Here is a 140,027-nt window from a genome sequence, read left to right on the forward strand (position 1 = left end):
GCCTTTGAAAAAATAAATATGAACAGCACCTGAGAGTCCCACGGTTGGGTTTGATGCAATGGGCTGATTCCTTGGGTAGCCCGGGCTCCGGGCCCCACCGGCTGTCCATGCTGGAAGTCTGGGCACTGCCTGGGGGAGGGGCACCTCCTGTGCCCAGCCCACAGATGCCAGGATCTGAGTCTCAGCTGCCCTAAGCTCAGTGTGGTCTGTTCTCCCTGGGCTCTGGCTGGAGGAGGCGCTGTGGGTTCCCGGTCCTGGGGACTCGCTTCCATCCAATGACTTACCAAATGCTTATATATTCCCGGGGAGGAATCTCATGACTCATGATCCAGACCTTGTGCTGCAAAGCCATGGTCTGTGGCCAGAGACCCCACCCGCTGGTTGAGGGTGGGGCTGAGCTGCAGGGAGCAGAGGGCCTTGGCGGGGGCTGGGCAGTCCGCACTCACAGAGCCGCAGTCCCAGGACACACAGTGGCACACACTGCTCCCCTCACCAGCAAACTCCGCCTCACACCCTATCCTCCCCCCCACCTCTGCCATCTGCCTAGTAAACCCAGGAGGGAGAGAACCTGCTTCCAGCCCTGAGTCAGAGGGCAGGCAGCCTGCACCCCTTCCCCCTCAGTCACCCTTCTCTTTGGACCTCCACCCAGCTCAGAGTGTCCACAGAGACTGTAGACACTCCACTGGCTGCGGGAGGTGATGGTTCCTTATCACACACACCCATCTCTCTGCTGGCTGAGGAGCAGCTGAACCTCTGACCCACCTGTCCTGGGCTGAGGTCCGGGGAGAGGAGCATGGGGACCTTCCTCGGTGCCATTAGCTCAACTTCCAGAGTCCCCAGGTCTCCTGCCTCCAGGAGCTGCCTCCCAGAATAGCAACTCCCCTCCACCCCCTGGCTAGGGGCGGCTCAGGTCCAGTCTGGCTGACTCCCATGGATCCCAGTGGCTCCCCAGCTGGGTAGAACCCTGCACCGTGTAGCTCCTCCTTGGCACTTTCATGACTCTGGGCCCTGGCCCTGCCCTGGATCCTGCCTCCCGCTGGGGTTGTAAACTGGGAGGGTGCCCGTGGCTGGGCTCCGGTGGTCAGTCAGCTGGGGGGGGGGGGGGGGAAGGAGTGGGGGAGGGGATGCTCCGGGCTGTAGCTCTGGCTGGGGGAGGGGGGAGGGGTGGGCAGTGCGAGGCCCTGAGGACAGGAGCAATGGGGATGGGAAGGACTCAGTGAGCACGGGGTATACACAGGATTTGGGAAGCCCAGGCACCCAACCTGGAGCTTCCCTCTCCCGTTCGCACAGCCAGCAGCTGTCTCCTCAGGTGGAGAAAACGTGAAGCTTTTTCTGCTGCTGAGACCGAGCCAGTGAGCATCCCGGCTCCACCAGAGCGCCCGCGTCCAGGGCCCAGGACCGCGCGGGCCAATCGGCGGCACCGGGTCCCGGGCTGCTGTCCGGAGAACAAGGCACCGGCTCGCTGCCCACTGGATGGCTGTGTCCGGCCTGGGCCCAGGCCCGTTCCACCATCCAGCCAGTCACTTCAGCAGGGCGAGGGGTTTGGCAGTGCAGGAGTTGCAATTGTGAATGAAAGTGACCGGGGCGTCTGTGTGGGAAGGATCCAGGGCCACAGACTGGGCTGGGGGGCTGCTTGACGCAGTGCAGGGACAAAGGGCAGGAACAGCACCTATAGGGTGACCCGGGAGGGGGGCAGAGGAGTGGGCAGTGAGCGGGGAGGACGCAGAGCGGGGACTCAGGTTTGTGCACTGAGCACCCCTCACCCAAGTCTCACCACGCACCTGGGCAGCCTCTGGTGGCCCCAGCCCCCACCCTTTGCCCTCCCAGGGTCTGCTCTGGCAGTGTGGGCTGTGATGCGGGCAAGGGGGGGTGGGCAGGGGGGCTGCCAAAAGTCTGTGCGCCCCAGGGCAGACCAGCCACCGGCATCCAATCTGGCAGCCCAAGCCAATGGGTGCCCTGGGATTGTGGCTGTGGGCACAGCTGGCAGCCGGCACCCAGCGCTGGACGCATGGCCCCCAGGGTCAGTGAAGTCTAAGAGGCCTGGCCACAGGGCCCCCCATTCTGCAGAGAGAAATGTGGAGAGGAAGAGGCCGGGCCCAGGGAAGGGGGAAGGGGAAACAGAGGGAGGGGGATGGAACGCTGCCCCGGATGCTGGGGTCTGGGGTGGTCACAGGGCCTGTGACGGGAAAGGATTCCCAGGTGCGCTCTGAAGAACGTAAGGTTCTGGGCCTGGAACCGGACCCCCTACGTGTGTCTCTCCCCCCAATCCCCATCCCCCACAACTCAGCACCCGACAGCAGGTGCAGGGCCGCGGCGCTGCCAGCAGAGGGCAGAGTGTGCCCGATCGGTCTGCGAGCCCCGCGCCGGGCTGTGCGCCTCCGGCAGCCGCCGCCCCCGCCCGAACGCCCCCTAGAAGGAAGCCGTGGCCTAGGCTCTGGAGCCCAAGGCCTGGGGTTTTCTTTCCAGGGCGAGGATCAAGGACGTGCGAGCGAAACTCTGCATCCACTCACCCACGTCCTGGGCACAGACACACACAAAAAGGAGAAATGCACGGAGACAGAGAGCCATGCACACGCCCCAACCTCTGGGACACGGAGCCCCCAGAGTCACCCAGGAGCTCAGAGACACGCAGACACACGACGGCGACACGACACACTTACCCAAAAGAACCCAGACACAATGAAGGCTGAGAGGTGACACGCAAAGACATACGAGCCCCCAGAGTGACACAGACACGGGGACACACACGGCCTTCCAAACCACGGATGGCCCGAGGCACGGAAGGGCCCAAAGATACACACACACGCACATACACACACACACACACACACACTGGCACGCATACACACGCACACATGCACACAAGCACACACGCAGGGGAGTCAGATATACATTCACAGAATCACACTTTCGAGGCCCACTAAGTCTCAGGAGCACAGAAACACGGTGCACACGTACGACACACACACACACACACACACACACACACACACACACACACACACACACACTGATGCTCACCGACACACGCAGGTACCGGGGTGGGGCTGGAGGCCCTAATCCCCCACAAAGCCGGGCCCCTCCGCGGGGCCCCACGGCCCCCTAACCTCCCTTGAGCTCCAAATCCGATCCGCCCTCTCCCTCCAGCGGGGTCAGGGGACCCGCCCCCCGTGCCCTCCGCCTTCGCCCGCTCCGCGCCGCTGCCCCGCTCCCGGAGGGGCCGGGAGGTCAGCCCGCGCCGCCCCGGGCCGCCGCGCCTCCGGGGGGACCCGGGGCCCCGAGCCCCAGCACGGCCTGCGCACCCCGCGGTCCCGATCTGCAGCGCCGGCCGGGCGGGCCGCTCGGTCCCGGAGCCCTTCGCTCCCGGCCCCTCCGCCGCCGTCCCCGCCGCGCGGCCTGCGGGCTCCCCGGCGCCGGGCGGTTCCTCCCGCGGCGATAGACACGCCGTTCGGACTGTCAGTCCCCGACTCGGGGCCGCCGCCCCCACCGCGCTCCGCCCTCCAAACCCTGCGGGGCCAGGTCTCACCCGCTGCCCACCCCCCCAAACCCTACCCGGGGACCCCCTTTCCCAGCCGAATCGTCCTCTAAACGTCCCGTCGCCCGAACCCCGGCCTCTCCCGCCTCGCCTGTCCAATGCCCCCCATTCTGGATCCCGGGGCCCCGCCGCGATCTCCGCTCGCCCCTCCGCCCGATCGCTGCCACGTCGGAAGGCTCCCCGGACCCTCATCCCAGATTCGGGGCCCACCCTGGGCCGGGTCCCCTTTTCCCCCGCCGGTCCGCTCCCTCAACCCCGGCAGCCAGCACCTCTCTGCGGTCAGGCCGGCCCCGGGGACGCGCGCCCGGCCCGGGGCCACCTACCTGGGCCGGCAGTCGGGGTCCCCGGACGGCGCCGGCCCCCGGAGCTGCCGCGCTGGCCGCCGTCCGTGCGGTGTGGCCTCGTCCGGGGCCGCTCCTCTCCGCGCTGGAGCTTCACAAAATATTAATAACGAAGAAGGCACGGATGGAAGCAAAAGGAAAGCCTCCGTTCCCCAGCTCCCAAACCAATGTTTCAAGGGGGTGGGGCAGAAGGATCTGTCTCCAGAAGAAGCCAAACTTCTGAGAGGAACCCACGGGGGGGCGTCTGGCCGGGCCCGGGACCCCGATCCCGCGCCCGGGGCCGGGCGCCACGCCGGGCGCGCGGGCCGGGAGCGCGGGGAGCCCGCCCGCGGGGGGCGGGGGCGCGGCGGCGGCACTACTTGCCGCGGAGCCGCCGGCTCATCCCGGCGCAGGGATACGAGGCGCGCCAATGAGTTCAAATGTCAGGAAGTTTGAGGAGGGGTGAGGCGGCTCCCGGCCGGGAGATCCCTCCGCCGCCGGCCCCGGCTCTAAACCGAGCGGCTCCCCGGGCGCAGCACCATGGCACTGGAGTAGCGCGGGGAGCGCGCCGGGAGCCCGCGGCCCGCTGCGCCCCGCCCGCCCGGGACCCCGCTGCGCCGCCCGCGCCCCCCCCCCCGGCCTGCGGGGCCGCCCCTCCACCCCCTGCACCCCCGCCCCCTCCCCCGCCCGCCGCCGCCGCCGCCGCCGCCGCCGCTCCTCCCCGCGGCTCCGTCTGCAGCCGCGGCCGCAGCCCAGCTCCGGGCTGACAAGCAGGTGACAGAGGAGCCGGCGCGCGTGGCGGCGGGCGCCCGGGAGAGCGCGGCGCGGGCTGCACCGCCCCGGCCCGCCAGCACGACGCCGGGGCCCGGGGCCATCCTGCACGCTCGCCGGGGGCGACCGGCGGCCCCAACCGCAGCCCCAGCCCCGCGGGGGCCGCGCCTCTCCGGCTCCGGGGCCGCGGCGGCGGGCGGGCGGGCGCGCACCCTGGCCGGCGGGCCCCGCGGCGCGCCCCGCGCCCCATGGATATAGCAACAGGTCCCGAGTCGCTGGAGAGGTGCTTTCCCCGCGGGCAGGCTGACTGCGCCAAGATGCTGGACGGCATCAAGATGGAGGAGCACGCCCTGCGCCCGGGGCCCGCCACGCTGGGAGTGCTGCTGGGTGAGTGCGGGGTCCGGGCGCCCCGGGGGTCGCGCGCGGCAGGAGACGGGGGCCTGGTCCTGAGGTGGGAGCGGGCGTCTGGGCCAGCTGCTGGAGGCACGGGTTGGCAGGACGTGGGCAGTGAGTGTGGAGGACACAGGACACGCCTGAGGGACACTAGAGGGGCCCCAGGCTAGACGGGCGTCCTGCGGGGGCCGGTATGCAGGGACATCATCACCTGGGAGGAGGGGGGACAGGCAGCTCCAGCCCCCACCCACCCACCTACCCACCCCACATCCATCTTCGGGCCTGGACTCTAGAGATGCAACTCTGGACCGGAGGCAGGAGGTGGGCGGCAGGGGTGATGGAGGACACGACCTTGGCAAGCTCGAAAGCGGTGCCAGGTCATTTGGGGAGCGGAGCTTCTAAAAGAACAAGGTCTCCCGAGCCCCCCCAAAATCAGTGATTTGGGGGTAATGGGGGACAGAAGACCACGAATGCCACTGCGGGCCGTGTAAGCCAGCGAGCCCCCAGCCTCGCCTCGCCTGTGCGGGTCCCACCCGGCCACCCCGCGCCGCGCCCCTTCTCCTGCGTGAGAACCCGAGCGCCGGGTCTCCGGAGGAGGGGGGAGCGCCGCGCCCCGCCGGGCTTCCAGGCCCGCGGACACCCCGCGCCCGAGGCTGCGGATCGGGAGGAACCGCCGAGGCTGCCCGGGCCCGGGGGGCGGCGGGCGGCGGGCGGGCGGCGCTCCGGAGCTGCCCTCGCCCTGGCGCCGGGGCTGCGGGGGCCCGGCGGCCGGCGCTGACGGCCCGGCTCTCGCCCCGTGCGCTGCAGGCTCCGACTGCCCGCACCCCGCCGTCTGCGAGGGCTGCCAGCGGCCCATCTCCGACCGCTTCCTGATGCGAGTCAACGAGTCGTCCTGGCACGAGGAGTGTTTGCAGTGCGCGGCGTGTCAGCAAGCCCTCACCACCAGCTGCTACTTCCGGGATCGGAAACTGTACTGCAAACAAGACTACCAACAGTAAGCGCCTCCAGCCTCCTCCTGCTCCCCGGCCGCCCCGCGCCCCGGCCCGGCCGCCCCCGCCGCCAGCCAGGCCGGCCCGCTCCCCCTGCCGCGCCTGCCCGGCTCCGCGCCGCTGGGCCCGTCACCGCCCAGGGCTCCGCGGGCTGCGTGTCTCCCGCAGGGGCGAGCCAGCCGGGCCGGGCCAGCACTGGCGGGGTGGCCCGGAGCCTCGGGCAGCCTCTGGCCCGTCCTTTGTCCGGAAAACCAGCGCTGGGGTGCAGGACAAGGCCCTGGGCCAACTGGGGGGATTGATGCCACGGTCCTGGGAGGCCTGAAGTAGGGACCGAGAATTGATTTCCAAACGAAAGCAGTGCTGGAGGGAGGGAGGCCCTGGTGGTGTGTGCTTCTCCAGCTCAAAGGCAGGGTGTGTGGAGGTTTGGGATTCCTGGAGCAAGGAGGTGGGGTGCAGGGGTGCTGAGCTGCCTGGGCAGCCCCCCCATACCCGCTTCCTGCCAGGAGCCCCGCTGCATTTTTTAGTCCCCGATGGAAAGAAAAGGATGTCCGTCCATCGGCCCCAGAACCGTTCCCTGTGGGAGTTTTGCACTTATAATTTTTGTTGGTTTGGAAAAGGACCTCAAGAGGTGGCAAACCGCAGTCCGGGGCTCCCCAAAGGGAATCAGCTTGTCTGCCCGGTGTCCCTCCAGGGGTTGAGGCCAGAGGGTTGAGCTCTACCTGCTGACTTGTTTTTAGCTGAGACTGTGGGTCTGTCGGGCAAGGAACAAATAAGAGATGTGGCTCCCCCCCCCTTCCCTTTGGGTTTTGTGCCTGGCAGTCTGATTGAGAGGGAGGCAGAGAGGCGCAGCAGCCAACAGAGGGGTGTGGGGATCCCCGGGGCAGCATTGCAGAGGCAAGTGGGTGCCTGCGACAACTTTCTAGCGAGGCCCGGAAAACTCTTCCCACGGGGGCTGCGGGCGGGCGGGCTGCTCGGGTGCTGTGGGGCGCAGAGGGGCTGCGTGGGCTCTGGGAAAAGCCTACCTGCTCTGCCCAGAGACTGTCCTCAAACCCAGGCCTGCCCCTCCAGCTACTTGGCTGAAGTCAGAGCCCTCCGGAGGGCATGGGCTTGGACTCTGAAAGGCTCTGGCTGTGCCCATCCTTGGCCCGCCCTGGCTGTGCTCCCCGGATCTGGGGGCCTAGCAAGAGCTGGCTTTTGTGCCCTGCTCCTCTGGTGGGCTGGGAGCTCTCGGGCAGGAGCTGGAGCCAGATTCCGAGAGCCAGCTCTCCCGCTGGCCCCAGAGCCCAGCCGAGGCCTCCCCCTCCGTCTGGAGCACCCGGGATGAGGCGCAAAGCCGAGGACCCCTTTTGCGCCGCCATGCCCTGGACTGATGGGATTCCAGCCCCAGCAGAAGGTGAGGCCACCCGTCAGCTCAGCCAGGCAGGCACAGGGCAGGCACATGAAACGGGGAAAGTGGTTTGGGGTGGGTGCGGTTGGCGGTTTTGGGCCGGCCTGGGAGCAGCCCCTCGGCGAGGCTCGCCGGACTCCGGCCCACCCACGGCTGGCCTCCCTGCAGCCCTCACTGGCTCTGCCTGCCCAACCCCAGCTGGACTCTGGCAGTGCCACTTCCCTCTCCGCTCAGCCACCGGCCTGGACCTCTCCACACCTGGGCAGGAGGCTCGGGAAGCGGCCAGTGGGCCTTCGGGGCATTTGGGCAGGTTCTAGAAAATTTCCTCTGTATTGGAACATGTGCAAAACCTCTCCCACCTCTCGTGCAAAGCTGCTCATCTACCTCCCCCCACTCTTACCCTCCTCCCTCCCCCCAGTCGCTTAGGGAGCTTCTTGTTAAGACAAGGAGAGGGTACCCCTCCTTCTGCAGAGCACAGGACCGTAAAGCCACAAAATCTGATCTGGAGGGTCCCCCTTCGAGCTGAGTGGCCCACCCCCTCGTTTTACAAAACAATCGGACGTTTGCGGCTGGCTTTGTCCAACGGGTATTTGTTTGAAAGAGGAAAGGGACGCCTGAGAGCGTTCTGCTCCGGTGCCCTCGGGGTGTGCTCGCCAGTCCATTCTGGAATGGGGGCGAACCTCAGCCTGGGCACCATCCATCCCCTCAAGGTGCCCCCTCCTCCTTCTAGCAGCTCCACCGCCGATTAGGTATCCGCTCCAGGTGGGCTGTTTGTGGGGCTGAGCAGGGCTTGGGAGCCAGACACTCCCGGGGACGGGTTCCCGGCTGCCCATCTCCCTTCGGCGTTCCTCCTGAGAGAGCCAGCGCAGCCGGGCAGAGCAGAGCGGGGGCTCGCTGGGAAGCAATGCTCTTTTCACAATAAAAACATATTCCAACGATTTATTTATTTTTTTCCCTTTGAGGCTCGCAGAGGCATATTTATTACATCTGTGCGTAAATGCTTTCAGACGAGAATCCGGGCAAGTGGGCACACAAACGTGCCTTCCCGGGTTTGTCTGGGCTGTGCGTCAGCAGCGCTGGGGAACGGGCAACCCCCCACGGCTGCGACTTCAGGGGCTCGGGGCTCGGAGAGAAGTGGCTGTTTTTCTTAAGCTCCTTTTTCCTCCACTCGACTTGTCCTCAAAGCTCCCGCACGCCCAGAGAGCGGCATTATTGTACGCACCACGGGGGTAATTGATGGACACTCGGCGAATTTAATAGCGTTTGATAAAAATCCGCCGGCACGCCCAGCCGGGGCAGAAAGCGCGGGGCCCCGCGGCATTTGGCATTTTCATGCAAAACTCGAAAGTCTCCTTTTTCTCGTGTGTGTGTGTGTGTGTGTGTGTGTGTGTGTGTGTGTTGGGGTGGGGAGGTCCTGCTCTATAAGGGAAAAAACAAAAGCATCGGATTGTTCTGTGCCCGAGGGAGGCTCTGGCCTCTGGGCAGCCCGCGCCCCGCGGACAGAAAATCCTGCTAGACACCGGGAGGAGCTGCGCCTCCAAACCCAAAATCTGGAACCCCCGCTCCTTCCTCCACCCGAGGACACACGAGAAAATGACAGCATAGAGCCCCCCGTTTTTTTCCCTTGGTGGCTTGGCCACACGGAATTATGTAACTCTTTTCTTGCCTTCGGTTGCTCGCCGGCTCGTCTGGAAAGGGTTTCTGTCCTGAAGAGGTGGCGGATTCCTGGAGGAGGAGGCCCCGGGAGAGGGTAGAGATGGCGGGAGAGTCCAAAAATCTGTCCCAAAATGGAGTCTCATCGCTTGTCAGACAGCTCCCAGACCTGGGGACCCGCGATCTGTCGGTGCCGGGTGCCGGCGGGAGCCTGTGGGCACAGAGGGACGCAGGGCTCCCGCCCGCCGCGCCCACCTCGGCCTCCGGGCCGGGCGCCCTCCGCCAGCGGGGCCTGCCGGGCGCCCTGGCCTCCCCGCCGCAGTCACCGGCTCTGCGGAGCCTGGGAGGGCCCCTTCGGGCTCGCGTGCCCAGGTAGGATGGGCCAGCCTCGGCAGGAGGGAGTGCGACGAGGATTCGCTTGAGTTTCACAAAAGCCGTCTGAGTCCCGGGATGATTTTTTTTTTTTAATTTACCGCAGCTGGCTGCGTGCAGCTCGCTGCGTGCAGCTCCCGTGGCCCAGCCCCACTGTTCCAGCACATTCCTCTCCCGGGAAGTGTTTACACCGGGCCGGGCCTTCCTGGGAGCTCACCTCCCCTCGCTGCACCGGCAGCGGCAGCTGCAGAGCCGGTGCGGGGCAGGGAAGAGCAAAGTCGGCCCCAGTCCCCTCCGGCGGCGGCGGCGGCGGCGGCGGCTGCATTTCCCAGCATGCACGGCCTCCCGCAGGCCCTTCCGCAGGGTGCCAGCTCCCAGCAGGACCCCTCCGCCGGGGGGGTGCTCCAGCTGGCACAGTCCCCCACTCATTGGGGCCACAGACACCCTGCCCCCCGCCGGGGTGTGAGGCCTGTCTCAGAGATGAGTCTCCTTGGAAGGAAGGCCAGCGCTTTGTAAAAAGGCCTCCGTGGTGCTCTCCCCTCGGGGATCTGCGGGCTGCAGGGCTCCCTCCGCCAGCCCAGAGCCTGGGGACCGGCCCCTGTGGCCCCTGGGCGGGCACCTCGGCTGCGGGCGGAAGGGGAAGCAGTGGCCTTTGCGCGGGGCTGCAGCGTCTGCCGCTGAACGGAGGCATTCTTCACAGCTGACTCCTGGCTCACCCTGATTCCCCGGCTCTGGGCCCGCGGAGCCTAATTTGTTTGCCGCTTTTTTTTTTCTTTCTCTCCTGTGGGGGGACTCAGGCTGAGAGGCTCTCCTCTGGGGTCTGTGATTGGTGACCCTCAGCTCCCTCTCCCCCTCCCTCCCTGCCCGCTGGAGCCACGCTAAGGGCCACACTGCCCTGGCACCTCCCGGAGCCGCCTCTGTAAAATGGGGACATGCCCATCTGGGGGAAAGGGTTCTTCTAAGGGTGCGAGATAATGCGCCCCAGAGGACCTGGCATCTCGTTGCCTGGAAATTATTGTCGTTACTGTTCCCACCGTCAGCGTGGCGGGAATGCCTTGTCTTAGCGGACACACACACACCGGACTGCCCACCACAGGAATCGAGGCTGGAATCCGAGGCTGGAATTCCCTGCAGCTGGAATCCGAGGCTTGCAGGGAAGATTGGGGTGGGGGGGGGGCAGCGCTGGGGAAACCTGCCCCCTCGCCTGGGACAATGTGGGGTTCTGATGAAAAGCTTTAGACTCTGAGGCAGACCTGGGTGAACCCCCGGCCCCAGCACTCGGCAGCTGTGTGATCTGAGCCAGGGGGCTGCCCACCTCTGAGCCCTGGGTTCCCACCCGCCTGCAAACTAGGGGTGATGATGTCATTTCCTAGGGAGGCGTGAGGGTTACCCCGGGCACCTGGGGGGGGGGGGCGGTCAGTGATGGCTCAGAATTCCATGGGATCCTGTATCCTCCCCACACCTCCAGGAGGCAGAGAAACTTCTGGTAGTCGGGGTGAGAACAGATGCCAACGGGGCGCCATCAGGAAGGGCAGGCAGCAGGGTGGGCCAGGCTAGCTGGCGTGCTGGCCAGTTCCTTCCTGGGCGCTGTGGTGGGTGGACGTTGGACCAGAGCAGAGACCTCTCCCCTGGGGAACGATTGGAATCTCCAGAGTCTCGCTTGGAAAAGCATATTCAGTATAACTTCATATTTAAAGAAAGGGTCATGCTTGCTGTTTCTGTGATTCACGGAACAGAAAATAAAGCTCAACCAATGTCTCTGAGGCTGGGGGGTGGGATTCAGAAGAGGGGGTGTTTGGAGGAGAGATCCGGGGGTCTGTGCGATTTTCAGAAGGAGGAGGAGGTTTAAAAGGTGAGGCACCAGGCCGGGGAGGTTTTTCGGTCCATGATGGGAAGGCAGAACCTCCCCTGTGAGGTTTTCAAAGCAAGAAGGGGGAGGGAGAGAGCCTCCAGGTCCTGCTTCGGCATTCGTCAGGCCGAGGCCCGGAGGATTCGCTCCCTGACATGAGTTATAACTCCCAATTTGTTGGACACCACAGTCAGGCTTCGGCTTGGGGGCGGGAGGGAGCGAGGGATGGGCAGCTCCTTGGCGGAGCCTGGGCGAGCTGTCAGTCAAGGGGGCGGGGGAATGCAGGAGGACCCAAGGCCCTTGGCTCTCTCACTGACCCAGCCCTCTCCAGCCCTTAGATTCTGTGCAGATGGCAGCTAAGAGCAAAACCAAAAATTATATATATTCATCGCCCCTGCAGTCAGGGTGAGGAGGCAGTGGCAGCGAGGGGAGGGCTGGGCTGAAAACCATATTTGAAAAAGCTGATTCACAAGGCAGAGGAAGCAGAGTGGCAGACGTTTGCCATTTCATCGGCCGGCTGGTGCTCTCCATTCATGTCATAAAACGTCTCCTGTCATTCGAAGCCAAGAGCAACACGATTTGGTTCCCCGGTGGCCTATAGGGTTTTTCTCCTTTTTTTTTTTTTTTGCAGTAAATGTTTATTTGTTAATAATATACTTTTAAATAGCCTCGCCTTGACCTCCAGTTCTCCTGAAGCATCCATCTTCTCTCCGAAAAAAAAAAATCTTTGAAAAGTTTGTGTAATTTCGGGGGGAAGGTGTAACTGACGGGGCAGTGAAGGGCCTGTGTTTGCTTTAACTACCGCTGCGTGGCGGAGTGGTGGGCATAAGGGGCCACTGTGCTCGGGAATGGCACCTTTCTTGGGTTTCAGGCCCGGCTGACAGCACTTCCTCTCTGCCCTGGCCCTCCGCTCCTCCTGACCAGTACAAATAAATGTCTGCATGGGCCCTTCCTTTGTTACTGCCCGGCCGGGATTCTAGCCATCTCTGCTCGGCCTCTTGACTGGCAGCTGCTGGACCTGCCTGGCGGACCCCGGGGCCCCGGAGGGGGTGCAGGGCAGTGTGGGGTCTGAAGGATGTGTGAGTGAGTGCCGGGGGTGGGCTTTGTCTCCATCGGGAGCCCAGCTCAGACAGGCCTGGCCCCAGCGTGCTGGCTGATGGCAGAGCACCTGGCTGGCCCCGTGCTCGCTGGAGGAAAAACCCGGTTCCCGGAGTCCAGTTCCAGGAGAAACAAAGGCCTTTGCTTCCTGGCCGGCCTGTGCTGCGAGAGGTTTTTCCCTGGGAACTGCGGGGAGGGTTTTGAGGGCTTCCCAAGCAACAGAGGTGACCCCCCACCAGGGCTGGGAAGCACCCGGAGCTGCGGGGTGGATGCAGAAAGCCGAGGGAGCACGCAAGCGAGGACATGGCTTTGCCAGCCTCCTCCCGCCCCAGGTGCCTCTGTGCTGGGCAGCGATGGGAGAGGAGGAACAGGCTGGAGCGGGTGTGACTGCGGTTCCCCTTCTCCTGCCTCCCACTTTCCTTGGGGACTCAGCGACTTGTCATGTGACTCTGGAATTGCCATAGTTACTGAGCTGTCAGGGTGTGGGCGCCCGCCCCTGCCTGGAGCTGCCAGAGCCTGCGGGGATGGAGAGGACTCCAGTGCCCTGCGGACACCTCCTCCGCCTGGAGGTCCCCCTCCGCATGGAGGTCCCCTCCGTGGGGCACACTTTCCGCAAAGGAAAGAGCAAGAGCGCAGTGACAGGTCAGGGATGGAGGCCCGCACTGGCTCCCAGGCACAGCCCCGTGGCCCTTAGGGAAGGGCAGATGGCTCTCCCGGAGTCTCCGTTTTCTCCTCTGAAACGGGTGACCATGTCCGTCTCACGGGACAAGGTGAGCCAGTCTCTGGGGATAAAGTGAAACAGACGCAAAGGTGCCAGCCTGCATTGGGCATTCAGTCACAACGTAGGTTTCCTTCCTTCCTGCCCGCCTGCCAGGGACGTGAACCGCAGACGCCCCGCCTGGCAGGAATGCATCGTCTACCTACTTGGAGCAGGGCCTCCAAGACAGGCTGCCCCCGAGGGACCTCGCCCACCCTCCTGCTCCCCTGCCCGGCCTGGGGCCTGTGTCTGGAAAGGTCCTTGGACAGGGAATGAGGAGCGGTGGGCGTCACACCTTGGTCCTCAGAGGCAGGCAGTGCGTGGACTGCCCTCCAGGGCCACGGAGGCACGTAGGTGTCATTTTCCTCCAACAGACCCTTGAGCGTGGCCAGTGTAGATGTGAACTCGGGGGAGCAGAGCCCTCCGGACCCCACGGGAGTGTGTCCCGCAGCAGTGTGTCCAGAGGAGAAGGACTGGGCTTTTGTTGGGTGCCGGTGATGCATGTTGGCCTTTATCGCTGTAGCTACTCGAGTAGGTGAGGAGACCGAGGTGAAGGAGTCAGTAGCTTCCCCCAGGCCCACAGTCACTGCAGCAGATCCCCCCACTCCCCCCAGGAAAGTCCAGCTCCATGTCCTGGCTTCCCCAAGGCCCAGGTTTCCGCGCTGGACAGTTGGGATGCTCCCCAGAGAGCCCAGCCTGGAGGGCGTGTGTGGGGGGGGGGGTAGCTGTCCAAGGGCCGGAGGGTGGGGGTAGGGTCAGTGCCCTCTTTGCGCCAGAATGCCCTGTAGGGGTAGCCTTTTGGAGAGCAGGGAAAAGGTTTAATAACTGCCTCTCTCCGCGCGGAGCGCTTCCTCCAGGCCCCGGCGTGCATGCGCGCGGGCAGAGGGCGCGGGCCGAGGCGGCTCTCCGCGGTCTCCACCCGCGCCCTCCTCCGGGCCCACCTCTCCGAGGGGTCCTGCCCCCTGGTCCCCCCCCCCCCAGGGCACAGGGCTGTGCAGGGGCTCCGAGGCTCCGGGCCCCTCCGAAGGCCCAGCCCGGGCGCCCGCGGCGGTTGATGAATTTCGGTGTCACCAGGGGTTTAGCCCGGATTTGGGAGCCGCGCGCTCTAATACGCGCACACGGCCCTGCCCTCTCCAAAGCGCGGCCCTTTCACCCGCCGCTGATTTATGGGGGAACCCGATCCCGCTGGGCCGGGCTGGGCTGGAGCCGGAGCCGGGGTCCGGGCCCCGCGGCCGCCTTCGCGCTCCTCCGCGTCGCGGGGGCCCCTGGCGGCTCCGGGGGTCCCCTGGGCCGGACTCGGGGCGTCCTGCGGGCGGGGGCGCCCTCCGCGCAGGAGGAGCGAGGCCCCCGGAGCCGCTTCCACCTTCCCGAGGGGCGTGAGGCTGCGGGAGGAAGGGGTCCCCGTTTTTGTGGCGAATGGTGCAAAGCCGTCGCCCCTCCCCAAGCCCTCCCGCCGACCCCCTCGGCAGGGCAGGCCCCAAAGCGGCGGGTTCGGGAGGTTTGTTTATGGAGGGAGCAGAAAATTGGGGAAGAAAAAAAAAAGGAGCCTAAGACCTTTTTCCCTCCGCCTGAGAAATGTGCAAAGTCCCTCAGCTCCGGAGGCGGCCCGGCGGCCGGAAAGCTGGGTTCCCGGGCGGAGGCCCGCGCCCCAGCCTCCACCCCCTGCGCCCCGGCCGGCCCCTGCGCCCCGCCGCCCCCCCCCCCCGCCCCGGCGGGAGGGAGGCGGAATTCTTCCAGGTTTGGTTTTCCAGGGGGAGAACGTGGTCGTGTCCATCCACAAATATTTACTCTTAACAGACTTGTATCTGTGGAGATTTCGAACAAAGACAGTTTAGGGGGATTACAAAAACCTAAACCCCGTTTTCTCTCCCCGGACTTGGCGCTTTAGATGCCAATTGCAGGCCGGCCATATCCAACAGCAACGGCGGGGGACGGGCAGGGCCGGGTCCGGGGTGGAGTGGAGTGGGGGTTTGGGGAGGGGGGTCCGGCCATGAAATGTAACTTTCCAGGATGAAAAGGGCCTCTCGGTTTTATCTCCTGATAGGATTAGGTCGCGGACACAAGTACCGAGGCGGGTGCTGAGTGACAGGCCTCTGTCCGCCCCTTAGAGGCCGCGCCGCGCCGCCCGCGGGGCCCTTTGTCCAGCCAGGCTGCGACGGAAACTGCCGTCCTAATCCCCTCATTCATGTCAGGCAGAGAAAAGGGGGCGAGCACCTTACAACCGTGTCCCCTCCACCCCTTCCGAGGGCGGGAAGCGGGGGCTCCGGCCACTCCGCCCCGGCCAGGGGGCTCCGGAGCCGGCCAAGCGTGGCTGCAGGGCTGGGAGAAGTGGGAGAAGCTGGTTGCTTAGCGGGAGCCTCAATGATCAGCTTCTGGGAAATGGGGGCAACGGCCCCTCCCACAGAGGATTCAGATTGGGGGATTTATTTTAATGCATTGATGAATTGATTTGCATTTTGCGTCCAGTGAGGGAGAGCACAGCCAGGAAAGGAAGGACTGGGGGGGGCACACGCCGCCAGCCCCTCCGGAGTGGGATGGATAGAAACCCAGAGGCTCCTGGGGATGCCCTGCCGGGGCCGTCCGCGGGGCGGCTGTGGCTGCTTCGCCGGGACCACAGTTCCTCCTCCGCGGGCGCTCCTGCGGGTCTGGGAGGCTGGACCTTCTGCTGCGAGCTCAGCGCGTTTCTTCTGATGGCGAATTCCTTTGTTCACACCCCCCTCATCCCCACCCCAGGAAACCGCTTCTCCGCCGGCCGAGGCGCCTCTATTCCCACCACAGCCCCCGCCTCCGCTGCCCTGGTCCCACTGCGCCAGCCCTTCCCCGCTGCGCCGGGCCGGACCCTCGACGTGGCCGCCGGCGGCGCCAGACTGTGGGCTGCGGAGGGACGGCGCCGCCTCCGGCCCCGGAGCGGAGCGGGCGCTGCGGAGCGGGCTCAGCCGCAGCGGAGGAGCAGCCGCGGGCGGCCCAGGCCGCTGCACCGGCTGAAAAAACCAAAAGCAAAACCAACCCTCCGCCGAGGCGGCCCGCACCCCGCTGTGCGCCCTCCGAAGGGCCGGCCGGCCCCGTCGGGGCTGGCTTCTGGGGTCTTAGACCGGAGGCCCGGGAGGAGCGGTGCCGGAGCTGGTGCTTGGAGATCCGCCTCGGACGCACGGGGCTCCTGGGCCGCTGGGAAAGCTCTGGGACTCGGGGCTGTGCTGGGGGGGGGGGGGGGGGCCGCCGGGGACCGGGTGCCCCTGGGAGTGAGCGCTCTGGAGACGCCTGGCTGCGCTCAGCCTCCTCCCTCCGGAGCCCCGGCTCCATCCAGCGCGGGGAGACTCGGGCCCAGAGCTGGGTGTCACCTCGTAAAAGCGACAGGCGAGGGCTGTTTTATGGGGAGGGAGAAGGGGCAGGAAGCGATGCTTCCATCTCTGGCCGCCCGGGACCCAGAGCCCTCTAGAGGGACCGGCCTGGGCGGAGGACAGCTGGGGGACAGGGCAGAGGCAGAGACCCCGGGCGGGGACAGGCCGGCGCTGGGCAGGGGACTGCCCGCGGGCCGGGGTCTGGAGCTCACCTCCCGCCCGTGCCGTCCTCTCCTCTCCTCTCCCGGAGCCCCCTCTGCAATCCCGGGCTCAGCCAGCAGCCCGGCCCTGCCTCCCAGGCCCGGAGCGGGGGAGAGACTTTCTCCCTCCAAACACTTGATACCAGCTTTGTTTTGGGGGGCAAGAAAAATACGCCTTGTTTGGAAAGGGGGGGGGGCGCTGTGAGCAGGGGAAGGGGTGAGCCTGCAGCGCAGCAAACTTTGGGGATTAGGTTTCAGCGCCCGCGCCCCACCCCCAGCCCCGCGGCGGTGATTTGTGTGCGGGGGTCCGTGACCCGGCGAGGCATCAAACGGCCCGCGGGAACCGGCCGAGTTCAGAGGGACAGTGGGCAGAGGGGCGGCCTAAGACAACGCAGATGGTTCATATCAGCCAGCCCTGCTGGCCAGGGCGCGCAGCGTCTGCCCGCCAACCAGCCCGGGCTCCTGGGTAGGGAGAGGGCTGGGGTCTGCAGGGGAGACCGAGGCCGGAGTAGAAGGGGCCGGGCCACAGCAGTCCATGCCCAGAGAGGCCAGGAGGCCGGGCACTGAGATCTGCGCCCCTCCAGCTCAGGAGTCTGACCCTCTGGTCAGCCCTGGCAGCCTCGGAGCCCTGGAGCCCCGACTGTTGGGAAGGAGACCCTCCAGCTGCTGCCAAGTGGCCTTGTCTGCCCCACCTCTGCCCAGGAGGCAGCTGGGCTCATCCTGGTCATAGCCTCCCCCCCACCCCCGCCCCCCGGGGCCCTCAATAGCCTTGTTCTTCTCAGGAGGCTCCAGCCTTCAGCCTGCCTGCTCTGATGGCTTAGGGGAGCCCCCTCGTCCTCTGACATTCATTCATTCATTCATTCATTCATTCTGCCACTTGGTGGGAGCCTTCCCCTCCCCGCCTACTGGAGCCCTGCGGCCCGGCCTGGGCTAACTGGGGGCTCTTCTCCTTTCTTGCTCCTCACCCAAGAGAAGGATAAGGAGGCTCACTCGTACCTTTGGCCTCGGGGCCTACCCTGACCTCGGAGCCTGCGGACCCCTCTTCCCGGAGCTGGAGCCCAGGTCTCTCGGGCCTCATCCTCAGGCCCCGGCTCTCCCCACGGCGCCCAAGAACCCTCGTCAGTGACCCCAGCGGGGCCACACCCGCCAGCGCACGCTGCATTAGGATGGCCCAGCTGAAGGCTCCCAAGATCCTTGTCGAAATGGGAAAAGGAGGCCCAGGTGCGCCAGGACTTGCCCCGAAGCACAGCCCCTTGCAGCAGCATGGAGGCAGGAGCCCCAGGCTGCCCACCGCCCGGTGAGGGGTGTTCTATCTGGCAAGTCCGCTGTTCCTTCTCGAACCCTCTCCCACTCTGGCCTAGTCTGTCCTCCCTGGACTGAGGTCACAGAGAAGAGAATTCTTGGTCCTTCGATTGTGGCTCCTCAGAGGGGGTAATAGGTAAGCCCCCATGATGAAATATTTTGGGAGCTTTTCTGATGGGACATGCGGGTTTGGGGACTTCCTCTTCGAAATTAGGACATGGAGGGGCAAGAGCCAGCTGAGCACAGGGCCACCTCCCATCCTCCATCCTTCTGCCGTCCGACTCCCCAGCACCCTGGGCTCGGACCTTCCTCTCTGCAGCGAGAGAGGGTGAGGGGGCCGTGGGGAGTGGGTGGGGGGAACCTCTCGGGGCTCCACCTTCCAGAGTCCCTAGCTCAGGGGAGCAGCCGGCTGGGTCATCTGTACACGGGAGACACATCTGTCTTCCACATGTTGGAGGCCACGCCGAGGACATGTGGTTTGGGATGTGTTATCTTAATCATATTTATTAGCCAATCCTGAAATTTAAAAAAAAAAAAGTTTGATCGTGTTACGATTTGGAAGGGATCCCCCACGTCTACGGGGTGACAGAAGCCGCTCCAGCCGCCCGGCGGCCGCCAGCTTCCTTTCAGCCGGGATCAGGCCGCGGCTCCGGGCGTCCCCGGCCGCTCTGCGCGGCGGAGCCCCGGCCGGTGAGACAGCGCCCGCCGCTTTCATTTTCTCCACCCGGAGATCTGAGGCAGAATTAATTACCTCTCCCTGACTGATAGTTGTTCTGTCGGAGTATGGTTCTAATCCTTATTAACATTCTCTAAAGTCAGGCATGAAATATGACTTTTACAACACACTCCCCGGCATGTGTTTCCCTTCGCCGGGGGTTTTCCAGGCTCCCTCCGCGGAGCCGGCGCGCGGCCCTCCGTGATGCCCGCCGCGGGCCTGAGGTCGCCAGTCCCACGGCCGGGGCCGGCCGGGGCCCACTGAGCCGCAGCCAAGGGGGGCGGAGGGTGAGAATGACACATCTCTGCTCGCGACGCAAATTGCTTCTGATGATGGCGCTTTGAGTGTTTTTCCTCCATTGTGTTTTTATTAAAAACTCCAGCAGCACATTCACCCTGCATGGTGTCTTCATTTAGGTTTTAAAAAAAAACAAAACAAGGAGCAGGGACTTCCCCTTCCTATGGCAGGACGTAAAGAAAACGATCCTTACGCAGAATTACTGTCCGAACCTGGTTCTAGTCAAGCGGGCCCGGCTCTGACAGGCCCAGCAGGCTCGGGAGCTTCCTTCCAAATGCTCCAGCTGCTGGGGAAACGGCCCGGGCGGAAGCCCACGGGAGCCTCTGTTCTGCAGGGAACTCGGGGTGCCTTTCAGGAGCTGACACGTCCCACGTTGCTGAGCTGCAGAAGGGGGCCTGGCTTCAGGGGGCTTGCTGACAGGCAGGCCCGGCCCGGACAGCAGCAGCCAAGATGATCGTCCCCGCCAACGCTCAGAGTGCACGTGGTGTCACGCCTGCTGTTCTCCGCGCTTCCGTGCTTTCCCCGTGCCTGACCTGGGCGCCGTTGTTATTTTCGCTTTCGGAGAGGACAGCTGAGGCGCCGAGAAGTTGAGCCATGTGCCCAAGGTCACACAGCTAGGACGTGGGACTGGGATTGGAGGACAGGCCTGGTGTTGGGAGGAAACTTCCAGCGGTTCTGGCCCCTGGCCCCGCCCCGGGCCCCCGTGGAGGTTGGGCGCAGGGGCCCGATGGTATCTGTTGCCTGAATGCCTCCTGATTTGTGGCCAGCATTCACGGCATGCCGCCTGTGGTGAAGGTTTGATAGGACTAGCTCCGTGGTTGGCAAACTGCAGCTCCCGAGCCCCATGCGGCTCTTTGGGGCCCCTTGAGTGTGGCTCTTCCACAGAATACCACGGCCTGGGCGAGTCTGTTTTGAAGAAGCAGCGTTAGAAGAAGTTTAAGTTTAAAAATGTTGGCTCTCAAAAGAAATTTCAATCGTTGTCCTGTTGATACTTGGCTCTGTGGACTGATGAGTTTGCCGACCACTGGACTGGCTCATTGAATCTTCCCACTGCCTTGGGGCAGGCATTATACTTATTTTCCATGTTGCCTACCCTGAAGTTTGACCTGAGGTGCACTTATTCCCCCGAGGTGATGCAGCTTCAGATGGCACTGGTAAGTCTATCCTGGGCCCTTCAGATCGTGAAGAGGGCTCCTAAACACTCTATCTTTTACCCTGATTCCCAGGCAGCGGCAGAACTGGGGCTCAGTGAGGTGAAGCCACACACCCAGAGCCACAGAGCTGCACCCTCGTGGAACCAGCACCCCCAGGTGCCACGCCTTGTCCTCTGCCCTCCTCAGCCCTGACTTAGGGGAGCACTGGGACCACGCCTTCTTGATGGGCCTCACTTGGGCAGAACAAGTACCCTGGCATTAGGGCAGATTTCGGCATCGAGGGGAGGAGCGAGCCTGGGAGCACCTCAGCATCCCGCCATAGCCCCCCTTACTGAGGGGGAAGCAGGGCCCAGAGAACTGAGTGACTTGCCCTGGGTCACCCAGCCGAGAGGAGCTGGTAGGAATCGCATTCAGGTACTCTGGCTTTGGGTGTGTTTCTCAGAGAGGGACTCTGAGTCTCCATGGCCAGCATGGCCGCCAGCAGCATGGGCGTTGCTGGGCGCCTTCTGAGAGCTTTGCAAATACTTCGTGACAGCAGGGAGGTTCGGGGAGGGGAGGGGAGGGGACTTTCCCAGGATTGCACTAGGATGTATAATCGTACAGTTGGCCTGCTCTGGGCAGGCGACGGGGACAGGGGAGCACTCCTGTCTTGCCTCCGGGGCTCAGGGCCGGCGCTGTCTGCCCTTTGAAGGGCTAGCCGCCTAAGCGTGTCACTTTGAACTGCAAAGGGGCCTGCGGTGAGGGCTCGGCCCCTCCCACGTGCCCCACCGCCCACCCTCCAGGTCTGGTTCCAGCTGGCAGGCCTGGAGCCAGAAGGGCAGGCAGGGCGGCGCCCCCTGTGGGGTGTCAGCTTGGTAAGTGAGCAGCGCAGACCCCGGGGGCGGGGCGGCTGGAGCTGGCCGCCCACTGGTCCGACCAGCCACTGGCGGGAGTGCAGGCCAGCCACCCCGGTGCCATCCTCCCACAGACACAGCTCCCTGGATGTCAAAGATTTAAATTAAAATAACAGCGATAACAGCGCTCATCGTACTAACTGGTCAAGAGAATGTTACTAACCGGTGAGTGCTCGTGGCCGGGGGGTCCGGCGGGGGGGAGGGAGGGATCAGGTAAGAGGCTGCCATGGAGTCTGCGCAGCTGATCGCCAGGAACCCAGCCTGGGGCCTTCGGTGGCTCAGCCAGGCCCTGGCTCAGCTGCCCTCAGAGAGCTCCCAGGTGGAGCTGGTGTGGTGAGCGGTCGGGGTAGAAATCTTGCCAGCACAGCCCCTGCGCCTGGAAATGTTGGCCTCTCCTGTGATTTTGTGACCCCAGAGCTGATTCCTTGGGAGGCCGAAACGTAACCAGGTTTCAGAGTTTCATCCAGGCGCTGCCACTTACTAGCTGTGTGACTGTACGTGAGATGCTTGACCTCTCTGTGCCCCAGTTCCCTCCAAAGTCTGTTGAGGACCCAGCACCTGCCTTAGGGCAATGATGAGCTTTAAGAGGAGAAAGCAGTGCGGTGGCCTCAGGTGAGGTGTGTGGTTCTTGCTGATATTGTTACCGGTGCTCCCATAATCCTTTGGGTTGGGCCTGGGCAGGCACCTGACTGGTTAGATGTGTCAGGCGGTCTCCTTGCTAGAGTTCTCTGTGTGCACCATGCCTTGGCTGGTGCATAGTAGGTGCTCAGTTGGTATAAGCTTGGGGGCTAAACTGTCGGGGCTGATCTCCAGGCTCAGCCTCTTTCTACCTGAGTGACCCTCGGCGGGTTCCTTCCCTTCTCGGAGCCTCTGTCCCCTTGTGGGTCACATGAGGATCATCAAAGACCCCCACTTCTAGGGTTGCCGCGAGTATTAAGGAAAGCGATGAATGCAAAGAACTGTATCAGTGAGTAAACGTGAGTTATTTTTGTTTGTGGGAAGGGCCGGGGCAGGGGGCAGGTTATAACACAAGACAGCCAGAGCCTGGGTCCCCCCGGGCAGCTGCCTGTGACAGGGGAGGCTGGACTGAGGAGGGTTGAGGGAGTGCACGTAGGCACACTGGCAGCCAGAATACTGAGGGTTAAGTTGGTGGCCTGTGGAAAGTGGGCTGGGACGGTGAGTCTGGCTGGAGGGGCTGTCTAGGGGCTGCTGGGACGTGGGCTGCAGAAGGACGGGGGTGGGGGCGGGGGGAGAGGGTGGTAGCTATGCAACAGGGTCTGGATTGTATCCTGTGGGCAGGAGGGAGCCATCGAGGGTTATTGGACAGGGGGTGGCAGGACTGGAGCGGCAGTTAGCGGAGATGACACTGGCAGCGGGTGACGGGGTTGGAGACTGGAGACGGCCGCTTTGGAGGTGAGGGCAGCAGAGGGGACTGGAAAGGGGACAGACTCAAGCCAAACCTAGGAGGCAGTGGGAGGACGGAGGGGAAGGGATGGGGCGGAGGGAGAGTGAACGAGGCCTAGGGCTTGCCACGGGGGCGACGGCACCCCAGGTCCTGAGCACCCTGGGCTGGTCCCAGCAAGGGTGACCTACTTGGCTGCGCCCTTGCCGGGTCCCGCGTCAGGGGCCATGTGATCTGTGTCTCTGCTCCTCCTAATGCTCTGCGGTCGCCCTCTTGCAATTCTGAATACTTTCCCAAAGCGTTCTCTGGGCTTTCCTTTCACCCCGGGCCCTGCAGACTAGGTACCTGGTCCCGGCTCCCTGAGCCTCGGGCTCTGGCCTCTGGAAACGGAGGCCGAGTGGCCTGAGCTGGCACCAGGCCGGCAGGAATAGGGCTCTTCCTGCTCCTGGGCCCGAGCCTCGCTCTCCAAGGGCTTCTTCCTCCTGCCTGTCAGCTTGGCCTTCCAGGCCTGCCTCCGCCAGGCCCCGCCCCTTCTTGTCCTCCGCGCTCTGCCACGAGCCCACCTTCTGTTCCCCACACATCTCCGGCACTTGTCCACATCCGTGTCTTGCTTAGGCTGTCGTGGTTGTGCAGGATGGCCCCTGGCCTCCATCCTCTTACCTGCCTCTGGAAAAGCCCTCCTCCCCTGGGAGCGTGGCACCCGTTTCACAAAGTCTCCCTGGCCTCGTGCTCCACCCCCCCCCCCCCCCCCCCCCCTCCTCCCCCACAAGGCTCAGGTCTGTCCTGCCGGGCTAGTTCAACACGCAGCTGCCTCGGTCTGTGGACAGGCATGAACTGTTGGGTAAAGCCTAGGAATCTGCATCCTTAGCAGCCCCTGGAGGTGCCTGTGTCCGCTGAGGCCTGAGAACCTCTGCCCGGGGTATCCCCAAGCCTGGCCCGGGGCGGTGGCAGTCTCCCTGTGGCCAGGCACGTTGCCTGGCATGGCATGGCGTGGCGTGGCATGGCGTGGCATGGGTGGGTCGGTGGCTCTGGATGGACAGTGGGATGGCAGCAAGCGTGGGTCTGAGGATGGTTGGGAGGACACCTGGCCCATCCTGGAGATCCCGGCTGGGCCAAGGTCCTTCCCCGCTCCCTGAAGCCCATGTGGTGGCTCCCAGGCCGCCCACCGCGGGAGCCAGGACGGGGCCCGGGAGAACACAGTCAGGCCCTCTCAGAGGCAGGAGGTGACAAAGGTCCTGGGGGTCCCCTGGCATCCTCTGCCCAGCACTCCGCCACCTCCCACGGCCACGTCACAGCCAGACCCGCCTCCGGCCCCTGCATCTCCCTGGCCCGCCCCCACTCGCCTCTTCCAGACGCAGGCTTGGCATCCGCTTGCTCGCTGCCCACGCACCGTCGTCACACAGGGAGCAGGCGGAACACGCTGGAAGCACCGGAGGTGGACTTTGGGGATTGGGGAGACCTGGAACAGGTCCACGGGAGAAGTAGATGTCAGAAGTTTTTGAAAAACCATTTGCAGTCGAAGGAGAGGCTGTGGCCAGGGCACTCCAGGCTGAGAAAACTGCCTGGGTAAAGGCACAGAGGCCACAGGCCCAGACCCTGCTAACATCCCCCACACAGTCCTCCGTGACGGTGCACGTTCAAAGGAAAAATATGCATTCCAGAGCCTGGTGTTTCCGGTCTCGGTTCCATCACTTTCTGCCATTCTGCTCGGTTCCTTCACCCATAAAACTGGGCAGTCTGAACACCCACACCAAGACTTCCCGCAAGTGAAGCAATGGCCGCTGCTGTGTCATCCTGGCTGCTGTCCTCCTCCGTCATCTCACACCGGCAGCTGAGGACACGAGCCCAGAGAGGTTCAGCGGCTGCTCCGGGCTCGCCCAGCTGGGGAGTGGGTGGTTTGCACCCAGGCCCGACTGCTGATAACACCAAGGGGGACACTTCCTGGTGCCATGGGCGCTGCCTCCGTAGGCAAGGAGGTGAGGCCCTGACCGGTTTGGCTCAGTGAATAGAGCGTTGACTTGCAGAGTCAAGGGTCCCAGGTTCGATTCCCGTCAAGGGCATGTACCTTGGTTGCGGGCACTTCCCCAGTGCGGGGTGTGCAGGAGGCAGCTGATCGATGTTTCTCTCCCATTGATGTTTCTAATTTTCTATCCCTCTCCCTTCCTCTTTGTAAAAATAAATAAATAAATAAACAAACAAACAAATAAATAAAATATAGTTTAAAAAAAAGGAAAGGAGGTGAGACCTGGTTGGAAGCCAGGCAGTCTGAGCCAGAGCCTGCCCGGTGGGCGGCCGGCCCTGCAGGGGTGGCCAGTGGGAGGCGTCCACTCCCACGGCCCGGGAGGGGGCACTGGGGATGACGAGGGACAGAGCAGCAGCCGCTTCCTGCTGAGGGCAGCCCGACAGCCCGGGTTCTCCGTCTGTATCCTCCGTGCCAGCACCCTCCGCCATGGCCCTCTGCAGACCTCGGTCTCGCACAGGAGCTGGGACCCCACTGAGGTCTCTTCCTGGAGCTTACCGGGAGGCCACCGTGTGCCTCGTCCCTGAGCCCGAGGACACAAGGCAGACACGGCTCTGTCCCCAAGAGCTGGCCGTCTGTGCGGGGAGAGCGCGGCCCTGGCAGGCGCTTGCTAACGATCTGATGGAGGAAGCCCGGGACAGTGAGGGCTCTGGGACAGGGCTCTGCTCCCTGACGGGGGGGTGGAGGAGGGCTTCCTGGAGGAGGAGCTGTCCGTGCTGATGGCACAGGGAGGATCTGGTAAAAGAGAAGGGGACCCTCCCCCTTATTTTTTCTTTCTAAAGTCTTCTTGTTTTGTTTTTTAAATATATTTTATTGCTTTTCAACAGAGAGGAAGGGAGAAGGAGAGGGATAGAGACTTCTATCATCAATGAGAGAGAAACATCAATCAGCTGCCTCCTGCACACTCCCCTCTGGGGATGTGCCGGCAACCAAGGCACATGCCCTTGACCGGAATCGAACCTGGGACCTTTCTATCCACTGAGCCAAACCGGTTGGGGCTGGGGAGCCCCTTTTGGGTAGAGGGCACAGCATGTGCAAGGTCCTGGAAGTGAGGTGTGCGGGGAGGGGGCGCGGGGAGGGGTCAGATCACACAAGGTCTTGAAGGCTGTGCTGGGGAGTCTGGCCTTCCCTCCAGGGGCCACTGGAGGCCACAGAGGGGTTCTCAGTAGGGGAGGGGCGTGGTTAGCTGTGAGCATGAAATTCACTCTGACTACTGAGAGGATTGCAGGGCGGTCAAGGTGGGGAGGGTGCATGGCAAAGCATTGCTTGGTGTGCCCATGGCTCTGACCCAGAGGGGCATGCGTATCTCCCCGGGTGTCCACAGACCTGGGGCTGGCGAGGGCCTGGCCTGTGGTGGGTGCTCAGTGAATGTGTGGGGGACACGTCCATGGGCACCAGGCATCTACCCAGGCCGGTGTGTGCATGCATCTGTCCTCACGTGTTAACAAGGGTTCATTAGTGCGTGTTAGCACGGGTGCTGGTGGTGTATGTGTGCCTGTGGCAGGTTGGGAGATGGCAGCCTCTCTCCGGCCGTGCTGCCCAGGAGCAGCCCAGGGCGCCCTGAGCAAGAGGGCAGGACCCTGCTGGTCTCAGTGAACCCGCCAGACCCAGGGCAGGTGCCAGCGGGTCTCCATACCCTGTCTGCAGCCGCAAGCTTCCCGCCCCACCGCTGCCCGCTTTGGTGTCGCGCTGTCTGCAAGGGGTTGTCACCGCTGCACATCGTCCCAAAGTGTTTAATCACCACAGCCCCCGCCTGCTCACTGCGCTGAGCTGCTGGGTGGTGGGCGATGGGCCTGGCACCACGAGCTGGCACAGGCGCATCGGGGAGGCAGCATCCAAAGAGGCAGCTCAGAGCCATGGCCGGACCCAAGGCTTATTCTCCCAGACGCTCAGTGCCAACAGGGGGGAAAGGGGGGGCGCAGAGGGCAGGACAGTGCCGTGTCAGTGTGTGTGCAGCCCTGTGTGTGCTCCTGTGCCTGGACGTGCTGCTGTGCGGTGCGTCCGTGTGCCCGTGACAGTGTGCACGCATGTGTGCCTGTGCCTGTGTCTGTGTCAGCAGGGAGGGCGTGCTGCCTGTACCTCCTCTTGTACGCGGACATGGGCAGCTCCATGGCGTGTGACATGTGCGTGCCTGTCCTGGGGAGGCTGTGTGTGTGTGTGTGTGTGTGTGAATGTGTGTGAGTGTGTGTGAGTGTGTGTGTGTGTGTGTGTGTGTGTGTGTGTATGTGAAGGTCCCAGCCTTGTGGGCTGAGATGGCAGGGCCCGGGGAGGGTGCACACACGTGTGTCCGAGAGGCACCATGTGTGTATGTTTGGACACAGGAGCAGCGGACGGCCCCTCCCAGGCTGTGACGTCTGCAGCTGGCTCCCGGGTTCAGGCTGGAATTTCCTCTCGCCTTCATCACCGTCAGAGGGTGGAGGGTGGGTGTGATGATGGATGACAGAGGCAGCCGTAGGAGGTGGGTGCCCTCTTCACTCCCACTCTGCTTCGAGGTGGGAGCAGTCAGCAGCTCCTCCCCTTCTCCCCTGCCCTCTCTCCTCCCCCTCCCCCTCCTCTTCCTCCTCCTCCTCCCTCTTCTCGGGCCCTGGGCCCAGGCTTAGCTTAGAGCCAGACGTGTAGATACACAGGGGGAGCCCAGCCCTGGGCGGGGACACGCGGCCCCCTTTTTCCCATGGCCTCGGTTAGGGGATCTGCTTTGGGCCTGTCGTCAGTCCCGGGCCGAGGGCTCGGGGCAGGGAAGAGAAGAGGGGACAGGCGGCACCCACAGTGCCAGGCGGGGAGCCCCCTGGCCCAGGTGACCCCCTGCTGGTGCCCCCGGCAGGTGGGCCGTGACAGGTGTGCCCCAGGGGTTGGCCCAGCTGGTGTGTCCTCACAGGTGTGCCCAGCCCATGCCCCCAACAGGTGTGCCTTGGCAGGTGGACCCTTGCCGGTGTCTCTGGGTGGAGGGGTGCACCTGCTGGCCTCCGCCACCGCCATCCCCCCCCAGCCCGGAGGCCACTGCCGCCGCCACCACTGCCTGGCCCTCGGCCCTGGCCCCCGGGAGCTGACCCTGACCCCACCGAGCCCTCGCGTCCCAGCTCGGGGGCTCACAAAGGGAGAGGAGGGAAGAGAGAAATCGCAGAGATTTGTCTTGTCTGCGGCTGACAGCGGAGCGAGTGATTGCCAGGCCCGCTTGGCAGTTTTTAATCATTTTATCTCTGTTCGCGGCTCTCCGGGGAGACAGCAGTGCTTAGCAGTCTGCTCAGAAAGACCTCGGGGCGCGGGGCGCAGCGGCGGCTCGGAGCTCCCATTATTAGCTGTGCTCTTCGGAGCGCTCCCATCTCTCCCGGGGGAGCCGGTGAAAAATTAACACGGGCGGGCGGCGCGGGCGCCCGATGTAACTGTAATTACTCCATTGATATTCCTCACACAATAGCGCTGTCATCAGTCATTTACATAAACTCTCTCTCCTCCACGGCGGGCGGGGGTGCCTAATCCTATTGCGTGCCTCCACCGCATGCATTATACATGGCCAGGGCTCCTAGGTGAGGCGGGAGGGAGGGGAGGAGAAAGAGAGTTAGGAGAAGGAAGGAGTGAGGAGGGGAAGGGACTGGGAGAGGAGGGGAGGAGTGAGAATAACTGGAAGAGAAATGGAGAGAAGAGCTGGGGGAGGGGCGATGGCAGAGCCTAAGTAAGCCACCCCAAGGAGGGTCGGTTCCCCAGGGGCTGGAGCCCATTGGGGTTGGGGTCCTGCTTTGCCTGATGAGGGTCCCACTGAATCCGGGGCCAGCCCTCCAGGGTGGGGTGGGGATGGTCCCTGGCCCTCAGCATCGGCCTACTGTCGGAGAGGAGGGGGGACGCGACTGGCAAACCCGATTCTCAAGGTTCGGGCAACAAAGCCTGACCCCTCTCCTAGGACCATCCCGCTGGACACCCCCTCGCCCCCCGCCACGGGGGACCAGGCCTAAGGCCCCCTGCGCCTCTGGACTCTGCCTGGAGACCCTTCAGCTGCTAAGGAGTTAAGCCCTCCCTGGAAATGATCTCTTAATGACCTAATTAAAGCCTTGGGGGCCACCTCAAAAAGCTAATAACGCCACCCAACTATAATAATCTCGATGGAGCCCCCCTGTTATTGCTGCAGCCTCGCCCCTCCTTCCCCCCATCCCCCTCGCCTGTCCCCCTGGCCCGGTCCTGCCTGTGCAGGCTGCCAGGGACTGGGGAGAAGCCGCCCACCCCCCCCACCTCCGGACGGAGCCCTCCAGCTGGGCAGGGAAGGGCTCAGGCGGGACCGGCCCAGGGTAGTCAAATTTCGGTCGCTGAATATTTAATGAAGCTCGTGCGGCTTATGTGGTTGGCCTGTCGATTTTTATTCTTCTGTCAATAGCTTCTCATATGCGGGGCCGTGATGATCCTTAGCGGGGCCTCTCCGGGGACGGCCGCCACTAAATGCAATTATGGATTTTATACCTCAATGTGTTTGATATTTCCACTGATCTAATTTGCAGCCTGGTAGTTTATTGTTTGGCATTTTAATGGCGTTCAAATGCTATGGGAAATTTGATTTCTCTTTATAATTCCTCCTTAACGCAGTTAATGCAGGGGGCGGGATGGCCCAGATTTTAGAGCCCAACGTATAGAAAGAAGTGGTGGGGGGGGGAGAACCGCCCTGGTATGTATTTAAGGCGGTGTCCATTGAAGGGAAAGCTCCCTTTTGGGGGGGAGTGGGGGGCAGGTGCCTGCCTCCTCTGGGTTGGGGCTCCGTGCTGGCTGCCTAGGAGGGGGAGCTGAAGGGGGGGGCAGGTTTGATGGCAGCACCAGGGCTCGGGCTGAGGGGCCATCAGCAGCCCTTGGCTCCCCGTGTCCTGAGCTCCATGGTCTGTCGGCCTTGTCACAGGACCTCTCCAGGCTTTTAGGTCTCTCCCCTGTCTAATTTGTCTTTGTTTTGCTGGAGGTTTTTTAATTTTTATTTTTGGTTTGTTTGTTTTTTGATCCTTGACCCGAGGATTTTTTCATTGATTTTTAGAGAGTGGAAGGGAGGAGGAGAGACACACAGAGAGAAACATCAATGTGAGAGAGACTCATCAATTGGTTGCCTCCTGCACCCACCCTGACCAGGGCTGGGGATCGAGCCTGCCGTCAAGGTACACGCCCTTGACCGGTAATTGGACCCGAGCCCCTTCAGTCCTCTGGCTGATGCTCTGACCACTGAGCCAAACCGGCTAGGGCCGTGGTGGGCAAACTCATTCGTCCGCAGAGCCAAATACCAACAGCACAACGATTGACGTTTCTTTGGAGAGCCACATTTTTAAACTCAAAACTTCTTCTAACGCCACTTCTTCAAAACAGACTCGCCCAGGCCGTGGTAGTTTGTGGAAGAGCCACACTCAAGGGGCCAAAGAGCCGCATGTGGCTCAGGAGCCGCAGTTCGCCGACCACGGGGCTAGGACATGCCCTGTCTAGTTTTGAGCAGCGGTGGAGTCAGGCAGGCGAACCCTCTGTTGCCGCTAGTTTTTGTGACCTGTGTCTGAGGGCAGGGGCTGCCCCAGGCCTGGGCCTTTGAGACTGGGGGTGACTTTGTGACATGCCTGTCATCTCCAGCAAGTCCTGTGGGGGGGCCGCGGCCACGTTCACCAAATGTGTCCACTCCCAAGGCCCAGGTCAGGGATGTTTCCGCCTTTGCCCCTCCTTCCCTTCCTGGCCTCCTGGGGAAGGTGTGGCCAGACTGGTTCCGAGAGGCTGGGAGGGCCTTTTCTAGGCTGGACTAAAGCCGAGAGGATGCTCAAGTCCAGAGCAAGTGGGGGTGCCTTGGGGCAGCTCCCCGAGCTGGGCCACCTTCCTTCCTGACAGTGAGCGCTCGGGCTGGGCAGGTGGCCAGGAATGACCGTCCGCCCTCGGTTAGCCGGGGGGGGCCATGGAGGACACTCGGGGCCTGCTCCCAGGAGCCGCCTGCCATGCGGACTGTGTGGGCCGGACTCACGGCCGTTGTCCTGGATTTTCTAAAACGTCTCCTTGGGAAGGGAAGGAGAGTCCGAGAAGGCTGGGGGGCCTCTGCCAAGCCGCCTGCCGGGAGCGAGCGGGGAGATGGCATGAGCCGGGCGGACCGAGTCTCTGTGTCCTGGTTCCCAGGACTCCCCCGGGCAGGCCAGGCCGCCGCATGGGGCGATGAGGGAGCTCACCCCGGGGCCTTCCGGGGCGTGTCTGTCCGGGCTCCCCAGGGCCTGCGGACCCCAAGTTTTGGTTTGGGAGGGAGGCCCCCTCTCCTGGAGCACAATGGAGCCTGGATGCCAGGACTCAGGGGACGCAGAGATGATTCAGGGTCCCCTTCTCGGACATTCCCGTTCTCCCTCAGGAAGTATAGGTACCATACTGTCCCCATTTCACAGAGGCCCAGACTGAGGCTCTGAGGGTTTTACACCTGCCTGAGGGCATAGCTAATCAGGCCCAGGATGTAAACCGGGGGAGTGTATCTGTAGAGGCCCATCTCTTAGCCACGGTGCCTGCCAGTATGGTCTTCCCGGGGCTGGCCCATTCAGGGAGAGACAGTCACCGCCCCCCCCTCCCCCAGCCTGTTGATTTTTTCTTTTTCTGCCCTTTCCTTCCCTTTCTTCCTCCTCCTCCCCCTTCGCCGCCTTTCCCTTCTCTCCGAGTCACTGGCCCCGAGCCAGTCTCCCCCCATAATCCACCGGGCTGCTGCTCGGCCACGGTAGGCAGGTTCTGTATGTGGGGTCATGTTGTAGCTTTTGCAAAGGAATGGCTGTCCTCCCCATCCTCCGGGGCGACCCAGCCTTGCCATTAGCAGCCTCCCCCGGCTCTGCTCTGTCCATCCGTCTCCCACACGGCCCAGGACACCTGCTTGAACTGCTCATGCTCACAGAGCCCCCGCCCCAGGCCAGGCCCTGGGCTGAGCGCTTCTCATACATTCTCTCTCAACTCCGCGAGGGAGGGACCGTGATTATCCCATTTACAGATGGGGAAACTGAGGCTCAGAGGGGACATTCCTGCTAGGGGCCTAGTGAGACTCAAGCTTCCCCCGAGCCGGAACAATGGCATTACCCAACAGCTTCCTGCGTGTCTCCTGCCACCCAGTGTCCCGGCGATGGTGTTCCTGTGTGTCCTCAGCCAGCCCAGGACGCCTAGTAGGGCAGCGGCTGGGTTCGTCCTACTCATCGTCTGTCTGTCTGTCTGCCACGGAAGGCCTGGCTCACCCTGTCCCAGAGAGACCGGCGAGCAAATGGAGGGGTAAACAAGGGGAGCCCCAAAGCCCGTGCTCTTGCCCTGTCCTTACAGCAATTCTACGATCTCCCGGAACCTTCTGGAGAGACTCCCGTCTGGACTCAGGTGCCCACGTGGCACACTGTTGTCCTTCCACACATACCCACCCCTCAGGTCCCACCGCCAGCCCCTCGGCCCCACCCCAGATGCCTGCTCTCAGCCCCGCGTCTCACTCTGGACACTCCACTCGCTTTCAAGCCTCTGATTCCCTGGCCACACCGTCTCCTCCCCCAAGACTAGCACTCCCTGCCCTTCTCCAGGCGCACCCACTGCACCGCCCCCACGGCGCCCTGCAGGGCTGGCCCTGCCTCCCCCGGCCGCCCCGGCCGCCCCAGCCTCAGCGCGTGGCTCTGCCACGGTCCCGGCTGCCCTGGCGTTACCTGGCGGCGGCGAGGCTGTGCCATGGGAGCACAGACACCGAGGGAATGGGGGCGAGAAAGGAGGAGACGGGGAAGAAACAAGAAATGTGGCTGTTGTCACCTCAGAGGACGCCCTGCCCATCGGGAGGGCGGAGACAGCAACTCCGAAACCCCCGCCCTGGACGGGAAGGGAAATGGACTGGAACTGTGTGGATCCCAGGTGTGGACAGGACACTGTCAGCGGGTGATGGGCCTCGCCCGCCGTCCCGAGAGCTGTCGGTGTAAAGCGGCTCCCACCCTCCTTCCCCCGTCAGCAGTGAAATCAGACCGGAGCAGTCCGCTGTTCCACTGAGGAAGGAAAACAGGATTCCGGCCTGGGAGGACTGGGAGGAGGCTGGGCTCCATGGGCAGGGAGGGAGGTCAGCTACGAGCATCAGCCTCAGCGTCAGGGCCTGATAAGATCTTCACAGCTGCTTGTCCTGGTGTGTGTGACCCTGTTGGTTGGGCGGGGTGTGTGGTGCCCGGCTGGGCAGCTCCAGGTAGCCGGGTCTGTGCGGGGTGACCCGCCTGTGGAGGGTGAGGGCTTTGTGTGCGTGTGGAGTCAGCTGCAGGGGGAACTGGGGTCCCGAGGTCTCTGTCTGCCCCCCAGAGCCCCCACTTTTGATCCTTGACCCCGATGGCACTCAGGAGGAGGGAGGAAGTGGGCAGTGCAGTGGGTGGGGCCGGCTCAGGGTGGGCCTAGCCCAGTCACCGCTCAGCTGCGTGCCCTTGGGCAAGTCCCATGCCCTCAGTTGCCTCCTGTCACTGCCCCTGCTACTCAGGGCTTGTCAACGCAATTGCGTGACATCGGGTTTGTCCCTGACAGAGTTGAGTCGCTCAGCACATTAGGGAACCATGTCGTCCCTGTTGTCCGATCGCAGACACTTTCAGAGCGGACAGGGAAGGTATTAGCGTGCTGGGACCACAGTATAAACTAGGACTGTGGTCGGCAAACCGCAGCTCATGAGCCCATGCGGCTCTTTGGGCCCCTTGAGTGTGGCTCTTCCACAAAATACCACGGCCGGGGCGAGTCTGTCCTGAAGAAGTGGCGTTGAGAAGAAGTTTACGTTTGAAAAATGTGGCTCTCCAAAGAAATCTCAATCGTCGTCCTGCTGATATTTGGCTCTGGTGACGAATGAGTTTGCCAACCACTGAACTGGGACTATCCGGGTCGCCTATGGGATCAGGACAGGGCAGAGACATGTATGTCAGGGAGCGCGGGGTGCTCCCTCATCTTTCCCCGGTGCTCATTGGCAGGCACGGTCTGCGAAAGACATACACCAAAGCTGCACTCAATAACACTTAACCCGTGCCAGGGGCTGTGTTTCCTATGGAACGGCCACAGTCGCCCTGTGAGCTAGGTACCATTTTTTTTTTTTTTTTTTAGTAGTAGTACATTTAAAAAATATATATATATTTTATTGATTTTTTTACAGAGAGGGCTAGAGAGTTAGAAACATCGATGAGAGAGAAACATCAATCAGCTGCCTCTTGCACACCCCCACTGGGATATGCCCGCAACCAAGGTACATGCCCTTGACTGGAATCGAACCCGGGACCTTTCAATGCGCAGATCGACGCTCTATCCACTGAGCCAAACCGGTTTTGGCTAGATACCATTTTTTATGCCAGCTTCACAGATGAGGAAACTGAGGCTCGGAGAGTTGCGAAGGCCTCACAGCCAGGAAGGGGCAGGAAGCAGATCTGACCGACTCCCACGCGGGAGACACTTCCCTGGACCGCACGCCCACTTCCCCGCCGGAGCAGCCTGTCCTCCGCCCCAGCCGCGGCGAGGAGAGGCCGGCTGATAAAGGGCCATCTGGAGGCCAGGTGGAGCCATCTCCTCCTGCCAGGTAACGGCCGCAAAGCCTCCCGGGCCCCACGAGGCTCCGGCCCTCTGGGTCCTCACCCCGCCGGTGGGGCGTCCGCAGGACTGGTTTTCCGGGCCGGAGGGTCCCCCATCGGCTCAGCAGCTGTCAGCAATAAGGACGAGATGAGGAAAGAAATCCATAAACTGCGGTTTGGAAAAACCTGTTTGCTCGGTGAGCTATTGATTGACTGGAAGGCTCCTCCCAAGCCGGCATTTAAGCGTAATGGGGACAGAGGATGGCGGGTCAGGCACAGCAATGGGAGAGGGAGATGTTCACTCGGCCCCCGCCCCCACGCCCACCCGAGCCTATTCCTGTCCCTAAACGGCCTGCGTGGGCCTCATGGAGACAGCCCCCGGGGGCCCCTGGGGGATCGGCCCCTGCCGCCTCAGCTCAGTGACCCCCGGGGATGGCCCGCTGCGCCCAGAGCTCCCGGGGCCGCCCCTGCAGTGAGGGCTGTGGTGTGAGATGCACAGAGCAGCCCCGTGCAGCCGGGCAGGGAAGAGGGGCTTTGTCCGCAGAGGAGCTGACAGAATCCTGCCCTGCACTTCCTGGCCCCTCCCTGAGCCTCAGCTTCCTTTTCTGTAAAACGGGACCGCGACCCCCTTTCGGGGCGCCAGGAGACCCCAATGCACCCCCAGCCGGGCTCCAGGCGGGTGCAGAGGAAAGCTCCTGGTGCGAGCATCCTCCTGAGCCAGGCGCTGGTGGACATGCATGCTCCACCAGGGATTCTCCGGGGCGGGACAGGCCCTCTCAGCAATTATGCTGAGTTCCTCAGAATCCCTGCCAAGAGCTGACAGGGATGGGACCTGGGGCTTCTCCTGCCACCGCCCCCCCGGCCCAGCCCACCTGCTGTCTGTCTTCCCCCAGAGAGGCACTCTGCTCCCTCTTTCTCCCTCCCACCCCTGCCCGACCTGGCTGTAGTTGCTGCATTCTTCCAGCTCCCTCCGGACCTGTAGCGCCTCCCGTTGGCCCCATCTGCCCTGGGGCGGACACAGGGCGGACTCAGACAGGGACCCGTCCTCTGGGGGCACCCAGTCTGATAAGGGAGACAGAGCTGGACTCCCTGGTGATACCAAACAGTGCTTGAGGAGTGTCCCAGGGCCTGGCAGGGTGCAGCCTCCCCACAGGGCACGTGGCTTGGTAAGCTGAGCAAGGACTGACTTTACCCATCCAGCTACCCATCTGTCCATCCACCCGTGCGTCCAGCAGTCACCGAGGGCCCGCTCCATACAGGGCCTCCTCTGGCGAGACCTGCAGGTAGAGGTTTCACTACAGCCCAGCAGGGGAGACCGACGAGTAGGCAGTGACAGGCCCCTTGGCCCCGGGGGTCCTATTTCGGGGGGCTGAGCAGAGTTCAGCTCTTAGTGGCCGTGGGCCCCCACTCAAACTCCCTTTGAGGGGGCAGACTTCCTTAGAGGGGGGCTATTCCTCCAGACCTTTTTCTACCCATTGACCTTCAGCTCTGCACGCCGATGCCGTGGGCACAGAATGGAGCCATGCCGTGCACACAGTGTGGCAGCCTGCATCTCTCACTCGAGAGGCATGTCCCTCGGTGTCGACGCAGGCAGCTCGTCCTCGCTGTCCGCTGGCCCAGTGCTCACTTCACCGGCCCTAGCCGGGGCCAGGGGTTTGCCCTCCACGTTCCCGTTACACGTAGTGCTGCAGTGAACGTGCTTGCCCAGGAGCTTTGCACAGATGCACACGAACTGGGGTCGCTGTGCATTGGGAGCAGAGAGTCGGGGACCTCCAGGGGGGCCTGGGGCAGGGCGCTGTGACAGATGGGAAACCTACGCAGACACCCAGAGGCAGGGAGCAGCTCTGGCTGGTCTGGGAGACGGCCCAGGCTCCCAGGGCTGAGGTTGTGAGCAGGAGGGGGAGTGCAGCCTGGCGGAGGGGACTCAGGGTTTGTAGCTGCCCAGGACTTTGCAGCTCCAGCCTGTCCGTGGGAGGCCAGCCTGTCCCAGGAACCCAGGAGTCTTCGCACAACCCCAGGCCCAGCTCCACAGCCAGCCTGTGTCCTTTAGGGAAATGGCCCCTGAGGATAAGGTGACCAGCGTCCCACTTTTGGCGGGACAGTCCCAATTTTTTTTTTAAACTATATTTTATTGATTTTTTTACAGAGAAGAAGAAAGAGGGATAGAGAGTTAGAAACATCGATGAGAGAGAGAAACATCGACCAGCTGCCTCCTGCACACTCACGACTGGGGATGTGCCCGCAACCAAGGTACGTGCCCTTGACCGGAATCGAACCTGGGACCCTTCAGTCCGCAGGCCGATGCTGTATCCACTGAGCCAAACTGGTTTCGGCAACAGTCCCGATTTTTAACCATTTGTCCCGCGATTTTTTGAAAAAAATCGGGACTTTTTTAAAACGCCCTGGGACATGGGACAGATTGTTAAAAATCAGGGCGTCTGGTCACCTTACCTTAGGAGCAGGCAGCCCAGGCTGGTCCCGGGCAGGGACTGGGGGAGAGTCCAGGGGGACACAGGCCTCAGAGAGCTGATCTCTGCCCCCAGCCCTCTGTCCTGCCCCTCCGGGGAGCTGCCAGCCCTCCTGACCCTGGTGGCTCCTTGGGCGACCGAAGGGCGGCTTCCCCGCCCACATGTGGCCTGACTGTGCAGTACGCGTTTTTATTCCCTCAGCACGCTGTGACATCCGTAACACCTGGTAATGACTTCCTCACTGGACTGGGGAAAGAGAGGGAAAGGGAAAGGAAAAAAAAAAAAAAAAAAAAGGCCCTCGAAGAAAAATGAACTGTGGCAGGCGCGGACTCCATTTGTAACAATATGGAAATTGATTGTTGAGTCGGAGGAATATTTTGTCGTTTGCTTAGCCGTGCCCGGCACTAATAGCCGGGAACATTAGCGAACCCCGGGAATGAGTGATGGGCACATTAAGGAGGCCCCGAGGCGCCCGGGCCTCCCCCAGCGGCAGGGCCCAGCCCCCCGGGCCTGCCCGCTGTGGGCACCAGCTCCTCCCCACCCTGGGAGAGCCAGGCCTGCCTGGGGCTCTGCGGCCACAGGAAAACACAGGTGCCATCCCGGGGGAGGGGGTGGGGGCCGGACGTGGGCTCAAACCCCAGCTGCTCTCATTTGTTCCCTGTGTCCCCTCCGGCGGGGACTTGGCCTCGCAGGCTTAGTCTTCTGAGCTGTCCTCTGTGAGAAGGTTCTCTTCACCCCCGGCCCATGGGAGTGCCGGGGGAATGACGACCGTAGAGCGAGGAGCACAGGGCTGGGCAGAGGCGTGACTCAGGGAGCCGCGTGGGTCGATGGGCGGGCAGACGAATGGGTGGGTGACCCTCCCATGGAAGAAGGTGGCGGGGGTCAGGTGGACAGGTGCTGGGCTGCCAGGTGGAGGCAGGAGAGTGAGGGATGGGACCGCCCGGGACCATGCAGCTTCTGGACGCCGGACTGCAAGCTGGGACCACGTAAGTGGGTGGAGGGAGGCAGTGACCCCCAGCCTCCTGTGCCCCCCGACCATTCCCAGGCCCCTCGCCACATCAGGATGGGGTGCCACTGACGTGTGACTTGATCATGTGAGGCCTCTGCAGGGCCCAGGGACCCCTGGTCTGAAGTCATGGTTCCCACCCCCACTCATCCAGAGCTCAGTGAGAGCCCCCTCCCGCACACCCCTGCCCACCCCTGTCATCTTCAAAGTGCTCACTAGTTTAGCAGTAGGTCAGATTCCTTGACGCTGCCACTCACTCTCGCTTCCTGCATCCTGGCTGTTGGGCCCTTGACTGTCACTCAGATCTGTCGTCTTGTCCCCGTCCCCTTGGCCACCCCCCATCCAGGCCTCCCCTTCCTTCCCCTGAACAACTACATGGGTGTCTTCCTGGCCTCCCTCCTGCCTTCTCTTCATGTCCCCATTGGACCTCCCTGCCCAGAACCACGTCCCTCCGCCCTGAGTCAGTGCCCCTTAAGAATGTCCATCCAGCCAAAACCGGTTTGGCTCAGTGATAGCGTGTTGGCCTCCAGACTGGAAGGTCCCAGGTTCAATTCCGGTCAGGGGCATGTACCTTGGTTGCGGGCGCATGCCCAGTAGGGCGGGTGCAGGAGGCAGCTGATCGATTTCTCTCTCATCAATGTTTCTAACTCTCTATCCTTCTCCCTTCTTCTGTAAAAAATCAATAAAATATATTTTTAAAAATATGTCCATCCGACCTTGATCCCCTGGCTCCCAAGCCTTCCGCGCTCTCCATCCAGTGCCCTTCGAGGGAGTCAGGACCTCCTGGAAGCGGCCGAGGCCACCCTCCGCTGTCCTCCCAGCCCCTCCCAGCCCCGCCTGTGAGCACTGGCACCCGGGTTCTCAAGCCTGAGCCGCCCCCAGAAGCCCCCGGAGGGCCGGGACCGTGCACACTGTAGTCCGTGCACACTACGAATTAGTGTGTCCAACTGAGCACGTGGCAGTTTCTGATTTCCGTGCACGTGGGGCCTGAGCATGTGCATTTCTCATACGGTTCCAGGCGATACAGAAGCTCTGGGGACCCTCACTTTGATGACCATTGTTTCAGGTGCACGACATGTTTTACTGTTCAGTTTCACTCTTAAAAAAAAAAATTTAAGTTCTTTATTGTTGAAAGTATTGCATATGTCTCCTTTTTCACCTCTATCCATCTACGCCCTTCCTTCCACTCCCCACCCTGCCCCAGCACATGTCCCTGCCCTACTGTCTGTGTCCTTTGGTCATGCTTATAGGCATGCATACAAGTCCTTTGGTTGAACCTTTTCCCCCCACCCATGCCCTTCCCTGCCTTCCCTCTGCTTCTGTTCAATGCCTCTGTCTCTGGATCTGTTTTTGTACACCAGTTTATGTTGTTCATTACTAGTATATTCCACAACTGAGTGAGATCATGATATTTGTCTTTCTCCAACGGGCTTATTTCACTCAGCATGTTGCTCTCCAGTTCCATCCATGCTGTTGCAGATGGTAAGAGTTTCTTCCTTTTGATAGCAGCGTAGTGTTCCATTGTGTAGATGTACCATAGTTTTTCAAACCACTCATCTGCTGATGGGCACCTAGGCTGTTTCCAAATCTTAGCTATTGTAAGTTGTGTTGCTATGAACATAGGGGTGCATATATCCTTTCTGATTGGTGTTTCTGATTTCTTGGGATATATTCCTAGGAGTGGGATTACTGGGTCAAAGGGGAGTTCCATTTTTAGTTTTTTGAGGAAACTCCATACTGTTCTCCACAGTGGCTGCACCAGTCTGCATTCCCATCAGCAGTACACGAGGGTTCCATATATATATATATATATACACACACACACACACACACACATATATATATATATATATTTTTTTTTTTTTTAACTGATATCACAGAGGAAGGAAGGGGGAGAGAGAGAAACATCAATGATGACTGAGAATCATTCATTGGCTGCCTCCTGCACACCCCCTACCACGGATGGAGCCCTCAACCAGGGCATATGCCCTTGACCGGAATCGAACCCGGGGCCCTTCAGTCCACAGGCTGACATTCTATCCACTGAGCAAACCAGCGAGGTCGAGGGTACCTTTTTCTCCACATCCTCGCCAGCACTTGTATTTTGTTGATCTGTTGATGATGGCCATTCTGACAGGTGTCAGAGGGTACCTCATTGTCATTTTGATTTGCATCTCTCGGATGACTAGTGACTTTGAGCATGTTTTCCTGTGTCTTTTGGCCTTCTGTATGTTCTCTTTCAAAAGGTGTCTATTTAGGTTCTTTGCCCATTTTTTGATTGGATTGTTTATCCGTTTCACTCCTGCCACCAAAGCTTTGTGCCTGTGGATAAGAATGTCCTTTCTTCCTCTCCCCGCCTCTCCCTAAGCAGAGCCTAACCCAGCGCCCCTCTGTCACAGCCCTCGGCCCTGAGAACCGTGGTCCCCACAGCTGGGGGTGCTTGTCTGACAGCGCGTCTCCACGGGGCAGGCACAGGAGGCCTCTGGTAAAGGGCGTCCGGCCCCGTGGGTTGGCACTTCAAACACGGGATCCAGTTGCCAGGGGTCGGGCCGGAGCCTTTGTGAGGACAGACCCGGGCCAGCCCTCCCGGAGGCCAGAGGGAGCAGAGGCCTCTGGGTCAGTGAAGGGCAGGCAGGGCGGCCCGGTGTTTTGTTTTAATCACGAGTGAGATGCTGACGTGGGCCTCCCTGGGGGCAGCGAGGGGGAGACCGGCCCCACAGGCGGTGGAGGCGCCTCTGCAAACAGTGAAGAAAGCCCAAGTCAGCAGCCGCGGGGGAGAGCGGCCAGCGGCCCGGCTAGAGGGCAGCACTGGCCAGGAGGGCGGCGAGAAGGCCCTCCGTGCCCTGCGCACCCCGAGGACGGCATGGCCGGCCCGGCGCGGCCCCTCGGGAGCCGCCGGGCGGCTGGAAGTTGTTGCCGCAGCAAAACTTCGGCGCATCCTCTCGGTGGGTGCCCTGGGCGGCCCTCCGCCGCCGGGAAACTGCTCGCCATACCTATTTTAAACACCAGCACGATGGTTTATGGCCCATGGAGGGATAATTACGGAGTGCAGAACCCGGCTTTTATGGCCCCTGCTCCCCAGGGGGCACTTAGGGAACAGTATGTGTCATGTAGCCAATTTAGATAATGATTCTGATAAAGATAAACGGAATTGTTTATTATAAGTAATTGGGTCTGCTCCGGCCCAGATGAGGCGGGCGATGGGGCAGGATGCCCTGGTGGATGTGGGGACAGGGGCCTGGATGGGACTCCAGGGTGAGGCAGTGTGTTTCTCTCTCTCTCCCTCTCTCCCTCTCTCCCTCTCTCCCTCTCTCCCTCTCTCCCTCTCTCCCTCCCCTCTCCTCTCCTCTCCTCTCCCTTCCCTCTTCCCATCTCCCTCTTCTCTCTGGGTTGAACGGATCCTCCTCCATCTGCATCGGGGCAGTGGCCGCTCCTGGGCATAAATAAATCATGGGGTTTTCTGTCGAGTCAGCTGAGCGGGGGAGGCACCTGGAAGGAGGGCCTGGAGGAGCAGGGGGCTCTGACCGTCCTGAGCTCCTGAGCTCCAGGGCAGCCGGGCCTGGGGGCCGCAGACCCTGAGGGCTGCTGTCCTCCTGGCAGCTGCTGGCAGGTGTGTGTAGGGGGGGGGATGCGGGGAATGAGGGGCAGCCTGAGACACAGAGCGGGCTCAGGGGCTGGCGGCCCCCTGTGGGGGTCTTTGTGGAGGATAAACAAAGTGAAGGGCCTTTGAGCCCACCCCCTCCCCACAGCACACACACCTGAGACCTCTAATTACGCCTCAGCCCCAGGCGGGGCGTGGGAAGGCTGCCCTGTCACCTGCCCGCCTGACCCCGTCCCCCAGCGCTCCGCTAAGGTCTCCGGGGTGTCAGCGCCTGGAGAGCCGGGCTCTGAAATGCGGGGTGCTCAGAGAGCAGAACCCACACCCCCAGCATCTCTGAGGCGGGGAGCCCCAGAAGCCAGGCCCTGAGCTGGGGGTTGGTCCTGCAGAGCTGCGCCCTTGCAGGGGACGAGGGAGCCTACGCATCAGGAGCTGAGATGCGGGATTCCGCACTCTAGCTTGAATAGGGACTCCACAGGCCAAGATTTGGGGGGATCCACAACATGAGGGCATCCTGTAAGTCGGGGTCCTTGAGGTGGGGGCCCGGAGCCACCCAGACAAAAAACAAAAGCACAAACCGGAGCGCCTGAGGCAGGGAGGTCGGGCCCCTGGTTGGGATGCTTCCTGAAGCGTGGGGGCCCCAGGTCTCCATCACAGAAGCCCCCATGAGCCTCTCAGACCCAGGTGGAGGGGCCCCAGCCTGTCTGCCTGAGGCTGCCGCTCCCCCCGGATTGAAATCCGAACCGGAGGAGCCGGCGGCCCCCAGGCCTGTGATCCCAGGAGTTGATTGAGGGGCTCCGTGGGGAGGGGGGCTCAGGCCTGGGGCAGCCCTGTGCGGGAGCAGCGCGCAGCGGGAGTCTGAGAAGCAGAAAAGGCCGGGATTTCCCCTTTCTTCTCTGCTCGCTTATCTGATCACAGGAGGGGAGGGCTCCGTTCAAAGGCGGCGTCCTTATCAGCTGCGGTTTGTTTGGGGCGGTGGCTGCACCTGGCCGGGGAGCCGGCCTGCAGGTGGAGGGCGGGCCTGGCTGCCGGGCGTGTGTGTCCGGGCTGAGCGCACACCTCCTGAGCACATCGTGGTCTGCCCCGTCCGTGTGCTGCGTGTCTGCCCGAGGGTGCACGCCCCTCGCTGTGCGTCCCCGTGTGCACGCGGGTGGACGCAGGACAGACCTGCTCCGGGCGGGGGACAAAGGAAGGGGCTCAGAGCTCGGCCTGGGACTGAGCTTCCCCGGTGATGCTATCCCTGCCGCTCTGGACCTGCTGTGAGGTGACGGCCACGGGCACCCCGGGGACACGGGGAGGAGGGGAGGAACACGATGCTGGGGGTGTGGGTGGGGTTTTGGGGGACACGGGGAGGAGGGGGAGGAACACGATGCTGGGGGTGTGGGTGGGGTGTTGGTGGGAAAGGAAGAACCTTTAGGAGAGGCCAGGTCCCACGAGGGGGGCTGGCCTGAGAGTGCCTGCAGCCTGGGACTTTTTGTGCCAAAAGTTGACTTAGCTTGAGACCCAACCCCTCTCCCCTGTCTCCACCCCTACCATATATGCTTTTTAATTAAACTTTTTATTTTGAGATCATTGTAGATTCCAGGGCCATTGAAAGAAATAATACAGAGAGAGCCCCACTCCCCTCTCCCCACTTGCTCTCCATATAATTAACATCTTGCACAATGAAAGTATTATACAACATCACAACTAGGATATTGACATCAATACAATGCACCCTGCTTACTCGGATTTCTCCAGTGCCCCATGCGTGTGTGTGTGTGTGTGTGTGTGTGTGTATGTGTGTGTGTGTGAGAGAGAGAGAGAGAGAGAGGAGTAGTTCTGTGCAGTTCTAGAACACGTCAATTCCATTGCAGGGAAGATGGGGAGCAGTTCCATCACAGGGGTCCCTCCTGTTGCCCTTTTATAGCCACCCCCACCCCCCTGGGAGCTCCATCCCTAAGCCCCTGGGGTTTTGGTTCTGGGGTTTTGTTCAATAAAGGGCACCTCTGCCTACCAGGCTCCCAATCTGGAAATCCTGGCATTGTCGGGGTACCTCTCATCTCACATCCAGGCACCCACGCCTGGGTGTTCACCTCATCCTAATAATTTCCGGAGCGCCCCCTTTCTCTCCCCTCCCCCCCACTGCCCTGGCTCATCTCTCTGTTGTACCTAGGCTTTCCCCCTACACTGCTAACCTCCCTCTGGGCTGTACCCGTTCTCCTCAGAGGCCCCCCGGAGATCCACTGAGATCCGGACATAGAACCCGCAGCCCGTTCTGCCCGCCCCTCTGTGGCCTCTGCTCCCTCTCGCTCTGCATTCCAGCCACCAGGAGCTACGTGCAGCCCGCCCCCCTCGGGATGTCACGCTGCCCAGCCATCCGTTCTGCTTGCCCTCCTGGGTAACCCCTGCCCCTCTTCCAGCTGCAGTGCACTAGCCAGGTGCCTCCCCAAATCCCTGTGGGTTTGCTGCCCCTCCCCAGGGCCCCCCAAACCCATTCTGCTCCCCCCCCCCCAGACCCATCATGTATTGTCACGGTCTGTGGACTCGACAGGCTTTCCCAGAGACAGCACACAGCTCGAAGGCAGAGACTGTGCCTGGCTTAGCACTGAGCCTGGTGTCCATGTGGTGGGAGCAGATGCCCAGGACTGGTGGGCGTGGACAGTGAATGATGGGTGGGTGGTGGGCACCCATGTTGGCCTGGTGTCCCCGCTCCAGGTGCGCACGGACAGCCAGGGGCTGGAGCAGATGGAGGGAGACCACTTGCCTCGCTCTTACTGACGTGGAGCCACATCCTGGGACAGGGCCTCCCCCTGTGACCTCTGCCTTCTCCCCTGTGACCCGGTAGCCAGGGCCCGTGCAGCTGGCTCTGGGGGAGAGAACAAGGAACAGCTATGAGTGCCCTCTGGATGCCGTGGGGGGCGTAGGAAGCGGGGAGAGGGGTGACAGAAACCCCGTGTGACCTTGGGCAAGTCCCCTCCCCCTGGGAATGGCAGTGAGGATACTGTCTTCCGAGTGCACTTCCTGGGGGGAGCCAGGGAAGCAGGGGGGGGGGACGGTGGTAACACTGGGTGCTCATCGTGAGCTAATTAACTGATTAACTCATTAACCCCGGAAGAGATGGAACCAGGAGGGTGTCCCCCTCGCCCTGCCCTTCAGTCCTCCTGCGGTGGCCCCTTAGGTAGCGCCATCTAAGGGTTCTCGCTGCCCCAGCCCTGCTGGTTGTCTGGAAGGGGAAAGGCAAGATGGGGGTGGGGATGAATGACCACGGGAGCTGGCCAGGGTGCTAGACGTGGGGGGTTGCCTGCCCAGCGCAGAGGAAGTCTGTCCTAAGAGGACAGACAGACAGGCAGGCAGGACGGGGAGCCCCGGGTGGCCAGGTGGCCATCGTCGCGGGCTGGCGTCCTGGCTTCGGCGTCCGCCTGCTGAGGAGCGCGGCAGAAGCAGCCCGGAGGGGGGCTCCGGCTGCTCGGCTCACCAGCGCGTCCCTAGCGCTTGCAGCTACTCCACGAATGTGTCGAATGAATAAATCAGCCCTGAGATGTCACTTCCCTTCTCTGGGCCTCGGGTGAAAACGGGAATCCAATGCTGCTGGGCCTTTTCGCCGTAGCTGTGGTTCACGTAACGCGAACTCTCACCTCGCGTGTACGTCACCGTCTCGGGGCTTTTGTGACTTTGCAAGGTCAAAGGCGGCTGTTTTGGTCCCGGAGAGCGATCGCATGGGGCGAGCAGCCCTCCGCGTGCCGGCCCGCCCTGTCCCCGGGATGGGGGTGAGCTCCCAGCTCGGGGTCCACACCCGCGAGTTCCCAAGAGCCCGTGAGGCAGCGGCCAAGCTTCCCAAGCAAAGCAGTGAGTCAGACCCTCGCAAGTACGTCAAACTCGGGTTAGGGTTAGGGTTAGGGTTAGGGTTAGGGTTAGGGGTTAGGGTTAGGGTTAAGGGTTAGGGTTAGGGTTATGGTTAAGGGTTAGGGTTAGGGTTAGGGGTTAAGGGTTAGGGTTAAGGGTTAGGGTTAGGCTTAGGGGTTAGGGGTTAAGGGTTAGGGTTAGGGTTAGGGGTTAAGGGTTAGGGTTAGGGTTAGGGTTAGGGTTAGGGGTTAGGGGTTAGGGTTAGGGGTTAGGGTTAGGGTTAGGGTTAAGGGTTAGGGTTAGGCTTAGGGGTTAGGGGTTAAGGGTTAGGGTTAGGGTTAGGGGTTAAGGGTTAGGGTTAGGGTTAGGGTTAGGATTAGGAGTTAAGGGTTAGGGTTAGGGGTAGGGTTAGGGTTAGGGGTTAAGGGTTAGGGTTAGGGGTTAAAGGTTAGGGTTAGGGTTAGGGTTGGGGTTAGGGTTAGGGCCACATGCCTCCAGTCGTGAGTTTGACATGCCTGCTGGAGGTTGTAGGGGAAATAAATGGAGCGCCTGACCAGTATCTCACCAAGATGAGGATTCAGTGGGCTCTGAGCATCCTAGCAGCCAAGACAGAGAGGAAATGGGACGGAGGAGAGCACTCCCATGGTTCGGATCACAGGAGGCTCATCTGCAAAGCTCATCTGCAAAGACCTTTCCCCTGTTACCGAATCCAGGCTTCCGCAGGTGTCTTAGATGAAGGGTGAAATACAGGCAGGTGGCCAACCCCGGCCTTTGAGGAAGTGAAATATTAGGTGAGATCTCCCGCAGAGGCTGTCTCACGCCGCTCACGGTTTCAAACCAACGAGGAAGGCCTCAGGAGCCGGAGGAGAAGGCACTCCTGGGGTCACACCCTGAGGGAGGAGGGGGTGTGATGCTCCAGGGAACTAGAGGGGCACGGGGACAGTGGGGCTCAGGGGCCAGGAGGGCGGTGGCACGGTGCTCCTGTCCACCCTCAGCCTTCGGGGCCTTGGCGGGCAGAGCTGAGCGCTGCCCGCGTTGAACCCGCAGCTGGACCTGCAGCACTCTCCCCGGCTCTAGTGATATGTGGGCGGGAGCTGTCTCCTCCGGGGGGCGCTGTCCTGTGCCTGGGAGGATGGTCAGCAGCACCACCTCCACCTCCACAGTGCCACTAGCACCAGGCCCCAGTCAGCAATGCCTCTGGCCCTGGCCGGTTTGGCTCAGTGGATAGAGCGTCAGCCTACGGACTGAAGGGTCCCAGGTTCCATTCTTGGCCAAGGGCATGTGCCTGGGTTTCCTGCTCCATCCCCAGTAGGGGGCGTGCCGGAGGCAGACAATCAATGATTCTGTCTCATCATTGATGTTTCTACCTCTCCCTCTCCCTTCCTCTCTAAAAATCAATTTTAAAAAATGCCTCCGGGCATTGCTGGAGTCCCCTGGCCCCGCTGGGGACGCCTGAGCTGGAGGGACCCATCCCGTCTGACCTCACCCTTCGGTGTGGCCACCTTACATACATCATGGCCGATGCCCCAGACCGTCCGTCCTCCATCCCGGCTTTTGTACGTCACCTGACGACAGAAGGAGCCACACTCTTGTGACATAGCCCCCCAGCCACGCACCGGGCCCCGTTGCCACCTTTTTTAAGCAACACGTGTGTGAACATTTCATTCCATCGTGTCCTGAGCGTTTACAACAACAGAGCGAGGGGGAAATAAAGGCACTCGCCCTGGCAGGAAGAGAGCGCTCCCACGGACACGGACCCCACAGCTGGCACAGGGGGGCACCGGACGGTCTGGCTGAGAAGGGAAACGGCAGAGCTAAAAGCACGGCGGAGACGCCTGAGAGCGTTTCCGAGGACTGAGCCGGCGGGACCCCGATGCCTGGGCATCCGGCCGGGCTGTGCCCTGCAGACAGGACTCTGTGTGAGTCTGCCACCCGAGGTGGCTGCACTCCCGGGCCCACCTTGGGTGTAGAATCGGGGGGGTAGGGGGGGCATGAGGCGCGGGAGAGACGGAAGTCACTAGAGCCGGGAAGAGCGCTGCAGGTTCAGCTGCAATTTCAACGAGGGTCAGAGCTCAGCTCTACCCGCCAAGGCCATGAAGACCCAGAGGCCTCAGGAGGCGGGCTGGCAGGGCATCCTCATGGCAGAGCCCTGGCCACATCCACGGGACCCCGATTCCCTGGGCCCGCAGCTCCCGGGCCAGAGCGTGGGGCGCTCAGGCAGGCTGCCGGCAGGCAACTGCTGCGCGCCAGCCACTGCGTGAAGCATGAAACGTCCAAAAACAAGGGCGAGGACCCGGGGTGAGGGGGGCTCCCCTGTTGTGAGAGCCCCCACGCCTGTCCGGGGGCTGGGGTGCGGGCTGTGCATGGCACAGGCAAAGGGAGGGGACAGGAGACTGACAGGCTCTGCAGGCGGTCCCCCGGCACGGGGCTGCGTCTGGCCGGAAGGAGGGGTGTCGCCTTCACTTAGCGACAAAGTCCCGCCGGGATGACGAGGGGCCTCGGGGCCTTGGTGGGTTGGGAGATGTCTTCTCAGAAAAGGGGCTTACAGGACCCAGTAGCAGGGTTAGGATTCCTAGGTGTGGGGGCAGAGAGGGGGTTCTCAGTGGGGTTGGGGCGGGGGGCGTGAGTAGGATTCTGTGTTTGGGGAGAGGATGGCCGGGGTGTAAGCACTGGGTGAAGAGCGAGAGAGGAGGCCAAGGGCGGGGAGGCCAAGGGCACCAAATGCCTGGCTTAGAGTTTGGGTAAAGGGGGTCAGGAAGCCTCTAAGCCCGGGAGGAACGTGTCCGCTCTGGGTCCCTCCGGCCGGGGCACAGGGAGTGGGCGGGAAGCCTGCCCCTCCTTCGGGCCCCCAAGGACCCGGGGCACCCTGCCCGCTGACCCTCTGCCCTCCCTGCCGCCCGCCGGCCTCCTCCCTCCGGTCCCGATTCCGGCCTCCTGATTCGATTTGGGAAGACTAATTAGATATAATTCATTATCCTCAAAAACGAGATCAGAAATCAGGGGCTCCCCTCAGAAGAAGACGGCCTCGCCCCTCATCCATCACGCCTCTAAGTAACCAATTTACAGTCAGGCGGGCGCGCGCGGCGCGTTATTACCTTGTCATAAACAGTTAGGGGCAGGCCCCCGAACGAGGCGGCTTTATAAATGGCCTTTATCACATTAGTTTGCGGTTATTTGTCATCCACTTTGCTTAAGATAAATGCCAAACAAATAATCAGATTATCGAGCCAAAACCTGGGAAGATGATTTGCATTAATTGCAGCAGAAGAGGCCGGGCGTCCCCACCCAGCCGGCCCCCGTCCGCCCGGCTCTTCGGTGAGAGGGAAGGGAGGCCCTGGGAGGGCAGGGAGGCCGCACCGGGGCCAGAGGCACCCAGAGGCCCCGCCAGGGACAGGGTGGGTCAGACCCGGGCTGGGGTCAGGATGGGGAAGGCCTGCAGGGGGCTGGGGTGTTTGGGGGTAGGTATGCTGTGCCCCCTCTCCCTCACGTACACACAGATCTACTCAGACGTGCACAGAGATACACAGGCTCACAGACACACAGACACACGCACAGATGCATGTGAGCATGTCCGCTCACACGCATACACACTCGCCCCCAGGCTCCCTCTGCGTTGCTGGGAGCCGGTGCCCTTTGTCTGGCCCCAGAAGGGCCCTGTCACAGGCCTGAATGGACCCCCTGCCCCGACAGAGCATGACAGCTTCAGGCAGAGCGTGCCCCGGGCCTGTCTGGTTGCTGTCCTGGCCACCCGTCTGGGCAGGTGGTGAGGGGCGTCCCAGCCTGGGCAGAGAGAGTCCCGGGGCGCCTGCCGCCGCCCTCCCAGCTGGGCCCGGAAGGCTCCCCCGGCAGCAGCCCCTCGGCGGAGAATGGCGATTTCACGCTGCCGCCCCCGCGAGGCAGGCCCTCCTGTGCCCCAGCTGAGCCGGGGCTGGGCCAGGCCTGCAGGCAACAACCCCCCCTCCCGCCCTTCACCCCAGCAGGGCCCACCCTGGCCCGTCCGCCCCTTCCACCTGGAGGCGGGGCAGGGACCCTGTGAGGTCTGATTGTATGTGTGTGGGGGGGAGTCTGCCTGGCCTCAGAGGGTGGTCTACACTTGGAGGCGGCCCTGGTGTGGCCAAAGCAATGGGAGCTCTGGTGTCAGGGTCTACCCTCTCGGAGCCAGAGTCGTGGTGTAGCGATGAGCCCCTGTGGCCTGGGTGAGACCCAGCTCAGCCACTCCGAGGCTTGGGGCGAGTTACTGACCTCTCTGTGCCTCCGCTTTCTCGTCCGAAACCCGGGAGGTAGCCATGCCCGCCTCCAGCTCGCTGGGAGGGTTCGGGGAGTTAAGGTTGATCACATGTGTGCACCAGAGCCTGGAACCCGGTGAGTGTGGGAGCCGCCTGGGCGCACTGCAGCTCAGAGGGGTGCGGGGCACGTGTGCACGCAGGGCCGTCTTCCTCACCTGCTCTGTGTGTCCTGCCTCCTGCCCCCGATGCAGGAGCACTGGGTGAGGCCAGGGCTGCCCCGGAGCCCAGCCCGCTTGGTCCAGCCCCGCCCGCTGCGGCTCTGGGCTTGCACTGGGGGGTAAAAATGACAACAGGCGGCGTTGGGGTCCTTGGTAGCCGTCGCCATGAAGGGCAGGAGCGCATCACCGATCGGGGGGACCCCATGGAAAACATCCCCCAAATCAAATATAAGGTGACCAGACGTCCCGCTTTTGGCGGGACAGTCCCGATTTTTAACCATTTGTCCCATGTCCCATGGCGTTTTAAAAACAGTCCTGATTTTTGGAAAGAATTGTTAAAATTCTTTAATCCTAAATGGTTGGGACAAATGGTTAAAAATCGGGGCTGTCCCGCCAAAAGCGGGACGTCTGGGCACCTTATCCGAATAGCAAGCACTGAGATCTGGGAGGGGAGAGAGCCCGGAGGAGGCGTGTGGGAGTTTCCCCACGCAGGACAGCCCCTGCGGCCAGGCTGGGTCCCTCACACCCAGGGGCCTCTGCGGCCAGGGTGGGTCCCTCACACCCAGGGGCCCCTGCGGCCAGGCTGGGTCCCTCACACCCAGGGGCCTCTGCGGCCAGGGTGGGTCCCTCACACCCAGGGGCCCCTGCGGCCAGGGTGGGTCCCTCACACCCAGGGGCCTCTGCGGCCAGGGTGGACGCCCGGATGCAGGGTGACGCTGAGGTCCTGTGGCTTCTCTCCAGGAGCGCCAGCCGGCCGGGGGCCCTGAGCGGCCGGGGGGCCCTGAGCGGGCCGGGGGGCCCTGAGCCGGCCGGGGGGCCCTGAGCGGGATGGGGGGCTCTGAGCGGGATGGGGGGCTCTGAGCGGGCCGGGGTCTCTGAGCGGGATGGGGGGCTCTGAGCAGGATGGTGGGCTCTGAGCGGGATGGTGGGCTCTGAGTGGGCCAGGGGGCTCTGAGCAGGATGGTGGGCTCTGAGCAGGATGGGGGGCTCTGAGCGGGATGGGGGGCTCTGAGCAGGATGGTGGGCTCTGAGCAGGATGGGGGGCTCTGAGCGGGCCCGGGGGCTCTGAGCAGGATGGTGGGCTCTGAGCGGGCCGGGGGGCTCTGAGTGGGCCGGGGGGCCCTGAGCGGGCCGGGGGGCTCTGAGCAGGATGGGGGGCTCTGAGCGGGCCGGGGTCTCTGAGCAGGATGGGGGGCTCTGAGCGGGCCGGGGTCTCTGAGCGGGATGGGGGGCTCTGAGCAGGCCCAGGGGCTCTGAGCAGGATGGTGGGCTCTGAGCAGGATGGGGGGCTCTGAGCGGGCCCGGGGGCTCTGAGCAGGATGGTGGGCTCTGAGCAGGATGGGGGCTCTGAGCGGGATGGGGGGCTCTGAGCAGGATGGGGGGCTCTGAGCGGGATGGGGGGCTCTGAGCGGGATGGTGGGCCCTGAGCGGGATGGGGGGCTCTGAGCGGGATGGGGGGCTCTGAGCGGGCCGGGGGGCTCTGAGCGTGATGGTGGGCCCTGAGCGGGATGGGGGGCTCTGAGCGGGATGGGGGGCTCTGAGCGGGATGGTGGGCCCTGAGCGGGATGGGGGGCTCTGAGCGGGATGGGGGGCTCTGAGCGGGCCGAGGGGCTCTGAGCAGGATGGGGGGCTCTGAGCGGGCCGAGGGGCTCTGAGCGGGCCGGGGGGCTCTGAGCGGGATGGTGGGCTCTGAGCGGGATGGTGGGCCCTGAGCGGGATGGGGGGCTCTGAGCAGGATGGTGGGCTCTGAGCGGGATGGGGGGCTCTGAGCGGGATGGTGGGCTCTGAGCGGGCCGGGGGGCTCTGAGCGGGCTGCAGGCCAGGACAGGAAGCCCAGCGTGGAGCAGGCAGCCATCTCCCGGGCAGCTGCTCCGGGGGGTGGGCGGGGGGCCGGCCCATGGGGGCCAGGGACACTGAGCCACAGCACATGGTTGCTGTCTGTTTGTTGGGCAGCGAGCAGGTTTAATGGGCCAGCCCGAGGCCACGGAGAGGCCGCCCTCTGAGGAGCTATCGAGGGGTGGGGGTGGTTGGGGCCCTCCCTCCTGCCCCAACTGCTCCAGCTCAGCTGGGCCCGGAGCCTGAGGCGCTGTGGGGCCCAGTGGGGTCCCTGCCCGCCCCCTCCCGCCCACTCGCCTGCGGTGGGTGGGGCTGAGGCCGGCATTGAGCAGGCACCTGGGAATGCCAGGCCCTGGTGGGAGGGGCTGGCCTGCCCCTTACTGTCCTCAGAGCCCAGGGGCTCCCTACAAGGTGTGGCCAGAGCGCTGGGGAGAGGGGACACCTGGCCAGGCGTGACCTCTGCCCCAGCAGGGCAGGCTGCAGCCCCCAGTCCAGTGGCCCCCGAGCCCCCACCGCCTCCATCACTCATTTCCTCACCCTCCCAGCAGCTGGTGCTTCCAGGGAAATTACCTAATGAATCAACAATGCCGGGATTGTGGAGGCGGAATGGCCCAGAGCGGGACTTTCTCGCAGCGCGGCCCACCGGGCACGGGGGCACCTGTGGGGCAGCAGAGGGCTCAGCGCCCCTCCCCACGCCCCCCAGCACCCTGCTGGCTAAGGAGACCTGGAGGCAGGCAGCCCTGGCGCCTTTGCCAGTCCCTGCCTTGCCTCTCGCCATCTCTGCCCTTACACCAGGGACTGCCTCCCAGCGTTCGCTGTCCTCCCTTCTGCAAATGGGGCTCCTACAGAGCCTTGTGCTCAGAGGCTGTGCCCGCTGAGAGACGGTCACGTGGGTGCGGTGCTCGGCACAGGAGCCTGAGAATCATTGTCATTACTGTGCCTGCCCCGGAGGTTCCCTCCAGCCTCAGTTTCCTTGTCTGTGAAGTGGGGCCAGGACCCTCTCTGCTTCAGGGTGGTGGCGGGGACTGCAGTGTCACAGCCTGTGGGAGGCCTCCCGTCTGGTTTCTGCCCCGGAGACCTCCTGGCTCCCCGCCTGGGAGCGCAGCCCTGGGAATTCTGCAGAACCTGTTCCCTGGTCTGGCCACGTGGGACTCCCACGCCCGGCCCCGGGGGGGAGGATGCCTGCTCCCAGGGTGGGCACGGGGTCTGGGGAGGCACAGCGGAAGTGTGCGGAGCCAGGGCCGGGCTGGGAGCCGGTGGGCAGCCGGTGGAAGCGGGCCCCGAGCTGGGCACAGAGGGCTCATTGTTTCGGGGCCCTGCCAGGCCAGGCCCTCCAGAGCCACCATCGCAGCAGAGTTTTGAGAAGTGTCTAGACAGGGCAGCCCCAGGCCCTGGCCTGGCCTTCCTGGGGGTGGGGTTGGGCCATAGACACAGGCAGGGAGGCTGGTACCCCGGGTGCCGACAGGGGAGGCTGCTGTGGTGGGGGCAGGGCTGCCAAACAGGAAGAACAGACAAGCGCCATCCAGACACAGCTGGCGAGGACAGCATTGGCCAGGATGTCGCAGACGGAACCCGGCGGGGAGGGCCCTGGACCTGGGAGCCAGAACACCCCGGGGGTGCAATCCTGACTCTGTTGTTCCTGTGTGACCTGGGGCAGGTGACTGCCCCTCTCTGAGCCTCAGTGGCTTCCATGGAGCAACCCGCGGTGTGAGAGGCAGGGTCACACCCCAGCTCCCCCTGCAGCTGTGTGGCTTGGGCAAGGGGCCTCTCTGAGCCTTCGTTTCCTCCTCGGTAAAGTGGGGTTCATACTAACCCTCTCCTCTTTTCTATAATAAGACGAGTTGAGGCTTAAGATGCGTACAATGGCCAGGACCGGTTTGGCTCAGTGGATAGAGCGTCGGCCTGTGGACTGAAGGGTCCCAGGTTCGATTCGGGACAAGGGCATGTACCTTGGTTGCCGGCACATCCCCGGTAGGGGGTGTGCAGGAGGCAGCTGATGGATGATTCTCTCTCATCGATGTTTCTGACTCTCTATCCCTCTCTCTTCCTCTCTGAGAAAAATCAATAAAATATATAAAATAAAAAAAATTAAAAAAAGATGGCGTAGAATGGTGCCGTGAGCCGTAAGGACTGTGGCCATGGTGTCTGTCGTCGCGATTTGTTTTGGGTGAAACCAGACCTGCCTGGCGCAGAGCCGTGATCACACCTGAGAGTGCCTGTTCTGAGAGCGTGTGCCAGGGCCCCTCCCCCGTCTCAGCCTCAGTTGCCCTGCCAGGGAAATGGTCGGGTCCCAGGCCCGGCCACCCAGGAGGCAGGGCAGCAGGCCAGGCTGCCGGTGGGGAACCCCCCGCCCCGGCCTCTGCCACCCAGCAGCACCCGCTATTTTTAGCAGCGTGAGTAGGAGTGGCTGCTCTTATCTCTGCCCGGTATTTTTGGCACGTCCTGACTGCCAGGGTGCTCTGCCCGCCTGTGCCAGCAGCAGTGCCCACGGGGCCCGGCCCGGAGCCTGTGCTAGGGTCTCCAGGTGGAAGGGACACCTGCCCGGCCACCCCTCGTTTGCCTCCGGTGGCTCCCAGGCCACCCACCGGCGGCCCCGGGTCTGAGGCTGCGGGGTCTCCCGTCTGCAGAGGGGAGCTGGGCGGCAGCCGCCCCTCCCCCCGCGCTCTGCGTGGTTTCCATGGCAACGAGCACAAATCCCGGGCCCTTCACAGAGGAGCCTTGTTTGTTTTGCCCACAGAGGTCTAGAGACAGAGTCACAGGCCTAGCGCCCCCCGTTCCCGCCCCCAGATCCCCTCCTCAGCCCTACCCACTCCCCACCCCGGTCAGACGGACAGGCCCAGGGGGACCTGCCGAGCAGCTGTCAGCAGGGAGCCCGGGCGTCACCGCCCTGGCCCTGCCCGCTGGCAGCCTCACTCGCCTTGTTCGTAGACCGGGGCCGTGGAAACAACGCGCACTAGGTGCTGACTGACCGCACACGCTGTGCCGTCTTTCCGGGTCCTGTCCAGGGCATTCGGCTTCCTGAGCCTGCGAAATGGGAAGAGGGTCTCGGTGTCATGGGAGCGGGTGAAGCACTAAACCCAATGATGGGCCGAGACCAGTTCGGCTCAGTGGATAGAGCGTCCGCCTGCGGACCGAAGGGTCCCGGGTTCGATTCCCGTCAGGGGCATGTACCTTGGTTGCGGGCACATCCCCGGTAGGGGGTATGTAAGAGGCAGCTGGTCGATGACTCTCTCTCATCGATGATGTTTCTAACTCTTTATCCCTCTCTCTTCCTCTCGGTAACAAATCAATAAAATATATATTAAAAAAAATAATAAATAAATCCAATGCTGGGTATACAGGACTCAGCACAGGGCTTGGCCCCAGCCAGTGCGGCTCAGTGGGGCTGATTCTGTTGATGGTCTGATGCTCAGGTTGGGGTAGGGTGTCCCTGCCATGCCCTCCTGCCTCTGCTTTCCTCTGGCAGCTCCGAGAGCTGCTCCTGAGTCCTGTCCCCCCTCCCCCCCCGCCCCCCCCCCCACGTAACCTGGTTTGGGGGAGGGGCAGCTCAGCCTGGCACGGCCCATTGTTCGCCTCCCCCTGCAGCCGGCCGGGAGGCGGGGGGCGGGGCTGCCAGCTGTGCGGTGACATTCCGCAGCCCTGCTCACGCTGCTCCGGACTCTGGTGGCTAAATTGAGTCTAGGTTTCCTTAAAATGACTATTTATTGCTTTAATGCAGTACCGAGTATTTACTGAGTGTTGGCAAAGAGGCCGGCCCAGCGCGGGCTCCGCGGGGCTGCTCGCCAGCGCGGCTGCTCTGCTCGGGCAGGTGGGGAGGGCTGGTCTGGGGGGAGAGGGCAGCCCCTCTTTTCCAGGGGAACAAAGGCCCCTCCGGTGGCCCCCCCCCCCCCGTGCTGGGTGCAGGGGCGGGGCACCAAGTCTCTGATCCCCTGGGCAGCGTGTGCTCAGGAGGACAGGCTGGCCTGACTCCCCCACCTGCCCCTCACCAGCCGTGGAGAATCGCTGGCCTTTGAACAGAGCAGGCGGCAGCTGCCCCCCACCCGCCCCCGGGAAGCCACCTCTTCTTTGGGGCCGCCCCTGCCAGCCCGGGGCATCTCAGCTGTGTCTCCCTGCACAGAGGACCCGCTGCCACCAGCACAGCCAGGGAGGGGCTGGGGGAGGCGAGAGCACCATTGTCTCCAGGTTAATGAACCGCCAACCAGAAACCAGAAGACACAGCGCCCTGAGGGGCAAAGGCGGAGGAGTCGTTTCATCACAGCTAACGTGTGTAGGGCCCTGTGTGTGCCGGGCCTGTGGGCGGGGCCTGTGGACGGGGCCTGTGTGTGCGGGGCTGTGTGTGCGGGGCTGTGTGGACAGGGCCTGTGTGTGCGGGGCCTGTGTGTGCGGGGCCTGTGTGTGCGGGGCCTGTGTGTGCGGGGCTGTGTGTGCGGGGCCTGTGTTTATGGGGCCTGTGTGGATAGCGCCTGTGTGTAGGGGCCTGTGGACTGGGCCTGTGTGTGCGGGGCTGTGTGTGCGGGGCTGTGTGTGCGGGGCTGTGTGTGCGGGGCCTGTGTGGACTGAGCCTGTGTGTGCGGGGCTGTGCTCGGGGCCTGTGTGGATGGGGCCTGTGTGTACGAGGCCTGTGTGTGTGGGGCTGTGTGTACGAGGCCTGTACTCGGGGCTCAGCCTTGGGGCCCAGCAGTCCCCATAGCCTGGGAGGAGGGAACTGCGATGTTTGCCCCGTTTCACAGGTGGGAAAACTGGGATTTGGGAGACTTGACCTGAGCCCAGGCCTGCTGCTTGCCTCCCCACCGTCCAGGAGCCCGGGGTGATTTGGGCCTCCCCTCCCCAAGAGGAGGTGGGGCTCAGGCAGGCTCCCTGGAAGAAGCACCCACTGATTCTAGCTCTGAGAGATGGAAAGCCTTCCGCCCACAGCCCGGAGGGCAGGCAGGAGGAGGGACGCTGGGAGCGGAGGAGCAGAGAGGGCCAGCGAGGGCTCCTGAGCCAGAGCCGCTGAGCGAGGCGGACCAGGGAGCGGGGCCAGAGCAGGGAGAGCTGGCCTTGCTGTGGCTGGGACCCCATTCCTCTAGCAAGCGGGGGGTGGAGGAGAGGAGGGCAGAGAAGAAAGGGCAAAGGGAAGACGGGAGCGGGACAGAGAAGCGGGCAGGAGCCAGCAGTGCTGAGAGTGGAGCTCACGCGTGGCCTACCTCGGTGCCGGCACCGCTCCACGTGCCCCGTTCATATGGAACGTGAGGGCGCGATCCGGGGGCCGGGGACTTGGGGCCACACGAAGGGGGGGGGGGGGCTGGGAAGACTTCTGAGCAGAGGCAGCCGAGGGGCCAGGAGCCGCATCCCGCCTGGCAGGGTGGTATAGGGACGGGGGTCGGCAGAGGTGCCCCCTGGGCGGGAGGGGAGAGGGCCCTGGGCATGCGGGGGTGTCGCCTCCAGAGGGGCTGGTGGGAAGGAGCTGAGCTCAGGAGGAAGTGACAGACGGGCAGTTTCTTTCATGTTTTGCTATAAAAGTCATTCTTGCTGTTGAACACTAAATCCAGACCAAGCAGAGGGAAGTCAAAAATGGGACAGTCCTCCCCTCTCAGCCGCCCCCTTCCCAGAGGCAGTCGGTTGACTGACAGGTAACATTCCAGGCCTTTCCTGTGTGTGTGTGTGTGTGTGTGTACGCGCACACGCACACGCATGTTCTGCACACATGCTGTTGGTATTCCTTCCTGTGGGACTGTGTTTGCTCTGCACTTGCTCACTCCACTGAGGAACATACTAAGGCCATGGCAATGCACACGGACTCACCTGTCTTTGCAGCCACAGCCCAGCAGTCCAGGGAATGGGCAGGGCAGTGATTTATGAACCGTCTCCCCACTGAGAGCCCTTTGGGCCAGCCAGCGCCTCGTTGTCACACACACAATACATCCCGGCACATACATCTTCCCGAACATGTGCCACACGGCGGGGAGCGGCTGTAAACATCGGGCCGAGCTGCCCTGGGGCTCGGGAGCGGCCGGGAGGCAGGCGGGTGGAGGGGTCTGGGCCCGGGGGAGGGCGAGGGGGCCGGGAGGAGGGGTCGGTGCTGTATGGGGAGCAGTGTGGCTCCAGGGCTTTTGGCACAGAAGTGACAGTTGAGGCCATAAGAGGAGGAGCCGCGGGGTGGAGTGCTGGCTGTAGGAGCAGGTGGAAAACAGGAACCAGCAAGGCTGTGGGGAGACACCAACACCACGTACTGTCAGTTTCCAGAAGCAAAGGGGGGCTAACAGCAGCCAATGGCAGAGGAGGGCGTGGGCGTGGCTGTCCCGCCCTTTGCGTAACCTGGCACAGAGTAGCTGCTCGGTAAACAGTGGCTGATGAATGAATGAATGAATGAATGAATGAATGAATGAACGGGGCTCTTGGGTATGTGTTTTCAGCGGAATGGTAGCTTTGGGAAAGGGGAAGAAGCAGAGAGCAGGTTGGTGGGGAGGAAGCCCAGGTGAAGGCGTGGTAGCAGTCGGTGGACAGACACTCCCCGAGCGGAGCTGGTGGCCAGGGGAGGGGCGAGGCGGCCAGGTTGAGGCGGGTCCTGCCAGGTTAGGAGGGAGGACAAGGAAGAGACGCTGAGCGAAGCACTGCGGAGTTGGGGGCTCAGGGTTAGGGACTCTTGTTGGGGCCAAGGACCGGCAGGGGCCTCAGGGTGGGGGTGGTCACCATCTCATCGCACCTTCGCCAGAGCCCTGCGAAGGCCGGTCACAGCCTCCGTTTCACCTGCGAGGAAACGAGGCTCTGGAGGTGAGTCTGGGCCCAAGGTCACAGAACTAAGTAAGATTAGCCCACATCTCCCAGACTCCAAGAAGTCTGCATCTCTCCCCTCCGCCCCTGCCCTCCGCCCCCCCGCCCCTCCCCACCCTCCACCAGGGATGGTCCTGTCCCAGGTGTGGGGAAGCCCCTCGGCTTTTCCTCCTTTGAGGGCCGCCGTGATGCCCTCCTGGGGAAGGCAGATGTGTGTGCCGTTCACAGAGGGACATGGGGACTGCGGTGGGCCTGGTCCAGCCCAGCCAGGGGCCCTTGGGGGGCCGGCACAGCGGAGGAGATGGGAGGCAGCAGCCTGCAGGGGTGCTGGGGAGAGCAGGAAGCAGGCTCCCTGGTGCCTGAGGCGGGATGGCCAGGGAGCGGAGGCCTGGAGCCCGTTGGCAGCGGCGAACACGGGGGCAGCAGGCTCCCTGGATGCCAGGACGGAGGGAATATGTGGTGTAGTCGGAAGAGGACCCTGAGCAGGAGCAGGAGGGGCAGGGCAGCCTAGCCACCAGCAGCCTCTGCCCGTGGACTGTCATTCGTCTCTGCCTGGGTCCCCCGTCCCTCCCAGCAGGGACTCAATGGCCACTTCAGGACAGCTGACCCCTCCCAGACAAGCACTTTCTCCCAAAACAGAGCTTCCCCGGGCCTACAGTTCATACGTGTGTGTGTGTGTGTGTGTGTGTGTGCGCGCGCGCTCGTGCATACATGCGCTGTGTACACGTATGTCCCTGGTGTGGGCCTGTGTGTCTTTGTTTTCATGTGTCTATTTGTGTCCATGTTTGTCTGCATCTCTTGTGCTCTGGTGTGTTAGCGTGTACCCAGGCTTTTGTGCTCCTGTCTGTGCACACACTGTGTCTGCAGGTCCCTGTGTAAGTAGATGGCACTCCAGTCACCTTGTGCATGTGTGACCACATGGGTGTGTCCACAGGTACACATGTGTGTTACATACTTGTCCCCTGCATGCCTGAGTACGTGCGAGGCCAGGTGGCTCTGCAGTTGTAAGGAGGGCAGGGAGAGAGGTCATAGGAGCCCCACGCCCCTCGGAACCTGGGCACCCGCCCCCATGCCCAGCCACAGGATGACCCCGGAGGCCACAGTGGCCATGGGAGAGGCGGGAGGCAGGAAAGGGGGTGCAGCCCTCAGAGAGGCTGGGGGCAGGGTCCTGGCGGCAGACATTGGTGACAGCTGTGGGCGGGACCTGCCCGGCTGACAGGGGCCAGGCCCCCAGCCCTGCGCTGGCACTGGGACAGCTCCCAAATCTGGCTGCCCAGCACACAGTCTCTGTCCTGTGCCCCCGCCTCCCAGAACACAGGCCCGCAGGACAGGGTCCCCCAGACCAGTCGCCTGACCCTGGGTCAGGGTGACACCTCCTAGGGGCAGACCCTGCTCTGAGGGCCCCACCACCTCCAAGGATAGACACACGACTACCTGGGCAGAGGCCACGGCTGTCCCACAGGTGAACACGTGTGCACACGGCTCCACCCGCAGTGTGCGTGGGTACAGATGTGTGAACTCGCTCAGAGGTCAGCCCGGAAACATGGGCGCACACGGGTGCAGCCCTAGAAGGTAGCTCGAGTCAGTGTGCCCGTGAGTGTGTGGGCAGCATCTGTGTGCACGTGGGCACGGATGCTCCTGTTTGCATATGTCTGGACAGCAGAGGTAGGTGTGGGTGGCTATACATATGTGTACAGTTATGTGCAGGTATGGCGCCAGCATACACATACGTGTGGTACACACATGTACAGGGAGACGTGTGTACCGTGGGGGAAGTCGTGTTAACGGGTGAGCTCACAGGGGGGGGGGGGCCTGAGGGCACGCACAGACCTCTTCTCCCTGACCATGCCAGCTGCTCCCGCTGTGGTTACCGGGGGAGACTGCAGGACAGACATGCGCACAGCCAGGGGGCATCCCCGGTGGCAGAGTGGGCACCAGGGACACGCGGCGTGGGCACCTTCCCACCTCTCCTCGAGCTCGGCATGCGGGCACATCAGCCCCTGCAGTGGCTCTGTCCGCTGTCACCGCCGCCGCCAGGCATGAGCTGGGGGAGGGGACCGCGCTCAGAGCGCGACCGTAAATTTCTCAAGATGCTTTAATTTTTTAAAAGCCCTGAGTAGACGCTTTCCATCATGAAAATCCACAAATACCGGCGAAACGAGGCGCGCCAGCAGCCGGCCCGCCGGCCCGCAGCTCCCCTCCCGCAGCCGGGGCCCCTGGCCTGGCCCGCGGGGCCGCGGGGCCCATCTTTGTTCCGGGCGACGGGGCTCAGCCTGCCGAGTGGCTGGGTAAACAGTCGCCGCGGTAATCGCAGGCTGATTCCAACTAATTAAATCCTGCGCCGAGAGCCCACTCCAGGGAGCGTCCCGAGGGGCCGCGGACACACACCCCCAGACGGGGCTCTGCGCCAGGTCGGGGCTGGCTCGCTAATCCCGGATCTTTTGAAAGATAGGCGCGTCCCTGGACGAGGGGTCAGCGGGCCGGCCCCGTCCGAGCGGAGGAATTTTTCAATAACCAGCAGCTGGGTCACCGGCGCACAAAGGCAGCGCAATATCCTGTGGGCTTACCGGAGAGCCGAGCCACGCAGAGCCAGCGCCCTCCGGGCCGGGCGGGGCAGCGCCCCCCTCCGCCCAGGCCCCCCCGGCGGAGGGACCACTTGGCCAGACCGCCACTCCCTGCCCCGAGTACAGAGAGTCCTGTCCGCAGCCTCGCCGTCTCCTCCTCCCACCCCCGGCTTTCAAACAAGTTCATCCTCCTTATTAAAAACCAGCCTGGATGCTTTTAGGCCACAGCTGGGACTCTGGGGGACCTCCCTGGGGTAGGGCAGCTGGGACCAGGCCCCTATCAAAGGGACAGTGGATGCTCCTCACCCTGGGAGGCCACACTGCCCTGGGCCAGGATCCCCGGCTCTGGAGAGAAAGACCAGGGTTCAAATCCCAGGGGCCGGTCTGCCCGGGGAGACCCTGGCTCGGCCATGCACTGGCTGGTGACCTTGAACTAGGGGCTCACTTGTCCCAGCTGTGAAATGGGGTCATCCATCCGTGTGAGGGTATCTGAGGCCAGGTGACCAGCTCATGGTAGCTCTCTGTTTCCTCCCCCGGACTCAGTGTCTCGCACTGTGCAATGGGGGACCCCGCTCTGGGGAGAAGCAGGATCTGCGCCCTCGGGGCGCACTCACGGCCGAGGGCCGTCCGTGGCGGGAACCACACGGCACATGTGAGAGTGATTAGACGCTGCAGAGCGCCGGTTGATTTTATTTTATTTTTTTTCTCCCAGAGAAACAATAGTTGCCCCTCTCCCGAGTCTGGAATGCTTCCCGCCGGGTCTGGGAGCCCTCATGTAAATTGGCTGCGAAGGGACAGGCGCGGTGCGCCGGGGAGGAGGTTGTTAGGGATGGAGAGCCGGGGCCCAGGAATTTACAATCCGTTACTTGAGAGGTGTCCTGCCTCCCCCTCGCCCCTCCGGGCCCGCGCGGGCTCAGAACGCGCCGTAAAGATGTCACGCTGGGCGGAGGGTGCGCAGGAGGGATCCAGGGCCCGGCCTGGCTGGGGGTGGTACCCGGCCGGTGACGAGTCCCAGCGGCACCGTCCCGGCTGACGAGGCTGGACCAGAGCTTGGCTTGAGGAGCCCCAGGGCCCCTCGGAAGCAGGACAGAGACGTGCGGGGGGAGAAGGGGGTGCGGGCGTGTTCGCTTTAACATGCACCCCCTCGCCCCAGCAATGCCCGCTCTGAGGCAGGTGACACGCGCGCCGTGGGGAGGTCCCCAGGCCAGGGAATGCCTTGCACAGGCTCTGGGTCAAAGTCACGCACCTCTGGCCGCCCGCCCGGGCACAGGGCTCGGAACCCACATGCCACGCAGGAGGCTGTTTGGTCCTTTGCCAGATCCCAGCCCGGCCCTCTCTTATCGGGGGCTCTGCGGCTTTGTAGGCTTGAGGCTTGGCACACTGTCTTTCTGAGCCTCTGTTAGCTCATCTGTGAGATGGGTAGATTTGAGGGGGATGGGGTAAAGATGCCTGAGTTGGGCCCAGAGCCAGGCACACAGTGGGCGCTCAGACACCACCGTGGCTGTCAGTGCTGGGGCCGCAGGAGAGAGGGCATCTGAGGGGATCTGGGGCGGTGAGTGGGGCCACGGACAGGAAGGGGGAGGAGGGCATGGCACACTGGTGGCCAGGCATTGGGGGTCCCTAAGCTACTGGGTCCCACAAGCAGCTCACCTCCAGGGGGCAGGTCCGATCTGAGAGCTGCGTAGACGGAGGATGGGTCAAATGGGGGGACAGCTGTCGGGGAGGAGGAGGCGCTAGGGGTCTCTCAGGCCGTGGGGAGGGTGGCTGTTGGTGGCTCGGGGAGATGGGGATGGGGAGGAGACGTGGGTCTGGACGTCAGCGGCTCCCTAGGCGGCTCTGTCCCGGGAGGTGTGGGGAGGGGGCGAGGGCAGGGCAGGGCTGGCTCGGGGCCTGGAAAGCCATGAGCAGACACATTCCCCAGGAGGTGGTTTGAGATGGGATTGCCCAGGCACCCCAGTTTCCTGGGGTCCCAGGCTGGGTCCCCCGCTCTGAGACACCCCATTTCTGCTCGGGGCAGCGTGTGCGGCGGGCAGCATTGCCTGGAGCTCTGGCGACTGCGGCCAGCTGGGCCGGTCAGCATTTCTGTCACCATCTCCTGGAGACCCCGGCCCAGAGCCCTGAGCAAGGACATTCCAGGTCTGTCACATGAGCATTTGGGGGGGGGGCAGGCCCACAGCCCGGGGGAGACCAGGGAAAGGCCCTGCCAGGGTGACTGGGGGGGAGGGGAGCCGAGTAAACAGCCACTGCCCTGTCCCCGGGCTGCGGCCAGGTACACAGGCCTGTTTGGACAGCTGCCTCCCGCCCCGTCCCTCTGTTTGGGAGATGCTGGCTGATGGATGGGGGTGGGCAGGCTCTTAACCCCTCGCTGCCCGCGATGCCGCACATGGGCTGCCTCCCTCTGGGGGTGCGACAGAGCCCAGCCAAGGCTGGTCCTGGCTGCCCCCCCCTCCCCCCGGCTCCTCTCCAGGGGACACCGCTAGCTCTGAGTTGGGGACAGTGAGTGGCTGAGAGACAAGGTGAGGAGGGCTCGGGGACATGGACAATCTGCCCCCCCCCCTCCACCAGGGAGCCCAGCGCTGAGGAGGAGGGTGGCTCTCCCAGTGACCAGCAGGGGCGGAAGCTGGCCCTCTGTCTGTCTGGAGCCTCCTCACCCCACCGCAGGCCCTGAGCCCCCTCTCGCTCGGTTTATCAGAAAGCCAGCTGCCAGGCTCTCCCAGGGGTCCCCTCTTCTCAGACCCCAGCACAGCCTGGGTGGAGGAAAGGGGGTTCAGGGCAGCAGCCCCCTCTGAAGTGTGAGCAGAGATGGGCTTGCACTGGTCGGGGGCAGGGGGCCGGGAGAGCTGGGCTCAGATCCAGGGAGCCTGGCTTGGGGGGATCCCCAACCCGCTGCTGCTGCTGCTGTGGGTGACTGCACACCTGGGGTCTCCCCGGGGCCCCCACCCACCACCACGCACCCCATCTCAGCCACTGCTCTCCCTTCGCCAGGCACTGGGAAGGGTGGAGGGAGTCACCCGGCTCCCCACCCAGCCCCCCCTCCTCCCACTCCCGCAGCCTGAGCCGCCTGGGCCTCTCACCTGCTGCGGGGCCCCTCGGCTGGTCACCTACTCCCTGCTCCCCCTGGGTCCCTGCCCCGCAGCCAAAATGATCCTTTGAACAGACAGTGGAAACTGCGATTACCTGCCTGTCTACTGTTCTATCAATTGATTTCAAACCTTCAGAAATAGAAGTTGGAGTAGTTACAGTTGAAAATCCTAAGTTCAGGATTCTTACAGAAGCAGAGATTGACACTCATCTCGTTGCTCTAGCAGAGAGAGACCAAACATGGCAGTCAGTTTACCGAATCCATTCCGCCACTTGCCTGTGTGTTTGGTAACAACAGATGAACATTATGGAGGCCTTGGGATTGAAAAAGGAACCTCTCCCCTCCTCCTGCCACTGAAGTGGTTAGGGCTCTCTACAAATAAAAACAGTGCTTTGGGGGGGGGGGGGAGAAAAAAAAGATCCTTTAAAATGTAAATCGCCGAGCCGCTCCACACTGACAGCGTGACAGTGGCTTCGCCCGCTCAGGAGATGCGGACCACAGTCCTCTCGGGGCCACAGGGCGTCCGTTCACAGCACACGGGAGAAACGAAGCAGGGTTCGCCCACGGGCGGAGCAGAGCAGGGAGGTGCTCCAGGCCCAGAGGGGAGTCCTCTCCAGCACCCCCGCGGGAGGGAGCGGGCGGGGGAGGCAGAGCAGTGTGTGGAGTCCATTAGCACTGGAGGAAACCCAACAAAAATGGGCAAAACCCCAACCAGCTCCATTTACAAAATAAAATAAAATAAAATAAAATAAAATAAAATAAAATAAAATAAAATAAAATAAAATAAAATAAAATAAATAAAATAAATAAAATAAAATAAAATAAAATAAAATAAAATAAAATAAAAATAAAATAAAAATAAAATAAAATAAAATAAAATAAAAAATAAAATAAAATAAAATAAAAAAGGGTCGGGAGGGGAGATAGTAGGCACCCACCGCTCCGCGTCGCTGGTGCTGTGGACGGAGGCTCAGGTGCAAGGCCGGTTGCTGGGGGCGGGGACCTGCATGGCCAGGGAAGTGAGCGCCTCTGTATGTCTGCGTATTGAGCCATTACCCGTTCAAAAATAAACCCAGCTCCTATTAAAATTCCAGATTTTTGAAGTCCGTAAGATTCTGCACACTCAGGCTGGCTCAGCGACTCTCTGATCCCCCAGCCTCCTCCCTGCCCTGTCCCCTCCCCCGCACGCCCTCTGCACCTTTAATTTCTGGCTAATGGCTGATCTGACTTTGAGTTTTGCGTTCACTGTTTCCCCGCTGCCTGGCCTGCCATCGCTCCCGCCTCCCCTGGCTCTGATCTCCCTCCTTTCTCAGTCTCAGCCCCAATTATGTCTCCAGGAAAGTAGCCTTTCGGACACCCGCCTCCTCCCTTCCCCACACACACACCCCTGGGCTGGAGCATGAACAATCGCACCTGTGATAGAGAGAGAGAGAGAGAGAGAGAGAGAGAGAGAGAGAGAGAGAGAGAGCGAGCGCGCGCGCGGGAGAGAGAGAGAGAGAGAGGGAGGGAGGGAGGGAGAGAGAGATACTGATTTCAGAGAAGAATGGACAGGGAGAGAGAGAGAGAAACATAATGATGAGAGAGACCCATTGATCGGCTGCCTCCTGCAACGCCCCCTGCTGGGGATCGAGCCCGCAACCACGGCTTGTGCCCTGACTGGGAATCAAACCCAGGACGTCCGATCCATGGGATGACACTCAATCCACGGAGCCACCACAGCCCGCATCGGCCTGGCACACACTGAGCACCCATTGGTATTTGGGGACTAAATGAATAACGGGGTGGGTGGGGGGCAGAGGATGCCCCGGGGATTCTGAGGAGCTGCCCACCTGAATGTGGAGCCAATATTCTGCCAGACTCACAGGTGGTGGTGCTCCAGGCAGAGGGCAGTGCAGGGCGCAGAGCCCAGGCTGCGGGGTTTCGCCAGCCCCCTGCCTGCCAGTCCCAGCTCCTCGCCAAGCTGTGTGTCTGGGCACGTCCCCTCCCCTCTCTGCACCTCAGTCTGCCCCTCAGCAAAATGGAGGTGTCGGCGGGGACCTCTCCGAGTGGCTCGGGGTGGGTGTCCTCCCCTCGTTCCCCCCCTCTCCCCGCCCCCCACCCCCCGGGAGGCGCGTACACAGTCGGTGCAGGATAAATGCTAGGGGTGCTGCTGCAGGCGAGGGGAAAGGGTTAAAGCCAGGCGCTTTTTAATTGTCAAATGACTGCGGGCGATTAGCGCTGGCAGCTTCCTCAATAATCGCTCTTCTCTGTACCTGCTGGGAGCTTAATTAAAAAACAAAGAGGCTCAATTTAAAGGCCATTACTATGCTAATGCAGCCGGGCGGGCGGTGATTAAGCGGCTGGGGCGGGCTGCGGGCGGCTGGGGCGGGGCTCGGGGTGATCAGTTACCCACTAAACGGGCCGGCGGGCGGCCGTGCGCCCGAGATGCGGAGCCCGGGCACCCAGCCCCAACCTGCCCGGATCACCCCTCGCCCGCCCCCACCCGGCTGGAGCTAAATAGCACAGACCCAGGGAGGTGGTCTGTCTCCCGGGGCCTCTTCTGACTCACTAGCAAACGCCACCCCCACCTCCAGGGACTCCTCCTCCTCCTCCGGAATACCCCTCCCACCTCCCACCCGCGTTGAGTCCAGCTCCTCTGCTGCGCCCACTTCTCAGGTTTATCTCAGGCCCCTCAGCGGGGGGATGTGGTCCACCCACACTCCATGGCTGTATCCCGCAAACAGTCAGCCAGGCACTGGCAGGGACTCCTATCTCCCCGGGTGCTCAGGAGGCATCGCGAGGCCCCTGAGCACAGGGCTGGGCTGGTGCCTGTGAGTTTGAGATTTGGAAATGCATGCCAGGATGGGGTTCAAAAACTTGACAGCAGGATCACAGATGTGTGGGGGTTTTTTTTGGGGGGGAGGGGTGTCCAGATACGTGGGGGTTGTCATGAGAGGTCTGGGCAGTGTCACCCTCCTTGACTTGGTTAACACAATGAATGCTCTCTGTGGTTGCATGAAGAGGAGTATAGTTTGGGGAATGAGGGAGGGGATGGATCTTGCCACTGAAGGAGTGGGCTGCTGCGTGCTGTGCTTCAGGGGCTGTTTGGACAAACTCAGATTTGGGATCTGAGTCTGGAGAAACCGCTCCCAGAATCTAGGGGGTGTAGCCAGGAGAAGGGGGTGTCAGGGGAGCGGCTGTTGTCTTTGAGTCTCCGAAGAGCAAGGAGCACGCTTCAGTCTGTATGGTTTTGACCCTGCGCGTGTTTTCATTGGCTGCCTGGTAAAATCGGTGATCATAAACTGTAGCGACTTTATTGGTAACATTGAAAACTGCCCCACCCGCGCATGGGGGACATTTAACTTGGTAAATTAACCAGGACAAGATACAACTGGCAAGGATGAAACTACCCATTGTGAAATGTTTCGCTGGCTACAAATTAACCAGAGTCAACGCTTGATCACCGGTGAGCTGCAATTCCAGCACAGACTGGATGGGAGAACCAACCTTTATTAAAAATGTTCAGGGGAAATAATTTCTCAATGAAAATAATTTTAGTAAAATACTAATGGAAATGGAAAAAGTTACACATTAGAGTTATCTGCACTAGAAAGGAAGTTGATCAAAAATTTAAATTGCCCTAATGGAGTTTGTTCCAGAAAATGCTTGCTCAAAGGAAGTGGGTCGATGTTGTTAGAACCCTGATTGACATGCTGTGGTCTGTGTCCAGGTTGTCCAGGATCCTCGGGGCCAGAATGACGGGGCCGGATGTCAGCTGGGTCGGCTGTTAGGCTCTCCAATGGTGCTCTGGATTTCCGAGCACAGCGCTTGCTCATGGCGGCTGTTCGGTAAATGCTTTCAGAATCAGCTAGTCTTACAGTGAAAACCTCCAAAGGCGGCTTCCCTTTCAAGAGGAGGAATCATGGCATAAGATAGAGTGAGGGCCAAATGTGTTGAATATATAGATGGATGCATGGGTGGATGGATGTATGGCTGGCTGCTTAGAGGGGTGGATGGGTTGGGGGATAGATATGTGGCTGAGTGGCTGTGTGAGTAGGTGAATAGGTGGATGGATAGAGGAATGGATGGATGGATGGATGGATGGATGATGGATGGATGGATGATGGAGGAATGGATGGGTGGATGGATGGATGGATGATGGATGGATGGATGGATGGATGGATGGAGTGGCTGTGTGAGTGGGTGGATAGTTGGATGGATGGATGGATGGATGGTGGATAGATGGGTGGATGGAGGATGGATGGATGGATGGATGGATGATGGATGGATGGAGGAATGGATAGGTGGCTGAGTGGCTGTGAGAGTGGGTGGGAATGTTGATGAATGGATGGAGTGGCTGTGTGAATGGGTGGGCGGGTGGATGGATGGATGGATGGATGGATGATGGATGGATGGATGAATGGATAGGTGGATGGATGGGTGGATGGATGAATGATGGATGGATGGAGTGGCTGTGTGAGTGAGTGGATGGATGGATGGATGGATGAATGGAGTGGCTGTGTGAGTGGGTGGATAGGTAGATGGATGGATGGTGGATAGATGGGTGGATGGTGGATGGAGGGTGGATGGATGATGGGTGGATGGAGGAATGGATGGATGGGTGGATGGATGGATAGATATGTGGCTGAGTGGCTGTGTGAGTGGATGGGAATGTGGATGGATGGATGGAGTGGTTGTGTGAGTGGGTGGATAGGTGGATGGATAGAGGGATGGATAGATGGGTAGATGAGAACAAACGAAGCCTAATCTATCTTCTTTAGCCCAACATTCAAGACCTCCAGCTTGACCCTCCTCCTTCCTCACCTATGCTCCGGCCTGAGGACCCACTGCCTCCCTAATCCTGCATGTGGCCTCCATCTCTTCACGCCATGGCTGTTTTCAGCCTCTCCCTCCCAGAATGGTCTCTCTGGTTCTCTGCCCCCGCGCAGAGTCCAGACTCTGGAACCAGACGCACCCCTGCTCCCATCCCACCTGACCACTTCCCCCATTCAGTCCCTTTATCCAGGGCGCCTTCCCTGATCCCAGGCCTGCCCACCCCCTGGCCACCCTGGGTCCCTCAGCCCTTCCCAGGCACACGGCTCTGGGCCAGACTCTTCTGCCCACTCAGGACCCTGGAGAGGAACTCAAAGGTCTCTACACCTGGTGGTATGGGGTTCTCATCTTCCCTGTGTCGTCAGCCCCGCTCTCTGTAACCCTGGTTCCAGGGCACGGGCCCAGCAGCTCTGAGCTGAGCAGGCAAGAGCAGAGCCATTCCGGTGGGGACAGGGGGGGGGGGGGAAGCTGGGGCAGGAGAGGGCTCCACGCACAGGGTGGTCCTGGAGTCCCACTGCGAGGCAGGAGGAAGGCCCAGCCCTGAGCCCCAGGTCCCGGCTTCCGCCTCAGGTCTGACGCTGAGCTGCGGTCACCCTCTGGAGTATCACTTCCTTCTCTTGTGAGAAGAGGGTGACAATGCCTACCTCTCAGGGGCCTCGAGGGGGAGGGGTCCGAGTGCAAAGAAGGCACAGGGTGTGGTATGTAGGGAACACTCAATAAACTTAGTAACCGCAGCGATAACCGTGGCTGCTGGGTTTGGCCACTAGGAGCTGGTGGCTCAGTGGCAATGAGAGAAGGGAGTGTGGGGTCAGTTCAGAGGGGTCTGATGTATAGGAGAGAAGAGAAGGCTCCTTCCTACTGGGAGCCCAGCACGGGGCCTGGCGCATAGTAGGCAGTGAATGAATGGTTCCGTGAGTCGGCGCGTGAACTGAATTCACCGTTGAAGGCAGAAGAGAGAGGAGCGAGCGCCAGCCCTAGGGTTAATGAGATGGTGGAGCCCTTAGCGGTGCCGGCCGGGAGCTCACAGCCCTCCGTGCCTGTGGCCCAGGTTCTCCTGCAGCTCTCCCTGCCTGAGGGCATGTGGGGGCCATCAGCGTGACGTGATGCTCCCCCTCCCACCTGCTCCAGACCGTGACTCTCCCTGGGGTCACAGGGGAAACCCCAGTGTCTCCAAAGGGAAAAGAGACTCCTGGGCCTGGCCCAGCACCCTCAAGGATCAGACTCCCAAAGGTGCCGAGCAGTGTGTCCACAACAGCTCCCGCTACAGGCGTACATATTTGTGTGTGTGTGTGTGTGTGTGAGAGAGAGAGAGAGAGAGAGAGAGAGAGAGAGAGAGTGAGTGAGTGTGTGGTGTGTGTATGAGAGGGTGCATGGCTGTATGTATGTATGTGTCTGGACGTGTGCTTGCGTGTGTGTGTGTGTGTGTGTGTGTCTATCCTGACAGCTCCTGACAGTATCTCTAGCTTGGGCCTCTTAGAACTCATATGCAGCAGCCCCCAGCTGCACCCATACGGCTGTCAGAAGGCAGCTCACATGTAACATGCCTAGGCCTGCACTCCCAGCTCTCCCCCTCCCCCACCTGCCTCAGTCTCCACTCCATTTCAGCCTTCTGGTTGCTCGGGCCCCGGATTTTGGGCTCCACCAGGCCGCTATCCTTGCACCTCCTCCCGGGCCCCTGTCTTCAGAATGCATCCGGGTCTGACCTCTTAGCACCTCCCCACTCCCTGCTCTCGGCAGGGACCTCGTCTTCTGCTTGGATTATTGAGATAAGCTCCCTGCTCCCCCTTCCCCTACCCCCACATGGCTGCTGAGGAATCCCGTTTTTACATGTCAGTCGGATCTGATCCCCCTTTGCTCAGAGCCTACACTATCCGTCCCCTCCCGTCGCTCCCGTCGCCTCCTCTCCAGCTACAGGGGCCTCCGTGTCATTTCCCCAGCACCCCAGACAGACCCATGCCCCGGGCCTTGGCGCTTGCTGTTCCCGCTGTGGGGGAGGGGACGACCCCCTTTCCAGGTGACAGCAAGCCTCTGCCTGCCCCTTGCCCTGTCCTGCCTCGCTTTTCTCCATCACATTGTCGCTGGCTATTGCACTCTGCATGCGGCCTGCAGGCTGATGTGTCTATGTGCTGCCTGTCCCCTGGCCCAGAGGAGCAGAAGGAAGTGGGGATAGGCTGGGGGGTGGGGTCCAGTTGTCCCACTGCTCTTCCCCCAGCCTCCAGACAGCGCCTGGCACCGCAGTGGATGCTAAATAAATGTGTGGAATCAGGGAATGTATGCACCCCGGGGTCCCGTCTGTGTCCGCCCCCCCTGACCCTGGCCCTGGCCCGTGACCTCCAGCCCTGGCTGGGGGGCTCCCGACAGCGCCCCGGCCCGGATCAAAGGGCCGAGGAGACGGCGGCCCGCACAGCTGGGCCCGCGCCCCGCAGGAAGCGCCGGCCGCCCTCCCGGCAGGACCGGCCTGTCGCGGCGAGGCCGCCGGAGGCCCTGCGAGGCCCGCGCTGGCGGCCGCCGGTCCGTCCGAGGCCCGGCCGCCGCGCATTCCAGCCGCGTGATTGGCGCGCGCACCGGCCCCGCCTGCGGCTCCCTCCGCCGCCCGCCGCGGCCGCCGCATCAAAGCAGATGTTTGCAGCTGGTTTGAGTTGGATCCCCATCAACAGGCCCCTTTTTGTCTCAAAATAAAAAACAGCTACGCCCGGAATGATAAGGACGCGACAGGCACGTGGGGGAGATGTCAGCGAGGAGCGGGGAGGGAGGCGGCAGGGCAGCTCCCTCTGCCTGCTCCACGCCCCCTCCTGCCCCCCATCAGGTTCCCCAAGTGGCAGGCAAACCCCAGCAGCAGCAGCTGGGCCCCCAGGAGTGTCCAGGGCCCTGTCCCCTCAGTGCCTGTGACCCCAGCTCTTCCCTCACCAGGCGTCATCACAGACATCACAGTCCGGGAGCCATGATGTCCTCAGCCTCCGCGCTAAGCACCGACTATGGAGGGGCCCCTTCCGAGGCTTGGCCCAGGGGGTGGGGGTGGACATTATCACGAGCACCTGGAAGGTGGGGGCTGTGGTCCCCAGTTTTCCGATGGCAAAACAAGCTCAGGATGTAGTTGGCTTGCCCCGAGGCCAGACGGGGATTGGGGTGGCGGAGCTGGGATTCAGACCCGTTTCTCCCTGTGGTGTGGCGGGCCACTCTACCCAGGAAGTGCCCGCCCTCCTGCAGAGACCAGCACGCCTTTCCCTGCCTCCCAGTCGCCCAGCGGGCCCCAGGGAGCGAGGTCTGGGCTGACGCTGCTCCCCTGTCATCCTGTAGGGGTGTGGCTCCCAGCCAGCCTCCATGGCTGTTTGCTGGGTGAGTGCGAGAAGGTGCAGCCAGAGGGGCCGTGGCCGGTGTGGCTCCGTTAGTTGGACATCGTCCTGTGCATCTAAAGGTTGCAGGTTCGATTCCCGGTCAGGGCGCATGCTTGAGTTTCAGTCTTGATCCCTGGCAAGGGGTGTGCAAAAGGCAGCTGCTCTCACATCAGGAGTTTTCTCTTTCTCTCTGCCTCTCTCTCTAAAAATGGATTAAAAATCTTTTAAAAAGAAAAAGAAAAACAAAAGGTATAGCCAGTGAGGACAGAGGGGGGGCTGGGTTCCAGGCACCAAGCCTGGTGGCCCCATGGAGGGCGTGGTTCCAGGCCCGGAATCTGCCTGTTCCCCCCCACTCCCCCCCCGGTGTGGCCCCAGGGAGCCTCCGATGGAAGCCCACCCCTCAAAGGGCCGGCTGACTGGCAGCAGGGAGAGCACAGGCCAGGGAACAACGTGACCAGGGGCTGCCGACTGAAATCAGAGACGAGGAAGGGAAGGCTCCAGAGCGTATGCCAGGCCGCAGGGTGCGAGACTGAGGAGGGGAGGGAGCACACACCTGCACGGTGCCCCTCTGTGCGCCAGGCACTGGGCGAGGCTGTCTCCCATGGGTTAAAGCCCACAGATCCCCAACCGCCAGCTGAGGGAGGGGTCAGCATCCCCTTTTTACAGAAGAGGAAACTGAGGCTCAAAGAAGAGATGTGAATGCGCCGATAGCACACAGCCGGCGGCGGGGCTGTGAGAAGACACACGTCTGAGGACGGAGGGCAGACCGAGAGCCATGAGCAGGCGAAGGCAGGGACACAGGCCAGGGGTCTGATTGGCCCGTCTTGAGTCCGGCGTCCAGCCTGGCCCATCCTCCAGGGTTCAGGGAGGCCATCTAATAGCACAGGGCGCCCGGGCTTTCCTGGGGAGTCGGGGTGAGGGGCCGTCGGGGTTCGCTGCAGGGCTCCCAGCCCAGTGAGAGCCATGAATACAGCTTCACTGAGAAGACAGTTAGGACTTGGCTCCAGGGTGTGTCGTTGTGAAGGGGCCGGGACAGGGGAGGGCACGTTCGTTTCTCCTGTCGCCTGGTGGTGTTCTCAGACGCCCCCGACGCAGAGTATCCACTATCCCCTTGTCTTTCCCGGCTGCCCCACAAGGTCGTTTACTCGTTCAGCAGCCCCTCACGGACCACCCCTCCGTGCCAGAGCCCGAGGCCGCGAAGGGCGAACTGCACCCAGTGCCCGATGCCCAGGCAGTGGGGCTTCAGACACACAGATAGCTGGGTCTGCGGGCATCAGGGAAGGCTTCCCAGAGGCGGTGACACGTACATGGGGTCTTGAAGGATGGAAAAGGGCTTGAACAAGGAGCAAAGGAACGGGCGGAAGAAGACCGGCCTGGGAGGCAGGAGGGATTTTGAGCGCTGAAGAGGCAGGAAGGAGCGGCTGTGTCCCAGGAGCCGTGAGGGGCGGGCAGCCTGGCAGGGGATCCGGGGCCAGGCAGGACGGGCAGAGTGGGGCCTGAGTGCCATCAGTGGGAGTTGGGACTGATTCTGAGATTGTCGCATGCTCCTAGACTGAGAACCCAGCGAGGGGCTACATAACCTGTGCCATCCGATGATGGGAGTGGGGGGGTCGGGGGGGGGGAGGTCAGTGCCGTGAGGAGGAGGGAGAGCAAGGACAGCGAGCAGGGTGCTGGGGGCCCTGGAGAGAGGATGTCAGGGACCCTGAGCCCCACTCCTGGAACCTATTGCATGTGCCCATTGGACAGATGGAGACACTGAGGCTCAGAGAGAGGGAACTGGCGTGAGGTTCCAGCGCCAGGAGAGACAGAGCCAGGCTTCCAGGCCCGATGCCTGCCGTATGGGTTCCAGGGTGCGGGTCTGAGACCCCTGAGGAGAGCTTGGGGTCCCCCCAGCCGTTAGGAACCCAGTTTTTCCCAGAGGTGAAGGCGCCATACTGTGTGCGCCTCTGCCGTCATCAGCGGCTGCAGAGAAATTCCTGGAACAGATGTGTAATCTCTGTTCCGATGCTCCAGGAAACATTGGCTTTGGAGTTCGGCTTATTAGCTCGAGGACTTTAATACATTGAGCATTAAGTAAATAAACCAACAAAAAATCAGCGAAGGTAGAGATAGGTTATAGCCTGGGACTCTTTAAGGGAGGTGACGTCTCTCCAGAAAGGGAATTTCTGCTCCACCATCACACATGATCCTGGGTCGGGGGCTGCTTGTGAGGGGAGATGTTCAGTTTGGCGTAAGAAAAATCCACTCCGCGGCACCTCCGGGCCCCGGGCGTAGGCTGAGCGATGGGAACCCGGGGTGAATCGGGCTCCTGTCCCACGATGTCCGGAGCCTTGAGGGCAGACAGACGTGGGTGTGAAGCTCAGATCCCAGGGCGAGGAGGTTGAGAAGCAGAGAAACGCTTGGATGCCCGGAGGAGGGAGGGAGTATGCAGCGATGCTGCCACGTGACCTTGAATGAGTAACCTGCACCTCGGCACCTCGGTGTGCTCATCTGTAAAATGGGCGGGAAGCAGTCCCCTCTGAGGGCTCTGGGCTTACTGTGGTGATGCCGGCAGATGACAATTGAGCTTTGTCAGTGCTCAGATGTGTCGATGGGACAGATGAGGAATGGAGCGAGGGGAGCTCTGTCCAGCTCAGGCCACACAGAACCCAGGTGGTCATGAGAGGGAGGGAGGGAGGTGGGGCTGGGACAGGTGTCGCGGCTGCCTCTCTCCAGAAACTCAGAGGCTCCAGCGACGGGGATGGACACAGGCATGTTGGACCCAGGCGGGACAAGAGAAGGGCAGACCCCAGCTCTTGTGGCATCTCCTTGGTGCTGTGCTGGCCCTCCCAGCAGTGCCGTGGGTAGAAACCATCATCCCCATTTCACAGATGGAGAAGTTGAGGCTCGGAGATATTAAATGTCTTGGCCAGAGCTGTGGAGCCAGGATGGAACCCCAGGCTGCCTGCTCCAGCCCCACCCCTCCCAGAGGCCCTCCCAGGGGCTCTGCCTCCCCAGGCCAGGTGGCCAGGGCCCCCACCAGACCAGGTTGGGAGTGGGGACTGCCTTTCCTGCTCCACAGGCGGAGCAGGACTGTCCTGGTTGGTTCAGTATTCATTCAGCAAACACTTATTGCTCACCTTTTTGTACCCAGGGCCTGGTGCTCAGAGGTGACGAGGGGCAGGTGGGCCTGGAAGTATTCAGAGTCCCTAGTATCGGGGCTACAATTGGGGGGCAGGTATGAGGACAGGGAACTCAGAGGGACGCATCTGTCTAAGACTGGAGAGGAGAGGGGGGCTTCCTGGAAGAAGGGACACCCAAGCAGGTCGTTCCAAATCAGCAGGTGTTTGGGGCAGACGGGGGCAGAGGGCACGGTGACACAGCATAGGAAGTGGAAGGAAGTGGCAGTTTACGAGAGATGGGGAGGACGCAGCCAGGCCATGTGCCTGTGATGCGGTCCCAAAGCTGCCCTCTGGATTTGTTTTCTGGAAAGGGGGTCATGGAGGAAGCGGGAGGAGGGACCCTGGGAGGACAGGCAGCAGGCCTCCCGGGTTCCCAGCATGCCCTGCCCCCAGGGCCCTCCCCCTCCCTGCCTCCCAGCCCCAGCGTGGGAGCAGGGACACAGCCCTCTGGAATCCCCCGCATGGTTTTGAGGAGCCGGGACTATTGTCCCCACCTTACAGATGAGGAAACAGAGGCTCTGACTTGCCCAAGGTCACAGTCCGGATGGAGGTCAGAGCCTTTCACACCAGGCTCCGGAGCCCCTGGGGGCGCAGGCAGAGCTGCGGGAGGCCCTCCATGCTGACCCCTCGGCCTCTCTGGTCTGCATCTGGGACATCCCGAGAGAGGCTTGCCCCTGGCCTCACACAGCCCCTGACCCCTCGGCCTGTGCTCCCCGCTCTGTGCTGACAGTTTACTGCATCTTCACACTGAGAAGCAGGCAGTGTTTGTGAACCCATTATACAGGGAAGTAAACAGAGGCTCAGAGCGAGGATGTGACTTGCCGGATCACTAGCCAGGAGTGGTGGAACCAGGCACTGAGCCTGAGCCTGAGCCCATCCATGCCAGCGCCACCCTCCCGTGGCTGATCTGCTTCTCCGAGCGGCTTCCGCCAATCCCGCCCTGGTGGGAGGGACCGAGGGGAGGAGGGGCGGCTCGAGCAGAGGGGGGACCCCTCCGGCGCCCCAGCCCCTCCCACGCAGCTCTCACCCCTGCACGGCAGACAAAGGCACCCCGTAATTGGGAGCGAGTATTTCATGTGTCCCCCCTGATGTTTTATGGGGAGGAGAGAGGCTCGGAGACCTAACGGATGGCACATTCGGTTTATAAAGTGCGCGCTGCTTGTTTTATCTCCCGGGTTTTTGCAATCTAGATAACAGATGACGCCCCGAGCGGCTGGCGCTGCCGCGGTAATGGCGGCGTGGGGCCTTCGGAGAAGTATTAATAATAGATGGTGTTGATGAGTTTGGAGAAAGTAGCAATCGACCCCCTGCTGCCAAGGCATTAGCGGGGCCGTTCTGAACGCGCCTGCACGGGTGCAGGGCCTGGTGGCAGCGCCTGCAGATGCGGGTCACGGCCCACAGCCCCCCTCCCGGCCTGAGCGGGCCTCCTGAGGAGCCCCGAGGCGCTGACCCCCCCCGCCGGAGCCCCGGGCCCCGCCGTGCTGGCACAGAGTGTGGGGACCGGACAGAGGGACAGGGAGGGGGCAGGACAGACGTGTCCCCCGTGGCAGAGCAGCGAGCTCTGCAGATGTCTGTCAGCTGGGCGGGGCTCTGCCTGGGCTGCCACGGACTGCTGGGTAGCGGTGCCCTGAACAGAGCTCTCCAGCCAAAGGGCCGGATGGGAGCCCACATCCAGGCCAGGTTCTTCCTGCAGAGTCACCCACCGTGTGGGCGGGGGGGCCCCCGTCTGCCGGGAGCACACATTGGGGCCTGAGCCTCTGCCCACCCCAAACCTTCAGCCCTCCCAGCCGCCCTGAGGCCCCGGTGGGGTGCGGGCCTCCTGCCTGGGGAGCCGGTGCAGAGCTGACGGCCACTGCGGTCCCTCCCACGTGACCCTCATTCACCGAGTTCCATGCCCAGCGCCACTGAATTCCGACAACAGCCCTGAGGGATGCTCTGTGGCTCCCTGTCTCATGGGAGAGGGGACTGGGGCCGCCTTCCTAAGACCGGGCCAGCACAGAAGGCTTCCCGGAGGAAGTGGCGTTGGCGTCGGGCCTCGCAGGCTGCATAGGAGCCTGCAGGGCAGGATGGCGGGGGTGGCCGGGTTGCTGGGGAGCCCCCCCATTGGAGTGCCCTGGCCGGGCGGGCGGGGGCAGCAGGCAGAGGGGGCTGGCCCTGTCCCCGCACTCCGCAGCGCTGTGGGCGGTGCTGCCAGCGCAGCCCGGGGAGGGAGCCGCCGGCCGTTTATGGCCGCTCCAGAGCCGATTAGTGGAGAATTGCAGCTGCAATCTGCACGGCGATGGCGGGCCATAAAGAGGGATGGGACGCGCACGGCGCTCCCAAGGTGGCGCCCACAGACGTGGCCCGGGGACACGGAGGATGAAAAATGGTTTTAATTCCCTCCCAGCAGCAATAATTTGATTCTTCATAAATTTCTCCATCAACGTGTGGCTGGGGCTGAGTTCCCACAGAGCCGAGCACGTGTCAGGGCCGGGCGGCCAGCGGAGCAGTCAGTGGGTGCGGGCAGAGGGGGGGCCGAGCCGCCCAGACCCTCTGCCCACGCCGGCCGGGGCCGGAGCCCCACCGGCTTTGCATCCTGAGAGGAGGGAACAGATCCCCGTGGTCATGGAGGGACCCCGAGGCGGCTCAGAGGCGGCTCCGTCGTTTAGCGTCATGTGACTCTGAGCACCTCCATTTCCTAATCTCTGAAATGGGGTTCGCGTCCCCCCGGCTCAGAGGTTGCAGTGAGATCTAAACGTGTTTCTGCCGGCAGAGTGCTCAGAGCAGCAGCTGGCAGGCTGTGCGTGCTCAGTAAACACATCACCTCGTGGTAGCAGTGCTTGCGCTGAGCAGAGGGATGCGTGGGTGTTAGCCAAGCCCAGGGCCCGAGAGAGGGGCAGGGTGAGGGTGCTCTGGAGGAATTGCAGGCTGTGGCCTGGGGGAGCAGGGGTCGGGGGAGGAGAGGCAGGATGGCGAAGGGCTGTGGGCGTCAGACCCAGGAGCCTGATGTTCCCCCCAGGGCACCAGGGAGCCATGGGAGAGTCTAGAGCAGGGAAGCAGCAGGACCAGGTGTGTTTCAGACAGATCTTTCTGGCGCTCCTCCTGGAGGGTGAAGGGTCGGAGGGGCCAGGAGCCCTGGGCGGGGACTGGGACAGTGGCTCAGAAAGGGGAAGGGGGCCCAGGCTGGCGGTGGGTTGGCCAGGGCGGGGATTGCTTGGATGTGAGGGTGGTGGAGGGGCAGGGAGGAGGCAGAGCGGATCCTGGGGTGAGGGTGGAGGGGGAAAGGCTGAGGCTCGCCTCGTCCTCTGCCCTCTAGTGGCCACTGTGTCTCTGCGTGGAAAGGGCCCCGAGCTGACACGCCACACGAGAGGGCACCTCCGGGCAGGGTGCCAGCGCCCACCCTGAGGTCACGGGCCCTCCCCCGGTGGCTCTGGGCCCAGGGAGGGCTTCTCCCATTCGGGCTGGAGGGCCAGGGGGTGGGCGCGGCTCTCAGTAGGCCGCGGCCTCCGGGAGGGACCCGAGCCCGGCCGACGTGCCCCTCCGCGCCCCCTCCGCGCCCGCAGGCTCTTCGCGGCCAAGTGCAGCGGCTGCATGGAGAAGATCGCCCCCACCGAGTTCGTGATGCGGGCGCTGGAGTGCGTGTACCACCTGGGCTGCTTCTGCTGCTGCGTGTGCGAGCGGCAGCTGCGCAAGGGCGACGAGTTCGTGCTCAAGGAGGGCCAGCTGCTGTGCAAGGGCGACTACGAGAAGGAGAAGGACCTGCTCAGCTCCGTGAGCCCCGACGAGTCCGACTCCGGTGAGGGGGGGGGGGGGGGCTGGGCAGGGCGCTGTGGGGGCGCTGGCATCTGAGACCCTGACCCCGGGGCCTGGGGTGGCCAGCGGGGCATGGCATTGTGGGTGCGTCTCTGGGTGAGTGCACGTGCTCTGCATGCATGTGTGTGCGTGCCTGGCTGTCCTGCCTGTGAGCGTGTGTGTGTGTGTGTGTGTGTGTGTGTGTGTGTGTGTGTGAGAGCTGCATTGCTTGAGCCTTGGTGGGCCCATGTGCCAGTGTGTGTGTTTGTCTGTCTGTCATGGCCATGGATACTCCTGTGTGAGAACATCTGGAGCGTGGTCCTTGCCTGTCAATTCTTAGTCCCTGGAAGCTTCCAGAAGGTTCTCTGAGCCCTGGGGCCTGGCTGGCAGGACTGGTTTTCTCCAGGATAGCCTCTGTCCTGGGGTCTCCAGGCGCCGGAGGCCATGGCAGGTGCTGGCCTCCTGAGGGTTGTGTCCCCCACAGTGAAGAGTGAGGATGAGGACGGCGACATGAAGCCCGCCAAGGGGCAGGGCAGCCAGAGCAAGGGCAGCGGGGACGACGGGAAGGACCCCCGGAGGCCCAAGCGACCCCGCACCATCCTCACCACGCAGCAGCGAAGGGCCTTCAAGGCGTCCTTTGAGGTCTCCTCCAAGCCCTGCCGGAAGGTGAGGAGCAGCCGGGATGGCGGGGCAGGCTCATCCATCTACCCCCCCCTCCCCCCCCCCCCGCTCATCCTCCTACCCCCCATCCCACCACCTCCCCGCTCATCCATCTACCCCCCCCCCCGCTCATCCACCTCCCCCCCATCCCACCACCTCCCCGCTCCATCCTCTACACCCCCCCGCCCCCCCCCCCCCCGCTCATCCTCCTACCCCCCATCCCACCACCTCCCCGCTCATTCCATCCACCCCCCCCCCCCCCGCTCATCCACCTCCCCCCCCCCGCTCATCCACCTCCACCCCACCCCACCACCCCCCGCTCATCCACCTCCCCCCATTCCACCACTCCCGCTCATTCCATCCACCCCCCCTACCCCACCCCCCACCTCCCTCCACCCCCCCAAGCCACCATCTCCCCACTAGCCCCAGATCCCCACCCATCCATCCCACCCCCGCCCCACCCCCCATCCACCCACCCCCGCCCACAACCCCACCCCACCCATCCCCCCATCCCCCGCCACCACCTCCACCGCTCATCCATCCACCCCCCGCCCACCCCCCATCCACCCCATCCCACCCCCCACCCCACCCATCACTCCACTCCCCCGCCCCCACCCCCATCCACCCACCCCCGCCCACTACCCCACCCATCCCCCCCACCCACCACCTCCCCGATCATCTATCCACCCCCCCACCCACTACCTCCCCGCTCATCCATCTACCCCCCCCCCGCTCATCCATCTACCCCCCCCCCCCGCTCATCCACCTCCCCCCATCCCCCCACCTCCCCGCTCATCCACCTACCCCCCCCCCCCCGCTCATCCACCTCCCCCCCATCCCACCACCTCCCCGCTCATCCATCCACCCCCCCGCCCCCCGCTCATCCACCTCCCCCCCATCCCACCACCTCCCCGCTCATCCATCCACCCCCCTACCCCACCCACCACCTCATCCACCCCCCCCAGCCACCATCTCCCCACTCATCCATCCACCCCCCCGCCCACCCCCATCCACCCACCCCCGCCCACCACCACCCCACCCATCCCCCCTGCCCACCACCTCCCCACTCATCCATCCACCCCCCCCCGCCCACCTCCCCCATTCACCCCCCCACCCCCCGCCCACCACCTCCCCGCTCATCTATCCACCCCCCCCACCCACCACCTCCCCGCTCATCCATCCACCCCCGCCCACCCCCCATCCACCCACCCCCGCCCACCACCACCCCACCCATCCCCCCCGCCCACCACCTCCCCGCTCATCTATCCACCCCCCCTACCCACCACCTCCCCGCTCATCTATCCACCCCCCCCACCCACCACCTCCCCGCTCATCCATCCACCCCCCTACCCCGCCCACCACCTCATCCACCCCCCCAGCCACCATCTCCCCACTCATCCATCCACCCCCCCGCCCACCCCCCATCCACCCACCCCCGCCCACCACCACCCCACCCATCCCCCCTGCCCACCACCTCCCCGCTCATCTATCCACCCCCCTACCCACCACCTCCCCGCTCATCCATCCACCCCCCCCTCCCCGCCCACCTCCCCCATCCACCCCCCCACCCCCGCCCACCACCTCCCGGGCTGACCTGCCCCCCCCCCTCCGGCAGGTCCGAGAGACGCTGGCAGCAGAGACAGGCCTCAGCGTGCGCGTGGTCCAGGTCTGGTTTCAGAACCAAAGAGCAAAGGTGAGAGGCCGCGGGCCCCGCCCCGCCGGGCAGAGTGGAGGGGGGCTGGGGCAGGAGGCAGAGGGCCTGGTGTGGGGGGAGCTAATGGGGAGGCGGGGGAGGGCGGGGACTGGCACGCACTGTGTCTCCCCAGATGAAGAAGCTGGCACGGCGGCACCAGCAGCAGCAGGAGCAGCAGAACTCCCAGCGGCTGGGCCAAGGTGAGCGGGGCCGGGGCCGGGCGGGACCAGGGGGCCTGGCGCCCTCACTCACACCAAGACTCCCCGGGACCCCCCAAGGCCGCCAGCTCAGGGAACTGCCTCCTGGGGACCAGCGGAGCCCCGTGAAGCCGGAGGTGGCAGCGGCCACAGGACCGGGGAGAGGTGGGGGGAGGGGGTGGGCGCCGTAGGTGTGGCGACTTTCGGATGTGAAAACTGCGTCCTCTGCTCCTGTCCCTTGCGCCGGGCCCTGAGCTCATCCGTGACGCGCTCCGGCTCAGCCTCACGGTCCCCTGAGGAAGGGCCTTGCCGTGTCCTGTTACCGAGGAGGCTGGGCCTGTGGCTCCCGCAGCCAGTGAGGGGCAGAGCGGGCCTCGGCCTCCACGGGCCCCTCGGCCACTGCGGGGTCTCAGAGAAAGGCCGGGTGTGGGGCAGGGGCTAAAGAGCAGGAGCCAGCCCCTCCAACACAGGGCTTTGCCAAAAGGCCAGGGCTGGCCTCCCAGGCCTCAGCCTCAGGGGGACAGGGAGCCTCAGGGCCTTGAAGGGAGGCACGGGGCCTCTCTGGGGCACTGAAGGGGGTGGGGGCCCCGAGCTGCCTGCTCTGGGGTGAGGCAAGGGCTACAGGCAGACCCCAGGCCCGTCGCTCAGAACTTTGGGGGCCCGTTTCCCAGGCTGACCCAGGGCTTCAAGGCCATGGCCGCGGGGCCCAGGTCTTCCCCTCTGCTCCCTCTGCCCCTCTCCCGGATGGTGGGTTCCGGAGGCCACAGCCACTGCCTCGTCTCCCAGGCAGCTCAGGGGGTGTGCCCTTGGAGTCCCAGCAGCCCCCTCTAGAGCCTGTTAAACCCTTGTTGGTTCTTTAAGTCACACGGGGGTGGGGGCCCCTCCGTCCAGGAAGCCTTTCCTGGGGCCCCGTGGCCTGGGTTCAAGCCCCACTCCGATACTCCTGCCCCCACACATGGACTCCTCCCCAGAGGCGGGAGCTCCCGGAGGGCAGGGCCTCCGGAGGAGGGGGCAGGGGCGCCCCTGGCTTCTGAGAACCTGGTTCTGGAGGGGGAGCTGGGGTGTGTCCGGGGCAGGGGCGGGGGCTCGGAGAACGGGGCTGTGTCCTGAGGGCCCAGCTACAGGGTGTGGGTGTCCCTGGGAGGCCGGGAGAAGGCCGAGGGACGCTGTGGTGGTGGGGGGATGTGGGAGGCCTGCGGGGCCTCTGGGGGGGCGGGGCCTGGCGGTGACGGACGGCCGCTCTGCCCGCAGAGGTCCTGTCGAGCCGCATGGAGGGCATGATGGCCTCCTACACGCCCCTGGCCCCGCCCCAGCAGCAGATCGTGGCCATGGAGCAGAGCCCCTACGGCAGCAGTGACCCCTTCCAGCAGGGCCTCACGCCACCCCAAATGCCAGGTGACCACATGAACCCCTATGGTAAGCCGCCCGCCCCCTCCCGCCAGCCCCGCCCCAGCCCCCTGCCCGCGGGCCTGAGGCCGGGCAGCCACCCCACCCCGGGGCCCATAGCCCCCGCGCCTCCTCCTGGGACCCTTCCCACGGCCCGGCCCCTCCGCTCAGGAGCTGTCAGCAGGTCATCCTGCCGCCCCCTCGCCTCCAGCCACAGCCCCTAGGCCAACAGGGCCCCCGGGAGCCTCAGCCCTCGCCCCCCTCCTGACGCCCCTCTGACCCCCAGGCAACGACTCCATCTTCCACGACATCGACAGCGATACCTCCTTAACCAGCCTCAGCGACTGCTTCCTCGGCTCCTCCGACGTGGGCTCCCTGCAGGCCCGGGTGGGGAACCCCATCGACCGGCTCTACTCCATGCAGAGTTCCTACTTCGCCTCCTGAGAGCCAGCCGGCTGCATGGACACTTGGGCGAGGGTCCCGGCGGCCAGCCCCGCCCTCCCGGCCCCGCCGCCCGCACAGACTCTGCCGACAGCCATATGGTGCCCTCCCCTTGCCAGCCGGGCCTGGCCGACATGCCCGCGGGGCACGGCCGGACGGGCCGTGGAGCACAGCCCTCTGCGCAGGGCTGCGTCCTGCCCGCAGAGACCACGCCGCCCCCGGGGACCCAGAGCTCTCGGACAGCCCCTCGCCTCCCCGCCCCACCTCGGCCTCCATCGCCTCCTCCGTCCCCGCCTTTTTTGGGAAGCTTAAATTCTCTCTATTTTTTTAAACATCCTCTCTGTGTCCAGCCAACCGCCGGGGCCCCTGCTTGGGCCGAGGCAGGGCCCCGTGCAGGCCCGGGAAGAGGTGGGCCAGGCCTGTGCCCTGTGCTGGCGCCCACCCCCTCGGCCGCCTCTGTGGGCAGGCAGTCCCCGGGCGAGGCTCACCCCTCCCAGCCAGAGCGGGGCAGAGGCGGGGCAGAGCCAGCCAGGTGCCAGGCCCACCTGGCTTTGCCCTGGGGGGAGTCGCCGGGGAGGGAAGACGGAGCCAGGCGGACCTGAGGGTCAGAGACACACGTGCAGCTGCACACACGAAAGGCACGCAGGCAGACACGCACAGAGACGTAGAGACACTGAAGGAGGCGGAGCAGCCCTGTGGGAAGGAAAAAGAGGCCAGACCGGGAGGGCACCGCTCCTCTGCAGTGCCGGGAGAGGAAGCAGGGAGGGAGAGGATGGGGTGAGCTTGAAGCAGGTGCACTCGGAGGTACCCCAGAAGGAGGCTGGGCAGACAGGGCAGCCGCCGGCCAGCCCCAAGGGCAGAGACGGAGCTCAGAACCGGGCAGAGTTGGGCCACGTGGCAGAACCTCCCGGCGGGAAGGACCTCACACGTCGCCCACGTGGCACGCCATCTGCTCCTGGGACACGGAGCCCAGGCTCCGTGCCAGCTGCCCTCTCCTGCTGACCTTTTCCAGCCCCGGTTTCCTCTGCTCTTCCTCTTCAAACTGACCCACCACTGGGCCCCAGCGTTCCTCCTAAAGGCGTGGCAGGCATAGAACCCAGTCTTCCCACCAACCTCCACCAGCCAGAGTGAGCAGGCCCGTCACCTCCCCAGCGTTAGGTGCCCTACCTTTGTTAATGTGACCTGAGGTCCAGTTAATGGTTTAGGCCATGTAACCTTGGAAACACTGTCCTGTAAGAAAACCCAGTGACCGTGACACACAGGACAGCTAAGTCACATCTCTCTTCTGTGTGTGTGTTGAGTGGGGGGGAGGGGGCATCTGGACCCTCAGGACCTCTCCCTGTTGGGCGTTGGCCCACTAACCAGCCCTTCCTGGGAGATGCATTCCCCCTGCACTTCCAGCCCTGTTTTCGAGCTGCCAAATACACTACGTCAACCCCCACCCTCCGCTCACTCTACTCTAACCTGCCAAAGGGACGTTAGGTCAGGATGCTGGTCCCTGCTCTCAGTGACCCCTGGAAGGCGCTGTGTCCTCAGCCAGGTGCTCATGGCCCTGCCCTGAGTTCTGGCTCAAAGCCCTAGGCTGCCCCCAGAGGCCTGCTTGTCCAGCCTCTGAGCGGATGGGGCGATGGTTGACTGTCTTTGGGCTCCTCTGCCCGGCCCTCACGGGATCCTCAGAGTTCCCCAAGCCGCTCTGCGGTCTGCTCCTCTGTCTGCAGGGGAGCCTCGGCTCTCCGGAGAGGCCTGGGCGCGTCTCCCACCCCTCCTGGCTCCCATGCGCAGACCTCACCCTGCTCTCTCCGGGGCAGCTGGCTGGGGGGACCAGGCGCAGCATCCGCCCTCCCTGGGCTAAGCAGCCAGCCTGGCCCTTCTGGGCTCGTGCTCCAAAGGCCTTCCCCGGGGCCCTCAGCTGGCGGCTCAGTCCATCCGCAGCCACAGCCTCGGCCTCACTCGGCCTTCCTCTGCTCTCTCTGGTCCCCACAGCCGTGCCGGTTTCTGGAGACCTGCCTCCCTTTCTCCTTTTGCGTCCACACAGTCAGACCATGGCAGGGGCACCCGCACAGTCAGACCATGGCAGGGGCACCCGCACAGTCAGACCATGGCAGGGCCACCCGCACAGTCAGACCATGGCAGGGGCATCCGCACAGTCAGACCATGGCAGGGGCACCCGCACAGTCAGACCATGGCAGGGGCATCCGCACAGTCAGACCATGGCAGGGGCACCCGCACAGTCAGACCATGGCAGGGGCACCCGCACAGTCAGACCATGGCAGGGGCACCCGCACAGTCAGACCATGGCAGGGGCATCCGCACAGTCAGACCATGGCAGGGGCACCCGCACAGTCAGACCATGGCAGGGGCACCCGCACAGTCAGACCATGGCAGGGGCATCCGCACAGTCAGACCATGGCAGGGGCATCCGCACAGTCAGACCATGGCAGGGGCGCTTGGGCAGGGCCAGGCGTGGAGGCCCCAGCCCCCGATCACCTGCCCTTCCCTCCCAGGCTCTAAGTTGGAAGGAACCTCAGGAATGAGCCACCCTGCCCACCCCTCTCCCCCTTCTTTGCAGCTGGAAAGTCTGGGTGGGGAGAGGGGAGGGGACCCCCAGCCCCCTGACCACCGGTCCGTGTCAGAGCCAGAGCTGAGCCCAGCGCCTCCTCCAGGCTCAGACCCAGATGCCCACTCTGCCCAGCCCGGGGTCAGAGGCGGGGACGGACATGAGCAAGATGTAGGGCCCACCCTTGAGATAGACTCTATGGCTGGGATAGGACAAGGTATGTCCTGAAGAGACACACACACTCTGTCCCAGACCTTGTGGAGGACCCATTTCTCAGGTGAGGAACCTGAGGCCCAAAGAAGGGAGGCGGGTGCCTGGGTCACCCAGCAGAAGCACACACAGCCGGCAGGCTCGCTGGGACCCGGCCAGGCCCAGGGGAGCCGGCTCCTCCCACTTCGTGGGTGGAACTGCAGCCTGTCATGGGGGGCAGTGAGTAGTCCAGGGGAAGGGACCATCATCACTGTGGGGGGGAGAGAGAAGGGGGAAGCCCGAGGGAAAAGAGAAGAGTCTGGTCTCTGCAGGAAGAGGCAGAGAGTGAGTGGCGGGCAGGCAGGACACTGCTGGGGAGGTTGAGGCTCAGAGGGAAGGAGGAATCTATCCCAGGTGACGGAGTGAGTGAGAGCAGAGGAGGGACAAGAAGGTGGGCTCCTGCCACCAGCCAGAGCCTCGTCTGCCTTCTCCACGGACAGAGGGACCCAGTGGCTCTCAGGGTCAGACCAGGGTCCGACAGAGCCTGTAAGAGAAGGGGTCAGTGCACGTGGGCTAGGCATCTCGGAAGGCTTCCTGGAGGAGGAGGAGGCGGGGGGGGGAGCTCCAGACCAGCAGGGCCAGGCCCCTGGCATGGGGTTGGGGCAGCCTCTTCTCTGTTAGGGACTCGCCTGTCTTGTCTGCTCACCTGGAGCTGGCACCCGCAGGGAACCTTGCAGGAGGGGGAGCTGGCCGAGCCCTGCCTGGCCCCCCTGAGCTCTGGGCACCGCCCGGGGTGTGGGTCTCGCCTCCTGTCTGGGAGGACCCACAGCTCTGGGGCCCACGCTCACATGCACGCACATGGACACGCACACTCACACCCGAACGCACACGGAGGCTCCCGGGCCCACACTCCCGGCGCGCACAGCCTGGGGGGAGCTGGGGTGCAGGAGGACCAACCCCCCAGCCGTTGGCCCTTGGGAGGGGCCGTTTCCAAGGAGCCTCTTTGCTGGGGCCCCCCCACCCCACTGGGGTTCCCCCAGGAGCCCGGCCTAGCTGGGTGTGGCCCCCGGGCCACTGGCCATTCCTCTGTTTTCCTTGTACAGACTCTCACCGCCCACCCACCATCCCCAGACACGTTTTATTTAATAACTTGTCATTGTTAAATTATTTATTAGCGTTTGCCACATCACCACCCCCGCCCCGCCCTCCACTCTCACCTTCCGCTCCTCCCACGAAAGCAGAAAATGGAAACGACAACAACAAAGATGAGACGTCAGTATATTTGTAAATAAACCAACCTGTACACGCCTGTGGTGACTCTCCTTGGGGCGAGGGGCTGGGCTGAGAAGAGAGCACATTTCTTGACGGCCGCCAGGGACAGCAGGCCCGGGAGGAGGGCTTGGGTCCCTAGTCTTGCCCAACCCATTCTCTTACAATCCTCACCCCTCCATCCCTGTCCTATCCCAGCCTTAAAGCATTTCCGTCCTAAAACACATCCATCTCACTCTTCAACACTCATTCATTCATCCAACCCATACGAAGAGCCCCTCAAGTGCCAGCTGTCAGGCTAAACACCAGGGATTGCTGGTCCCAGACTCCAGACAGCAGTGTAATAGGAGCTCAGCTGCGGTACAGTAAGGCCTTGCTGCAGGGTTCCTAACTTCATCTGGAGGGGTGGAACGTCATAGAGGGCTTCCTGGAAGAAGCTACATGTCAAGCTGAAACCCAAAGTTACCCAGCATGGCAGGACTGGATGAAAAGGAGAAACGCCTGGGAATGCTCAGGCTTCTACCAAACCTCACAGGCAGGCGAACTCTAGTGAATTTCCTAAACCCCAAGAGCAGCTAAGTTTTGGGAGGAGAAGTAATGAGGCTGGAGGCACGGCTAGACCATCCCATGAGGGCAGGTGGACTGGATGGGGGCAGGAAGGTCCATTGAGTCGCCTTTCTCACCTGGGTGAGAGGTGGCAACAGCTTTGAGAGGGCAGTAACAGTGGGGAGAGAGGTGGGGGCAGATTCCCAAGATGTGGGTGAGCCAGGGAAGTCAAAGCAACTTCTAGGCACCTGGATTATGGAGATGGGGTTCCTGGAACCATCTGGTCTGGGGTGTGCGGAGCTGGGGGCCTCTGGGGGCATCCAAGTGGACATGTCCTGGAGCAGGGCTGGGCCCCGAAGGGACCAGAGGCTGAGCACCCAGGTGGGTGAGCTTGCCCAAGGGAACCGACACAGGACAGTGGAGACTCGGAGGCCAGGCCCTGAGTATCCTGAGGACTTGGAGCTGGGTCCGGGGGGATGTGGCAGGGGAGGGGGATGGGTGCAGATGCAGAGCCTCTCAAAGGGTGACCCTTAAAGTCCCCAGGCGCCTGGTGTGTGTGTGTGTGTCCGTGTGTCCCTGTGTGTGTGTGTGTCCGTGTGTGTGTGTGTGTGTGTCCGTGTGTCCCTGTGTGTGTGTGTGTCCGTGTGTGTGTGTGTGTGTGTGTCCGTGTGTGTGTAAATAGCTCTGTGGGTCAGTCAGCCCAGGTATACTGTGCATGGAGCTGGGTGTCTGTAGGTATCAGTGCATTGTATGCAGCTGGGTCTATCCGCCAGGCTAGATCTGCATGTGGAGGTGTCTGTATGTCCACACATGGGTCTATCACTGGACATCTGTCAGTCTGTGCATCCTGGAGGCTTCTGGGCCTCATGTCCACAGACCTGATGTCCTCAGGTTCTCTCCCTGCCCCTGCCCCTGCCCCCTAATGCTCCTCTCCAGCTTCCCTTCCTCTGCCCGTGGGCACCAGCGCCCCCTGGAGGCGCACACTGTCCTGCACCCTTTCCTGCAGCCTCTGGGTGATTCACAGCCACATGGCGGCTTCTGGGAATCTAGATGTTTCCTCCCGTGCACCCCACAACACCCTGACTGAGAGGCAGGCATTGAGTGTCAAGTTTCAGGAGGGAAACCCGAGGCTCAGAAAGAGGCGGCAACTGGGTCTACAGGACAAAGCCAACAAGGGCAGTAGAACCGGAGTTCAAAGTCAGGTTTGGCTGCAAAGCCAGGGCCTCGCCACCACCCCTGCCCCCCTAAACCCCACTCTGGCCATCTTGTCCTCCAAGGTCAGGCCTGGGACCCGGAAATTCTCTCCTACCTTCACAGTGGCTTCACTGAGGCCCAGAGAAGTGAAGTCACCCGGCCCAAGACTGCACAGCACAGAGGCAAGACTAACCTAGGTCTCCCTCATGGCCAAGCCCCAGGCCCAGGCTTGTGAGAGTGGCCTCCGAGCCTCCCCCACGCCCCCACCTCTCCCACCTCCCAACCCCTGCAAGGCCCTCAGCATCGGGCTGCCACGCTCATGCCTATAGCAACCGCTCAAAATCCTGTCACTAAAAAATGTGGTGGTGGGGGGATTAGGAGGGAGGGGCCGTGCTAATCCTTCGCTCTCTGCCTCCAGCCCACCCTCTCCCCCCGACCTGGAAAGTGAAGTCGTGGGAAGGGGAGGAAATGGGGGCTGAGTCTCAGGAGACGGAGGGCGTGGCTGCCTCAAGCAGGACAAACACCAGCCAAACTCAGGCCCCTGCCAGTCACACGCTGCCCTGGGCTCAGGGATGCAGCGGCCTGTGTCCGTGGCCGGCCTGCTGGACAGTTGGACGGGCGGAGAGGCGAGGCTAGGAGGCTGCTGGGGTCGCTCATGCCTCTGGAAGCAAGGAGACTGCGGAGCTGAGCCTCACACATCTTGTTCCACTTTCTCCTCGCAGCCCGTGGGGCGGGGACAATTGCAACGTCCGCTTGATGGATGAAGACACCCCCCCCCCCCCATCCTGTAGCCAGTGCTGCGCTGCCTCAGATGCCTCCTTAGGCCTCCGAGTGTCCCAGACCCTGTGCCAGGCAGACCGGGACTCTGGGCAATGACAGACAGACAGACAGGGGGACTCTGTTATGGCTCTGACTTCAGAGCAAGCACCAGGGCTTGACTGGAAAATGGAGACAGCCCGAACCTGCCAACACACACACACCCGCCTCTACCCAGCCCCAAATGCTCCTCCTCCTGATCTTCGTCCCCTTCGTGGCAGATGCATAAGAATAAGTGACAAGAGAGGCATACAGGACTCAGAGTGGGTGGATGGCAGGGTTCCTCAGCTGGGCCTGGGAAATCAAGGAGAGCTTCCTGGAGGAAGGAACAGCCAGAACAAATGCTCACAGGTGAGACCTGCAGGGGACCAGGGCGGCGGGGCACACCCAGGTTGCACTGAGAATCCCAAAGCCAGAGATGGCCGGGGCGACATCCCGGTGCACGCCAGGGGTCAGTCACCCTCTGCTTAGCTGGGAATAAAGTCAACACACTAAGATTTTAGAATAGTAATAATTTAAAAAACTCCCCTGCCCACTCCTTAGATAACGAGAGTGTGCATTTTCCATTTCTTGGGGCCCCGATGTCCCAGGAGCATCTATTTCTTCCCTTGGAAACTCTGGTCCAAATCGGAAAGGAGTGGGTACAGGAAGTTCTTAGCACAGAACCTGCGAGGATGTGCCTGGGGCAGGCGGCCCGGTCTGCATCTCCCGTCTGCCCTGCGGCAGAGCACCCAGGCGCCTCTCCAGGGCAGCACCCCACATCCACTCCTCACCTCCCTTATCAAAGCTCGGAGTACGTGGCTACCAAATCCCCAGGACACACCAGAAGCTACTTGGAATTTCCTCACTGCACCTGCAGTTCCCCATGTCAGACCACGAGGTGGCGATCGGGAGTCAGGCAGGTGAACGCCTTGTGGAGGCTGGGCCCGGAGCTGATGGATGGAACGGGGAGCCTTCGGATGACGGCCAGAAGCTCCTGGGAGGCTTCTGTGTGCCAGGTACCTTGTGGGCACTTTGTGGGGACAATAACCCTGAGGAGGAGGAGTGAGCATCTCGTTTTACAGAAGGACAGGACAGTAGGCTCCGAGATCTTAGGTAACCCGCGGCCACACGGCTGGGGAATGGCAGAGCTGGGCGGCAGCAGACACCCCGGAGGAGGAGGTGGAGGGGGCGGGAGAAACACTAGCCGCCTCTTCTTGAGCTCTTGTTTCAGCCACTCCCGGCCGGTGTGGCTCATCCCACTGACTTCTCACACTGACCCAGGAGACCTTCCCCATTTTGTGGATATGGAAACTGAGGCTGAGGGGAGCTAAAAGCTGGGGGAGGCTGCTTATCCTCGGAGCCCTGGCTCCCGGGGACTCACCCTCCCTGGAGGACCACAGGGTGAGGAGAGAAACACAGTACCACCCCACCCCAGCCCTGCCCAGCCCTTCTCCAACCCTCCTCAAGGAAAGACAGCAGGCTCAGGACCTGCCCAGGCCCACGAGGGGGCTCCCTCACCGAGCAAGATCCCCATCCACCCTCTGAGCGTGCTGGCCCCCGAGGATGCTTCCAGAACGGGCATGCAGGTCACAGCAGGGAGCCCCTGCAGATTCCATCCAACTGGATATTTTTTTAATATATATTTTATTGATTTTTTTTCTTACAGAGAGGAATAGAGAGGGATAGAGAATTAGAAACATCAATGAGAGAAAATCATCAATCAGCTGCCTCTTGCACACCCCCTATTGGGGATGTGCCCGCAACCAAGGTACATGCCCTTGACCGGAATCGAACCCAGGACCTTTCAGTCTGCAAGCTGACACTCTATCCACTGAGCCAAACCGGTTTTGGCAAGTGTTTCATTCTGATCATGGCAGTCATGGGGACCTCTCAACAGAGGCAACTAATCTGGAGTTTGGGGGTTCCCCAGCACACCCGGCTTTGGGGAAGGTAGTGAGTGTTGTCAAGCTCAGTCCTAACTCTGCCACTCACCAGCCGTGACCTTGGACAAGTTTCTGTGTCTTTATAAACAAGGGCAAGCACAGGCCTACCATGAGGACCACCTGAGTAAGAGCCAGGCACAGGTTCATCGGCCCAGGCACTCACACAATGGGGTTAACATTACCCCCAGGTGCCCCCCCCTTCTGCCCACTCAGGAGGCTCAGCCTCTGCCAGCTCACTGACCCAAAGGTAAGGTGACCAGACGTCCCACTTTGGCGAGACAGTCCCAATTTTTAACAATTTGTCCCGCGTCCCTCCGCGTTTTAAAAAGTCGGGACTTTTTAAATCAGGACTGTTAAATGTCCCGCCAAAAGCGGGACGTCTGGTCACCTTACCCAAAGGCGCCTGAGAGCCCTCAGCCAGGGCATCCGTGGGCCTCTCCCTCTCCCTTCAGCCAAGAAAGATTCCAGAAGCTACGGTCCCTGTGGCACCAGCCTTTCAGACCCCGGGATCTTTGGCAGACCCTCAGGGGCCATGCCAGAGGAGGCAGGGGCAGGGGCAGGGGCAGGGGCAGGGGGAGCCTGTCCCTGCCAGGCACCTGACCCGAGCCCACTGGCCCAGGCCTCCTGGCCAGAGCACGTCACTCCCTGGGAGTGGTACAACCCAGGCGTTCAAAAACTTTGGATCCCAAGTTACAGGGATGCTGGCCGCTATATTCCTCACCACAGGGGGGAGCCCTAGAGGCCGCAGCCCTTGCCCACAGAAAGAGGTAAGAAGAAAGAGGCGGGAAGAGGCAGCCCCAAGCCTTCGGTTTATGGAGGCATTAAAAGGCTAGCCAACAGATGACGAATAGGGTATTTTATTGCTTGCGCTAGCCTGAGTCTCTGTCACCTGCCACCAGAGCCCTGACGAAAACCCACACCATCTGACAGGGTTATTGGGTGAACGAGATAATATTTCCACGTTTCTGGCATAAAGTTCAGTACTAAAAAAAAAGAAAAAGGGAGCCAGGATGATTCTCCGCAGAGCACAATAACGACCCCCGCATCCCTCCCGCCCGGCTTGCAACATTGGCCCCTTTGTTTACGGCAATGTGGTTTGTGAAACTCTACCTCCAGGCACAGCCTCTGAGCTGGTAGTTAAAAGGAGACATTGTGTTCGGGGCATTTTTTCTTTTCCCCCTGCAGATTCCATCCAACTGGATATTGTCAGAGATTCCTGAGGACAAATGAAAATAATGATGGCGGCCGTAAAACACACAATGAGCACCACACAGCGCCCCTGCCCGGCAGTGCCTGCCATCTGAGGCCTGGGGTGGGGTCCCCCCTGGTCCCACACACCCCTGCTGACCCCCGCAGCTGGAACGGGGCGGCTGTGCCCCGGGCCCAGGCAGTGGGGTACTGGAGTTCGGTTGAAAAAGGGAATCGCTGGTGCTGAGTGACTGATAGGCCCATCATCAGGTTATGTCTATCACAAAAATGCCCACAGGCCGAGCGACGGTGACGAGGGCAGAATATGGGAGTCACGCTCTGCAGAGCCTGGGGGAAGGCAACTTTGGTAAGGTGACCTGAAGTCCCGCTTTTGGCGGGACAGTCCCGATTTCTAACAATTTGTCCCGTGTCCCTCGGCGCTTTAAAAAAAAATCGGGACTTTTTTAAAAACGCCGAGGGACACGGGACAAATTGTTAAAAATCGGAAAGAAAAAAAAATTGGGACTTTTTAAATTATTTTTTAAAATATTTTTTATTGATTTTTTTTTACAGAAAGGAAAGGAGAGGGATAGTTAGAAACATCAATGAGAGAGAAATACCAACCAGCCGCCTCCTGAACACCCCCTACTGGGGATGTGCCCCCAACCAAGATACATGCCCTTGCCTGGACTCGAACCCGGGACCTTTCAGTCCGCAGGTCATGACTCTATCCACTGAGCCAAACCGGTTTCGGCAAATTGGGGCTTTTTTAAAATGCCGCGGGACAAATTGTTAAACATTGGGACTGTCCCGCCAAAAGTGGGACGTCTGGTCACCTTAAACTTAGGGCGATTGCTCTTTCTGCTTATGAAACGCCCTGCCCGGACACTTAATAAGAACCACAATGACCATGACCAGGACCACGCTGACAGCTGTGGTGTGTGTGCTGAATTCTCATCACAGGCCAGGGCCTGCGGGCACCACCTCATTTCATTCCTACGCAAAGCAGCCTCCTCCCCATTTCACAGGTGAATACACTGAGGCTCCGAGGCCAGGGGAGCTTGTTCAAGGTCACGGAGCTAAGCGAGGGAGATCCTGAGAGCAGGCTCCCCACGTCGACAGGGCGGAGGGAGGAAAGCCCCAGTTTTTGGGGGGATTCCGCCCATCCCTCGGCTTCACCAGACCAGGCCTCAAGCCGAGGGATGGAGGAGGAGATCTCTCCCCAGGAGAGGACTCAGAGGGCTGAGCGGCAGGGCCCGTCCTCAGCTGCTACCCCGGCCCTGGCCTGCTCCTGGGCTCAGGCCTGCCGGGACAAGAGTCGCGGGGAGGAAGGGAGACGCAGGGCCAGAGAGCCACCCTCCCTCTCGGGGGCTGGCCCCGCCCTAGCACATCCATGCCTCTCGCATGAGGGCCTTGTGCTGACAGGGGGTCTGAAGAGCTCAGCGTGGTCAGCCACACGCTAAGGTCACAGTCAGTCGCACGGATGGGAAGATGGGGAAGGGAGGGGAGGAGAGTGGGCTCATTTTCAAGATGAAAGCTCCATTCCCCACCCCAGGAGTTCGGGAGGAATTTTGTAGGTTTGGAGCCTAGAACGTTGATGACGATCAGGCTGGGGAGGAGAGGCGGCAGGAAGAAGTGGGGGCCGCCCAGGGGGAGACTAGATGCAGGAGCTGCGACCCCCGGGACCCCTTTCCAAATCGTGGGGAAGCTGGGGACCGCTCCGCGATGAGTCCTCACGCCGGGCGCTCCCAGGCCAGAGGACTCTCCTGCCGCCCAGCAGGAACAACGGTAAGTCAAACTGCTGTGATTTCCTCCCCTCTGCGTTTGGGCTCATTCCTGACCCCCTAGCATTATGTGTCATTCCTTTGGGTTGTTATGGAGCTTTATGCAATGATACAAAACTGCATAGTCCTCTGCTAGTTGGTTTTTTTTGTTCATGTTTTATTTTTGCCCACATTCGGCCACCTTGTTTCATGTAGCCATCATTTATTGCTCTATAACCCTCCATCTATTTATTAATTCTCCTAGAGCAGACGTTGGGCTTTTCCGGTTTTTCACTAGAATGAGCAAGGCTGCAGTGAGTGTCCATCTGCTTTAGGGTTTGCTGTTTCTTTGGTCTTCCTTTCAGACTCCTTCCCTACCCTTTTATGTTTTCTTCGTAAATTTTTTAAAGTTTTGACTTTCACATTTAAATTTCAGATTCCTGCCCTAGCTGGTTTGGCTCACTAGATGGAGTGCCAGCCTGCAGACCAAAGGGTCCCAGGTTCAATTCCAGTCGGTCAAAGGCACGCACCTTGGCTGCAGGCTTCTCCCCAGCCCAGGCCTGGTCAGGGCTCCTGCAGGAGGCAACCAATCAACGTGTTTCTCTCACATCGATGTTTCTCTCTGTCTTTCCCTCTCTCTTCCACTCTCCCTAAAAATCAATGGAAAAATATCTTTGAGTAAGGATTAGCTAAAAAATAAAAATAAATTTCAGCCCACCCAGCGTGGCTCAGTGGTTGAGCATCAACCTATGAACCAGGAGGTCATGGTTCAATTCCCGGTCAGGACATAAGCCTGGGTTGCGGGCTCGATCACCAGTAGGGGGCGTGCAGGAGGCAGCCGATCAGTGATTCTCATCATTGATGTTTCTATCTCTCTCCCTCTCGCTTCCTCTCTAAATATATATATATTAATAATCAATATGTAAATCAATAAATATACATATTAAAAATAATAAATTTCAGATTTCTTTCTATCACTATCCTACTAAATGTTCTTTTTCTGAGTTGTTTGTTTTACAAGCAAGTATAAAGAAGAAAGTATTGAGTATTATCTTATAACAAGCCCCCTTGCTAAAATCTTACTAATTTTAATAGCATCTCAGTACATTATTTAGGATTTTAAATGTAGGTAATCATATCATCTGGAAATGTTATGTCTTTTCTGAACATTATAACTTGCCTTCTTTTCTTTCTTCTATCTTCCCTTCCTTGGTTTTCTTCTTTTCCTTGTTCTTTTGTATTAAACACCTTGGCTGGGACTTTCATTAAAATATTGATTAGGAGGATATTAATTAGGGTCCTTGTCATGTTTTGTTAAGAAGGATGCTTTTTAATTTTACCACTATGATTTTACTATGTTTTTTTGTTTTTGTTTTGTTTGGTTTTTAAAAAAATATATTTTATTGATTTTTCACAGAGAGGAAGAGAGAGGGATAGAGAGTTAGAAACATCGATGAGAGAGAGTCATCGATCAGCTGCCTCTTGCACACCCCCTACTGGGGATGTGCCCGCAACCAAGATACATGCCCTTGACCGGAATCGAACCCGGGACCTTTCAGTTCCCAGGCTGACGCTCTATCCACTGAGCCAAACCAGTCCTGGCTGATTTTACTACGTTTTGCTAGTTAAGAAAATTCCCTAATATCCCTAGTAAGAATTTTAATCATGAAAGGATGTTGATTTTGATTAAATGCTTTTTCAGCATCTAATCTTTCTCCCTTAACCTGTTACTGTTACTGCATATATTTTCATTTTTATATATAAATAATGTTATATAACATGTAATAGGTGATACATAGTATGTAATATAATATATAATTATTATAGTCATGTACTATAACATATTGATTATATTAACATATAACATATGTTATTAAACCATCCCTTACATCCATGGTATAAACCAGCGATTTGCAACCTTTTTCATCTCATGGTACACATAAATTAATTACTAAAATTCTTCAGCACACCAAAAAATATGGTATATTTATTTTCTGACAATCTGGCAAAAAGGTAGAATTTCTATTCATTCATACTGGATGACTATTGTTATGTAGGCTGTTGTCATTTTTTATTTGACAATCTAAGGGAAAAGAGGTCAGTGCTCCTGACTATATTTAGTCAGATATTGCGTGTTTTAAACATTCTTATGGTACACCGGTGTGCCTGCCATGGCTCACTGGTTGAAAATTGCTGGTATAAACCCATTTGGTCATGATTTTTTAATATTTTATTGGATTCATTTTTCTACTAATTTTTATCTAGGCATATGGGTGAGGTTGTCTGGGTATAAAACTATACTGATTTCTCAAAGTGTTCCCTATTTTCCATACTCTGGAAGAGTGTGTATGAAATTATAATATCTGTTCTTTTAAATGTTTGAAATCATCTGGACTTGATGTTTTCTAAGTAGAAATATTTTACTTATCTAGTCAATTATGTTTAGTGACTATGCAACTACTGAGGATTTTATTTCTTCTTGAGTCAGTTTTGATAAATTATGTTTCAAGGAATTTGTGCCTTTTGTCTGCTTTAAAATTTATTAATATAAAGTTGTATAATACATTCTTTTTAATCCTTTTAATCTCTGCTCTATCTGTAATACTATTGCCTTTATGATTCTTAATTTTATTTTTAAGCCTGTATCTTTTAAATATTTGCTAGGTTTTTTTTTAAAATCTATTTTAGTAATCTTTCAAAGAACCAGTTTGTCCTAGTTAATTCCCTCTACTGTGTCTTTATTTTTCATTTCATTATGTGGTATCCTTCCTTCCACTTCATTGATATTTTTCCCATTTTTTATGAATTTCTATGGTGGCTATTAATAAGTCTGCTGTTCGTTTAAAGGCAGTTTCTTTTGTAATCAGTTTGTTTCTTTTCTCTGGTTGTGTGAAAGATCTTTTTCTCTTTGGTCTTCTGAAAGTTTGTTACATGGTGTCTAGGTGCGGATTCTAAAAAGTTCTGAAAGGCTCTCAGCCATTATCTCTTCAAATATGATCTCACATTAGCTGTCCCTCTTCTTTCCTTGTGGGTCTCAGTTGCATAGTAGACCTCATTTTCCCTTCCATCTTTTAACCAAATCTTCAAATTTTACATCTCCTTTGATCTCTGTGCTGCATTCTGGGTAATTCCTTCAGAGGAATTATTTTCCAGTTCATAATTTATCTCTTCAGCTGTATCTAATCTATTTAATCCATCTGGTGAGATGTTTATACCATTGATGGTAAATTTCATTTGTAAAAATTCTGTTTAGTTTCTTTTCAAAATTTTGGACATTTTTATTTTACTTTAAACTTTATTGTTGAAATTATTGCAGATGTCCTCTTTCCTCCTCCCACCCCCCCATTGTCGCTCTCCACCTGGTTCCTGCCCCCTTCCCAGCCCTTTGCCACCCTATTGTCTATGTCTATAGGTAATGCTTACATGTATATGATATTTGTGTAATCTCTTCCTGCCTGCCACCCCCTTCCCTTGGAGAATTGTCAGTCTGTTTCTTTTCTTTCTTTTCTTTTCTTTTCTTTTCTTTTCTTTTCTTTTTTTTTTTTTAATATATTTTATTGATTTTTTACAGAGAGGAAGGGAGAGAGATAGAGCTAGAAATGTCGATGAGAGAAAAACATCAACCAGCTGCCTCTTGCACACCCCCAACCGGGGATGTGCCCGCAACCAATTGAACCCCAGACCTTTCAGTCTGCAGACCGACGCTCTACCACTGAGCCAAACCAGTTTCGGCTGTCAGTCTGTTTCATTTCCATGCCTCTAATTCTATTTTATTCACCAATTTATTCTATTCATTAGATTTCTTATTCATTTATTTTGACTTTTAGATTTAATTGTTAATAGATTTAATTTGTTGCGATTTTGTTGTTCATATTTCTTCTTCTCCTCCTCTTCCTCCTTCTTCTTTGTCTTCAAGAATACTCTTCAACATTTTATATAATACTGGTTTGGAGATGATGAACTCCTTTAGCTTTTTCTTGTCTGGGAAGCTCTTTGTCTGACCTTCAATCCTAAATGATAGCTTTGCTGGGTAGAGTAATCTTTAGGTAATTGCTATTCATCACTTTGAATGTTTCTTGCCATTCCCTTCTGGTCTGCATAGTTTGTGTTGAAAAATCAGCTGACGGTTATATGGGCATTCCCTTGTAGGTAACTAACTGTCTTTCTCTTGCTGCTTTTAAGATTCTCTCTTTGTCTTTGGCATCTTAATTATGATGTGTCTTGGTATGAGATTCTTTGGGATCCTCTTGTTTGGGACTCTCTGTGCTTCCTGGACTTGTAAGTCTATTTCTTTCACCAAGGAGAAGAAGTTTTCTATCATTATTTCTTCAAATATGTTTTCAATATTTTGCTCTCTCTTCTTCTTCTAGCACCCCCATAATGCAAATGTTGGTATGCTTGAAGTTGTCCCAGTATCTTCATATTTTTGGATTCTTTTTGCTTTTTTGGTGGGGTGTATTTTGCTTCCTCATATTTCAACTTGTTGATTTGAGTCTCAGAATCCTGTACTCTACTGTTCAATCCCTGTATATTATTCTTTATTTTAATTAGTATATGCTTAATTTCTACAATACCTGTTCTTTTTCCTTTTCCTTTTCTTCTTTTTTTTTTTTTTTTTTTTAGGTTTCTAGAAAATTCTTGAGTAACCTTATAACCATGGTTTTGAACTCTATATTCAGATTTTTCTTTCTCCCATTTCTTTCATTTGTGACATGTTTCTTTCTCTCCACATTTGGCAGCTTCCCTGTGTTTGTTTTTATGTACTGGGCAGAGCTGCTGTGTCTCCTTGAGTTGATAGAGTGGCTTGTGTAGAAGGTGTCCTATAGGGCTCAGTGGCTCAGCTGCCCCAGTTACCTGAGCTGGGAGCTCTAGGTGCACACATTTGCGGGCTCTGAGCACAGTCTTATTGTAGTTGAGACTTGATTGCTATTGGTGTCTCTGGGAGGAATTGACCTCCAGGCCACTTGGCTATAAGGAGCAGCTGCAACTACAGTGGAGAGCTGCTGTGCAGGAGACACCCTTATGGAGCAGGACTTGCTTCAGTGGGTCTCAGATGCTCCCTGAGTCTTCCCCCTGAGTTCGTCACTTATGGATATGAAGCGTTGTAATCCAGTATGGTCTGACACTGACCACTGGGTACACTGGCTCTTGGATCTCCAGGGAGGTGCAAAGTCAGCCACTGCCTGGGGTCACCCAGCGGGAGCTACAGAGAGATCTGTGGATTCCTCCTCTTTGTATCAGGTTTGTAAGTGCCTGGGTGAGGCCCAGCTGTGAAGCAAGGCAGGCTGGTGCTGGTGCTGGGTCTTGGGCCTTTTATTGATAGGTTTGGGGCTCCCTGACCCAGCTGCAGCTTGTTTGAGATTTTAGCCTGAGCAAGGACAGGCCATTCATACGCAAAAGTGGCTGCACACAGCTTGGGTGGGGTTGTAAATTGGAGGCAGGGTCTTAGGGAATCACCAGGGAGGAGAAAACAAATGGCTGCCAGTCAGCTCTGCCACCAGGGAGCTCCCAGCCTAGGAGCAATGATCCCTGTGAGCACCTCAGTCTGAGAGAAAGCCGCCTCTGGTTCCTGCCCTGATGCCAGACAATCCAGTTCCTCCCCGTATGTGTCTGTGTTCCCCAGAGCCTCGCCCTGGTGCTGAAGCTCAGAGGAAGTGGGACCTTGTAAGTTTAATTCATGCACTGGCCTTTTAAGAGGAACAGCTGGGTCTCCAGCAGCCTCTGTGTCAGTGAACCCCAATCTGCGTTAGCCCATAGTTCCTACTGCCCATACAGACTTCTTTTCCCTGGAACCCTGGGCTGGGGGTCTGGTGTGGGGCTGGGATCCCTTGCTCCTCCGGGTGGCCTCTGCAGAGATGATCTCCCTCCCGATTAAAAAAGAAGCACATGTGGGTGCTGGACCAGCCCGTTTCACACCTCTGCACCTCCTACCAGCCTCAGTGTGCTTTCTCGAGTTTGGGACTTCCATGCAGCCAGCTTTCTAGTGGTTCTGGATGATGGTTTTTCTGTAATTTTAATTGTAATTTTGATGTGGTTGTGGGAGGTGGCGAGTACAGGCATTTACCTATGCTGCCATCTTCCTCTTATATGGGCATTGTTGATAGACTTTTATTCTACGTGTGTGTGTGTGTGTGTGTGTGTGCGCGCGCACGTGTGTATGTGGTGTGTGGTCCTGTAATTCCACATTGTAGTTCTTTAAAAGTGTACATGTGATTGTTGTATATCCTGTATTTGGTAATTCCAATGCCCAAATTATGTGCCTAAGGTATCTAAGTATATTTTTTATTATATTGCTGACTCTCACTCATAGTGGCTCATTTCCTTGTAGTTTGGTGATCACTGGTTGCGAGCTCATTTTTTGTTGTTGTTGAATTTCATCTGTGGGGATCTTAAGAGCCTAAATGATGCATTCCTGCTCAGGTGCACTGGCTTCTGCCAGGAGTCGGGAACTGTTCGTAGCTGGAACCACTTTACCACCTTCAAGAGACCGGGGGTCAATGCAGGAATAGCAAGTTTAGTTCTCACCTTGCCTCTGCCCTAGGCCAGATTTGCCTCACAGTGCTGGTTTCAACACTTAGCCTAGCTTTCCTGTTTACCTGTTAGTTACTCCATGTTTTGTTTTCAGTTTCTCAGCATCCTGTTTGTTTTCTTAGAGATTCCCTTTACTTTCTAACAAACCCAGCAGTGCATTAAAAGTAATGGTCGATTTGTTTGGCTTGTTTTTGTAATTCAGGCAGCATCTATTTGAGTTTTAGTGGGAGGGCCTTTCCGGGCACAACCGGAAGTTTCCACTCTCAACGAAGTGGAAACCCCAGGATGCTATTGTTACGCCCATTCTGCAGATGAGGAAAAGCTGAGGCTCAGAAAATGAAATGCCTGCCTCCAGATTATACAGCCGCCAGAGGCAGAGTCAAGACTAGAACCGAGATGTCTGACTGCAGAGCGTGAGGCTCGGTGTTTAACCAGAGGTCTGTGGGCCCCCGGAGAAGAAATGTGCTCCTAGGGGTGCAGCCTCGCCGCCGGTGGTGCAGGCCCAGGCCAGCGCCCCGGGGTGAACAAGCTTCAGCCGGGGAAGGAATGAGCAGACCCAGGCGGGCCTGGCGTGGGCAGGCCCCGGCCAGCCGGCTCCAGCTGCCTCCTCAGCACCAGTGCAGCCAGAGCCTGTACAGGGGACACTCAGCTCGCCCGCTCCCACCCGGGAAGGAAGCCATCAGGCTCTTCCTGCCCTCAGGTTTCCATGGCAACCAGTCACCCTAGATGATGAGAAGCAAAAGCCACAGGCGGTGAGTGGAACATTCCTGAATCTTTTGAGTCCTCATTATGGGGGGGTCTTCTGCCGCCTCGGTGGCAGTGCGAGGGGGGAAGAGAATTTCTATGAAGGAGTCATGTTTAAACAAGCCCACAATGCCACTCGCCAGCCCTTTGCTCCTTACCCACCCCCCAATGAAGATGGCCCCAGGGCCCCAGGGCCCAGGAAGTCCAGGAACACACTGGAGGCAGCCGGATGCTAGGTCCCACCCAGACCAGTCTCCCCCCATGGGGGTCCCTGCCCTCCAGGAGCAATCAGTCTGGTGCAGAACTCAGACAGGTTCTAACAGCCGGTTACCAGGAGACAAGGCACACACAGGCTGAGAGAGCACGGAGGATGGAGTCCTTTCGGGGAACTTCCCAAACCAGAGACACCTGGGCTGCTCCCCAAAGGCTGATGGGAACTTAGCCCCGGAGAGAAGGCAGGAAGGGCATTCTGAGCAGCGGGAACCACAGACAACAGGCTCAGAAGCACGAAGAGCAAGGTCACTTCACACAAGGTGAGGGAAGGAGAAAGGCAGCCGCCGAGGAGCCGGGCGGAGCTTGAAGCCGGACTCTGATGCAGAGAACTTTGGCTTTTCCCCGGAGCAGCAGGCAGATCCATGGCCCCAATGTCCTCACAGCATCTAGGATGCACAGCAGCCGGGAACCCAGCAAGGAGCCTGTTGCCATGGTGCAGGCAGAGACCCCAGTGGAGGGCAATGGCTGCAGCCGGAGGGGTAAGAAGGCGGCAGGTTCGGAAGCTCTTTAGGAGGCAAACCAACAGGACTTGGGGGACCGGATGTGAGGAGGGTGAAGAGGTTAGGACAGGAGGCGGGAGCAGGGTGGGAGAGGGGAGGGGGCCATATGCAGCCCTTGCTAGGTCATGGGGAGGTGACCAGTTTTCCTCGTAAAGATGCAGGGGCTGAGCTGAGTGTGAGACCCAGGCGCTTCCTCTCCAGGCCAGGGGAGAACAAGGAGGTTCCAGAGCCTTCTGCAGCCTGAGGCTTCAGCTGCTTCCACTCCCAGGGGCGGTTCCAGCTGCTCTCTGTCCCCACCTCCCCCTCCCCCATGCACACAAGCCCTGCTCTGAGCCACACCGGCCTCTGTCCTCCAGCCCTGCGGGAGGTGGGGGGGGGGGGGCAGCCGGCTCTCCCACGGCTGGGCCACTGGGCCCTCATCCAGGCGGGGAAGCCACTCTTCTGTTAACTACCCCATTTCCTCTGGTTTTGTGCTTATCCACCTGCTGGGTGTGTGGCCTGGGACTAGAGCCCAAGGAGGCAAGCTGGAGAGACATCAAGGTGACAATGGCAGGTCTAAGAAAGGTGGCTCTGGAGTCAGACTTGGGACTGTGTGCAAATTGCACCTCTCCCCTAACCGGCTGTGTCTCCCCCACCCCCCATGGACAGGACCCTTCCATACTTCTCCCCTTCTCCCCCCCCCACACACCCCGCTCCTGTGCACACTCATCTCCCCCAGCCCCTAGGACAACACCCCTCTCCAGCCCACCCCTGCGGCCGCCCCGCCCAGACTAATCCTGGGAAGGAGCCAGGGGCTCCTGAGCCAACAGTATTGGGGACCCCACTCCCTTCCCTTTGTCTCCAGCCCCCAACCGATCTCCAGGTAGGTGCCAGGCCTGGCCATCCTGGCCCAGAGCTGGTGCCCGGCTGGTCTGCAGGCTGCCCGGGTCCATCTGATCCTGACTCAGGACTGGGGGGCACCGTTCCGCCCCGGGGGAAGCTGGGCAACGGGCTGGGGTTCCAACGCGGGTGTCTGTTCCTGTTCTTCCTATTGTCTCTCCCAGCAGCATCCCTCAGGGCCAACCCGGACAACTTCCCCGCCCCCGCCCCCCAACATCTGCTGAAAGGAGGAGGCGGCGGGTGTGGCTCGGAGAGGGGCGGGGCCAGCCCTGGGCAGCTCCGAGCAAACCCCGCCCCGGCCCCCCCCCCCCCCCCCCCCGCGGCGGGGACCCCCTCAGGGGGCCAGAGAGGGTGGGGCGGGCCTGGTCCCCCGCCTGCGGGCCGGGCTGGGCGGCTCCAGACCAGCCCGCTGCCTCCGGGCGGGGCGGGCCGCGGGCCAAGCCCGTAAAACTTGAGGAGGTGCGAGAGACACTGCGCAGGCCTCCAGCGGGAATGAAATAGGGCCTCCCTTCGGGCGCCCGCCCGCCCGCCCGGGTCACCCCGGAGGGTCCAGGTGTGGCCCGCGCTGGGGGAGCCTGCTCCCTCCCCAGCGCCCCCCACCACCACGCACCCAGTCCGCACCCAGCACCCCGGAGGGTCCAGGTGCGGCCCGCGCTGGGGGAGCCTGCTCCCTCCTCAGCGCCACCCCCCCCCCCCCCCCCCGTGAGCGAGGGCGGGGCCGCACCCAGTCTGCACCCAGCACCTGCCGGGCGCCCCCTGTCCTCCCCCCCCCCCCCCCGCAGAGAGAAGCGGCCTCAGGACACACACACACACCCCGCTGTCCGGGTGTCCGGGTGTCCGATGGGCTTCTGGTCCCTGACGCCCCCTCCGCATCTGCCCCCTCCGCATCTGCGCCCGCACCGCCCGCGCCGCCCGCGCCGCCGGTGATGGATGGCGCCTTCGGGGGCGGGCAGGGGCTGGGCGGCGGAAATGAGGAGATCTGGAGCAGAGCCCCCCACACCGCCGTATCCGCCTGCTCCCGGCTCCGTGATGGATGGGCCCAGCCAGCCTCCCCCCCCCCCCCGCCTGCCCCGCCCCCGGCTGGGGGCCCCAGGGTCCCGCCCCCCGGCCCGGAACCCGCCCCCACCACACACTCACACACTCACATACACTCACATTCACACACTAACACTCACACACTCTCACACACACTCATACACACACACACTCACATACACTCACATTCACACACTAACACACACACACACACATTCTCACACACACTCTCACACACAGTCACACACATACACTCACACACATTCTCACACAAACACACACATACTCACACACACTCACAAACACACACACATACACTCACACACACTCTCACACACTCATACACATTCTCACACACACTCTCACACACAGACACACACAGACACACACACATTCTCACACAAACACACATTCACACACATACACTCACACACACTCACAAACACACACACATACACTCACACACACTCTCACACACTCGTACACATTCTCACACACACTCATATACACACTCACACGCACTCACATTCTCTCACACACTCACAGACACACATTCTCATGCACACACACATACACACACTCATACACATTCTCACACACACACACACACACACACACTGTTGTGGGGTCGAACCCTGCGTTCAAAATAAGACCACTGGAGGCTGATGATTGATTTAAAAAAGCAGGCAAGGATTTATTGAACTGGCCAGGATGGCCGAAGAGCACCACACACAGGTGGCCACACTCATGACAGTGCTGTTCCAGGTGTAGGCAGTCCTTTTGAAGGTCCAAACCACAGGAATTTTCCTTTGTTCTAAAGTCTAAATTCTAAATTCTAAAGGCTGGGAACAACCCTGGCCATTCCCAGCCACCTCCTGCTGGACGTTGGAATGTGGCCTATCTTGCGAGAGCAGATAGTACAGAAGCAGAGCTCAGCGGTTAATCCCTAAAGTTATCTACGGTTTCTACTCCTGAAGCTACTGAGTCCGTGGGAATCAGTCTCCTGTGGTCCTGGTCCCAGGCACAGGAAAACTGCCTTAGCCTCCAGGTCTCCATCTGGAAGCTGCGGCAACTACCCTATTGTTTAAGCAAGTAAGCGAGTGCCGAAGCCAGAATAGCAGAGTTAACATTCAAACAGCAGTTTTTACCCAAGTATGGTTGCTACCATACTTCAACACACTCACACACACATACACACACACTCACACACACACACACAGACACACACACATACACACACTCACACACACACACACAAAACCACACACACAGCTCCTCCCAGAAGCCCGCACTGCGGCCACACACGCAGCAGACCGGCGCCCCGCAGCTTAGCACCCCCAATGCCCTGGCTGTGCCCCCGGCCCGGAGGGGACGTCCCTCACCCCCTGCATGCTCACCCAGGCCCTTCCCGGACACACACACATGCACACATGTAAAGAACCGTCCTGAGCGCGCACACGCTTTACACACCTGCCCATCAGGCTGCCTCTGGCCTGTGCACACGCACACACATCTGGGCGGGCTCCACCCTCCCGCCCCCTACCCCTCGTTGCTGGCTCCCTGGGACCCACTCAGGCGGAGGGCGTGGCCACCGTGAACCCCAGCCCCGGACCGGCTCTGGGCCCGGACCCGGACAGCAGTGGCTTCTCGAGTTCATGGTTCTGTTTGACCCTGAGGGGTCAGGCTTGGCGTGAACAGAGAGCGGACAGTGCGGTCCTGTCCAAACAGGCGCCCCCCCCCCAGTGTTGCCATGGTTACCATCTTTCTAGCACCATCCCACAGCAACATCATCGTTGCCATGGTTACAGACACTGCACAACCACGACCCTCCCCTCCTCTGCAGAGCTACCATTTGCCTGCCATCACATTCACTCCTTCACTCCTTGGTGTTTTCACTCAGCCCCTTGCTCTGCTCCTCAGCTGGGCCCCAACATGAGGAAGCCTTGGGGAGTGTGAGCAGAATGGGGGAGAAAGGCACCCAACCTCCCTGTACAGCCCGCAGAGCTCCGAGGGCCATTAGGCTGGACGCAGAGATGGCTTTGGGAGGAAAGGTGCGCAGGGGACACCAGGCAGGGAGGCGGCAACAAAAAGACAGGCCTGAAGCCATGGCAGCATCGCCGCGCCACCTGATGGGGACGGGTCTATTGGAATTTTCTGTTTTCTCTGAAGCTGGTATTGGAGAGCAGCCCTTGCCCTGGCAGGGCAGGCGGTCAGGACACGCGGCTGCCACCCAGAGAAGGATCTTCAGTGACTACCATTCCCTGTGGCGTGGCTCTCGGGGCTGACGGGCCTGGGCCCCATCCTGACTCTCCACCTCGGAGCGCAGGGACTTTGGGAGCATCGTTTCTGCACCGTGTCTGTGGCCGCGGTGTTTGCTCTCCTTGGTTCTAACCACGCAGAGGCGCTTTGGAGAACCCCAACATGAACCCCTTTGGCCTCTAGGAGGCGCTCAAGGTCCTCTCTTCCCTGGCTACCTCCTAGTGCTGACCCCCAAAGGAACCAGGGCTGGTGGTTAAAGCCAAGTGTGTCGCTGGAGGGTGAGATCTGGGAGCGGGGCTTTCCTGGAAGTAAGGCCAGCTGTGTGCACCCTCTCCTCTGTCCCCAGGCTGTCCTTGGGAGGAAAGGAGTCGGCCCGTGGGGACATGCCAGCTGTGTGAAGACCAGGGCTTCCTCACCAAGGCTCACTAGCATGGTTCTGTGAACCCAAGGCTTGAGATGACTTCTCTTTAACTAGAATTTCCCATCAGAGCCAAACAGAGGGCTTGTGGATACGTGAATGCCTGGAAAATCCCAAGTCAGCTGGTTTGGGTTTGAATGAGGAAGCTCCCAGAGGACTCCAGTGTGCACCCTGGCTAATTTCCCAGGACCTCTTGGCTGCAGAGGCCCCGCAGACAAGGACGTAGTGGGCATCTTTGACTCTGTCTATGCTCTGCGTCCCCGTGGCTGTCCCGAGAGCCGCCGTGTTCTTCCATGACTCAGCGGATTGATCCAGAATTGGGCAGCTGACCCAGGAGAAAACAGGCAGAATCCTTCCCTGGGACTTTTAGAAACTATTTCATTAGGTTTAAATATAAAGTATTTAATGTAGATGGAAGAATAGAAAGTCATATAACAAAACACTTGTGATCATCACCCACACTTAGCAATCATTAACATTTTGCCATATCATTACTCTTCCTGACCCCCCCCTTTAATATATATATATATATATATATATATATATATATATATATATATATATATATATATATAATTGATTTCAGAGAAAAAGGGAGAGGGGGAGAGAGAGAGAAACATCAATGTTGACTGAGAATCATTGATTGGCTGCCTCCTGCCCAACCCCACATTGGGGATCAAGCCCACAACCCGGGCATGTATCCTGACCAGGAATCGAACCATGACCTCCTGGATCATAGGTCAACCACTGAGCCACACCCAACCAGGCTGTATTTCTTCTTTGGTGAGATGTATATTAAGGTCTTTTATTCATTTTTTAAATTGGGTTGTTCATGTCCTTATTCAGTTTTAAGACTTCTTTGTATATTTTGGATAACAGTCCTTTATCAGATGTGTCTTTCGCAAATATTTTCTCCCAGCCTGTGATTTGTCTTCTAATTCTCTTGTTACTGCCTTTTGCAGAGCAGAAGTTTTGTTTTAATGAAGTCCAGCCTGTGAATTATTTCTTTGATGAGTCATGTCTTTGATATTGCACTTTTTTTAGTACAAAATCAGAGGGCTTGCATCTAACATTTCACCACTTGCAATCTTTGTGGTAGGTTTTTAGTAGTTTAAAAAAAAGTGTTTTTAATCTTCACAGTATTCTAAGAGATTAAATATTGGTTTGTCTCCTTTTATTGAGATTTATTTTTAATCAATTCATGTGGTGAATTTCACCAATAGATTTACTAATTTAAACCATCCATGTTTTCCTGGGATAAAATTGATTTAGTGTTGGTATATACTTAGTATAAAATTTAGGATTCATGCTGAAATTTTGGCTCAGTGGATAGAGCGTTGGCCTGCAGACTGAAAAGTCCCAGGTTCGATTCCGGTCAAGGGCATGTACCTTGGTTGGGGGAACATCCCCAGTGGGGGGTGTGCAAGAGGCAGTTGATCAATGATTCTCTCTCATTGACATTTCTAACTCTCTATCCCTCGCTCTTCCTCTCTGTAAAAAACCAATAAAATATATATATATATTTTTTTTAAATTTAGGATTTATTTTGTCATCATTTTAAAAGGAATTTTGATTCTATGATCCAAAGTGAGATTGGCCTACCATTTTTCTTTCTCACCATTTTTTACAACTTTGAAATCAAGGTTATCTCGGCCACATAAAAAGAGATGGAGGTGGGGGTTTATTCTTTTTCTACTCATGAAACAGTTTAAGACAGGAGTAACTGTCTTCAAATTTTGGCAGAATTCACCAGAAAAATCTCCAGGTGATGTGTTTCCATTATAGGTTAAATTCTCAAGTGGGGATGGGTCTATTTGAATTTTCTATCTTTTCTGAAGCTAGTATTGATCAGATGTCTGTTTCAGACCGGTTTCTAAATGTATTGACATGGAATGTTTAAGGTATTCCCTTATGAACCTTTTCAGCTCTACTGTGTTTATATTTACATCTTTCTTAAAAGTTCTTTTTTCTTTCATTAACCCTGCCAGAGGATGTCTCCTTTATTAATCTTTTGGAAGAGCTCACTTTTGATTTTGTTGATAATTTCTACTGCTTCGCCTTCTAGTTCACTTTCCTACTTTCTTGAGTTGAGAATTTGGTTCCACTGTTTTCAGTCAGGGGGCTTTTCTAATAAAGGTGTTATAAGGCTATAACTTTATCTCTAAGCTCCACTTTGGTGGCAACCCACAAGTGTTGATTGTTCAATTATAAATATTTGTAATTGATGTTATAATCTTTAATTCGTTAGTTATTTAGAGATGTGTTTTCCACTCTGGCTAGTCTTTTATTATTAAATTCCAATTTCATGAGGCCTGTATAATAGTGTTTCTTTGTTATTTTTGAGTCTTTTATGCGCTACCATGGGCCTATCTTCATAAACATTCCACTTATGCACGAAGACTGTATGTTTTCTTTGCTATATTCAGAATTCTACATGGGTTCTTTATGTTAAGCTTGTTAATTCTGTTGTCTAGTTTTTCAATATCTTCTTTACCTTTACTAGGTTTTTTTTAGGTTTTTTTATTATTCCATCTGAAATGTGTTAAAATCTCCCAATAGAATTGGAAATTTGTCAATATTTTCTTAATTACTGTAGGCTACATCAAGTTCAGTGTTATATTTTCCTGAGAAGTTGTCCTTTTTGGCATTAATTATCACCTACTTTTCTTAATATTGATCTTTTCTCTGAAGTTTATTTTGTTTGGCACTAACATGGCTGTGTTAGTTCCCTTTTGGTCGGTATCTACTTATTACTGTGTATTTCTTTCTCTTCTTTTACTTTTTAAGTCCATTTCATTCCTTTATGTTTGTCTCGTATTAATAGGATATACAGGATATTTTTAAACCAACCTGTCTTTTAAAGGGCACATTTATTTATACAAACTGTGATTATTATTTTATTTGGAATTATTTATAACAACTGTTTAGTATTGGTGTGTTTTTCACTATGTTTTTCTCTCTTCTTTCCTTCTTTTCTGCCTTCAATTGAATTAGTCATTTCCCCTTTCCCCTTTATTGGTTCAGAAGTTGTATTTTCTATCTATTTTATGTGCATGATTATCTTTACACATCTTAACATATATAGACCGTTGATGTAACAAAGGTGAGCTAATAATCAATATCTCCATCATCTTCCATAATAACATAAGGACCAATATTTTTAATTTATATATCAGCTCCATCATCTGTGTTTTATTGTCTAGCATTTCGTGTCACCATTTTTAATTCCCCCAGGAGCTAGTAGTTGTTTTATAGCTCAGATGCACCATATTTTATCAAATCTAAGAGTCATCAATTGTAAGAAACACTATTATTTTATGTACCTCCAAGAAATAAAAAGAGGGTGATGTCAGCAAAAATGACACTGTAAGGACCTCTGAAATTTCCCTCCTCCATAAAAGCCATGAAAACACCAGCAAAAATGTCAGAAACAACTGTTTCAGAATTCTGAGGATTCACCAGAGTCTTGCAACTATCTGGGGAGTATTCGTTTAAGAAACAAACAAACAACAACAGCAAAAACTAGTGTCTGAGTCTCAATAAGATCAGCAAACTTTATAGCATTTTCACTTGTCCAGAGACCAAGGAGCTGTGGGCCAGGGCCTTTATAGGGTTCTGCTGGAAAAGGTAAAAGAGGATTTCACTGGTGTGTTCACTATGTCCTTTCTTTCTTTCTTTCTTCCTTTCTTTCTTTCTTTCTTCCTTTCTTTCTTTTTTTGGGAGAGAGTAGAAGGGAGGGAAGGAGAGGAGGGGGAGACAGAGAGAGAGAAACATCAATGTGAGAGTGACACATCAACTGGTTGCTTCCCTCATGCCCCTTGACTAGGAATCGAGCCAGTGAGCCTTCAGTGCATGGGCCGATGCTCTAACCACTGAGCAACCCTGGCCAGGGCATTGTATTCATTTCATTGTTGCATATGAAGGTCGTGGTCAGGAGAGGGCAGGAAGTGGAACTTGTAACAGAAGCCAACTGGCCACACTAGAAAGCCTGCCTGCTCTCCTGTGCCACCTGAGCCGGGTGCCCACAGCCTGTTTGTGGAGGGTGTAGAGGCAGCAGGCAAAAAAGGAGGAAAACTTCACTTTTACAATGGAGTTGGAGAAAGGGTCATGAGAAGGTGGACTGGAGAGGCTGATCTTACTGCATAGAGGCGTGAGCTCAGTGCAATGCACCCGGGTCTTTTTTCTTTCCTCTCCCCCTCCTTTCCTTACACCTTCTCTTCCCTCTCCTTTCTCCTTCCCTCCCTTCTTTTCTTCCTCTCTTCCTTCTTTCCTTCCTGCTTTCCTTCTTCCTTCCTCCCTCTCTCCCTCCCTCCCTCCCGGGGCCCCTCTCCAGGAGAGATGAGGAAGCTGGGCAGTCCGTGGCTCAGTGGTTAGCCATTATATATTACCGGTCACATATTTTACACTCGGCAACATGAAAAAAGGGGCATAAAACTGCAATTAAATGTCTGAACTGTTGCTATTTTGGAAATTAAAACAGCCTACATTATCCTCGGTGCAACTCCGATTACTGACTCAGGGCTGAGGAGCAGTTATTCCCACCACTTTAACCGACTTCTTTCCCATAAAAGCCGCTGCTTAATGGGTCCCCGGGGACCTCTGAAAATAACAAGATCTGTAATAAAGAAATTAATAACATGCAGAGCAGGCCACGGCTAAGAAGCTTTTTAGAATATATTAATGGTTCTGTTCTGAATGAGGAATATTTGCACCCAAATACCTCCCGCCTTTGATTTCCAGTTGGTGCCGGGGGGCAGGGGAGCCCCGTGGAGGGGAAGGCGGCCACCCCTGGAGTCAGCCCCCTGCAGAGCAATGGCAATGCCAGGGCTGCCTCCTCCTCGCCCCCTCCTATCGCTGTCCCCATCTGTCCCTCCTCTGACGGCCTTGTTCTCTCTCTCTCTCTCTCTCTCTCTCTCTCTCTCTCTCTTTCTTTCTCTTTCTCTTTCTCTCTCTCTCTCTCTCCTCTGTCCACTTGGCCTTTATGTCACATCCCTCCTCTCCATTGCTGTTTCTGTGCCTGCTTCTCACTGTCTCTCCCTCTCACTTTTCTCTTTTCAGTTCACACTCTATCCCTCCCTCAATTTCCCTCCAATTCAATGCTTCTCTGTGACTGTTTACATTTCTATTTATCTATCTATCCGTCTATCATCTCTGTATCATCTATCATCCGTTTATCATCTATCACCTATCTATCACAATGTATCATCTACCTATCATCTATTTATCTGTCTGTCTATCATCTATCTGTCTATCTGTCTCTCATCCATCATCTATCACAATATATCATCTACCTATCATCTATCTATCTGTCTATCATCTATCTGTCTATCTGTCTATCATCTGTCTATCTTTATGAGCTGTGGGACCTTTTAGCAAATCGCTGAAACTCCGAGTCTCTGTTTCTTCATCTGAAAAACGGGGGTAACTGGGGTGGTAAAGAAACTGTGCCCGTGTTGCAATCCGCGTGGCCCGGCAGATGGAAAACAGAAACCTTTTGCAAGTGGCTCTGCAGCTCCCCCATCAACCAGCGCCCTACTTCTGCGTCCTTTGCAGCTGGGCTGGCCTTACGACTTGCCGTCAGCAGGGGGACGCGGTGGGGTGGCAGTGTGCCAGCCTGACCCTGGCCCTCGCTCTTGGGACCCTGCCATTGCCATAGAATGAGCCTGGGCTGGCCTGCTCCGGGGTGAGGGGGTGAGCGCTGCCTGGACAGAGACAAGCTGTCCCAGCTGAACCACTGAGGCCAGCCAGCTCCCCCCGCCCTCCCCGCAACAAGGCCGCCAACCGCAGATCAGGAACGAACTGCCTCGCCGAGCCCCGCCCGAACCGCTGGCCCCAGGACCATGAGCTGAGTGAGCGGACTTTGCTGTTTCACCACCTTCACACTTTCTAGCGTGAGGAGTGGTGTGAGGTAGAGGCACCCGGGGCACCTGGTCTCCGGGACTCTTTCACCTCGAGTATCTGAAACCCTGTCCCCCCTCCCCAGCTCCTCACCCCCCTGCCCGGCCCTTGGACCGGCTTTCTACTTTCTTTCCCACAAACACAGCTCCTCTAGGTGCCCCAGCTAAGTGGAATCGCGAAGTATTTGTCTTTTTGTGTCTGGATTACTTCATTTAGCATAATGTCCTTGAGGTTCTCCATGTTTTGATGTTTTAGGCTATGAAATTTTGGGCTGGCTGGGGACTCAGGACTCAGCAAAAGATAACGGATAAGCATGCCTTCCTCTTTTTTTTTTTCTTTATTTAAAAGTTTTTAGAATTTCTTTAATATATATATTATTTTATTGTTGACAGTATTACAGATGTCTCCTGTTTTCTCCTCCTTATCTCCTCTCCACCCAGCCCCTGTCCGCACCCCAGCCCCTGGGTCTTCACCATCCTATTGTCCGTGCCACGGGCTGCGGAAAAGGGAATAAGTTCTTTGGTTTATCTCCCCTCGCCCCTCCGCCCCCACAGCAAAGAGGCATGGCAGTCTGTCCCCGGCCTCTGCCTCAGATCTTACGTTGTTGGTCAATTCATGCTGTTCATCGGATTCCATAAATGAGTGAGATCATGTGATGTTGCTCTGTCTCTGGCTGGCTTGTTTCACTTAGCGTACTATTCCCCAGGCTCATCCGAGGCATGCTTTTCTCTTTATTCACACACACACACACACACACACACACGCACACACTTATGCTTCTGTTGATTGATCAGAATGTCTTTTTACTTCGTCCTCTACAAAGTAAGAAAGTTTGAAAGTCCCTCAGTCCCAGCCATTGCCCTGTAACAATGGCGGCAGCCACCCCAGCATTGGTGAAGGGATTGCCATGGGCAGGGCGTCTGCCGCATCCCCTGGCAGCCATCCGTCATCCATCCACACAACACCCTGCACCACGGGGGCCTCGGTGTCTCCGTTTGACAAGTGAGCGTGCCAGGGCACAGGGAGGTGAGGGGCTGCCGAGCTGGCACGGACCTCCGCGCTCAGCCCAGCCTGGCACCCGCCGTCCTCCCCTGAGAGGGGACCCTTCCCTCCACTCTCAGCCTCGGGCCTTTGCATGTGCCGCGCCCGGCACCAGAGGAACACTTCCGGTGCCACCTGTCCCTGAGTCCGCCGAGCAGGTCCTGTGCTGTGGGTGCTGCTCTGGTGCTTCTCTCTTTGCAGGTGGAGAAGCAGAGTCTCGGGGAGATCTGGGCCTCCCCCCCCACCCGCACCCCGGCCACCCACGGTGTGGGCTCCTCTGTGAGACCGCCCGCCCGCCCGCCGGCACCTCATCAGGTATTTATGGCGCTGCCTGTAAAAGGACAAGCCATCCCGATAAGATAGAAACATTTTTATGGGGCAACAAAAATATAGATAAAATTTTATAGTGCAAATCGGGAGGAGGAAAGTATTAAGTTCCACAAACACCTTTAAATTTTAAACAGCCCCATTGCAGGGTCCCCGGAGCCAAACTTAAATAATGGATCCGAAAGGGGATAAATCTCCCCGGTCCCCTGGGTGACAGTGGGAGAGACCTGATCGACAGACAGACAGGCAGGGGGGCCGGGCCGCCCGGCGCAGCGCGGGCCCTGGTGGGCCGCGGCGCGGGCAGAGAGCCTTGTCTTTATTGTACTTATAAAATATACATGGCCCTTTATTGAATTGCCTGCTGTCGAAATCTGCAAGAACGTTATTGCCTTTTACTGTCCTGGAGAGAAGCAGAGCAGCAGCATCTGTGTAATTTCATAAGATGCAGGAGCCATAAATCTGATTGTGCCGGATATAAGATCGATCGTAAAAAATCGCGCATTGAACGGAGATCGGGATGCGGGGAAGCAGCAGGGGCTGCAGCTTGGTGGGGGGAAGGGGGCGCGGGTCCGAACCCCCAGTGCCGCCCCAAGTGGGGCTCTGACCAGCAGGTGCTTTGGGGACCCCTCTCGGTGGGGTCAGAGCCTCACTGAGGACCCTACGTGGGGTCAAAACCCTCCAGGGCCCATGGGAGACCTGCCCACTACGGGGAAGCTGGAGCTGGAAGGGCCCCAGGAGCCACAGAGGAACAGAGGGATGTAGACCTGCTCACAGTCACCCCAATATCAGAGACACTGACTCACCCAGGGACACGAAGCTCCAACCAAGACACCCCATCTCAGCCCCTGTCCCAACCCCCCTCCCTCCGCCAGCCACCGTGACCCAGAACTAGCCCTCCCGGCTTCCGCTGGCTTTACTCTTCCTAAGAGGCACCGTTATCGTGACTATAGAGGTAGGTATTTGGGATGGAGACAGCAATAAAAGCCCTCTCTCTCCCTCCGAGCTGGGAACCAATGGGAAAGGAGACGCAGAGACAGATCAAACAGCAGCTGTGGAGGCGGGGCAGAGCGGGTGACTCAGTGGGCCTCCCACTGCACCTTCTATGCTGAATTGCCCCTCGGCTTTGCGGGCCGTGCCCTGCAGGCAGCAGAGCCTTCCCAGGAAGCCTGCACACCCCACCAGGGGCTGGCCCGCGTGCAACCTCCCTGCAGGTAGGACCGTGGGTACCCACAGCTCAGCTCCTGCCCCCACACGCAGCCATCACGTCTCACCTCCCCTAGGGCGGGATCGGCGGGGGATGCAGGCAGGAGCCAGGCGTGTTCCCCCGGGGAAATGAGAGCCCGCACAGCAGTGAGCGTGTCTCCATCCCCGGCCTCTCCCCTGAGAGGCATCTGAGAAACTCATCAGACGGTGTGAAAGGATGGGGAAGGTTTGCACAGGACTCTGGCTCCCTGAATGCCTGCCAAGCCCCTTTCCCTGTCCCTCGGGCTGCTCTGGCCCTGGAGCTGTGTGAGAAGCCTGAGTTCCTGAAGAGGAAGGAGATGATCCTGAGACAGGAGTTGGTGGCTCCCAAGGAGATGACCTTCCAACAGCACCCGCACTATCAGTTCTCTGCTGCTGCTGCATAACAAGTGACCCCACACTTGTTCAGAGCAAAGACGTTTCACTCAGCGGCTGTAGTCTGGACTCCTATGAGGTGTGGTGTATCTGGTCTCCTGGCTCAAGGTCACTCACAGGCCACAGTCATCTCACGGCTCAGCCTCACAGACACAGACAATAGCATGCTGATGACAGAAGGAAAGGGAGGAGGGGCAGACAGGTAGGAATGGGGGATAAATGGTGATGGAAAGAGACTATATGGCTCTGACCAGTTTGGCTCAGTGGATAGAGTGTCGGCCTGCGGACTGAAGGGTCCCAGGTTCAATTCCGATCAAGGGCATGTACCTTGGTTGTGGGCACATCCCCAGTAGGGGGTGTGCAGGAGATAGCTGGTCGGTGTTTCTCTTTCATCGATGTTTCTAACTCTCTATCCCTCTCCCTTCCTCTCTGTAAAAAATCAAAGTATTTTACAAAAGAGACTAGACGTTGGGTAGTGAGCACACAATAGAACATACAGATGATGCATTCTAGAATTGTACCCCTATATAATTTCATTAACCAATGTTACCCCAATAGATAAAAAAAAAAAAAAAAAAAAGATGACAACCATGAAAGAGAAAAGCCCGCCCGCATAGAATACAAAACTAGAAAGACAGAGGGAACGTTCAAGCCATTGCCGATCATTGGGTCGCCACCGCAAGCAGCCACCTTTCCCAAGACTTCGTTTGGCGTGAGAAAGTGGAGTTTTTATCTGAGCCAGTGCTGGCTGAGTGTCCCGTCACCCCCGCAGCCAGACACAGCCTCTCTCCGGCAGAGAATGACAGCCAGCAGAGACAGTGGCGGCTTTGGAATGGGGGCCCCTCCTGTGAGGCGGTGCCAGGCCCTGGTGCCCAGATGCGGAGGCGGAGAGCGATGAGACCGTTTTTAAAGGCGTGCCAGCCCGTTTGGCAGGAGTGTGGGGAAAGGACGGCTCTGGTGGCTGTCGGTGGAAGGATGCGCTGGGTAGCCTGGCGGAGAGTGATTCAGCTGTAACTATCAAGCCAGGGAATACATAATGTCTCTGACCCAGAAAGCTCGCGCCTATAAATCCATCCCACAGAAATAACCACTACGGGCATAATGGGATCAGCACAGGAATGTTCATCGCAGCATTGCTTGTACGAGCAAACACGGGAAGCAATCTCTGTTCCCACCAGCAGGTGCACAGCGAAGTCAATTGTGGCTGAGGTCTGTGCCACCCAGCTCGGTAGCCACTGGCCATGTGTGGCTCCTCTGCATTCGGAAAGGTGGCCAGTCTGAACGAAGGTGTGCTGCGAGGGTAAAACACATGCTGGGCTGCCGAAACCGGTTTGGCTCAGTGGACGGAGCGTCGGTCTGTGGACTGAAGGGTCCCGGGTTCGATTCCGGTCAGGGGCATGTGCATTGGTTGCGGGCACATCCCCTGTACAGGGTGTGCAGGCGGCGGCTGGTCGATGTTTCTCTCTCATCGATGTTTCTAGCTTCCTGTCCCTCCTTTTCTCTCTTCCTCTCTGAAAAATATCAATAAAATATATTTTTAAAAAGGAATAAATTATTAAAAAACACACACGCGCTGGGCTTCAGACATTTCATATGTAAACATGTAACATGTCTCCTTATCACCTATTGTTTATATGTTGAAATGGTCATATTCTGGACCTATTGGGTTAAGTCAGATAAATTATTAAAATGCAGCCACTTGTTTCCTGTCTCTTGATCAGTGTGGCTCCCAGAAAACGGATCGTTTCAGAGGGGCTCGCATTGCACTGCTGCCGGGCAGTGCTCAGTAAGCTCAGCTGGAAAGCGGCACAGCCTCCGAGGGCGTGAGGTGGGCCCGGACACGCCTTCGGGGAAGAGCTCACAGTATGTGACGAGGTTATTAAAGAATCCGTACCATGGGAAGAGTAGGATGATCCCAAGTTTGGTAAAGAAACCCAGTGAGCACTGTGTGTGTCGACAGAATTCCTAAAGAGCCTCCTAAACCGCCAGCAGTGGTTACCGGTTTGGGGTCTCACTCCCTCAAGCCCGTGTCCAGGACTCGGTGAGGCGTCCGCCGTGTTCCCAGACACGCAGGTGAGACCCACCATGACGCCTGGTGATACCACCTGGATGTCTGCCTGTCCTTTACATCAGCTGTGCCCAAAGCTCTCCCCCTCCTCCTCTTTTTTTTTTTTTTTTAATATATTTTATTGATTTTTTACAGAGAGGAAGGGAGAGGGATAGAAAGCCAGAAACATCGATGAGCGAGAAACAACAACCAGCTGCCTTCTGCATAGCCCCCACCAAGGTACATACTCTTGATGGAATTGAACCCGGGACCTTCCAGTCCGCAGGCCAACGCTCTAGCCACTGAGCCAAACTGGTTCCTGCTCCTCCTCCTCCTCTTCTTCCTCCTCCTCTTCCTTCTACTCCTCTTTCTTCTCCTCTTCTTCTTTCTCCTCCTCTCCCTTCTTCTCCTCTTCTTCCTCCTCTTCCTCTCCATCCTCCTCCTCCATCTCCTTTTCCTCCTCCTGCTCCTCCTTCTCCTGCTCTTCCTCCTCCTCCTTCTTTTGCATTTTACGATATCTAATTTTTTTTTTACAACTTTATTGAGATACTTTATATACCCTAAAATCCACCCACTTAATCACTGAGGAATTGATTAGTTATGAATCTGAATCGGACATGTGGGTAAGTGCACTGAACATAAAAGAGCAAACGCTGAAACAGGAGACTTTCACAAAACCACAACCAGATCAGGAGATTTGAAAACATCTGTCCCGGAGTTTAACAGATCAGATATTTTACGAACACCCCACAGCTCAATGTAAGGCTGCTCCCTTCGGGCCGTCACGTCAGGGGCTGCTTGCTGAGCCCTCCAGGTGGATCTATGGAAACTCCCGCCAGCGTCAGGGAAGAGGCAGGTGCCCCAGCCTCTCCCTGCTGAGAAGGGGGACCCACATCACCTCAGAGCACCATCTCCCTCCAAAATCACTCCCAAATCCTCTCTGAGCAGCTGCTCTCCTGCTCCCTTCATACGCTCAGCGTGATGAGGGGTTAGGAAGCTGTCTAAGGAGTGTCTGTCTCACTGCCAGCGCCTCGCAGGTCCCACAAGTGTCTGGTCTCCCAGTTCCTTCCTGTTGGTGTCTGCTGTCTATTGCTCAGGGTGCGGCCAGGACTTCCATTTCAGCACTGTCCTCCTGGAATAGCAACACGGGGAGAACAGGAACTGCAACAGGAAAAACAGCTAAGAGTGTCCGGAGAGATCCAATCAGTTACTGACGGAAAGAATAACAACTGGTCAGTGGACATCGTACTGACCACACGAGGGTGCACTAGAAAACATTCAAGAGTTCTGAGGGGACAGGATTGTGATTCCAGAACCCACGCCCAGCAAAATAATATTCAGATGGGAGGACAAGAGGCAATCTCAGGCTGTACCAGCAATATACCCTTTCTGGAAAAGTCGCCCACAGAAGGATGTGGTCAGGAAAAAGACTTCGTAAAACGTGGTCTGCAGGAAACAAGGGCAGGAAATCAAACCTGTGAAGCTTTTTCTGTTTTGTTGGTTCAGGTGCATTTTACTGGCTTTCTTTAAGAACGGTAAGTTTACCATTAATTCTAACTAATGGTTGACCGTGTGCATTTTTTAATATATTGATAGATAGATAGATAGATAGATAGATAGATAGATTTCAGAGAGGAAGGAGGAGGGAGATAGAAACATCAATAATGATAAGAGAATATTGATTGGCTGCCTCCTGCACGCCCCCTACTGGGGATCAAGCCGGCAACCTGGGCACATGCCCTGACCAGGAATCAAACCATGACCTCCTGGTTCATAGGTTGATGCTCAATCACTGAGCCACCACAGTTGGGTGACAATGTGAATTTTTAATGCAATCTCTCAAAAAGGATTTTTGAAATATAAGACAGACACACAGTAAAAAAAAAAAAAAAAAAAAATCAATAGTAATGCATCATTTACCTTTTATGTCAATTCAATCATGTTTCTGAAGTCTGGGTGGTAAGGAAAGGGACACTAAAACATTCTAAAGTCCAAATCCTGTTTGGAGATTATAGGTACTTTAAATTTTTGACATTGTTATTAGCAATACAATTTAAAATGCTTGTTAATTTTTATGTGAGAAATATTAGTAGAAAAACATCTAGAATTGCCCAAAACAGAAGGCAAAAGAAGAAAGATCAAGCCAGTAAAAGTCAATGCAAGATAAAGCAAAAAGAGGCCCCGGTGGGCGGGGCCTCTGTGCTTAGAAGGAAGGAAGGAATTGATGGCTATGGCTTTGGAGGCTGTCTACCTCCATGTGCTTCGCAAGAGATCCATCCAACGTTACATAAGTATGAAATATTTAAATAGACGAATGTATTTCGGGGGAAATTCAAATAGCATAATGAGAGGGAGGTAATCTTATTTTTAAGGGCAAAAGGCAAGGAGGGAAAGCATTACATGGGACTGCGGGGTATTTTTTAACGGGTGAAGCGTGTGCTCATGGAGAAGACGTTCTGATCCTCATGAATGGGACACGCGCACAGATCCTTCTATTTGATCTCTGCGCAGTTCTGTGAGCTGAGTGCAGCTCTCTACCCCATTTCACAGATAAAGAACCCGAGGCTGAGAGAGGTTGAGTAAACCCCCGCATCTGCACGTTTTGTAAGGGAAAGAGCCAAGGTTTGAACTCGGGTAACTTAATACCAGTGTTCCTGCTCTTAATCACGGAGGAATTGGTTAGTTAAGAATCCGAATCAGACATGCGGATATGCACACCACAACCAACAGAGCAGATACTGAATTATGGGGACTTCCACAAAACCACAGCAGATTAGGAGATTTTAAAACCTCCGTCTCAGATATTAACAGGTCAATTATTTTAAGACTCACATAGACTACCTCATAAAAGTAACAAGATTGTGTTAATATGTCTAGGTAGCGTTTCTACGGGGAATACCCTTTTTTCAAATGCTCACAGAACATAAAGACAAATTGATTAAGTAATGAGTCTCAAAGTAAACCTCAATCAATCCCAAACAGTAGAAACAACAATTTCTGCAAATCAATAATTAAAAGACAAATGGTCAAGTAGAAAACTGGGAAAGGGTACAAGTGAGGCATCTAGCTGGCCCACAGTAGATAAAGAGATGTCCAGGCATTACTAGGAAACATGGAAATCCGGTCAATAAGGTACTATTTTATTTTTGCACAACAGATGGGGAACATTTAAACTTTGTATGGGTTGTTGATAAGCGGAGAGGGAAGGATTTTGTATAGTGCTGGTGGGGTATAAACCGATATGGCCATCGAAAAGGACGTATTGGAAGTGTCCATTAATAATTTAAACACATGTGACTACGTTACACAGTGACTCCATTTGCAAAATCTAAGCTCTCGCTGATTGCAACAAAACGCAAAAGGCAACTTGACCACAGACTGAAAATAGCACGTGGGTTGCTGAGGAGGGCCAAACCCTGAAGCCTCTTCTGCGGCCCATTCTCAGGATTTTGTTTCTCTTTCGTCATCCAGCCTTCAGCTGAGGGGCACAGCAATGCAGGTGGCCAGCCCTCCAGACAGCCTCCCGGACAGAGGCTGGAAAAAGAGGCCCCGGGAGTCAGAGCGCAGTGTGTCCCCTTTTCTCTCTTCTTTCTTCCGACCTCTTCTGAGAACAGAAAAACAGTAACCAATGAAATCCAAAGCTGGCTCTTTGAAAGGACAGATACTATGAGAGCCCACGAGTGATCTGAAACCACACTCACTTTATGACCTCGAATGCTTTTATTCATCGAGAAAGAATACAAGTCAATGAGTCAAGCATCCAACTCAAAGGGTTAGAACAGGGGATGGCAAACTGCGGCTCGCGAGCCACATGCGGCTTTTTGGCCCCTTGAGTGTGGGGCACGGACAGTGTGTTTTCAGCTCAAAAGAAATTTCAATTATTGTACCGTTGATATTTGGCTCTGTTGACCAATGAGGTTGCCGACCACTGGGTTAGAAGAAGAAAAATAAAAGAAGCAGGAGGAAAGAAATAGTAGACATAAAAGTAGCCGATTGCCTACATTTAAATCTGTTTCACCACTTGTGTCCTTAGGCAAGTCACTGGCTAATTTTGTGATTTGGTTTCTTCATCTGTAAAATGAAAATATAGTCTGTGACTCACAGGTTGTTATGAAGATTAAATAAACCAATATAACTTGGACTAGTACTCAGCACAGAGCAAACACTATGTAAATGTTTGCTATTGTATTTCTTCTGCTACTGTTACTATTAAATTTCTGACAAGAATTATGAAGAAAACAAAGGAAATAAAGCACAGAAATACATCATGACTAAGATAGAATTTTTAAAAGAGAGAAAAAATTTTAAATTATAAGTGAATACTATGTATCACTTTATGCTAAAAAAAATCAACTTTTCTAGGTATGATACTTATTTCAGGAAAATGTGTATGGCTCAAACAAAAGAAATCAGAAAAAATACTACTGTAGCAAATAAATTTAAGGCAATTGTCAAAGGCCTTAGGTCCAGATGGTTTTACAGATGAATTAGTAAACATGTTAGGAATAGCTACTCCCTACAGACTTTCCAAAAACTTCAAAGCACTGAAATGCACTAAAATACGTGGAAAATTTCCAGTTCGTTTTATGAGTTTGTATAATGCTGTACATAAAGTGTACATAAAGCACAAAAATAAAAACTTTGTTGAAAAATTTCACCTAAATATAACAGCAAATAAAAACATATCAGCAAATAAAAAAAATCTAAATAATATATGGGTAAATTTAAACACCAAGTAAAAAGAGTAATACATCATTGCCAGGTTTGTTCTTGGAAGGCAAGGTTCCTTTAACTCGGAGTGTGGGTTCTGGAGGCAAACTCAGGTTCTGCAGCTGGCTCCACCACTTCTTAGAAAGTGGCTGAGGGGCCCAGGTAAGTGGTGGAATTTCTCTGTCGTTGCTTTCCCGTTTGTAAATGTAAATAATAATAATAACAATAATGTCTACTTCAATCCTGGGGACCGGTTTGGCTCAATGGATAGAGCGTCGGCTTGGGGACTGAAGGATCCTGGGCTCGATTCCGGTCAAGGGCATGTACCTTGGTTGCGGGCAGATCTCCAGTAGGGGGTGTGCAAGAGGTAGCTGATCGATGACTCTCTCTCATCGATGTTTCTAACTCTCTATCTCTCTCCCTTCTTCTCTGTACAAAATCAATAAAATATATATTTTTTAAATAATGTCTACTTCATAGGAATGCAAGAAGTAAATTAAAGCAATTCATTTGAAGAACTTAGCTTACTATGTAACCAAACACTGAAGAAGTATTTGGTTATACAGTAAGCACTCAACAATGGCCAGAGAGAGTATTGACTTTAATATACTTTTTCAAAACCCCTCGATAATGCCACTGGCATGAGCTCTCCACTCTGCTCCAGGTTTTGAACAGGGTCAACTAAACGTTTTAATTTCCGAGCGGGGAGAGTGGACAGGAAAGCAGGCCAGGACACACAAGGAGGTGGGGCCGAGGGTATGTGTCTGTGTTCCCAGGAGTCTCCCAGCCCGCTCTCCCTAGATTGGTTCGCAATAATTATTTTTTTCATTTTTAAATATATTTTTTACTGTTGATATAGTATTACAGATATCTCCCATTTTCCCACCTTCCCTCCCCTCCTTCCAGCCCCTACTCACCACCACCCCTCAGGACATTAGTATCTGATTACTGATTAGAAATTAGTATCAAATAACCTAGGGATTCCTAGAATGTCTGCTTCTATCCTAAAAGTCTTAGCCAGCCACAGAACGCAGGATGGGCCCCATGAATCTCAGTCATAGCAGCAAACCACCACCAGGAGGCAGCAAACTGCAGCCAAAACAGGGGCACCTTGGATGGTCAGGTCACTCCCCCTCCAAAGCTCTGCACTGTCTGACCACTGCCTACCTCACCAGCCCTTCCCCAGCTGCTTCTTTCCTTCTCCTCTGGACTCCTGACCCCCTGGCCTCCCTCCACCGCTGTCCTGCCTCAGCATCTGGGCAGCTGAGGATCATGTCCCCTCTTCCCCAGCGGCTCTGCCAGGGCGGCTGCATTGCACAAACCAGGAATACTGCAGTGACGTCTATGGCAGTGCCGCCCCCTGGAGTTGTGCAGCAGAAGCAGCTCTTTCCACCCTGCCTTCTTGCAGTTAATGCGTACTCCCCGTTTAGAGCTCAGCTCAACATTAATCCACCCGGGAAGTCTCCCTGACCGGACCAGGCCGGCTGCCTGCTGCGTGCTTTCATTGTTGCCGGTTCTGTGTGGCACTCACCACCACGCTAAACACGCTGCTTATTGTGTAACACATCTGAGGCAGCGTCATTGAAATGTAATATGTCCATAGGCACATCATGCCCCCTGGAGTCAGCCCCTGGCTGACCCCAGCCCCGGGGCCCGCTGGCTTGTCTGCAGTGGCAGTCCTGCCTCTCGCAGTGTCCTGTGAGTGGAATCCGCAGGGCTCGGCCTCCGAGTCTGGTTCTTCTCACTCGGTTGTTGTAAGATCATCTGACCCGCGTCTTCCCTGCCAGAACGTGAAGCTGTGCACAGCGAGGAGGCGCATCTGACTCCGTAACTACTATATCGCCTCAGCCCACCGAGGCGCTTCCCAGCCTTCCTTTTCATTACCGCTCCTCCAAGAGAATGGTTTAATTTAATTTAAACTCTCCCCGTTCAGAGACATGAAATACTAAGGGCTAAGGTGTGGTTGAGCAGGGTGGAGCTTTGGAGGGCCACAGTATTATTTTAGAATGAGTTTTCTCCCCACTGGCATGCACGGACTAGCACATAGTAGGTGCTCAGCAGGTGTCTGCGGATCAATGAGAGAAGACTCACAGCCATGGCCACAGGGTGGCACCCCCCTCCCCCCCGAGGGAGCCCGCTCATCTCTGGAAGGCGCTGCTGGTCTCCGGCGGGGCTGGGAGGGGCTGTCCACTCAGATGTGGACACGCCTTCTTCTCCCGGAAAACACACCGGGGCCCAGCCTCCGTGTGCTCGGGACGGGGTCAGATTTGGGTTTTGAAAGTCCACTCTGGCTCCAGAGCGGAAGGGGGATTAGAGGGAAAGGGTTGGATGCCCGGATGGACGATCAGGAGGAGAAACTAGTCTGGCACAAAGGCAATGAGCTCAGGTTGGCTTCTTTGAGGTTGAGGTGGGTCGTGTGTGCAGGTCTGACGCTCAGAATAGAGACTCGGGTTCCAGAAGGATTGGGCTGCACTGGCAGTTCTGACCAGGAAGGAGGGGGAGCATTCGCTGCAAAGGGCACGTGGCAGGGAGCCCCAGGGCCCTGCATCCCACCCTCCCTCTCTGCTCACCTCTGGTTTCAGCTGCTGCGGACGGATGGACAGTTCCCTACAAGCTCAGACTCCCCTCCCGCCCACAGCACCCCCCTTGGGAGCACCACGTGGCTTCCCTTCTCCAATGCCATGGCTGTGCCAGCCTGTGCTCAGCCTGCGAGTGGACAGCCTCCCCCGGTGGAGACAGAAGCCGGGGGGTCCGTGCTCTGCCCCACCCTCAGGGAGATAACGGGGTGCTCTGTATCTGCACAGGGGCCCTGAGGAGTTGGCCTCAGCAGCGCCTCCGGGCAGGGCCTTTCCCTCGTCCCCCAGCCCCATTGCGCCTGCTTCCTGAGGTCTCATCCCAAGGAAGCCACTTGTCTCGGGCTGTGCTGAGGCCGGCTGAGGGCCCCCTGGCCTCCAGGCCCCGTGCATACCTGCAGGCAGATGTGCCACTGGGCTGGGCAGCTCGTCCTCTGGGGGGTAGGGAAGGGAGCAGCTGGGAAAACACTCACGCCGGCTGCCTGAGGTTTCCCTGCTCCCTCCTGGAAACCTGACCCTGAGCCCTCTGCACAGAGCCCGGGTCCTGACCAGCAGTCTCCTGAAGGCGTGCAGTCTCGCTCCCGCAGACAGCAGAGGGTGGAGGGTGGGAGGCGGGCCTCCATCCGGGTGATGTTCCGCCCGGAAGTGGTCCGTGCTCCTGCCTTCCTCCGTCCTCTGCGTTGGCCCCCGAGCCAGGGAGCAGGCCTCCCTCAAAGCCAGAAGGGCCCTCCACCCCCCGAAGTCTGAATGTCCTCTCCGTCCACCCCCACAGGCTCAAGCCACCCACCTGTTCACGGCCAACTACAACAGCGCCACCTTCAGGCCGTCGTGGGAACAGGTATCTTCTGAACCCTTGAACCCTGCCAGGTGCCTGGATGGGTCTTTCCCGCTGGGAGGCAGGATGGCAGGGGCGGGGCGGGGCGGGGGTGGGAAGTGCTGGCTGATGCTATTCACCGCCCTGAGCCCTGATGGGAAGTGCGCTTGGCACCCCCCCCCCCCTTTCCGGGCTGGCTGTGAGGACAGAGTGAGATAATCTCAGAGCACGCACACCCAGACGGCCCAGGGGCCAGTGCCAAGGCTGGAGCACATACTTGTGTGCCAGGTTTGAAAAGTCCCCAAACAACCAACAGTTCTCGGAGCCTATGAACTCACAGAAGCCCTTTCCTCCTCCTCCTCCTCCTCCTTCTTCTTTTAATATATTTTATTGATTTTTTACAGAGAGGAAGGGAGAGGGATAGAGAGTTAGAAACATCGATGGGAGAGATTCATCGATCAGCTGCCTCCTGCACACCTCCCACTGGGGATGTGTCCGCAATCAAGGTTCATGCCCTTGACCGGAATCGAACCCGGGACCCTTCAGTCCGCAGGCCAACACTCTATCCACTGAGCCAAACCGGTTTCGACTCCTTTCGTTCTTTGCATTTGGGAGGATTTGAGGGGTGTTGGACTCAGAGATACAGAATTCAATTTTTCACCATCATCAGCTCAACTCACAATCATTACGGCCACACCTGACTCCTCCTGTGCTTTTGTTTGCTTTGTTATCGTCACGCTTGTCCCCCTTCGTGACCCCCCCCTCCCTTCTCCCCACAGGCAAACATCCTTAATGCTGTCAATGTGTGCGTGGGTGCGTGTCGCCAGGAAAATGCATATCGCAGCATATTAAGCAGCGTTTGCCAGACATCTTGTTTGGCGTTACATTTTTACGACCTGCCTGTGTTCACACACGTCGCCCTAATTCATCCCATCGGTCGCCGTGGCGTTCATCATTTGCATACGCCCCTGCGATCTCGCAGCTCCTCCGTGAGGAGGCATCTCGCCTGTGTCCCTCCCTTGGGTGTGCCCAGAAGTGGGGTTGCTGGAGTGTGGGGTACATGCTCCCCACCAAGCCCCCCACACCCACACGTCACACTCCCTCTAGGACAAGGATTCCCGGGCCCCACATCGTCACCACCGTGTGCCCTCCTGAGTGTTCAGAGTGGAGCTCACGGTCACCTCCCGCTCCCTCTCTACCCCGGCTGCCCTGCCCGGCGGGCTGCAGGCCTCCTGTGTGGCGTGGACTTCACTGCCCTTTAGGACAGGAGGCTCCAGCGGCTGGGTGACCCCCACCTCATCACGTGCACGGCCATCACCGTGCACAAAGCGCCACCTCAGACACAGCCCGCTGAACAAGGAATGGTGCGTGAGCCTAAAGACATAGCAAGCCCTAACCGGTTTGGCTCAGCGGATAGAGCATCGGCCTGCGAACCGTAAGGTCCCGGGTTCGATTCCAGGCAAGGGCATGTACCTTGGTTGCGGGCACATCCCCAGTGTGCAGGAGGCAGCTCTCATCAATGTTTCTAACTCTCTGTCCTTCTCCCTTCCTCTCTGTAAAAAAATCAATAATATCTATCTATCTATCTATCTATCTATCTATCTATCTATCTATTTTTTAAAAAAAAAGACATAGCAAGGTCGTGGCCCGCCCCACAATGGCCCTAGAAACCCCCTCCATCCTGAGATGCCAAATCAATTCGTCGAATGCAGCTCGCATGCCCACCGCCTCACTCTAGGACAGAGGTCCTCCACCTTCCTAATGCCGGGACCTTTTAATTCAGTTCCTCATGTTGTGGTGACCCCCAACCATGAAATTATTTCCGTTGCTACTTCATACCCGTAATTTTGCTACTGTTATGAATCATAATGTAAATATCTGTGTTTTCCGATGGTCTTAGGCTCTAGTAGGGGTGTCGAACTCAATCAGAGAAGGGGCCAAAATCTAAAATCCAGCCTAAATCACGGGCCGAATGGTTTACTGAACAGTCATAAACTGTCATTGTGATGGAAACGCAGCGGAGTGCAGTGATGACAACGCGGTGCGGGCCACATTGCAAGGCCTGGCGGGACGGATTTGGCCCGCGGGCCTTGTGTTTGACACATGTGCTCTACAGTAGCGATTCTTATAAAAGTCTTATTTCATATTTTACCACTAGCAGGGTCGCCTAAGACCACCGGAAAACACAGATATTTGCATTATGATTCGTAACAGCAGCAAAATGACAGTTATGATGTAGCAATGGGGATAATGTCATGGCCGGGGGTCACCACAGCATGAGGAGCTGAATTAAAGGGCCTCGGCATCAGGAAGGTGGAGGACTGCTGCTCTAGGGAGCAGAAGCGTGTGGCCAGCACAGCGGTGGGGGTGATTCTGTGGGGGCTGCTGTCCGGATCCCCGTCAGCACTCTCCTCGGTCATCTCTGAGGCAGGAGGGGCCGCGGTGGTGCAGGACACAGTAGGGTGTGGGGCTGTTGGCAGTGTCCCTGTGAGCGCCCATCCCTCCGCATCCCTAACGTGCTTCTGCCTAGCGGTCTTTAGGCTCACAGGCTCTGAAGTCAGGGTGTCCTGGGCTCCAGTCCCCACTCAGTGCCTCACAGGACTGTGGTGGACGACAGTTATGAACTACATGGGGGTGCTTCACAGGGTTCCAGGCACAGGCTAGCCCCCCGAAATGGCCATCTATTACCAGTAATTGTCTGTAACGTAGGAAATGCATTCTTTTTTATTATTATTAATTTGTTTATTGATTAAGGTATCACATATTTGACTCCACCCCCCATTCCAATCCCCTTCCCCCCCACTCATGTCCCCACCCCCCTATTGTCCTTGACCACTGGTTAGGCTCATACGTGTGCACACAAGTCCTTTGGTTTAATCTCTCCCTTTTATCCCCACCTTCCCCTGTCTTCCCTCTAAGATCCAACCTTCTGTCCCATGGCTCCTTATCTTTGGGTCTGTTCTTGTTCATCAGTCTATGTTGTTCACCATTTCCCCCAGGTGAGTGAGATCACGTCCTACTGAAAATATACTTATGAGAATCAAAAATGAGGCCAGCATTCTTTAGTTTACAAAGTAAAAAGGAGGCTGAGCCACTGGCGGGAAAGCAGAACCCGAACTCAGGGCTGCATTTCCATCTTCCCGGCTGCCTGACCTCCGGGGTCCCAGCCTCTGCCGGAACCTGGAGCCCTCCCCGGGGCGGGCAGCAGGCCCCCGGCCTCCGTGGCAGGAGTCCCTCAGGGAGTGGGAGGCCCGGGGCAGGCCGAGCCCAGGTGGGGCAGTGGGAGGCGCCCAGGTGCTGAAGAAGGGGGCAGCCTGGCCCTTCTCCAAGCACATTCAGAGCCAACCCAAGGGAACCCCCGATGGTGTCCGTGCCACACGCCTGGGGCACAAGCACTGGAGACATTAAATATTCAACGTGTCGGCTGGCTTCCAAGCTTGGTAATTAAAACTCTTATTTCATATTTTACACGGGATGGGCAGCGAGGGCATGGGGCTGCTCTGAGAGCTTCCGCGGCGGCCTCCTTCACAGAGGAAGTGGCTCTCCTGAGGGCAATTTCCCTCCCCCCGTGGGACCCGCGCTGCCCTATTTATGAAGTGATTTCCTGGGAGGGCAGCGAGCGGGGGTCGGGAGGTGTCCAGGGTGGAGGGTCATTCGGAGCTCCCGGCGCGGTCTCAGGCTGGCTTTCTCCTCTAGAGCGGGCTGTGTTCCCAGAGGCCTGCGGAGGGCTGGGCCTGGGGCCACTCACCCCTGGTGCACCAGCAGCCTGGGAACGGCTGGCCCTGGAGATGGGAAGAGGGAGGGAGCGAGCGAGGGGGGGCCTTCCCTTGGCGTCTGTCGCCATCTGCTGGCTACATGCTGAACTGCAGAGCCCAGCAAAGACCAACTCTGGGCTTGGAGAGAGAGGAGATGAAGGAAAATCAGGCCTAGTGCTTTGGGAAACACTTTAGAAAAAAAACAGTTTAGGTTTGTGAATTGTTTGCTCTGTTATTCTCCGGGGTCAAGAAATAAATAAAACTCGGACGTGGGTCTCTGGGGACCCAACCCGGCATGATAACCAGGGTGTGCACGGTCACCATGGTGACCTGCCCCTTGAGTGCTCAGTGTGTGCTGAGCACTGGATTACATGATGTAATGAGTTACTTCATTGTGGGGCCTTTTATCATGCTGCACACCCATTTTACAGATGAAAACACTCAGGCTGAGCGAGGCCTGAGACACTCTTAAGAATGACAGCTATCAGGTGTGGGACTTACTGCGAAGCTGTGGTGGTGAGCCGGGGTGGTCCCGGCCCGGGGAGAGACACAGAGACCCGTGGAGCTGAAGGAGAGCCCGGAGGCTTGCTCCTCCCCTCCCCAGCCCCCTGGGAGCAGGTGGGGCCTACATCTCTGGCTGCAGCGCCCCCTGCTACTGGATCCCAGAATCTCACACCTACTCGCCTCCCAGACAAGGTCATCTGGCCATCCCACAAGCAACGCAAACTCAGCATGTCTCCAACTGAACCCCGTGTCCTTACCCCGTGTTCCCCTTCAGTGGGCGGCACCCTCACCCGTCCGTCCAGTTGAACCAGTCACCGATGCCAGAACCCCAGGAGTCACCCAGGTTCCTCCCTCATCCCTCACTCCCACATTCGGGACTCACCAAGTCCTGTTCATTCTTCCTCCGAACTAGGCCTCGGAAGGGCCCCCCTCTCGATCTCCACAGCCCACCCCGGAGGCATCTCTCACATGGACAAGTGCAGTAGCCTCCTCAGAGGCTTCTTCTCCTTCAGTCTCTTTTTTAAAATATATTTTTTATTGATTTTTTATAAAGAGGAAAGGAGAGAGAGAGTTAGAAACATCAATGAAAGAGAAACATCCATCAGCTGCCTCCTGCACACCCCCTACTGGGAATGTGCCTGCAACCAAGGTACATGCCCTTGACCGGAATCGAACCCAAGACCTTTCAGTCCGAAGGCCGACACTCTATCCACTGAGCCAAACCGGTTTCCGCTCTTCTCCTTCAGTCTTAAATCACAAAGTAGGTGTGTCTGTCACTGCTCTGTCTATAGCCCTCCAGTCATTGACGAATGGACAGACAGAGTTCATTGGAATAGAATTGAGAGCCTGGGAAAGAACATATACTTACGGTCAATTAATTTTCAGCGAGGGTGCCAAGACAATTGTCAGGGAGTGGGGGTAGTTTAGTCTTTTCCACAAATGGTGCTGGAACAAATGGATAGCCACCCCTTACCTTACATCGGGTTATACACAAAAACTCACTCAGAATTGATCCACACACAGGATGAGAATAGCACCTTTGTACAGGGCTGGTAGGAGATTTCAGCGGGCTAATGTCTACAGAATGCTCAGCAGTGTACAAGTGCCTGTGGCTAGATGGGTAGGTGGATGGAGAGAATGAGAGGAAGACGGATTGTTTTGCTTCCCTCTCGAAGCCAGGGCGGAAGCAGCCCCTCTGGGGAAGCAGGCGCTGGGGCTCCCATCGGAGGGGCTGGGAGGCAGAGCAGCCCTTTTCCTCTGAAGCAGCGAGACAAATGCCCCCGCTGGCAGGAGTATGGAGACCAGAGCGTATTGCACTCGCGTTCTGTCAGTTAAGGAATTATAGCCCTTAGGATACCAGCTTCTGCACAATAAAATGATTTTTAAAACAACACTTTAAAAGGCCGATTAAAGCATAATGCTTTGTTTAGTTACTGCCACGGAATGTTTTGTTTGCGAATTACAGCCTCCCGGATTTAATTTACTTTCTGCTGACACCCATATTAGACGTGATGGACCGGGCAGGCCCCCGAGGCTGCAGGCTCCAGCACGGCATCATGGGGACAGGAGCTGGGGGGGAGGGAGTGGGGGGGGCGCTAGGGCCAGTCTGTCGGTACACTAGTCAAAGAAAACCATATGGCCACACCTAACTTAAAAATCCCGCCCTGGCCAGTGCTCAGTGGTGAGAGCGCTGGCTTTCCGGAAGCAGGTTCAATTCCCTGTTAAGGGCACGTACCTCAGTTGCAAGTTGCCCAACCCCGGCAGGGGCGCGTAGGGAGAGGCAACTAATCTTAGGGTCTCTCTCTTATGGCAACGTTTCTCTCTCACTCTCTCCCCCTTCTCCTTCCCTTCCACTCTCTCTAGAGATCAATGGAAAAAATATCCTTGGGCAAGGATTTAAAATACATAAATAAATCTCGGTGGTTTGCAACAATAAGGGTTCATTTTTCACTCATCCTTTGTGGATCAATCTGTAACACTACCCATTCCTCAGCCCATGTTACCTTCGCTCAAGGACCCAGGCAGAAAGCGTGCCTCCATCTGGATCATGATCTTGTGGCTGAGAAAGAACAATGGTTCTTAACGCCAACCCTGCGCTCGGGACTGCACACACACCTGCCGTTCATATTTCAGTGAGGAAGCAGGAGTCTACCAGCCGGGAAGTGAAGGCCTCCTTCAGGGACAGGCAGCAAGTTACTGAGAACGATGGCACAATTCACCACATTATTTCTAGCCATGCCTTTTTGCCTTGAAGTCTGTTTCTCCGATGTGAATATAGCTAACAGACCCAGCAGAGCCTCTTTTACCGTTCTTTTAGTTCAATTTTTCTGTCTTTGTATTTTAAACAGTGCATAGTTTGATTTTTAAAAAAATCTGATGTTACAATTTGTCTTTTAACTAGAAAATTTTGGGTTTTTTAAATATATATATTTACTAGAAGCCCAGTGCCTGAACTCATGCACTGGTCGAGTCCCTCGGCCTGGCCTGTGGGATCTGGCTGAAACCAGCTCTTTGACATCCCCAGAGGGGTCCTGATTGTGAGAGGGTGTGGGCCAGGCTGAAGGACTCCACCAGTGCACGATGGGGGCTGGGGAGGGATGTGGGAGGTTGGCCAGCCAGGGAGGGATGACCCGAGGGCTCCAGGGCATATTTGGCCCTTCTTTCTCAGTCCTGGTCTGCAGGACCCACCCCAGCAGCAAGCTAACCTACCGGTCAGAGCATCTGCCCCCTGGAGGTCACTGTATGTCATAGCGAGCCATTGAGCAGCCTTAGCTTATCATTAGCATTTTACGCTTTGACTGTTTGAACAGACAACCAGCTAACTGGACACTTAGCATATTAGGTTTTTATTATATAGGATTGTGATATACATTTGAATTTATTTTTTCATTTTATCCTGTGTTTTGTAATTTTTCCAGGTTCCTTTTTTAATTTTTATTGATTTCAGAGAAGAAGGGAGAGGGAGAGAGAGATAGAAACATCAATAATGAAAGAGAATCATTGACTGGTCTCCTCCTGGCACACCCCCACTGGAGATGGAACATGTGCCCTGACTGGGAATCCAACCATGACCTCCTGGTTCATAGGTTCACACTCAACCACTAAGCCACACTGGCTGAGCTGTATTTTTTTTCAGTTTTTATGTTCTTTTGTATCTGCTTCTATTTCCTTCCCTTTTTCACCCCTTTCCACCTTTTTAAAAATATTATTTTTTCTTTTTCAGCTTTGGATAATAATTATTCTTTCCATGGTAAACTTCAAAAATCTTAACATTCATTTTTCATTAAAAGTCTAATACTGATCAATATTTTTGTGGACAGCACAAAGACATTAGATTGAGTGAACTCTTGGCTCCAATTCTTCACTTTCCCTGAGTGCAAACTCTTTGCCACAACCCTTCACGGCTCCCTCCTACTACAACTCTAGACTCAGCTATGTGACCTGCTCTGGCATGACATGTAAGAAGAGTCTTGGGAATGTGCTTGTGTGTTCCCATTTGCTCTGTTGTGTCCCTGGCATTGCCATGAGAACTTGTCCAGACTACCTGGCTGGTGAGTAAGAGACTCGTGGAGCAGAGTCAAGGCCCATAGCCAAGGCCATTATAGATCAGCTGATCCCTGACTTGTAAGCTAACCCAGCCAAGCTCCTAAACCACCCAAGCAGATGCCAGGTATGTGAGCAATAAACAAATATAATTGCATGCCTCTGAGGTTTTGTGGCTACTTGTTATGCAATATGTAACTAATGCACACATTATGTTTTAACTTCAACAGTCCTCTTACACTTTATATGCTATCATTCCATCATTTGGGTTTTCCCTTTTATAATCCCACCATTTATAAACTGTTCCTGGTTTTTTTCCCTTGATGTTTGTTTATATTTACCCACATTTGCTATTTTATTTGTCTGCCGATCCTTATTGTTCCTCAGATCTTCCTCTTGGAATCATTTTCTTTCTTTATGAGATATATCTTCTAGAAGATCCTTCATTTAAATTTTGTTGGTAGTAACTCTTTAATTTTGTTGATCTGGCAAGTATTGTGTGTTTTCATTCTTGAAACCTTGTTTGCTAAGTATACAATTCTAGGTAGACAGTTAATTTCTCTCTTTAATTTCATCGCATTAAGGCTATTATTTTCTTCTGTTGTTGTTATGGTTGATCCTATTCTGTCATTGAACAGTCGGGAGTTGGTGTCACTGTCTGCCTTTAAAATCAGCTCTCATGCCCAGCGTTCTGCAGTTTCACTGGACCTAGCTTTTCTTTTTCCTTATCCTACTTGGAATTCATTGTGTCTCCTGCAGCTCTTTCATAGATTTTGGGAAATTCTTAACCATCGTTATTTGACAACTAGAGGTCTGATGCATGAAATTCGTGCAAGGGACTCAGCTTCCTCCCGAAGGCAGTCAGGGTGGTCATTCAGCTGTTTGCTCTAATTAGCATATTAGCTCTTTATTATATAGGATTGCCTTGCTCACAACTTTATTACCTCTTTTTAACATAGCTGATAAGCATGTGGTGGACTGTCTTATCCATTTCCTTGTGTCTCTGGGATGCCTTTTGCGGTATTTACTTCAAATCTACCTTTTAATTTACTGATTTACCTTCAGTTGTATCTAAATTGGTATTTAACCCTTCCAATGTGCTATACATTTAAAGTGGATCTGCCTCTGCTGCGTGTCTTCTCTGCTCTTTTCCCCATGGGTTTTTAATTTCATTGGGAAGCCTATCTGTGGGAATTATGTGAAACCTGTGCTGACAATGAGTTCTTCCAGAAAGGACTTGTGTTTGCTTTCGCCAAGAACCATAGATACCTAGGTCCATTTTATATGGAAATGTTCAGCTTGTGGGGTCTTGGCCCATGCAAAGAGTGTGGCCAGAATTTGGCTATGTATCTATGTATACTAAGGAAATGTCTTACCCTTTCACCCAGAGCCAAGGCAGAGAGACAACTTTCCTTGCTGCCTACCTCTGGAGGAAAGTTTTGGTGTTGTTTTTATTTTTTAAAATATATTTTTATTGATTTCAGAGAGGAAGGGAGAGGGAGAGATAGAAACATCAATGATGAGAGAGAATCATCGATGGACTGCTTCCTGCATGCCCCCACTGGGGATCAAGCCCACAACCTGGGTATATGCCCTGACCGGAATTGAATTGTGATCTTCTGGTTCATGGGTCGACACTCAACCCTTGAGCCACCACGCTGGGCAGTGTTGTTGGTTTTTGTCTAGTTTATTCCTCCTTTGAAGATATATTCCTTCTTGGCTCTCATCCTGCCTGGACCCAAGCAGACACCCCTACAGGTGGCAGCAGCATCATTGTTTACCTACCTCCAGAAATGATTTTCAAAATACTTCTCAGCCATGCAGCTGCCAATCGTGACAAACTGTCCAGATGGTACCTGAGCATAACTTCTGAATGTCAACTTTGTCTAACCTTCTAGTCCTGTGTTTCTGCTTTCTTCCTGGCCTCAGATGATTTTTCTGACTTTCTCACAAGTTTGTCCATGCATTTAAAAGGGTGTTTTCAATATTTCTCCTAATAATTTTATGTAGTTTGTTGTTGTTATATCTGTAGATATTTCCAGATATAATATTGCTAGAAATATTATGAAGTTTATGAGGCTCAAACAACAAAACACCCAGGGATAAACAACTCAAACCTGGGGCTGCAGCTTACTGTCATATGAGACCTAGGACCTCTCACACTTTCTGCTTTGCTGGCCTTCACATTTGCTTGTCATGCCATAAGCACATGGTGGTGACTGACTTCCAACCTTCAGGTCTGCTTAAGAGGCAGGAAGAAAAGAAAAGTGGCAAAGCACTTCAGGGGTGTACTCAACTAGAAGTCCTAGTGGATTTGAAAAACAAACAAACAACAAAACCTTTTCTCACTCAATGACTTCTACAATAAGCAGTATGGGCCAGAAGTTGGCCACATGACTAATCCTTGTCCAACTGCCCAACTACTGGGCTAATGATGATGAGATTACCAGGAACACTGGAGACCAACTATGAGTCATTCGCTCCAGCTGGGGTGAAGTTCCACCCGCCCTGAGATCAAAGGATCTCCTCTAGTGCCTAAACAAAATGAGTTTCTCCCCCCCCCCCCCCCAGGAGACCCAGCACAATACCTGCCACACAATACACCTGCCACACAGAGTGGATTGACCCTTTCATCGAACATTTACTAAGCACCCACTGCATGCCAAAGGTGCTGTGGAGGCAGAAACGGTTTGACACAATCTCTGGTAGGCAGGCTGACCGAGATGGGCCATCGTTTATCCAGTCCCTAAAGCGGATGGAGCGGCGCCAGGCCGTACTGCGCAGGCGCGGGACACCCAGGGGCATCCACCGGAGGTCTGGCCTGGGAGCAGGAGCCGCGCATGCGCACGCCGCTCGCTCGCCGGCGCACCCTCGGAAGCACTGTCAGCTGCAGGGGGCGGGCCCGGGAAGCGTTTCCGGGGGCGGGCGGCGCAGGCTGAGGCGCTCGCGGCGGCGACAGCTCGAGCGGGCCTGGTTCCGGCTGCGGAAAGGGTCCCGGGCCGGCTATGTGAGCGCGGAGCCCTTGGCAGGTACGGCGGGGCCGGGGCCGCGGGCGGGGAGGGCGCGGGCCGGGGAGCCCGCGAGGGGGAGGGCTCACCTGCGCGTCCGGTGCGCGCCGCCCGCCCGCCCCGCCGGGCCCGGCCGCCGACCCGGATGCTCCAGCCGCGCGCGGGCGGTGGGCATCCCCGCGCGCCGGTCCCGCTGCTGCCGCCTCCGCCGTCCCCGCGCGCGCACCGCCACGCCGGGGCCCCCGGGGGAGCGCGGCGCCCAAGGTCACCCTGCGGCGGCGGCGGCCGGACCGCGGCGGACCCGAGAGCTGAGAGATCAGCCGTCCTTGGGCGCCCTCGGGTTCGAGCCCAGGCCGGGAGAGGAAGGCTGCGCCCGGACGTCGCTGACACCTGCCCGTGCGCCTCTGGGTGTCCCCTCTGTTGCTGTCTGTGTCACCTGTTGTCACCCGCCCGTTTGGCCTCTTCCCTCGGCCCCTGTCAACTTTGTATCTCTCCCCGCTTTGTATCTCTCGAGCCCATCTCGGAGTGGCTGAACCTGGTTTTTATTCCTGCCTCCACCTTGCTTCTGTGCCTCTTAAACCCCTTCTTTCCCTCTGAGTCCTCATCCTCATCCACGGCCTGCCTGCAGGTCCAGCCCTCCGGCCCCGCCGGTTCTGCCTTCCTCTCTTGTTTTTGCCTCCCGTGGCTGGGTTGTGGCTGGGTTCGGCCGGGCAGGGCGGGCAGGCCTGCCCCGACCGCTGAGCCACGGGAGGTGACTCATGACCCCTTGAAGCTTCCTGTCCTGGTGACATTCTCGGTGACGAGCCTGCCGTCTGGCCTCCGCTCTGACAGGTGTCTGTCCCAGCTGAGTGTCAGGGTCCAGACAGCGGGCGGCTCAGCGGAATGGATCCTCGCCTTTTCTTACGTTCTTCAGCCTGCTCCCTCCGTCCCGTAGCTCCATCCCCTTCCCCCAGTTTGGCCTCCACGGCTCTCAACAGCTGCTTGACCAGACCTGTCTACACAGCGGAAGGAAGGGTCCGTCTGAGACTCTGCCCGTGAGGCTCACGGAACAGTAGCAGGATTTCGGGGAGAGCTGTATTTTTTGTTCAGAGATTGTCAGTATGTGCCGTTACTAGTAAATGATGAGAAACCTAATAATTTGGGGTTCACTCTTTGCTTTACGGAAGTACTCTCTGGAGAAATAAGTTAGACACAAAAGAATAAATATCGGATTGGTCCACTTACAGGAGACTTGTAAAATAGGCAAATTCATAGAGAAAGAAAGTAGGATGTAGTTTCCCAGGGGCTGGGAGAGGAGGGGAAGGAGAGTTATTGTCTAAATGGATACAGAGTTTTCGTTTGGGACCATACTTTCTGGAAATGGATGGTGGTGATGGTTGCACAACATTGCGATTGTACTAAGTGCCACAAAGTGTGCACTTTAAAATGATAAATTATATGTGAAGTGTGTTTTACCGCAATGCTAAAAAATTGCTCTTTGGAGACACCTGGAACTAACAGGCTCTTTGAAAATGTGATTTTAGCCCTAGCTCAGTGGTCGACAAACTGCGGCTCGATGCAGGCGGCTCTTTGGCCCCTTGAGTGTGGCTCTTCCACAAAATACCACAGCCTGGGCGAGTCTATTTTGAAGAAGTGGCGTTAGAAGTTTATTTGTTGTTGTTTTATTTTTGTGTTTTTTAAAAAACATATTTTATTGATTTTTTGCAGAGAGGAAGGGAGAGGGTTAGTGAGTTAGAAATGTCGATGAGAGAGAAACATCGATCAGCTGCCTCTTGCACACCCCCTACCGGGGATGTGCCCGCGACCAAGGTACATGCCCTTGACCGGAATCGAACCTGGGACCCTTCAGTCCACAGACCGATGCTCTATCCACTGAGCCAAACCGGTTTCAGCAAGAAGTTGTTTAAGTTTAAAAAATTTGGCTTTCAAAAGAAATTCAATCGTTGTACTGTTGATACTTGGCTCTGTTGACTAATGAGTTGCCGACCACTGCCTTAGCAGGTTTGGCTCAGTGGATAAAGTGTCGGCCTGCAGATTGAAGGGTCCTAGGTTCGATTCTGGTCCAGGGCACATGCCCAGGTTTCGGGCTCAGTCACCATTGGGGGTCATACAGGAGGCAATGGATTGGTGATTCTCATCGTTGATGTTTTTCTCTTTCTCTTCCTTTCATCTCTGAAATCAATAAAAAATATATTAAAAAGAAATATGATTTTAAAAATTCACTTTGTAGCTTTTAGGAATAGTATTTAGTTGAATCTACATTTATTGGTACCTGCTATCTTTGCCGCCAAGGTCCTTAAGAGTTTAGTTAAGCCGAGACCGTTTTTGGCTCAGTGGATAGAGCATCAGCCTGCGGACTGAAAGGTCCCAGGTTCGATTCCCGTCTAAAGGCATGTACCTTGGTTGTGGGCACATCCCCAGTAGGGGGTGTGCAAGAGGCAGCTGATTGGTGACTCTTTCTCATCAATGTTTCTAACTCTCTATCCCTCTTCCTATCTGTAAAAAATCAATAATATATATATATATATTTTAAAAAGAGTTTGGTTAAAAGAATTCTGTTAGAATCTTCCCCAAGTTTTCTACTTATAGCAGGTCCCATTCTGGCTCTCCTTCCTCCATATTCCTTGGATTCAATGCAGGAGTCTGCTGCATCAGTAGAAAATTTAAGGAAGATTTTGCTTTTCACATGAAGAAACTCATAGGGTTGGAAAAATTGTTTGTTTGTTTTTTAATTATAATACCAAAATTGTGTTAATTCTTTTGTGTATTCTGATAGGGAGGCCTTTATTTTATGCTTGTACTTAAACTACCAATTTGACTGTAAGATAGTTTATTAAACTTTCTTATAAGATGTGGCAGCTAAATTACAACCGTATTGTATTCTAGATTACATCGATTATTTTATATACTACCAAATGAGAAGAAAACATGGCAAATTAAGCTAAGACATATGCTTTCTTATTATTTAGGCTTTTAAATTTTCTTATTGGAAACATTTTTAGGCTTATTTAGATATTTTCAATGATATTCTAATGCATATGTAACAAGAAAGAATAAGTGAAATAAACAGGTTAAATTGTTCATTCAACTTAACATTCCTTCTCTTTTGAATAGTTTTCATTTCAGAATTGTG

At 58.1% G+C, this 140,027-nt stretch overlaps 2 protein-coding genes across 6 annotated transcripts in view; both read left to right on the forward strand.

The window, feature by feature from the left end:
- Nucleotides 1-4,557: 4,557 nt before the first annotated feature.
- LMX1B (LIM homeobox transcription factor 1 beta) lies at nucleotides 4,558-94,987 on the forward strand. 3 transcript variants are annotated; one of them, XR_006739876.1, is made up of 9 exons: nucleotides 4,558-5,013; nucleotides 5,827-6,013; nucleotides 78,366-78,598; nucleotides 79,079-79,260; nucleotides 80,870-80,947; nucleotides 81,081-81,147; nucleotides 82,396-82,560; nucleotides 82,817-83,666; nucleotides 94,977-94,987. XR_006739876.1 is itself a non-coding variant. In XM_036412062.2 (8 exons), the coding sequence occupies exons 1-8, from the start codon at nucleotides 4,875-4,877 to the stop codon at nucleotides 82,972-82,974; spliced, it is 1,209 nt and encodes a 402-aa protein (XP_036267955.1). In that variant the 5' UTR covers nucleotides 4,558-4,874; the 3' UTR covers nucleotides 82,975-85,020. The 3 variants fall into 3 exon arrangements, 2 of the variants coding, with proteins under 2 accessions (XP_036267955.1, XP_036267956.1); XM_036412062.2 differs by lacking the exon at nucleotides 94,977-94,987 and having other exon boundaries at nucleotides 82,817-85,020; XM_036412063.2 differs by lacking the exon at nucleotides 94,977-94,987 and having other exon boundaries at nucleotides 4,560-5,013; nucleotides 82,396-82,539; nucleotides 82,817-85,020.
- Nucleotides 94,988-136,762: 41,775 nt separating this feature from the next.
- Nucleotides 136,763-140,027, forward strand: part of ZBTB43 (zinc finger and BTB domain containing 43) — a 19,385-nt gene continuing 16,120 nt past the window's right edge. For 2 of the 3 annotated variants that reach the window (XM_036412045.2, XM_036412044.2), the window contains exon 1: nucleotides 136,763-136,915. The gene's annotated coding sequence lies outside the window, so the exon portion shown is untranslated. The remainder of the gene's footprint in view (nucleotides 136,916-140,027) is intronic. The other variant, XM_045572033.1, reaches the window with a different exon arrangement.

Source organism: Pipistrellus kuhlii, unplaced genomic scaffold (assembly GCF_014108245.1).
Source record: "Pipistrellus kuhlii isolate mPipKuh1 unplaced genomic scaffold, mPipKuh1.p scaffold_m20_p_43, whole genome shotgun sequence".
Classification (NCBI taxonomy): Eukaryota; Metazoa; Chordata; class Mammalia; order Chiroptera; family Vespertilionidae; genus Pipistrellus; species Pipistrellus kuhlii.

What these genes read in the sequence shown, in the direction of transcription:
- LMX1B (XM_036412062.2), top strand. Translation starts at nt 4,875, where the DNA reads ATGGATATAGCAACAGGTCCCGAGTCGCTGGAGAGGTGCTTTCCCCGC. An exon ending in CCCCGACGAGTCCGACTCCG is followed by an intron (nt 78,599 to 79,078) that starts GTGAGGGGGGGG and finishes TGTCCCCCACAG; the next exon opens with TGAAGAGTGAGGATGAGGAC. An exon ending in CTCCCAGCGGCTGGGCCAAG is followed by an intron (nt 81,148 to 82,395) that starts GTGAGCGGGGCC and finishes CTCTGCCCGCAG; the next exon opens with AGGTCCTGTCGAGCCGCATG.